General features: G+C 42.8%; 1 protein-coding gene across 3 annotated transcripts; it reads left to right on the top strand.

Moving 5' to 3' along the window:
* The first annotated feature begins 285 nt into the window (after window positions 1-285).
* Window positions 286-91,235, top strand: kcnc3a (potassium voltage-gated channel, Shaw-related subfamily, member 3a). 3 transcript variants are annotated; one of them, XR_015128731.1, is made up of 7 exons: window positions 286-1,203; window positions 28,400-28,531; window positions 38,022-38,883; window positions 41,912-42,124; window positions 44,082-44,157; window positions 76,953-79,912; window positions 83,883-91,235. XR_015128731.1 is itself a non-coding variant. In XM_086288188.1 (5 exons), the coding sequence occupies exons 1-5, from the start codon at window positions 661-663 to the stop codon at window positions 83,894-83,896; spliced, it is 1,764 nt and encodes a 587-aa protein (XP_086144314.1). In that variant the 5' UTR covers window positions 286-660; the 3' UTR covers window positions 83,897-91,235. The 3 variants fall into 3 exon arrangements, 1 of the variants encoding a protein (XP_086144314.1); XR_015128732.1 differs by lacking the exon at window positions 44,082-44,157; XM_086288188.1 differs by lacking the exons at window positions 44,082-44,157; window positions 76,953-79,912.
* The last annotated feature ends 30,661 nt before the right edge of the window (window positions 91,236-121,896 follow it).

Here is a 121,896-nt window from a genome sequence, read left to right as displayed (position 1 = left end):
TAATGTTACTGAGTGCATTCTCCTGCAGCCAGTTTTAAGGATGTGGTAGAAAGTTGGACACCAGGAAAGCGAAACCTACTAAATAAATGAAATTCCTGAATAAGGTTTGTTTCAGCAGGCATAGAGATGCTAATGTCTAGATGCGCATCAGTATTTCAGCATTTCCAGAAGGAAAAAAAAAGCAGCAAATGATCACGTGCATGCTCTCGCTCTCTACTGCTTAGTTCAACACATCTGATTTCTCTGCACAAGTACGGGCTGCAGAGACCCACGGGATGAGAATAAGAGCAAATGTATTCATGTTCGGGTATTCATGTGGAGGTCGCGATTTCAACATCGTCAAAGGATTTGAATCACACGAACTCAGTAAATCAATCGCGCGGGCAGGCAGTCAATCAGCGGGGAAACCTATTGATTCATAAAATCCGCATCCCACACATTCTCTCTTTCGTACATATACACGCGCCTGCAGATCCCCCCTCTCTCTCTTAGAGAGGCAGAGAGGCTGACTCCTCCTTCCTTTCCTTCTCTCACTTGTGTCTCCTTGTTGGCGGTACAGTATAACACAAGCATACAGATCGGGGACCGACGGTGGATGGGGAAAGGCAGTAGCCGCAGCAGCAGCAGTCGGACGTACCGACCGAAGGATGCTCCAGCACCATGACTTGCTCGGCGTCAGATAGCGAGAAGATCGTCATCAACTGCGGTGGAATTCGACACGAGACCTACCGGAGCACCCTAAAGACGTTGCCGGGGACGCGTTTGTCTTGGCTGACAGAGCCCGACGCCTACAGCAACTTCGACTACGATCCCAAGTCCGACGAGTTCTTCTTTGACCGCCACCCGGCCACCTTCGCCTTCATCCTCAACTACTACCGTACCGGCAAGCTCCACTGCCCCAACGATGTCTGCGGGCCGCTCTTCGAGGAAGAGCTTGCCTTCTGGGGCATCGATGAGACGGACGTGGAGGCGTGCTGCTGGATGAATTACCGACAGCACCGTGATGCAGAAGAAGCCCTGGACAGCTTTGAGACCCCCGAACCGGATCCACCCGAGGACGACCCTGCACTCACCGGCGGAGCGGATGGCGACCTGAAACGTCTGTGCATGCAGGAGGACGGCCGCAGGGCGACACGGTGGGAGGTGTGGCAGCCCTGGATGTGGGCACTGTTTGAGGATCCCTACTCCTCCAAATATGCCCGGGTGAGTGGCAAGTGTAACGTTCAATCTGTGTTCCCTTTTTTCTCGTGCGCGCTCTGCAACTCATGCGTTTGGCACTGTTTTGGCCACTGCGCATTGTTGCGCGTAAATGTTCTCCGGATACTGTTGGAGGATGAAAGGACGTTCAGTTCTCTGCGGGTTAAAAAAAAGCCACAGTGGTGTACGTTTGATCTTTCTCATGAATCATTTTGCAGGAGGATTGTGGCTCCTGCTGATGGCATTTTTTTCAGTGCGCATCAGCCCATCCATCTCACAAATGTTTCACAAGTGTGCATCCATCCTGAATGTCTATCGTACACCAGACATTTATTTATTTATTTATTAACCTTTATTTAACCAGGAAGATCCCATTGAGATTAAAAACCTCTTTTTCAAGGGAGACCTGGCCAAGATAGGCAGCAGCAGATGTCTCACAGTTACAGAAATTACTCAAACACAGGCAGCAACAACACACATGCAACAATAAGTGAAAGAATACAAATAAAATAAAAATAAAATTCAATAAAATTCAAATAAAATAAAAAGTCAGTTAAAATGACAATCAATCTAATTGAAACAGTTGCATGTTATGGACTTGGCCTCAAGGATTCGTAGTTTAGATTTAAAATCACTTAATGAAATGAATTCAGACATGTTTTTTCCATATCTATTTCTTGTCAATCCATACTTTGTGAAAATTATTCAACAGTCTAGAGGTCACCTCTATGAGTAAAGTGATCAAAATGTAATAAAGGAACGTCAGCTGTGCATCCTCACACTTCATCCTAGAGGTTTGTCTCAGTACATGTGTACATGTAGTTTACATAGACTTTAGTTAGGTACTGCTCTTGCTCCAATGTTGTTCACAACTGCTTTGTCTGTTTCTAAATGTTGTTGCCTCCCAGGAACTCACTTCAAAATGATTCAACTGTTCTGTCCTGACTATAATGAGTCAGAAGATCAGCTTTGTAGCTTATTTATACTATATAACACCAATGACCTACAACAGTAATCTCAGCATGCTGTGTATATGTAGGAGTTTTATCACAATCAGAAGTCAAAGGCCCTAGAAAATAGGAAAGTATGCCCTTACAATCAAGCAAGAACCGAGCTGTCTTTTAATAGAAAGATAAATATCAGAATGCAAAAATAGAATAGAATAGAATAGAATAGAATAGAATAGCCCTTTTTGGTCATTGTACATGTACAACAAAACCAGCGGTGCCAGAATAAAATGTACACAGCAGACAGCAGGAATAAATAACAAACATGAGAAGTATTTACAATGAAGAGGGACATACACAAAAAGACGAGAAAGGCACACATTTAGAACAACATAGCTGTAAAGTGCTTGAAGAAGTCCGGAGAAAGGACTTGGTCTAAATAGAGTCCATGTGTGAGTAGCCTGAGTGATGAAGGTTTCTGAGACCATGGCTCAGGTGAGGTGGGTGGGCAGGGGTGGGCTGTGGGGGGATAGTGCTTGTTAACAGTCTGAATGGTCCAGGGGAAGAGGCTGTTAGTGAGCTTGGTGGTGTGGGACCCGATTGGCCTGAGCTGCTGACCTGCTGGTCAAACAGGTGGTAGGGGGAGTGCAATGGGTCACCTGGGATGGCCCTGGGCCCTGAAGCAGCAGGATGTGGCGATGGCCTCGGGGGGTGGCAGAGGACAGCCAATGAGTCTTTTTGGGCAGTTCCTGTTCCAAGTTGCGGCTGGGAGTAAGTGGAAGGAGAAGAGAGGAAAGAGGAGCGCAAAGAGCCCACTAACAACAAATGGCCTTCTAACCTGAACTTGCAGCTGGTGTTTGTGTGGACACAGAGTCCACGGGGCTCCACGAGAGAACAGGAGCTCACCTTCATTTTCAGTTTTCACTATTCTTGAATTAAATTCCATCTAAACTGCCTCCTGTTGAATCTGGTGCAGTTCTTAGATCCAGTGATTGGAAAAAGTGATTTGTTTGACAGTACAGCATCACAACATCATGGTGACAAGAACTGGCTTTGATATGTAACGAGCTTCTTGGTTGCATGAGAATATTTTGTGGAAGGTGAGACTATGTTAAACCTTTTCGCTGGCACCAAAGCAGTTTGAAGATGTTTATGTGCAGCTGGTCTGCAGTCTGCTTTTCAACACAGAGGAGAAACTGTACTAGCTCAGGACTAGATTAGGTCACATGTTAATTGGAAGGTTAAGCGTGTGATCCCTGGCTGCTCCAGTCGGCATGCCAAAGTATTCTTGGGCAAGATACTGAAGCCCAGTCTGCTCTGTGGTGTATTTATCAGAGGCAGAAAGCACTTACATGTAGACAGTGTTTGGGTAAATGATGCGTTTTGTACAGAGTGGTGACTAGAAGGATGCTGAATAAGAACCAGGCTATTTACCATAAAGTGGGCTTTACTATCTAGAGTATGGTATTTTAAATATGCTGCTTTTTTACCCACTTTAAGTTTACTGAAAGTTCTGCTGATTAGAGAAAACTATAAGATGTCAGCAAAGCTATCTGATGGAATTCTCTTGGTTTTTATAGTGTCAATGCAACAACAGTCATTTCGAGGAGAGCTGCGTTGTGATGATTGATACTCTGAACTTTTAGTAGAATTAAGGCAAATCAGCTTCTGACAAATGCTGCAATGCACCAGTGCACAAACCAAAGTGGGTGAGATTTAATTTGTAAAAACCACAGGTGTTGTTTTTGTGAAAAACTCAAGTAAACTTGTTAGATTACTACAGTAAATAAATAATTTTCAGATGTTATTTTCTCAAGCTGAAGACAAGGCTGCTGGATTAATTTAATCAAACTGTAACCAAGCTGTGGCCCAGCACCTCATCCACATGTGAAACAGCAATCAGACGTCAACAGTGATATAGGTGAACATTTCTATCAGCATGTCTGCTGTATCGGTCAAAGAGGATCTCACTCAGTTTATGCAAGTGTTGCAGTTCAGAGAGGCTTGTTCCAACCCAGTGTCCTCACAAAATACAGTCAAATAGAATGATGCTGCAACTTTCAGTGTAAGTGCAGGACACAGAATGCCCTTTATGCAGAAAAGCAGGCAGTCTGGCTGTAGATGGTCCTCGTGTCTATACAGGGGACCCCAGTTTGTGCAGACAAAAACCTCATACGAACCAAGATCTTTTCTTAACCATAGTGTTGCGTCCATATGTAGATATCACAGGAATGAGGACCTGTGGAAGCATGAAGTACCATAAAAATGGACAGGTCTGCAATGTAAATGGCAGCAAACGAGTGACTGAATAATGAGGGGTGATAGTACAAAAAAAGACAAGCTGATGTCATGGTTGAGGGGGTTAGGACAGCATCAGTGTGACAGTGGAAGTGACTTTGAAAGTGTTGCAGTCAATAGTTTTGGTGCCAGCACTGGGACAAAAAGGTTGGGTTGAAAGGTAGATGGTCAGCGCAGCAGCAACACTCAGGTAAGCTAAAGTCCAGCTTCTGTTAGCCGATTAGCTTGTTTCAGGATGAAGGTTTAAATGTTTTTTCACAAAGATATTTGACAAAGAAAAGCAGGACGGCATGAGTTGTTGTCCTGTGGCGTCTGTCCTTAAGTATGTGTATTATATTTGCAAAGGTGCCAGGTTTGCCCATTTCTGTCTGTCTTCTGCTTCACAATCTACATGGTCCATCTCCGATCTCGTTCTCTCGTGTCATCGCACCGACAGCTCACTGTGGTTTATTACTGTGCTACATAATCAGAGATGAGTGCTATATTGCTTATTATTGCTATTCAGTCCCTTCTCACCAACCCTCCACCCAATATGCTCTCACTCCCCCACCTCGTTCAACCCCCCACCCCCAGCTCTCTGCTTGTGCTATAGCGTAAGACTGCAGTCCCCATAGTAGCTGACTGTGCTGTAGTCTGCTGCAGAGTAGGAGAGAGAGAGAGAGGCACAAACAGGGGGAGGGAATTACAGAATGTGAGGTGTTTTTGGTTGAGGGTGAATTCAGCAGCAGAATAAAAAGAAGCAAAAGAGAATGGAGCCACTGCAATCCCCCCCCCCCCCCTATTTCTTTCATTCTTTACTTTTTTCTTCCCCCAATCTCTCAACAAGACAAGCAAATGCACACACGAGCTTCACTTTCACACACTTGCTAGGCTGCTACACACAGAGTTCATTGTAGCAGTGTGTCATTTTGGTCCTAGTACTTATAGCTCTTTCCTACTGTATTTAAGCCCCAAAGCACTTTCTATTATGAGGCTCATTCAGCTTATTCACACACATCACACAAGCACTTTTTTCTGTCCCTAAGTGCTTTTGTCTAACATTCACACTCGGATAAATGCTTCAGTGGTTCAGTATTCTGTTTCATGGATAGATCCAGACCGCAGGAGCCGGGGATCAAACCACCAACCTTCCGACAATCTCCTGAGCCACAGCTGCTCGTTTTGTTCTTCCATGTTATTGTTATGTCAGCGGAAAGGAAAAAATAGTCTCTTTATGATGTCGTTCCATTTACAGTTAACACTGAAGATCTTCAATAAAAAGTAATTAGTAATAGATTTTATTAACCTCCTATTTAAAAGTGAACAAACTTGACACTCTGATCTGTCCCTCCATACTCTGCCACCCACTGGTCATTTAATGTTACTACAGATGTATGACGTGTCATTTAACCCTGTCATGCATGAATTCTGATGACCTCAATCAGTATTTTTTTTTCATCTTTTCATGACTGAAGATGAATAAAAATTCTTTAGAAAAAAAGCTGAATGTTTTTGGAAGTAGTTTGTAGTTTGTTTTTAGTTTGAGCTATTTTAGGGGGATATCTGTGTGCAGGTGACTATTACTGTGCAGAATTATTAGGCAACTTAACAAAAAACAAATATATACCCATTTCAATGATTTATTTTTACCAGTGACACCAATATAACATCTCCACATTCACAAATATACATTTCTGACATTCAAAAACAAAACAAAAACAAATCAGCGACCAATATAGCCACCTTTCTTTGCAAGGACACTCAAAAGCCTGCCATCCATGGATTCTGTCAGTGTTTTGATCTGTTCACCATCAACATTGCGTGCAGCAGCAACCACAGCCTCCCAGACACTGTTCAGAGAGGTGTACTGTTTTCCCTCCTTGTAAATCTCACATTTGATGATGGACCACAGGTTCTCAATGGGGTTCAGATCAGGTGAACAAGGAGGCCATGTCATTAGTTTTTCTTCTTTTATACCCTTTCTTGCAGCCACGCTGTGGAGTACTTGGACGCGTGTGATGGAGCATTGTCCTGCATGAGAATCATGTTTTTCTTGAAGGATGCAGACTTCTTCCTGTACCACTGCTTGAAGAAGGTGTCTTCCAGAAACTGGCAGTAGGACTGGGAGTTGAGCTTGACTCCATCCTCAACCCGAAAAGGCCCCACAAGCTCATCTTTGATGATACCAGCCCAAACCAGTACTCCACCTCCACCTTGCTGGCGTCTGAGTGGGACTGGAGCTCTCTGCCCTTTACCAATCCAGCCACGGGCCCATCCATCTGGCCCATCAAGACTCACTCTCATTTCATCAGTCCATAAAACCTTAAAAAAACCAGTCTTGAGATATTTCTTGGCCCAGTCTTGACGTTTCAGCTTGTGTGTCTTGTTCAGTGGTGGTCGTCTTTCAGCCTTTCTTACCTTGGCCATGTCTCTGAGTATTGCACACCTTGTGCTTTTGGGCACTCCAGTGATGTTGCAGCTCTGAAATATGGCCAAACTGGTGGCAAGTGGCATCTTGGCAGCTGCACGCTTGACTTTTCTCAGTTCATGGGCAGTTATTTGGCGCCTTGGTTTTTCCACACGCTTCTTGCGACCCTGTTGACTATTTTGAATGAAACGCTTGATTGTTCGATGATCACGCTTCAGAAGCTTTGCAATTTTGAGACTGCTGCATCCCTCTGCAAGATATCTCACTATTTTTGACTTTTCTGAGCCTGTCAAGTCCTTCTTTTGACCCATTTTGCCAAAGGAAAGGAAGTTGCCTAATAATTATGCACACCTGATATAGGGTGTTGATGTCATTAGACCACACCCCTTCTCATTACAGAGATGCACATCACCTAATATGCTTAATTGGTAGTAGGCTTTCGAGCCTATACAGCTTGGAGTAAGACAACATGCATGAAGAGGATGATGTGGACAAAATACTCATTTGCCTAATAATTCTGCACTCCCTGTACATTTTGGTGTATTTCAGGGGACCTTGTTTGATAGTATTCATTTTCTAATTCCTTTATTTTTGTCTCTAACTCTTTTGCCTTTTGGAAAGTCAATCTTGCTTTAGAGGTAGTGATGCTAATTATTTGGCCCTCAATAAAAGCCTTAAAACCTTCCATCTTATGGTTGCAGAAGTTTCTGTTTTATTCATTTCAAAATAGAGGCTAATTTGTTCATCCAGAAGCGAGACCAAACCAGGGTCCGCCGACCATTTTTGTTTGCAACGCCTAATTCTAGCATCTTTCACAAGCTTTGCGTCCTGATATACCAATGAGTTGGGAGCATGATCTGAGATTAGGATCGCCTCAAAGGAGCATTCCTTGATTTTATGTCTCAACTCTGCAGATATCAAAAAGAAGTCAATTCTTGAATTCTTTTCTTCCCTCCAGATATCTATTAAGTTTAATTTCTTCATAAAGTGCCGTATAGTTACTCTACTACGGGTGTGAGACTCTTCGGTTCCCGAGCTCCTATCTTTCACCGGATCTAGTACACAGTTAAAATCACCTGCCACCACACATTTACCAGGAAAAGAGGACAACATGAGGAATAAGTTTTGAAAAAAGATAGGGTCGTCTGTATTAGGTGCATAGATGTTCGCCAAGATAATTTATTCATTTAGTAAGTTCCCTTGAATGACAAGGTAACGTCCAAATTTGTCTTTGGTGACTTTACCTGGAGTGGTATGGATTCGTGCACCAAAATGGTGACCCCTCTCGCTTGAGAGTTAAACGATGCAGACAAGACCTTGCCTCTCCACCTCCTCTTAATTTTCAAGTCCTCGTTATGCATCAGATGTGTTTCCTGAAGAAACACAATGTTAGACTGCAAAAATTTTATTTTGTTCATGACTTGTTTAACTTTCTTCAGATTTCGTAACCCTCTGCAGTTCCATGATGTGATTTAGATTTTTATCTCACTAGACATTTCTTGTAGATTGTGCAGTTATATTCCCCAAACAAGTGAAAATATATGTCAAAAAAATAACAAAAAGAAAAAGACGGAAAGCTAACATAAATACTATTAGTAACATCAGAAACTGCCCGAATACCCTCACCGTCACTCATATCCAGGCCTTCCCCAGATGTTTAAAGCTTTCAGGTAGCAATTAACAGTCCCACCCAAGGATGACACCGTATAGCTGAACTAGTAGAACCGAACTATCCAACTGTTAACTATAACATTAACCATACCCTCCTGTGCCACCAAGGTTAGATATTACATTCTTATCTATTCATAAACACCCCTCTTTGCCATAAGTGAAATCCAATTTCACATTTCAAATCAGATTTCTAAGCAAAACTAATCAGAAGTGGTCTGCTGGTTTGATTGAGCCCCACTTACTTGAAGTTGACCAATTTACATTTGTTGCAGAAATACGTTCGGCCTATTAATCTTTTTTTATTTGATTTATTTATTTATTTTAAATTAGAAGACAGATATGGGTATCTTAAGAGGGTTAATCCTGCACTGAGCCCCTGATAGAAAATGCATTGTAATATGCGCTATTAGACACAAGCATACATTTAACGTTATAGTTTGATCTGCCCGAGCCGGCTCGGCTCGATCCTGCTCCTCTTCTTCTCAGGTCAGATGTTACCTTCTGCTTTGTAAACTTAGACCGTATCCTAACCATCAGTCCGATCCCTCTTTTGACTTGATCCGTTTGATGAAGCCCTCCGCCTCAACATGGTTGTTAAAGATGAGGGACCGTTCCTTATATGTCACTATCAGCCGGGCCGGGGGAATGATGCCATAGCGGAGCCCCATTGTGCGGAGTTGGCGCCTCGCCTCGTCGAACTCCTTCTGTTTCTTGTGGACACCTGCCGCCACGTCCTGGTAAAACCTCACCGTCTTGTTCTTGTATCGTACTTCTGTTTTAGTCTTAGCTGCTCTCATCAACAATTCTTTATCTTTGAAGCTGAGAAATTTCATTATCAGCGTACGGGGTGCAGGATTGTTGTGGGTTCTCGGCCCAGCTCCAGCGTTAGTTATGTACGCCCCAGCATCAACTCCAGTGCATCCGGCAGCCAACTCTCCAGAAAGGCACAGGCGTCCTCGCCCTCTGCTCCCTCCGGTAGGTTGACCATCCTCAAATTGGAGCGCCTTGATCTTGTCTCCAGGTCCAGCAGTTTGTCCTCCAAATCTTTATTTTTATTTTCTAGGACTAGTACTTTTGTCTGGAGGGAGGCGACGTTATCCTCAATTGTCAAAATCCTAGTTTCTGCTTCTGTGACGCGCTCTACACAGTCAGTAATGTCTTTCCTCGCACTCTCAATAGCGGACCTATGCCGTCAAACCTGGAGGAAAACTCTGTTTTCATGTTGTTGATAGCGGTCAGGATGATGGCCAATGTGGGGCAGGACTCTCCTGCCGCCATATCCTTGCTTCTGTCCGGCGCATTAACCTTTGGAGTCCCGCTAGCGTTAGCCTCGCCGGAGTCCATGGCCTCACTGCTAGCTGATGAATCCTTGCTAGGCCTCGACTTCGTAAAGTCTGACAATTAAGCTTGGAGAGTTTTGTTCCGCCCTTGACTGACTTTCTTCTGTGACACCGGCATAACCCTAAGTTTATTTGTTGAAATAGCGGTGATTCACCTACTCAAGTACAATATATTAGCAGGATTTTGCCAACAGGGTAGCAGAGCAGGTTAACGCATGTCCGCTCAGCTCGCCGCCATACTGGAAGTCCCATTTGAAATCATTTGGTAAAAAAAGTATGGTAGCCAAAATACTTTCATGAATGTTTGACATATGACATGACACTTTTCTAAGTTAGTTTATAAATAAGCATAAATAAACAGAAAAGTTTACTAAAACCAAATACTTGAAATGCCAACGTAGAACAGTAAAAATATCACCTGAAGTGAAAAAGTACTGAAAAGGTGTAATGCTTTGATGAACGAAGAAGGATAAAGTAGAAGTTCTACCATTTAAATTGGCTTACATATAAGAAGAAAAAAGAATACTGATCATCATTAGTTTACATCATTCTCAGTGTTAAAAATGTTGACTTCTTCAAATGAACATGATCTGTGAGATGGGTGGTCAGTGGATGGAAACTGGCCCAGTCGATTCTCCTAGTAACAATAACTGAGCCAGTTTTATTCACAGGTGAGCTCCATGTGGAGTACAACAGTTAATGCCTACAGGGTCTCAGTACATCTGCAGAAAAACAGTGACAACCAGGTGATGATACTTAATCACAAGCACATGCTTCAGCATTTTTCCAGTTCTCATTTTTCCCTTTTCTGTCATTGCAGTGTCTTTCATCTTTTTATAAACCACCCATGTCTCTCTTTCTACATGTCTCCCTGGAGGTTTGCTGTGGTAAAGGCAATATATCCTGCAGGGTCCCTCTCCCCCCTCGGTGCTTTTCAGGATAATGCTGTGAAAGAGACTTTTTTTTTGTCTGTGCCACCTATCTGTGAGGGAGAGAGAGAGAGAGGGAGGGGGACCAAACTATATTTCATGTCACGTCAAGAAACAAAACATTTAACCACAGAGGGATCTCCGCTGTGATCTTGCCTCGTAGGGAGTTAATAAAACAGCCAATGAACAAACACACAGACACACACATGCAAAAATAGCTAACTGAGCATGGGAACGGTGAGCCCATAGGCTCATTTAATACAGTACATCCATACATGCAGCAGATTCCTGCAGAATGATCTGTTGTGACGTGTTGTGCATGGTGTGTGTGTGTGTGAACTGCAGTATCTAACATCTACTGTGGATGAGTTCCTTTCACCTTCAGTCCGAGACAGACAAACTAACACACACAAATCTACCTGTATACACACACAGCCTCACACATGCACACAGAACACAGCACACACACGAGACAAGCACAACTGCCAGCTTTGAGGTACACTTGTAAGCTTAACATATGGTTGTGATTTTCAGTAATGATATAGAATTCCTAAGGCACGCTCGTCACTGTGACACGTGAGCATACGTGACATACGAGTACTCTGTGACTTGAATGTTTAAATGTACATGGGAGAGATAAATATCTTAAACCATATCTTCTTCATTGTGTCTTTCCTCAACTCAACCATCACCATGACAGTCATCCTTTCCTCACTGTTTAAATGGTTGTGTTTACATTCTTGAGAGAAGATGGAACTTCAGAAAAACCCAAAGGTTCTCAGACTGTATTCTCCATCTCTGTCTGAAGACAACAAAAAAGGCTTTTTGTGCAAACTGTGTGAGTAAGTATATGCAAACACATAGTGGGGAATACAGTTTTCCGGCAGGGCTTTATATTGTTGAAGCATTATCAAACCATCAATATAATTTTTCTGTTGGAGGACAAAGACATGTATGATTATATTTCTGTAGTTTTTGAACATCTAATTCTGTCTTGTTTACTGTTTGCTGCTTTATATGTAATTCAAAACAAATGTTGCTCTTGTGTGTACACAAGCTATGTTCTTACAGTCCTATTACCAATAACAGCACCCTATAATCTGCATACATGTACATAGTAAGGTACAGACACAGCTCATAGACACTTATATTTGTCATGTGTTCAATGCTCTGTAGAATAATGGACTTGCCAACATCAGCACCATTAGCTTGACCTCTTCCCAGCTTGACGCTGTCACCTGCTACTGCCCCTTTCTGTGATACTGTACACTGTCACCCATCTCTTCAGAGGAGCCAGTGGTCAGCTGACTCAATCCGACAATCAGCCACCCAGCAGTAGATGAGCTAGTGAACAGCTGCTCAATCAGTGACTGGACCAGTCTTGGGTTGTTAGCTTTTGTGGTGTATTCTGCTCGTGTTAACTAAGCTTGGTGTTTTCTTTGAGGAACTAGTGAATGTTACTCCCCTCAACCCCTTGCCCTTATTCTTGGGGACGTAACAAAATTATTGCAAATTTATTAAAACTAGAAAAATAAAAAATATAGCATTTACAAATGTATTCACAGCCTTTGCCATAACACTCAAAAGGTTTCCACTGATCTGTTCGATGTTTCTATATCATGTTTTGAGTTTACCTGTGATAAATGCAGTTGATTGGACATACCTGTCCAATATATAAGGTTCTATAGCTTACTCTCTATGTCAGAGCACAAACCAAGACATAAAGTTCAAGGAATTGTCTGTAGACCTCCAAGACAGGATTGTATCAAAGCACAGCTCTGAGGAAGGGTACAGAATAATTTCTACAGTTTTGAAAGTCCCAATGAGCACAATGTCCTCCATCATCTGTAAGTGGAAGAAGTTTGAAACCACCAGGACCTAAAGCTGGCTGCCAGGCCAATATGAGCAACCGCTTGTGACCAAGAACCTGACAGTCACTCTGACAGAGCTCCAGTGTTGTTCTATAATAATGATGGATTGGATTTATATAGCGCTTTTCAAGGCACCCAAAGCGCTTTACAATGCCACTATTCATTCACTCTTGCATTCACACACTGGTGGAGGCAGCTACAGTTGTAGCCACAGCTGCCCTGGGGCAGACTGACAGAAGCGAGGCTGCCATATCGCGCCATCGGCCCCTCTGGCCAACACCAGTAGGCGGTAGGGTAAAGTGTCTTGCCCAAGGACACAACAACCAGGACAGAGAGACCGGGGATCGAACCGGCGACCTTCCGGTTACAGATGCACTTCTCAACCCCATGACTCACGGTCGCCTATGAAGGCAGGAGAACCTTTTCTGCAGCACTCCACCAGCCAGGACTGCATGGTAAAGTAGCAAGATGGACACCACTCCTCAATAAGCTGATGTTTGCAAAAGATGCCTGAAGAACTCTCAGATTAGGGACAAAATTCTCTGGTCACCAAATGAACTCAAAGATTGAACTCTTTGGCCTGAATCTCAAGCATCATGGCTGGTGGAAACAGGCACTCCCCATCACCCGGCCAATACCATAACTTAAGTGAAGCATGGTGGTAGCAGAATAATGATGTGGTGATGTGTTTAAGCAGTAGGAACTAGGAGACTAGTCAGATGAATGCAGCAATGTACAGAGTATCCTGGATATCTCTGTACATTGCTGGAGCACTCTGTCCAGAGCACTCTGGATCTGGCAATAACCATCTCCGGAGTGATCTGGACTTCAGACTGGGGGTAAAGTTTGTCTTCCAACTAGACAACAATCCTAAGCACACAGCCAAAAATAAGAAAGAAATTTATTTGAAACCACTTTGTGAATGTTCTTCAGTAGAGCCCAGACTTGAACCATATTGAACATCTCTGGAGAGATCTGAAAATGGCTTTCCACCATAGCTCCTCATTCAACCTTGAGCTTGAGAGGTTCTGCAAAGAAGAATGTAAAAAGTTGTAATTGCTGTCAAAGGTGCTTCAACATTCGCCCTGAGTTCCTGAAGGCTCTTGATGTTGTAGGGCTGTCTTGGTTGACACGCCTCTACAATGTTGCGTGGAGATCCGGGGAGGTACTGGATTAGCAGACCGGAGTGGTGGTTCCCATCTTTAACAAGGGGGAACGAGAGGGTGTGTTTCACTCTTCAGTCTCCCTGTGAAAGTCTCTGCCAGGGTGCTGAAAAGGACAGCCCATCTGTTAGTTGAACCTCGGAGGACCAATGTGTTTTTTGTCCTGGTCGTGGAACACTGGACCAGCTCTTTATCCTCTCGAGGATACTTGAGGATGCATGGGAGTTTGCCCAACCAGTCTAGATGTGCTTTGTGGACTTTGAGAAGGTATCTGACCATGTCCCTTGGAGTGTCCTTTGGGAGGTGTTTTGGGAGTATGGGGTGTCTGGCCAATTGCTACAGGCTATTCGATCCCTAAACAAGCATTGCAAGAGCTTGGTCCACATAGCCAGCAGCATGTCGGACTCATTTCCAGTGGGTTATGGACACTGCCAAGGCTGCCCTTTGTCAACGATTCTGTTCGTAATTTTTATGGACATAATTTCTAGGTGTAGACAAGTGGCAAAAATCTTTCACTTCGGTGGCCTCAGAATCTCATCTCTGCTTTTTGCATATGATGTGGTTCCATTGGCTTCATTCTGTGATGGCCTCCAGCCCACACTGGAACACTTCACAGCTGAGTGTGAAGTGGTGGGAATGAGAATCAGCACCTGCAAATCTGAGGCCATGGTTCTCAGTCGGAAAAGGATGGAGTGCCCACCCTGGGTCAGGGACAAGTTCCTGCCCCAAGTGGAAGAGTTTATCTTATCTTGAGTGATAGGAGAAGGGAGATCGACAGACAGATTGGTACATTGATGCGGATAATGTACCGGTTCGTCTTTGTGAAGAGAGAGCTGAGTGTAAAAGCAAAGCTCTCAATTTACCGGTCGATCTACATCCCTACCCCAACCTAAGATCACGAGGTGTGAGTAGTGAGCAAAAGAATGACATCGCGGATACAAGTGGCAGAAATGAGCTTCCTCTGAAGGGTGGGTGGCTTTTCCCTTAGAGATTAGGTGAGGAGTTCGGCCATCCGGGAGGGGCTCAGAATAAAGCCTTTGCTTCTCCACATCAAAAGAAGCCAGTTGAGGAGGTTCTGGCATCTGACAAGGATCCCTCCTGGGCGTCTCCTGGGTGAGGTTGTCTGGGCATGTACTTAATGGGAGGAGGCCCCAGGGCAGACCATGGACATGTTGGAGGGATTATATCTCCCAGGTGGCCTGGGAACGCCTTGGTGTTCCCAGGTATAACAAAGTTTTTATCTGACGTAAAATGTATAGAAATTATACATATACCAACAAGACAGTGTACATATGGAAAAGATATATATAAACCTTATAAAGTTTGTATCTGTCTTGTGTGAAACTTGTATGAAAAGCATACAAGAGTAAAAACAGATATAAGATCCCTTGAAAGATTATATAATGAATCTTGTATGTTTTGGATACTTACTAAAACAATATATGAAAGTAATGAGAAAGTGGCCACTTTCATGAGTTAAGTCATATAAGTTTTTACTATTTCTTTTCCATATGGGACTGTCACAACAGCATTTGTTTTCATTCAAAGTCTTTATGGCTTTAATACCTGGGGGGCCGGTCTGTAGTCAAAATGCCCAATTTTCTGTCCCAGTCCAGCCCTGCAGGTTAATACTGGCAGTGTCACCATGCCAGCTGACTGGATTTCATCATCAGCCAGTGTTGCTCTCTGGCAGCCCGTGGGGATGAGGGAAAGGAGGACCCAAATGCAGGACTCTGGTAATGATGACAGTGCGTTTTATTTACAGTGCAGAAAATATAGACAACCAATAAATCCCTGTGTGTTCCTGACTCCTGTTCCGTGTCTCCACTCCCTGCGTACCATCCACCCGCTGCTTCCTCGTTCCTCCTTGGAAACACATACAAAAGCAGCCTTCAGAAAACTCCACAATCGCGGCAGACTAACACTTACTGGCTTGCTGAAAAACTAACAGGTAGTCACGCATAACGATCCCTTGTTGTGGAGCTCTCAGCCACACTGCTGTGTAGCTCCCCGACGATGTTAGATCAGCTCCAGGTGTGTGTGATGATCCAGATGGCAGGGCCACACCCCCACACATGCACACACACACACGCCTATATATAGAAACAAATGACAGCAGCACAATACAAGGACACGGTAACTATGGCGTTATTTTTGTGCCACTATTCTGAGTGCACATAAAAAAAATGTGAGCGCAGGTAAAAAAAAGTTTGCAGGTGCAAGTGTTGCATTTTGAGGAGAAATTTATTTTGAGTGAACAAAATTCACTCCTGCGTGCAAAACATGTATTTCAGTGTTTGCTGTTATCCACACACACACACACACACACACACACACACACACACACACACACACACACAACAGCAGCCCCTCTCGCTCGCAATGTGTCGCTCGCGCTCTCAACATTTCTGTCCGTGCGCGCTCAACTCTTTCTCTACACCGTTATATTTGTGCCACAAAACCAGCCAATCACAGACTTGGATGCAAAAAAATCTGATTGGCTGTTTTGGTCTCCAATCAGCTCGAAATGACGAAATGCAATATCCCCGAATGCATTTCGTCCAAAACTTTTAAGATATTTTCAAATATCTGCTCGATTTATAGGTGTGTCTTTAATGTCCTGTGGCAATCTGCTTTTCAAAGAAATCCAGCATGTCCTTAAAAGCAGCTCCCGACTCGTAGTTTCCCTGAAAACCACAGAACACAGTTTTCTGTTTATCTGTCAGCTGCTTTTTGGTGACTGAGAATAAACTGCTCTGAAAAATCTAAAACTGCCTCGGTAGGAGTCCTGGAAAGCCCAAGTGAATGCTTTTTCTGCCCAAAACTATCTCAAATTTTCTGTTATTTTAAGGAAATGTGTCCTGATCTTGTTTTCAGTCAGTCTACGAAACAAAGTTGAGATGTATGAACATTTTCAATGTACAGAAAGTTTTGTATATGGGCAGAAGAGTCTGTAAATGACTTAATGAATAGGTGACACATGAACATTTTAAGTTGTTTACAGTCATAACGTAATCTGACAATAGCCAGTCACATCTTAATAAAGGCAAACAAAAAAGACAGACCAAATCTCCAACATTAACATTTAAGGTTAGGTTAAGCTAAAGTTACAGCTCAGCTACAGTTAATTGTGATTCACTTACATTTGCTCCTGTAGGCTTACACTGATGGACTGGGGGACTGACTTGCTGCATTCCCAAGCAAGTTGACACATAGCTGCTACTCCCTTATCCTGGTTCTGCCTGTTAAAAAGGGTCTTTTCCTCCCCACCATCCCCAAGAGTTTGCTCTGATTGTAAGGGTTTTGTCCTGTATTGTTGAGCCTTACCCCAACAATCAGACGAACCAAGCAACAGTGGGAAGAAAAATCTCCTTTTAAACAAGAATGAATCTAGTTTGATAATTACTAATGATTCAATGTAATAGTAGTATATAATTACATAAAAGGTGAAAGAGGTAAGTGGAACCCCCACCCCCCACCCCCTAGGAGCCCAAGGCTATTTCATCATGGCACTGTTGACCATTGCAGAAATCAGGATAAATAGGAAAACTAAGCAAAAATAAAATAAAATAAAAATAGTGCATTGACTTCTGCTTACCTGCCTCACCTGAGTGAATGTGTGTGTGTGTGTGTGTGTGTGTGTGTGTGTGTGTGTGTGTGTGTGTGTGTGTGTGTGTGTGTGTGTGTGTGTGTGTGTGTAACAGAGACTATATGGAAATGTGAAGAAGTCCTATGTCAGACATCAGTTATATGAAGCGCTTCAGTAATGGCAGTGCACACTGTTGCAGTCATGCACATAATGCAATGACAATAAAGTGAACACAACATTGAGATGTGTTCCGTAATCATAGTGTAAAAGAATTATATCTGTATTTATATTTGACTCAGTAGTGTCTTCTCCCCCCCCCATAGTACTATATTCCATTATGATGATCTCATTTTGGTTGTCCCTAAGGTGCTGTTCCTAAATCAGTCAGTGGAGCTATAACTTATATCTCAGGCCCATAGCTCTGGACACACCCAGAGACATAAATGCATGTATTTTAAGAGTCCACCATTCTTTCTAGAATCTATGAACTTTTTGGTTACAATGAATAGAAGACCAAAATCACACTTAAATCCATGATCCCAATCAATGTCTTTCTTCAAGTCAAAACTTTGGAAAATTGTAGTCATGTTTTAGACCCCATCGCAGCACTGACACTGTGCTTGTTAGGGCTGCGAATGAGATCTTAAGACCTGCTGATATGGGTGAAAGTTCTGTGGTACACCACTGTGAACAAGAGACCCGACAACTCTACGGATCATGCTGTTATTTCTGCTTTCTCTGTCTCCATCCCACACACACACACACACACACACACACACACACACACACACACACACACACACACACACACACCTTAGTGTTTTTTGTAGTTCCAGCTTTTCAGCACACATCCAGCTGTTTCTACTGTCTGATTATCCACATTCTCAGAGTCCCAGCATGCTCCTTGAATAGGAGTGGCATGATTAAATAATGGTTACAAGCTGTCGACCATTCAACCCAGGCACTGCCCCCTGAACCTGCAGCCCCATCCTTCCTCTGCAGCTGAGCCACCCCCACATGCCCCCGTTGCCCAACTTAACCAGGGTGAATCCTTTATCCTAAGATTTTACGCAGGCAGGATGCGATGGCTGCTGTCTTGTCCATCTGAGAGCACACCTGCCCACCTCCCCAGTGGTACTCCAGGTACTGTACCGCCCTCCATCAACTCCTTCGGGTTAACCGTGAGCCCTGCCGACCTTAAACATTGTAAGACCGCGGCAACCTGCTGCACATGCTTCGTCCAGGTGTCAGTATGGATGATGACATCATCCAAGTAGGTGGCAGCATACAGTGGGGCAAAAAAGTATTTAGTCAGCCACCGATTGTGCAAGTTCCCCCACCTAAAATGATGACAGAGGTCAGTAATTTGCACCAGAGGTACACTTCAACTGTGAGAGACAGAATGTGAAAAAAAAATCCATGAATCCACATGGTAGGATTTGTAAAGAATTTATTCGTAAATCAGGGTGGAAAATAAGTATTTGGTCAATAACAAAAATACAACTCAATACTTTGTAACATAACCTTTGTTGGCAATAACAGAGGTCAAACGTTTACTATAGGTCTTTACCAGGTTTGCACACACAGTAGCTGGTATTTTGGCCCATTCCTCCATGCAGATCTTCTCGAGAGCAGTGATGTTTTGGGGCTGTCGCCGAGCAACACGGACTTTCAACTCCCGCCACAGATTTTCTATGGGGTTGAGGTCTGGAGACTGGCTAGGCCACTCCAGGACTTTCAAATGCTTCTTACGGAGCCACTCCTTTGTTGCCCGGGCGGTGTGTTTTGGATCATTGTCATGTTGGAAGACCCAGCCTCGTTTCATCTTCAAAGTTCTCACTGATGGAAGGAGGTTTTGGCTCAAAATCTCACGATACATGGCCCCATTCATTCTGTCCTTAACACGGATCAGTCGTCCTGTCCCCTTGGCAGAAAAACAGCCCCATAGCATGATGTTTCCACCCCCATGCTTCACAGTAGGTATGGTGTTCTTGGGATGCAACTCAGTATTCTTCTTCCTCCAAACACGACGAGTTGAGTTTATACCAAAAAGTTCTACTTTGGTTTCATCTGACCACATGACATTCTCCCAATCCTCTGCTGTATCATCCATGTGCTCTCTGGCAAACTTCAGACGGGCCTGGACATGCACTGGCTTCAGCAGCGGAACACGTCTGGCACTGCGGGATTTGATTCCCTGCCGTTGTAGTGTGTTACTGATGGTGACCTTTGTTACTTTGGTCCCAGCTCTCTGCAGGTCATTCACCAGGTCCCCCCGTGTGGTTCTGGGATCTTTGCTCACCGTTCTCATGATCATTTTGACCCCACGGGATGAGATCTTGCGTGGAGCCCCAGATGGAGGGAGATTATCAGTGGTCTTGTATGTCTTCCATTTTCTGATGATTGCTCCCACAGTTGATTTTTTCACACCAAGCTGCTTGCCTATTGTAGATTCACTCTTCCCAGTCTGGTGCAGGTCTACAATACTTTTCCTGGTGTCCTTCGAAAGCTCTTTGGTCTTGGCCATGGCGGAGTTTGGAGTCTGACTGTTTGAGGCTGTGGACAGGTGTCTTTTATACAGATGATGAGTTCAAACAGGTGCCATTCATACAGGTAACGAGTGGGGGACAGAAAAGCTTCTTACAGAAGACGTTACAGGTCTGTGAGAGCCAGAGATTTTCCTTGTTTGAGGTGACCAAATACTTATTTTCCACCCTGATTTACGAATAAATTCTTTACAAATCCTACCATGTGGATTCATGGATTTTTTTTCACATTCTGTCTCTCACAGTTGAAGTGTACCTCTGGTGCAAATTACTGACCTCTGTCATCATTTTAAGTGGGGGAACTTGCACAATCGGTGGCTGACTAAATACTTTTTTGCCCCACTGTATGTAGTGTGTGGATGCAGCACTTGGTCCATGAGTCCAAAACTGATGAGTGCTGTGAAAACGAGCGGTGGCAATCTGTTCCACGAGCATGGGGTAGGCCCTGCGACCACTCACTCACTCTGCGGTAGTCAACACAGAGCCGCATAGATCCATCTTTCTTCACCACAAGAACTATGGGGCTACACCACATGCAAGTGACTCTTCTATTACTCCCATTTGTATTATCTCAGCCAACTCCTGAACAAATGCAGAGAGGTGAATGTTGAGGTAACATGTCAGGCTGTGAATGCTCCATCAAGACAGAGGTCAGATCTGTCTGCTGAAGGATCTCTTTCCTTAGAGGAACGCTGGGCGATTCTAGACCGCCTGGGTCTATCCTCAAAGGAAGTCTGGTTGCAGGTTTCACTGTGACAAAGGACCCAGCAACTCAACTACTTTTTTTCTCACTGGGCTTTTATTTAGACTTCAAAATTCCAAATACTGATAATACTTTGTGTTTGCTGGATATATAAAAGTGTTTATGGTCACATGAACTATAAAAGGTGACGATGTGCCATTTAACCTCATTTCAGCTGAAATTCACTCAAAGGTGACACTTTGTCCCAACTGCATAGAGAAACTCCTCATCAAAGCTTTCCAGTGTAATGAAACCTGAATAACATTTTTGGCATTGCGTAATAGAAACAAGACAAGATGTTATGTTGGTGAATAATTCATACAGGAATATAGACCACTGGTCTGTTCTATCCTTCATGTGTGTGCTGTGTTCACTTTCTGCCTGCAGTCATTTTGTCCCGCTCTGTGATTTGGCAGCCTGGGGCACTATTTGGCAGACCTCCGTCATTTCTACTTAGTATATCGGAGTTGCTTCTGCATTGAGTGAGGCACTGCAGCAGTCTGCAGCTTGTAGCAGTAACACTTCAGCAGAGCAGCAGGGGACAGAGGAAGGAGAACAAGCATACCGACGTTTCAATCTTATCGTTTTTTACTTTGTTTTTGGCTTAACTTTTAACTCGACTGAGATTGTTTGATTACTAACGAATCTTCTTGGTAAAATCTACTCAGACAAGTCCCGTTTTGGATTATGTAACTGACCAGTTCAGAGTGGAAACCATCACACATTTAGCTGGTTTGTGATATGACTCTATGCTGTTTTAGTACTGCAGCCAGTGTACAGATGGGCGGCGGAGCCACATGACATTGTAACTACCCTTCCTCCTACTGCTTTCCTGTTTCACTGTACCTTGGATAATCATTGGAGCATGTCATTATAGCACAGTATGCAGCTCTAGGCTCTGCAATAGATTTGAACTACCTATCCTGCTCTCTATGTTTCGTCTGGACAAGGACAGAAATTACAGGAACATAATCAAATGTATATTTTAAACCTGTGATCTTGCAGATGACACTGCGTAGTCAGTCAAAGACAACTGACAAATGATGATTTGTTACCAACCAATTAATATGCCAGGAAACGCTTTGTCGGTTATTGTACTCTGGTGGTAGTTTTTACATGAGTGTACACCACCTGTGCACATCCCAACTGAATGGATCTTTTCTTGGGAATCTATCTTCTGAGGGGATTTAATCCATTGCTTTATAATGGAAATATGTCAAGTCTGCTTTGTTTCCCCTCTAAAAGAATCTGATTGATGGTGTTCCCGGCCTCATCGCCCCCTTCTCACTGAGTCAGTGCAGTGTAGCTTTGCTTACATATGCGTCTGCTGCTGACTGGAGAGCAATTAGTATCAGGAGTGATTTGAGAGGTTTGCGCAAAGATCAGCTGGTTGGCTGCAGTTGTTGTAAGATGTGCTGTTTGTCTCCGACAGGGGAGGAAAGGCGAGAGGGTGAAATCTGAAGGGAGGGAGACAAAGTAGAGGGTCCTTCATTCAGGAACCTGTGTGACGCCGTGCACTGAGGAACAGTGTTTAATATGTACTGCAAATTCAATACGACCAACTTAACCTTTTAAAAACACCAACAGGTGAAGTGCAGCCTGGTGTGGATTAAAGTTAAGTTCACTTTTAGGTTTACCCTTTCAGACAGAATTTACATTTTTGGGCATCGCTGGAAGGAAATCATGAAATAGAAGAACTACAAGGTGCGAGTGGAGTCAGATCCCAGACGTGGACAATAAGGGAAAAAACCTACAAACTTACTAGTCTAGTACAAACCTGCTTAATGATTGGTTGGCAGTAACAGTCATCTTTTACAAAAACACAAGCTACGTTTCTCGTTTCTTGGTTGACTACGGTTTATCGATCCGCCCAGTACTCATTAACAAGATCTCAGGTTTTGAACAGAGATGAAACATTTCTCTAAAATATAAATGTGATATTGTTCCTGTAGTTTCTGTCCAGATGAAACGCATCATAAATCACAATTTAACTGCAGAGTGAACCAGAGATCCAGGCTAGCTGGTTGTTCCTGTGTCGAGTCAAAGGTATAAAGATAAATGCATTACAGACATTCGCTTATTTAAAGCATTGCGTTCAGCTTTGTGCTCAAATTACAGGATCAAGTTTGAAGAATAAAAATTAAACTTGAGAAAATCCTAAACGGTGGCCATAAAAAATGACCCCTACCAGACTTAAAACTCCTTTTTGTCACTCCCTGCATGTCATCACTTGTCAACAGCAGGGAAACAGATTGAGGGCTTCAGAAAACAAAAACATAAATGAGCACGAATGGGAAAACTGACAAGAGAGTAAGAAAGGGATTTGAGAGAGGGAGGTGTGCTCAGACATTCTACCTTCTGTAGTATGCTGAGAAGCAGTACACTGCAGCACTGATATCAAAGCACATGCATCCTGCCTCTCACCTAACCCTCTACCATGATGTCCTTCTATTCGTTTTGTCGCATACATGAGCACACATATCCACACGGCCTCGCCACACACGTCGGAAAAACTTCAAATGTGTGTGTGTGCATGCAGAGGGATCTCAGCCAACAGACTGCTGTATTCTCCTCCTGCTGGGGAGCAAACAGTATGCAAATCTTCAGCCAGGCTATTTGTACTGAAGTCACCTTACAGGGGACACTGTTTGTGTCTTTTGTGCAGTGTAGGGGAGGACATCCCTCTTGCTGCATCACTGCTGCAGTTATGGCAATCATCGGCTATCAGTTTGGAAAGTCTGTAAAATGCAGTCCCAGGTTTAACCACAATGACTGGTTTCATTTGGCCATCACAGAGTTACAATTTCAGGATTAGTGTTCACTTTCACTGTAGCTGCAAGAATTTCTCTCTCAAAAATGTCCTTTCCCAAAGACAGCCTGCCAAGTTAGACTGAATGACAAGTGAGCTTCATGATGTAGTCACCTGAGATGGTTTCACCTCACAGGTGAGCCTGTCAGGGTTCATTGGTGGAATTTCTTGCGTTCTTAATGGTGTTGGGAGCATCAGCTGTGCAGAAGTCAGGCTGGTACACAGCTGACAGCCCTGTTTGACAACTGTTAGAATTCATATTATAGCAAGAACCAATCAGCTAAGTAAAGAGAAACGACAGCCCATCATTACTTTAAGAACTGAAGGTCAGTCAGTTGGAAAATTGATAAAACTTCTGATGTGTCTGAACTAAACGTGTCCAAGTGCAGTCACAAAAACCATCAAGCACTACGATGAAACTGTCTCACATGAGGACGCCCCAGGAAAGGAAGACCAGGAGTCCCCTCTGCTGCTGAGGATACATTCATCCGAGTCACCAGCCTCAGAAATCACAAGTCAACAGTTCAGAGGAGACTGTGTGAATCAGACCTTTATCTCAAATAGCTGCTAAGAAGCCACGACTAAGGAAGAGCAACAAGCAGAAGAGATTTGTTTAGACCAAGAAACACAAGGAATGGACATTGGACCAGAGGAAATCTGTGCTTTGGTCTGATGAGTTCACGTTTGAGATCTTTGGTTCCACTCGCCGTGTCTTTGTGTGTTGCAGAAAAGGTGAACATATGGTCCATGGATGGTTCCCATTGTGAAGCATGGGGGAAGAGGAGGTGTGATGGTGTGGGGGACATGCAGCGACATGCCATCCCATCATTTAGTTTTCAACAATGACCCCAAACACACCTCCAGTCTGTGCAAGGGCTATTTGACCAAAGAGAGTGATGGAGTGCTGACCAGACAGCCTGGCCTCCACAGTCACCTGACCTAAAGCCAGTGGAGATGGTTTGGGATGAGATGGACCGCAGAGTGAAGGCAAAAGGACCAAAAAGTGCTCAGCATCTCTGGGAACTCCTTCAAGACTGTTGGAAAGCTGTGGGTCTTAAGCAGGTCAATTATTCGTTTCATGATGCAGCATGTTTTCCTTCAGTGAAAGGACTTGAGTATACTGTAGGTGTAACCAGGCTCGATTACACTTTGGTGTAAGTGGCCCAGCCAAATCATTTCCTTTTTCCATTTGGGTCGCTCGAAGGAGCTCACTCACCAGCCTGAGTGATAGGATGCCTCCTGTGCAAACAGTCGTGAAATTTCCCAGGATTTCACAGTGATATTATATCAAAGAGGACGTGGTTGGGTATGGGAGCCATAAAGTGGTAGGCCACAGAGGGGCACAGAGTGAGATCAGCATATGCTGAGCTATAGAGGTCAGAGGCCACCAACTTTCTGCAGAAGCAATCAGTAAAGACCTGTGCTGAGTCTGCGCTTCCACAGGCCCCGCTGGTTTAGAGACTTATTACCCTTAACGAAGCAAGACGAACAGCGATCGATTGATTTTACTTGCTAGCAAGGGAAGGACCTCAGAGCAGCCCTTCTGCCCTCGGTGTCAGACCACTTCGAAGAACCATCACCCCACAGTAGCCTTTCATTTCTGTGACACAGAGTTTACACAAACACCCATTGTAACACCCCCTATGGTGCGTCATAAACCCTAAGGCATTGAGTGTGCATGTGTATGTATGCTCGTGTGTGTGTATGTGCATGCATGTGCACGTGAGTGTGTGTGTGTGCGTGTGTGTGTGTGTGTGTATGTGCATGCATGTGCACGTGAGTGTGTGTGTGTGTGTGTGTGTGTGTGTGTGTGTATGTGCATGCATGTGCACGTGAGTGTGTGTGTGTGTGTGTGTGTGTGTGTATGTGCACGTGAGTGTGTGTGTGTGTGTGTGTGTGTGTGTGTGTGTGTGTATGTGCATGCATGTGCACGTGAGTGTGTGTGTGTGCGTGTGTGTGTGTGTGTGTGTGTGTGTGTGTGTGTAAATGCCGGTGTGTTTGTGTGACTTCCTGCTCACAAAAGGGTCATAAAGGCAGGAAGTTTACTAAACAAGAAAACAGAACCTTCACACAGAACGTGTCCCTATAATAAAACGCTACAGTCTCCCCCACCATTCAACTTCATGTGGTGTGCAGATTAGCTCAAAAACAGTGCATTACAAGCTTGATGCAATTGTTTTTTCATGGCAAGTGCATCCAAACCTCACATCACCAAGTGCAATGCAAGAGTAAAGCACTGGTGTAAAGCCCATTGAAACTGGACTCTGAAACAGTGGAGACGGCAATTCGATGGATGAGTTTGGTGGCTGCAGAAAAACTGTACTTAGTGGAGGTGGAATAATGGTGTGGGGTATCTTTTTCAGGAGTTGGGCTCAGTCTCTTTGTTCCAGTGAAACTTAATCCTTCAGGTTACCAAGACATCTTGGACAATTTCACGCTCAGTTGAACAGTTTGGGGATGACCCCTTTCTGTTCCAACATGACGGTGCACCAGTGTGCAAGGCAACGTCTATAAAGACATGGATGACCAAGCTTGATGTGTACACACGTGGACAGGCAAATTAATTTATAGCTTAAGTTCTACTGGCAGCAGGACTTAAATGATCTTATAATGTGCTTTCTTCCTGTACGTTGGTGGCTGAGTGAGTCTGCTCTCCAAGTAAAATGGTTTTGTTGACAATGACAATACAGGGTGACTGACACAGGCTGATCCAGCATCCATGTTACTGAACACTGGAAAGTGTGAATCCTTTTGAAGGTGGTTTACGGTTAGCGTAAGTTTTAGAGCTGAGAAAATGGTTAAGGGAGAAAATGAATGCAAGTCAGTGTGATTTCCTCTGAAGGGATGGAAGCGCTCTTCTATGTGTGTGTGTCTGTGTGTGTGTGTGTGTATATATCCAGGGCAGCTGTAGATAGCAGTGTTAAATTAGTCCGGGATAATAAGCTGTGGGACTTGATTTGCTCCCTGCGGATTAGAAGTAAACTTCATCTGTCCATCTTCATCACTGACCTGAAAGGCAGAGGCACAGACTTGAGAAAAAGCAAGCAGATGAAAATGCTCACATACGTAGTGATTCGTTGTGAGCACACACAAACAAATGACATACATGTGTGTGTTTGAAAAAGCACAACTGCATGACATTACTGACTTTCATCATTGACCTACAGAGAGCTGCTGTTTGACATGTGAACACATGTAGACGTGGTTTTCATGTGCTTTGATTCTAAAACGACTAAAATGTAACAAAAATGTTACAATGGCTCAGTACCATCATTGAGCTTATTACTTTTCCCACTCATTCACACTGTGACATATATACATAAATGTGTGTGTGTGTGTGTGTGTGTGTGTGTGTGTGTAGATGTGTGTGTGTGTGTTTTAAAACCAAATATCCAATTGAGGGCTGTAAGGAGTATTTGTGACTATGCTCTGTGCACAGTGTATAAGCTGGCAATTGATCACCACCAAATGCAGCAAGCTGAGTACAGCCACAATGCTTACCATGGATCCTTTACAGGAATGGTATGCAGTGTGTCTTTCAGAAATTTGCAAACACTGAAAAACTGAGGACTGAGGAGGCAGGTTTTAAAAATGATGTACAGCACATGAACAGTGTGTCATGTCCTTCATCAAGAAAAGAAATGAAGCTGTGACACAGGACCTGACTAACTAACTGAAGCCTCATCAGAAATGATCTCAGCGGAATGAATCAAGAATCTATTCTTAAGGGGTGTCCAAATTCATGGGCTGCATCCTCCTGAGGAGCATTTGTAGACAGATTACGTCACAGCGACGCGCCGAAGGCTGTGCAAATTCGTAGACTCCTCCGAATGCAGCCGAAAAATGCGTCCTCCTTTTCCCCGAATTTGAAGGATGGGCCAGGTATGTCCATCGTGGCCTACCACATCCCAGAATTCATAGCGCGGCCCAACCAAACTCCAGTTTCCAGCAACTTTTAACATATTTTCAGGCGAGAAAGTAGCCGTGTAAACTTCAAATATCTGCTCGGTTTATCAAGATATCGCATACTTGCAAAAGTGCTCCGACGTTTTCGGAGACATCTGCTACCCACCAGCTCGATAGCGAGCCGGGAGGTCGAGGGTCACTAGAGCCGCCGAGAACGGCACAACTCCCTGCACATCATTTTCAGATCACCGCGGTCTTTTGCTACTCAGGTTAAACGTGATATATAAGTCACTTAGTCAACCTAAAAATGTTATTGTTGGGCTTTTTTCAGTGTTTTATTTGTTCGTGAGTAAATCGGTTTGGCTGAGATTAAAGTTATTAGATTAGATTAGATTAGATTAGATTAGATTAGATTAGATAAAATAAAACTTTATTAATCCCCCAGGTGGTTTTCAGACAGCTGAATAAACGTCAAACAGAAAACTGATTAAACAGAAGTGTGAGACGGTCGAGCGTTTACTCCAGTGTCCTGTTATATTTTAGATAGCAAGGAGCAGACAGCCGAGCTTATTAAACTCCACCAAGACAGCGGTGACGCTAATCTGAAGGCTAGACCGTCCAATTTCACAGGGGTTTACTTTGGGTCTACCCGACCTTCTGAGGACCCGGCCCACGTAGACCGCGAAGGCCGGGTCCTCAGGAGGATGCAGCCCATGAATTTGGACACGACTTTAATGAAGGGGCACTTTCTGCATCCTTTGTTTCTTCCTTACTGTGTTCTCAAATATGTTGAACCACTCAGGACCTTTGCACTGAATCGACAGGATTACTCCACACTGGCTTCAGTGTGTTGTTGGCACCCCCTCCTGTGGTAGAAGTGCACTAAAGTGAGTTGGTGATAATGTCCTGATGTTTTGTTTGAGAAAACAGAGTAAACTGTAACACCTTTCTTGTTCTCTTTCTACTGTCACTGTTTCTCTACAGTATGTGGCTTTTGCCTCGCTCTTCTTCATCCTGCTCTCCATCTCCACATTCTGCCTGGAGACCCATGAAGTCTTCAACACCATCTACAACAAAACAGAGAATGTCACCGTCGGCAACGTGACACGTGAAGAGGTACAGTAAAGTTTTAGTGACACGCTTTGCCTAACCACAGTAGGTACCGCCTTGGGAAATATATGTCTCTTTAAGTACCAGTCATGTGACAGATATTAAAATACAGTAGCATCGGCCTAAAACTTCACTACATACATAGTTGGGACAATGTTATGTCTTATATAAATGCTATTACTGACTGCCATCAGCAGCCACAGCTGTATTTGACTCAAACAGTATTAACTGCATGGCATTGACACACTCACATAGTCAGGGTGTGACAAGTGACAATAGTAACTGCATTGAAACACTCGCAGCAAAGGGGGCTAACAGCTCTGATACTGCATTCACACACGCAGCAGGTGGGAATATTAATAATAACAGCTCCATGCCATGCAAAACATTAGCATTTAGTCATTGGCAACATAGCCTACACTCCTCGTGTGTGAATGGCTCTGTAACACTGCTCTGTGATGTTTGGATCAAGGAAGGTCAGCTTCAGCCTCACACAACCTGCTTCTGTATTCTAGCATATGAAGAGAAACCTTTCTTGCATGAATATGTGGTCACCAATGGAAGTGCATGGCCTTGTCTAAGAGTCAAAAATGTCAAAAACGTCTGATTTCTGAAAGCAAACTTCAGTGTCTCATCACAAGATAGTTCTCTTAAACCCTCCTGCTCTTTGGGCATGCTTCGAGGCTGAATGGGTTTCTCACTTCTGCTGTCACTGGGAAATATTCACTGAACTGTCTGAGAGAGACAAGGTGCACAATGATGCTGTCTCTGGCAGTGAGGATCAGGTTGTTGTCAGACAGGAAGCTCCAAACTGGGGAAACCTGAAACATCGCCTGTCTTGACCTTTAGCAAGCAAGCAAGCAATTTACAGTATTTATATAGCGCTTTCAGATCAGCCACCAGCTGAACACAAAGTGCTGTACACTTGACATGCCAAACATGATACATTGAGCATGTTAAAAAAAAATGAGAAAAATAGTAATAATAATATAAGATAAGTAAAAAAAAAAAAAAATATATATATATATATATAAAAAAAAACACATTTAAAACAATAAAATCAGCACATTCGATTAAAACAATAAAATCAGGGTCAGACTGTGTCATAAGCCAAAGAGTAAAAATGGGTTTTAAGACGTGTTTTAAAAGTGAAGGGGCCTCTCTAATGTGCTGGGGAGGATTGTTCCACAGATTAGGAGCAACAATAGAGAAAGCCCCGCCCCCTCTGAGCTTCCTCTTGGACCTGGGTACCTCCAGGAGCAGCTTGTCAGCTGACCTGAGAGACCTGGGGGGTGAGTAAGGATGCAGAAGCTCAGAGAGGTAAGTTGGGGCAAGACCATTTAAACATTTAAACACAAACATGAGAATTTTAAAATGAACTCTAAGATATACAGGCAGCCAATGGAGTGAAGCCAGGACGGGAGTTATGTGCTCTCTTTTACGAGTTCTGGTTAAAGGTCGTGCAGCAGAATTTTGGACCAGCTGCAGACGAGAGAGAAGATGCTGACTAACTCCACAATATAGTGCATTACAGAAATCTAAACGACATGAAATAAAAGCATGGATTACTGTTTCAAGATGCGGCCTGGATAAAATAGGTCTTATCTTTGCCAAGCGCCTTAGATGATAAAAACGGGACTTGACAGTAGCCCTAATTTGACTATCTAATTTAAAATCACTGTCCATCTTAAAACCCAGGTTTGTAACAACAGATTTAAAATACTCTGCCAGGGGTCCCAAATCAATAGCGGAGGGTTCACAAGGTCCGCTAGGACCAAACAGAATGACCTCAGTTTTGCTGGAATTGCATCTTAGAAAGTTTAGGGACATCCAAGATTTAATGTCTTCTAGAGATGCTAAAAGTGGCTTAATAGAGAAGGTATCGTTCTGCTTCAGAGGCAGATAGATCTGACAGTCGTCAGCATAGCAGTGGAAGGATATTCCATGCCTTCAGAGGATGGTTCCCAGGGGCTGTAAATATAATGAAAAAAGCAGAGGCCCTAAAATTGAGCCATGCGGGACCCCAGACTGAAAAGTGGCAGAGGAAGACTCATACCCTAAAAAGTTAACACTAAAAGTTCTGTCACAAAGATAAGACCTAAACCATTTCAAAGCAGTACCACGAATGTCTGCAAGATGGTGCAAGCGAGACAGTAAAATGTTGTGGTCTACAGTGTCAAAGGCAGCTGTTAGGTCAAGAACATCATGATTGCCAGAGTCACAGGTAAGGAGGACATCATTAAAAACCTTTAAGAGTGCTGACTCCGTGCTATGCAAGTTTTTAAAACCTGATTGGAAGACCTCCAGGACACCATTCTCATTTAAAAAATCCATCAATTGGCAATGTACAATTTTCTCTAAGATTTTACATAAAAGACAACTTGGAGATAGGTCTGTAGTTAGCCAACACAGTGTGGTCCAGGGCAGGTTTCTTAAGCAAGGGTTGTACTACCGCATGCTTAAAATTAGCAGGGACTACACCAGATATTAAACTGCTGTTTATAACACTAAGAACAGCCTGGCCTATGCTAGGAAAAATCTCCTTAAAAAATTGTGGTGGGACAGGATCATTTGGGGAACCAGAGGGCCTCAGGTGGCCGACCACATCCTCTAAATAAGAAAGAGACACAGGCTCAAACTGGTTAAAAACAGCAGAGCAAGGGATCGAGACAGAGGGGTCAGACTCAGGGGAAGAAATGAGAGCCCGCGTGGCTGCAACCTTCTCAATGAAAAAACACATAAAATCATTAGTTTATGAGAGGCCTCCAAGCAGCCACTTTGTGGAGCATTTAAGACTGAGTCAGTAGAGTTAAATAACACGTGGATTGTGACTGTTGGAGGAAATGATCTTAGAGAAGTATTTTCTTTTAGCCTCTTTGACCGTATCCTGATAGAGGCGCCAGCAGTCCTTTAGGATTTGCAGAGACACCTGCAGTTTGTCCCTCTTCCATCTGCGTTCAGCTCTACGACACTCCCTCCTCACAGCCCGAGTGGCGTCATTAAACCAAGGGTCCGTTTTAGCCTTGGGCTGCCTGGTTATTAATGGTGCCACAGAGTCCAGAATGGTTAGGCAAGAAGATTGAAACCAGGAGCTGAGGTCCTCTGTGTCCAAGGGAGTACGATCGGCAGGGATAGACAGCTGGTTAAAAGCAGAGGAGAACTGGGCAGCAGTGGAAGGGTTAATAATCCGACAGCGGTGAACAGGAGCACCGGTTTGAGCTGTAGTACGTGAAAACACAACATCAAATAATACAGCCATATGGAAAGCAGTGTCAGTCACTTCCACATTAGACACAGGTAGACTGTGTGACAAGACCAGGTCTAGTGTGTGTCCGTGTTCATGTGTGGGACCAGGTACGGGCTGGACCAGATTAAAAGAGTCAATGAGGCTTAAAAACTCCTTCACCAGAGGTTTATCAGGACAGCGGACATGGATATTAAAATCTCCCACAATAAGAACATGATCATAGTTGGGCATAATCCCAGCTAGAAATTCTGAAAAGTCATTAATGAAATTCTTATTGTATTTAGGGGGACGATAAATAACAGCAAAGAGCACAGAGTTAGAGCGACTGACTTCAAAACACGTGAGCTCAGAACTGGAAGACGAGGGCTGTAAAACACACTGTTTACATTTAAAATCCTTTTTAAAAACAACCGCCGTACCTCCTCCTCTCCCTGATGTCCTTGGTGTGTTAAAATAGGAACAACCCGCTGGTAAAAGTTCGGATAAAATACTGGACTCACCAGTGTTAAGCCAAGTCTCCGTGACACACATGAAGTCTAGTTTCCAGGAGGTGAATAACTCATTCAGAATAAAAGATTTGTTCACCAGCGATCTGGCGTTTACCAGCCCAATCCTGACAGGAGCCGGGGATGAGGTAAAAGCCCAGCGGCACAGGGAGTCCGACACGGCGGCCTCAGATTGCGGACGTTCGCCCGGCGCACGTTGAGCCGAGGGGGACAGGGGTCACGGAGGAGCGGCGCATCATCCTGGCAGACCACGGGGATGAGGCAGGAACCCACGGGGTCCAGGAAACGTCGGTGCACAAAAACTCCAGGAAATAATCTCTGTATTCCTTTGACGGTAGTGGGATGGTGTGCTAAAGAGATCTTGAGTTTAACCAGCCGACCACTGCGCCTACCCCGACGTCTTCGCCGGGGAGGTAGCATGACTGCACGGCATGGGCAAGTTGGGATATGTGACAGCAACGGACACCATGAATTCTGACCTCCGTTAGAAAATGGAGCTGTATTTTGTCCAGAACTTCGGAGGTTCCGAAGCGATTGGCGATCGTACACCAGTAATGACCCGATTTCTTGAGTGACACACGACAGGAGCAATATAAAAACAAACAAAACTGACAGCGACAGACGAGCAGCCACGTACACCGGCGCCATCTTTGAAGCATCAGCATCTTTATTTGGAATAAAAGGCGTGTTTGTTGTTGTTCTGCACATCAAAAGCAGTGAGGGACACTCCCTGTAGCCCCAAGTTCGGTTCTTTTAAATGAGAAAAAATGTCCGACTGGTATGTTAGCTGGCCGAGTCACAGAAAGTCTTCAAAAACATCGAATAAAGGGAAGTTTTTGCCCTGTAAGAACATCTGCACATCTCTGTCCTATTTAAAAAGACTTGAACGGATCATCCCCTTGAAAGCCATCTTACTTCTGTATGGACCAAAAGGTCCTCTGAGCTGCGCTTTGATCTTCATATCCATTTTTGCAATATCTGTAGTCTTATTGAGCTGAATAGGAAAATAACAAATGCGCTTAATGTTCTCAGTCGGTATGTTCTTAAGTTCATTTGGTCTGACTGCTGTTTGCAGCAACAGTAAGTTGTTGCAAAGAGGCATCAAGTTAATCTGTTAGGCAGCCTGCAGTACATGATGTCTGTTAACTCTGGCTGGTGGCAGACACAGCTGTTTCCCAGTGACGTGTGGCGTACCAGCTTTAGCTGTGTGGAGAAAGACACAATATGAAGCTCATTGTGCTTTGGCATTGGGTGTAGCATATATCTATATGGCTGACTTTGCTGGTTTGCCTTTCAGCACTGTGTGCTCGGTCGTAGGACGTGATGGTTTCATGCATTTATTACTAAGAATAATAATTCAACCCAAGAAAAGAAAAGAATATTCTAAGAATCTTCATCAATGCACATCATCCTCTGTCCCCTTCCAGAAGAATCCAAACCTGATGTAACTCACCGTTGTGTGCCGTTTGCTGGCATCAGGTATGACTGCTAAGTCGTCACCGTCACTGGTGCTGGTAGCTTTGTCAACCCTTTTACCTTACACCTGGTAAGCTTGTAATCTCATGGCTGATTTAAGTTTTTGTCCTTCTTTATCAAGAAGAACAAAAACATAGTTCAAACTCAATTTCAGTGATCTTGTGGTTAAGAATTAAATATATGTAGGAGACTTCCTGCGTACCACAGTTTGAGAGATCTTGCCACCAGGCGTTTCAGTCCAGTCCAGAGAGCATATATGGGTAATGTTCACGCCTTCATCTCGTTGTCCAATAAGAACTTTGAGTTTTGATGAATGCTCAAAGTTTTCAGTTTTTCTGCTGAAACAATGCTGTCCTCTGGATTTGATGGGCTACATACTTATCTATTATACAGGCTGTACAGTACATAACATCAAGCTTTACATGTTTTATGTAACTGAAATGTTCAATTATGTGGGCTACAGAAAATAACAGTAATAGACTATATTTATCTGAAATGTGTAAACTTAATGCATTGAGATGATTTTAACCACATGTAACACCTGCGTATGTGCCAGTGTGATAATGATCTAATCACTGAATGAAGTCTGAACTAGTTCAAGCAGTCAGCTCATAACATGGCTCCCTCTCTTCACATCATATGACTAACACACACACTCTTGGATTCTATTTAAAGGACAGCTTCCCCTCTCTCTCGCTCTAACATGTTAGTGCCATTGCTCCTCTTCATCACCGTTTACTACTAAGAAGTGTGAGCAGTGGTCTCCTCTCAATAAAGCCCAAAATGGCTCCCGATGGTCCTGAAACCCCTTAAAAAGCTGAAGCAGATATTTATACTATTATAGCAGTATCTGAAAATGCATGAAGTTACACACTGGCATGTTGCTCAGTACTAATTTGTGGGATCCATCCCTTTAAGGAGATCCAGAGACTGGACCCACACCATATGAGGAAAATGCCCTGAATGGATTCAGCCTCTAGTCATCACACTAGTACCTGCTATCAAACACACAGAAATCTACTGTTCATTTGTGATTATATCAACTGTATATGTGCAGTCGTACTATATATGTAATAATATTACATCTTAATAATAAAAGATGAGGAACAGAGGTATTGACTGCATTTTATTGTGTAACAGTATATACATTTGTGATTTGTCATGAAGTGTGGAATGAGAGGCATGAACATGCAGCACTTAGACACCAGCAGGTGAAGCTGAAAACAAACCTTTAGTTCGGATGCAGAAGATCCACAGAGGGAAAAATTAAACAGCAAAATCCAAACTTTGTGAAGAACAGGGAGCACATGAGAGGATGTTAAAGAATGACCTGAAATAGAACAAAGGAAGCAAAATTAAATGCAAGACACAGAAGACTAGCAAAAAGTAAGGATAATAATAAACACCGAAGGTCCACATGAAGGGAACACTGGGTCTATCATCCAGACTACATTAACTGCAGTACTTTTCATATCTATCCCTTTAAAGTCTTACATTGTAACACAGAAAATAGAAACTGATGCTGACAGTAAACAAGACATTTCAACATGCTGCAAGTTTTTAAGTGAGACTTGGAACCTGTTAGTTTCAAGTCTCCCCTTTCCACTACCCCACGACACCAACAGCTTTAAAATGAATCCGCTGATAGAAGGAACAACAGGTGACACCTGAATGGATCAATCTATTGAGTGCTGAACGCTAACTATTATGTGCAGGTAGCTGAAAAGCTAAACGGCTAGCATCACCTCAGCCCTTACCTTTGCTAGAAACTCTATTCTTGTCTTAATATCAAGAGAGGGACGTTTCAAAATTTTAATAATGCCTGGAAGACTAGTCATGAAGATTTAGTGCCAAGGTGGAATATAGACAGTTTTTTTTATATTAGTAAGCTATTACCAGTTAGCTTGAGTATACTGGCCGATACTGGCCTTGCAGATGCAGCGTATCCAGTTGTGCTGCAGACTGTGACTGTTCGTTTTTCCTGCCTCAAAGTTATTATTGATGTTTTTACAACAATGTTAGAATTTCCCGGTCTCCACAGTACCTACCTGAATGTAAACACTAGATGCTTTTTTAAGGTCCATTTGCTGTCCTTCGGACGAAGCTATAAATGGTCCATTTTACTCTGCTGAATTTTCTCTTGTGCTGGCTGTTTAACAAAAGTCTTCACCTTCTTATTCCACACAGTACCCTTGTAAAATTGCCCATAATCCACAATTTTTATTTATACTTTAATTTGTTTGCATCATTTTACACTCTGCACATCAAATTTTAGAGCTATATTTGCTGCATAAACCTAGAATTAAACAGTTTTATCTTTTAAATAAAATTATGTTAAATTTGCGGCTGCATTTTTACATATGTTTTGTGTGTAAAAATAAATACATTTTGTGTAGGAAAATATAGAAATAATGATTATTATTCATGTTATTTTACAAAAAGACATTTTAGTTTACAGACTATTTATTTTGTAATTTTATTGAGTTTTGATGTATTAACAGGAAAATTCTGTAACAGTGTTAAATTATGAAATTACAATTCTTTTACAGTGTGTGACATATGAGCTTGATTAAAGTAATGTGTGTGCTCATTTACATTTTGTAAAGCCACGGGTCAAATAACGGATTAAACACTGTTGTTTTCAGCAAAAAGCACTATAACTGCTTCATCTGAACTGGCCACTAAATCAGATTAAAACTCTAAGAAATCAGACGGTGAGTGTCAGTAATACCAGGTGAACGATAGGTAACAAGAAAAAACGAAGCTCTTTGGGTTCTCAGGTTAGGGTGAAGTAAAACTCTGTCTGGATCTTTGCTTGATTAAAAAGCTGGTGTAAAAAACTGCTTCCACTCTGCAGCTGCTGCTTCAAGGCAGAGAAAAATCAATATGTTGATCTGTTATTAAATCATTTACTAAGAAAGAGACCTAATGTTTCAAAATCCACATTTAATCATTTCACCCTTTGTTGCAGCTGATGATGCTACGTTGTTCTTTCTTTCTTTTTATGCTATGATGTTTTGTTTATCTTGTTTTGGTTTGATGAGAGTAGAGAAGCTTCTGAGAGGCGTGTAAGACTAAAACTCTGCTTCCTGCTCTCAGCTCTACGGGGTTTTTCAAGAAAGTTTCCCAATCATCTATAAAGCCCACTTTGGCACCACTCAGGCCACCAGCAATTTAAAAATAACGTGCAGCTATATATTCCTGGTCTGAATGGGAGAGGGCCAGGGAAAGCTACAGCATCTGACATTATTTTGGCAAGATACACAACGATGCAACATTTTGCTGAATCTATGTTTATTTTTAGCCAGCGGTTTTAGGGTACCACCAGTGTCACATGTTCTGGCCCTTGGAAGATAATCAGCAATGCTTGCTGCAGTCTTTAGCTTAATGTTTACCAGAACAATCTGCAGGAGGGACAGATGAAGAAGACATGCTGCTTGTGATTTGGCTAACATTTGTATAACCATGTGGCAGCAACTGCCTTAAGCAGATATCTGTAGCTGAGGAGTTACAACAAGTGATCTACCGATTGGAAAATCGATCCCTGGCTGCCCCAGTGTCCAGTCTCCATGCCTAAGTGTCTTTGGGCAAGATGTGTTCACTGAAGTATGATTGTGTGTAAATGTTAGACATGAAGTGTGTAGAAAATAGCTTTTGGGTGAACGAGTGAGTGTGGCACATTGTGTAAAGTACTTTGAGCACAATGTAAGACAGTGTTCATCAGTCTGTCACAAAAGAGCGCCCTACTGCCCATACAGGCAAAATGTAAACAAAAGAAACGATGACAAAGATGTCATCAATACTGACCGCGATATATCATCTGAAACCCCAACAGTGATTTGGAGTGTTTCACCTGCATTTGGATTTTGCTAGCGTGTTCATTTTCACTAATTACCAATTTTTTAAAATTACTTTTAGATTGTTGGCAATATGCTCACACTCGTCAGTTTTGGTTTTGCTTTTTTTTCTAACCCTTAGCCGTAAAAAGCCAGTGGGGTATTATTACTGAAGTCAATAGGATAACTTGAGCACAAGGCGACGGAGGATTATTGAAAGTTCAGAGGTCCCATTTTCTGAAAATGGTGTGAATACGATACCGAGAAGGAAGCCATCCAGGATTTATACCACAGGTGCATCTGCTAAGAGATGTCACACAGAAATGTTGTTCTTGGGTCAACAACCACTTGTCAGAAGTCAGACATGTGTCTGTTGTAATGAATAAATAATAAGATCAACTAAAATTCTCTTCTTCTTTTCTTCTCTGCAGATTGTGTATGAGGTGGTCACAGACAGCTGGCTCACATATGTCGAGGGCGTCTGCGTCATCTGGTTCACCATTGAAGTCATGGCACGCGTTATCTTCTGTCCTGACAAGGCAGAGTTCTTCCGCAGTGCCCTGAACATAATAGACTTTGTGGCAATTGTGCCCTTTTACCTGGAGGTGGCGCTGAGTGGCCTATCCTCCAAAACAGCCAAAGACGTTCTGAGCTTCCTGCGTGTTGTGCGCTTTGTCCGTATCCTACGTATATTCAAGCTGACCCGCCACTTTGTTGGTTTACGTGTGCTGGGCCACACTCTGCGTGCCAGCACTAATGAATTCCTGCTGCTCATAATCTTCCTGGCACTAGGTGTCCTCATCTTTGCTACCATGATCTACTATGCTGAACGTATCGGTGCTGACCCAGATGATCCAACAGCTGCAGCCCACACCAACTTTAAGAACATCCCCATCGGCTTCTGGTGGGCTGTGGTGACCATGACCACGTTGGGATATGGGGATATGTATCCTGAAACATGGTCAGGAATGCTCGTGGGTGCCCTCTGCGCCTTGGCTGGGGTGCTGACAATTGCCATGCCAGTGCCTGTCATCGTCAATAACTTTGGCATGTACTACTCCCTGGCCATGGCTAAGCAGAAACTCCCCAAGAAGAGGAACAAGCACATCCCCAGGGCGCCACAGCCAGGCAGCCCAAACTATTGCAAGCCAGATGCCCTGGCAATGGCGACAGCATCTCCTCACAGGTTGATGGGAAATGTGCTCGGGCCTGGCATGGTGGGATCTGGCAGCATGATGGGTACTGGAGACTGCCCATTAGCACAGGAGGAGATCATTGAGATCAACAGGGCAGGTGAGTAACTGGACAGAGGTGAGCCAAGTCTCTTATGGAGTTTGAAGGGATGTGAGGGGGAAAGTTTCTTTAGGTGAAGCTGCTTTAAAGATGATGGATTCTTCCAAACAAAGAGGGAATTATTGTCCCCCTATGAAAGATGAAGTGTTGTTAAACAGAGCAAGCTTTTTTAAGGTGTTTTTTAAACATAGTTTTATTTTAGCTGCTTACATTGAACAATATCACTTGACAAAAAACACAAACTACCAGGGTCAGCATTATTATTGATAGTAATAATCAGCCTGTTGTTATTACTCTTCTTTGCAAATCTTCCAAGCTCCTTCAGATTCGATGGTCCTGGGGGACGTTAGTCTTCGGTTCAGTAACATTCACGTTTGTCTTCCGTACTTATTCATCAGGAGCGATGTATGACAAAGTGATGACCGAGGCACAGTTTTACAGCTTGAGGTTTTCCTTTCTTCATGATTCCTTCCACCTTAACGAGAGTTCCACAATCACTGAGCCGTCCCCAGAGCATAATATTCCATAATACTCCCACCGCCATGTTTCACTGTGGGGTCGATGTGTTGCACACTCTTATTTCTCCAAACGTAAGCAGCACTTAGATGAGCTCTAGTTTCATCTCATCTGATTACAAGATTACAATTCCCAGCTTCCAACTTCTGTCGGGCTTGTTCTGTACGACATGAGGGTTAGGGTTATCCCCTAACCTTTTTAATTTGTGCAAATTGGAAGATAACTCTCAGTTTTTGCGCATTTTGAGCACGACAAACCTATCGCACATCATTACACATCAGTGTGCTGTCAATAAAACTAATAATAATAATATTGACCCTGGTGAAAAAGGTTAGAGTTAGGAAGTTTCAGCTATTAGGAAATTCTTAAGTCTCGAAGGGCAAGTTTGAATCTGGGCCGTTTCTCACAGACTGATTCTCATTACTACTGGTAATCTGCAGGTGGCACTGATTTTTATTATTGTACAATCTACTGTACAATATGAAGCGCCTTGAGGCGACTGCTGTTGTGATTTGGCGCTATATAAATAAATTTAATTTAAATTGAATTTAACTCATAAATTGCATTGTGTAACTATAGCAACATTACAAACACATCCACGATTGTGATGTTGTGCAACTGCAAAGGAAACCAGTGATGTCCTCACTTTGATTTCTTTTCTGTCCATTACTCAGTTATTTTGTGAAAGTGCACTGTTGACCTGACGATGACATCTATTGTGGCTGTTAGAATATCTTTAACAAATTGATGTGACAGAGCATACAGACAGGTCCTGAGGCTGTCTGTATGCTCTGTCACAACATGTTGCCACAGAGTTGAAGAGCTTCAGACGCCACCTCACCACATAAAGGTGTTGGAGCTTATTTGTTGATAGTAGTGGGAGACCAAACAAGCTCAGCGTATTGACTCATTCTACTTAAAAATGCATTTGGAAATATGAATAACACACAAGTCACACTCTTAAAAAAATCAATTATAAAACAAAAAGGGAAAAGGGTGTTTTGAAAGATATTACAATAGAGAATGATGAGATTGATGAGATGACCAATATAATAAAAAGCATTTCACTTCATGTGATACTGTCTCTGCTTGTGTGCTGTGGTTAAAGTAAGCTGGAAGAATCCAGAACAGTTTTCCAGCTACTTCAGTCGTCATCCATCCTTCCTTTTCCACTTACCCAGCTCAAGGTCATGTAGTGCTCAAAGCTTCTATAGGTTGAGAGGCAGAGTGTAGACACATAGCCAGTTTGTTGGCACCCTAATGCAGAGAGAGTCATTCACACCTATGGGCTGTAGACACACCAATTAACATAAGATCAGTAACTACATGGCAGAGCACCTGGAGAGAACCCTCACAGACATGAGGAGAACAGGACAACAATGTTAACCACCATAGTGCATATTTGGTTAATAAGCAATTAAAGCTGATTGATCATGTTTTGTGTGCTACATTGTGGCATTCTAGTGACACCATGGAGATGAGTAAAAAGAAAAGAAAGATGTAAGACAGGACACGTTCAGCACGTCATCTATGCCTATATATACATACATCTTTGTTTCAGGCATTGAGATATTCTAATTTTGTGTTATAAGTAAGTAACGTTTATTTGTTCAGCACTTTTCACAGACAGTCACAAAGGGCTGTACACAAAAAAGAGAAATAAATTAGAACATGAAGTGTCACAATAGAGAATAAAAAGGTACAAAGTAACAAAATAAAATGAACAGGTTAAAAATAAATAAATAACAATTCTATAAAATTCTCAACAGAAAGCCTGATTTAAAAAACAACAACAACCTACAATTGAATTCAATTCGTTTTTTAAAATGTATTCATACACTAAATCACAACAATAGTTGCCTCAAGGCAATTTATATTGTAAGGTAAAGACCCTACAATAATATAGGAAAAACCATCAGGTGACCACCAACGAGCAAGCACTTTGGCAACAGCGGGAAGAAAAAACTCCCGTTTAACAGGAAGAAGCCTCCAGCAGAGGGAGGGGCTAAACTACACCAAGATTTCAAATACTGGACTAAGCAGCTGAAGCAGAAGGAGACAGAGCTTGATTCACAGCACGTGACCCCCATAGAAGAGATAAGAAATGTTAAAAGATTAAATGTTTTGATTCATCCTGGCACACAGCTATAACAATCGTGGCTCAAGAGTTGGGAGTTCGCCTTGTAATCGGAAGGTTGCCGGTTCGAGCCCCGGCTTGGACAGTCTCGGTCGTTGTGTCCTTGGGCAAGACACTTCACCCGTTGCCTACTGGTGGTGGTCAGAGGGCCCGGTGGCGCCAGTGTCCGGCAGCCTCGCCTCTGTCAGTGCGCCCCAGGGTGGCTGTGGCTACAGTGTAGCTGCCATCACCAGTGTCTGAATGTGTGGATGACTGGATGTGTAAAGCGCTTTGGGGTCCTTAGGGACTAGAAAAGCGCTATATAAATGCAGGCCATTTACCATAATGGTCACTCCTATAATCTTTTAACTGCCTTCTCCTTCCCTCTTTTACCAGACTCCAAGCAGAACGGTGATGCAGCAGCTAACGCTGCGGCTCTGGCCAATGAGGACTGCCCTACCATCGACCAGGTCCTGGGAGATGAGCGTAGCCCGGCTACCGGTGGGCTAGGCTCCACCACCAGCCGTGAGCGCTACCCGCACGACCGGGCGTGCTTCCTGCTGAGCGCAGGGGAGTTCCAGCGCACAACAGACGGAAACGTTCGAAAAGGTAAGGGGGTGGAGGGGGATACTGAGGGGAAAAGATGCAGAGAGGGGAGGGGGGTACTTGAGTGACAGCAGTACATGATCCTGATTGATTAAAGCAACAATATGCATAGTGTGTGAAAATATCACGTTTGATCTCAGACTTACATACATATATACACACGTACACTGAGTTAACTACAACACTGAGAGAAGATTACTCCAACATAAGCAATAATAAAAAAGCCATGGTGTTGTCATTTAAAATAAAATGAGTTAAATCATCCTAAAGCACACAATTGATCACATTCCCATTCCATCCATTCTTTTTAATGCAAGCTTAGTTTTGCAGTCTCACTGCCTTGAGACTGTTCATAATCACAAACGCTGTCCGTGGCACATGTAACACATGACTCTCCTTTCTGCTTTCCAAGTATGTGATTGTAGAGGAAGTTCCCTAAATTTGTATGTCCTCCATCTGTACTGCAGAGGTCGCTGCGGCGCTAGTGTCTGGTGCCCTGAGATTGAGTGACTAGATTTACTGTGCTGAACCACAAAAGTAATCACTGATTCATTGAACTGAATTCAATGAATTGAAAAATCATTGTATTAATATTCTGCACTGAGGTGACTGAAGAGTCCCTTAGTAGTACTACACTGTCCTTCAGTGTATGCTTCACACTGTTTATGGCAGCTGATAGAGCTCTTTGTGTCAATCTCTTTTCACACAGCTAAACTGCTTCATTATGAAACACTACTCTTTTTGAGGGATTATAATGTCAACTGTAATTCTTTCTCCAGGTAGGTATTACACAGCAGATACTGGTGCTACTTTATGTTTTTATACTGTCAACAAATCCCATGAAAACTAAAATAACACTAGCAAATATGTTTTCCTGTCATGGACCTCTGCTGGCAGCATACGTCAGGGTTTCTGTCCGACTTTGATCAAACTGTCAAATACTTGTTTTCCAAATTGTAATTATGCCGTCTGTACTTATATACAGTGATCACAAGCAAGATATAATGTGACAGACTCTCAGAGAAAAGGGCTATTTCCCCCAGGTTGACCAATTTGGTGGTGGTGGGTGGCACTGGTAGATGTTATGTGCACCATGTCCTCCCTGCTGACTGATAGCAGAGTTGACTCAGAGTCATTTGGGATCATGTTGGGATATATTCCATAGTAGGAAATAGTCCCTTCAGATGTCTTTCCACTGCTAGATGTGCAGAGACAGCACACATAATGCTTATTCACAAGGTATGAATGCATCATTGGAATAACTGGGCTATCTATGCCCGAGGAGCTGGCAGGTTGAAAAACAGCTAATGTGGAGATTTGTGTGCTTACATGGTCCTCCAGCTAAAGGGCTCCAGACTAGTGTGGATACTCGTTTCCTTCTGGGCTTTGTTCACAGTAAGAAACATATCGAACGTCATGTATATTTAGATCATTTTTTGTAAGTGTGCTATTTTTCATATTTTATCTTGCTGAACAGATGGATCAAATACGTTTCAGTGTGTTCACCATATCACCCTGCTTCATTGTTCTGCTCTCTCTCTCACTGTCACTCTTATCTATTCACTGCATAGTTTATTTTTCTTACTTTGTTACACTGAAGTTCATTAACTGTTCATTCTTTGTTTCTTTCTCTCTTCCTCATACTCTCTTCTTTCCCATCTCCACTGTCTTGTCTGTTATTCATCCATCCGATGATTCTTACTTTGCCCCCTTCTGCTGCTGCTTATTGTCCGCCAACTGTGTCTGCTGATTGTCCTCATCCATTCATTTTCCTATTATATTCCTGTTCCCAACGTAACGTTTGCCAACATGACCTGCCACACAATTTTCCTTGACCTTCCTTTTTTTAAACTCTCTCACAATCGTCCTGTACCCCCCACACTGTATTTCCCTGATTCACACACACACACACACACACACACACACACACACACACACACACACACACACACACAATTAGCCACAAGCTGGAGGGGGCTCTGTTACAGCTCGGTAGGATTCCACCTTCTCCTGGATCAAACCACAGAGACACAGAGGTAACCCAGAGCACCCTTAATAACCTGAACTACTAAACTGCATAAGTGAACCAAAGATTACCTTTAAAGCTAATTAAACCACATTAGATCATTAAATATTGCAATAGATATCATTTGACTGAATATGGCTCAAATACAAATACAATTAGAAGAAAAACAATACAGTTCACTACACCAGACTAACTATGCTAACATACTGTCACTGAAATGAACCCCTTGAGTCACCTTCAGTGCTGAGTCGTAACCTTATGATATCAAAAAGTAAGAATCATTCTGATGCACATAAAATGATTCACAGCTTCCAATATTAAACTAGACTACATGTACTACATCAGAGTGCATATAATGTAGTGCACTTAATGCAGTACATTAGAGCTCTGGTCATTAGGTTAGATTAGGCTCAAAATCAGAATCAGAATACTTCATCAGTCGGGGAGAAAATTATGTGGTCACAGTTGATCCAAGACAGCAAGAACAGGAACTAACTAAACTCAATTCAATAATATTACAAAATATAGTAAAAAGAGTCTAATAAATACAAATAGATCTTATAAATATCCCAGTATATTAGACAAATGAAAAAGAAATATGTGACATTTTGCTGCCCTTCTTATCATATTGACTTGATGTTTAGGGTGTGTACTTGTGACTTTGATGGAGGGATCGTACAGCGAGCTAGCCAGTTTCCTGTGTAGTTAGTGGTGTATTTGGGTAATCTTAGTATCCCGTTGTACTGGCCTGTGACCTGTCATGGAGTAGGTGAGAGGTATTGTCCAGTATTCTCCTCATCTTGGACTTCTTCTCCTACACTACCTTTAGGGAGCTCCAACCTCACCATCTTACTGGCCTTGCACATCATTTTATTGAGTCTCTTGGCATCCATGACCCTCAACCTCCTGCCCCAACATGCAACTGCATAGAAGATAGCACTGGCCACAACGGACTCGACAATCCTGAGTATTGTCCTACAGATGTTAAATCATCTCAGCTGTCTCAGAAAATACAGACACCTCTGGCACTTCGTGTAGATTGCAGCTGGTTTTCTGGTCCTCTTAAAGTCCCCAATCAATTCCTTGGTCTCTGTCACATGGAGCTGCAGATGATTCTGCTCGCACCACGTAACAAAGGAGTCCACCACTACTGGGTACTCCATTTCATTCCCCCCACTGATGAATCCAACCAGAGCAGAGTCATCAGAAAATTTCTAAACATGGCAGGAAGGTCCATTAAGTGACTGATGTCTGTGGTGTAGAGGGTCAATAGGAAAGGAAAGAGGATGGATGCTTGTGGGGTAGCAGGTATATGATGGCATCTTCAGCTCTGAGGCAGGGCTGGTAAGCAAACTGAAGGGGTGCAGATGTGGCCTAACAGTCTTTCCAGGGTCTTCATGATGTGGGAAGTCAGTGCCATAGGCCTGTAATGCTGGGGGCCTCTGGGACGTGGCTTCTTTGGTACAGGAATGAGGCAGGACGTCTTCCACAGCAGCGGGAACCAACTCACGTTCAGCATGAACGTTTTAATAAAGACTCCACAAAACTGGGGGGTACGAGCCTTGAGGACATGGGGAACTCACCCCGTCTGGTCCTGCAGACCTGCCTGAGCGGAGTCTTCACATTTTACTCTGAACCTGGTCGAGACTGATAGTGACAGGTGGGGGAGGGGTTTCTGGTCTTTCTCGGGAGGCTATAGACCCTTTGACATAGGACGCTGCACACAGAGCACTGTGCTCTAAAGCCCATCTATTTCTATTGCTTGTGCTGTACAATGGTGGTTTCCCGTTGCACCACGCCAAGCACAAGCATGTCAGTGCAAGCATGCCAGCACTTGCCCTGGCATACAAATGCAATGCAAGCGCTTTCCTTTTTGCTAAAGCATATAGTTAGGGCTGGGTCAGGTGACCCTGACTCCTCCCTTAGTTATGCTGCAATAGTTGTAGGCTGCTGGGGGACTCCCATGATGCATTGGGTGTTTCTTCTTCACTCACTATGTGTTAACAGACCTCTCTGCATTGAATCATACTTGTTATTAATCTCTGGCTCTCTTCCACAGCATGTCTTTATCCTAAGGCCCCCTCCTCGATTTAGAGATGGTCTTTCCCTTTTCGCGTAAAGCAGCGTTCCTCCATTTCCAGAATGTGGACATCCTCATCATTGAAAGAGTGTCCACTGGCCCGTAGGTCTAAATGGCCTGATGAATTAAGTCTTCTGTGTTGTCCACTTAGCCAGAGATTGTTTGGATTCCCCGATGGATGAATCATGGCGGTCGTTCTCTCTCCCCAACCGGTCGCAGCAGATTTAGATTTAGGTTAATTTAGATTTACCAGTTATTCTAACCACATTAGCTTCATGTCTTTGGACTGTGAGAGGAAGCTGGAGTACCTGGTCAGAAACCAAAAGAAACACAAGTAGCCATGTTAACGCCACTCAAAATTGATTCCAGCCTGGTTCCTGAAACTTATGGCCTGTTTCTACGCTGACTGATATGCTGCAGGGTCCTCCCTCCTTTTAAATTGCCTTTATTACTTTTAAATGAGATCAGTCACTCTGAGGGTAAACACTATCTCCAGAAGCTCTGTGGTGACAGAACAAGGTACATCTGCTTATTCTGTGCAGAATATTGTGACATTTCGTGACATCGAGCCTGAGTTGCCCATGTTAAACTGTGACCATTGTTGGTGTATTTCTTTAATCAGCAACCGGAGTTTAACAGCTGACAGAGTGAACAGGATATATAGAGGTAAAGTCTGATAAGATCAGTGATGTCGTAGGGAAATGTTGGCTCCTTATTTATGTTACAGAAACACAGAGCTTTGAGGTCAGGTGGATGGCGTGTTTTTGTTTTGTTTTTCTAATGAAAGTAGAGCCATTGTTCCCTGATGATAATATTGATACGAATATGCATTTGTACAAGATAGAGACCTTTTTTTCCCCCCGAGGTCCACAATCTTATCAGACCGCATGATACGCTGGCAAACAGAGATAACCATTTGTTGAAAATGACGAATCTGCTGATGCAACATCTGCAAGCTGGTCTCGCAGAAAGTGGACTATATAAAAGAATCTGAGCAGTTAATGTAAAACAGTGTCACCAGGGCGATCAGCTGATCCCTGGAGTAAATAAAGCATGAGGTGTGTAGCTGCTTCACCCCGATCCCATTCTTCACTGAAAATAACAGAAGGAAGAAAACTCTCTCAACCCACACGTATGAGACAGAGCTATTTAAAACAAACACTCTACAATAATAATAAAGAGAAGTAAGTAAGAAAAAAAACAGGAGCAACTGAAACAGGCACCTTGAGGTTCAGATAGAATAAAACTGAAAATAGTAGAATAGCTAACCTGGATTATGGCAGGTTAGACCCATGATGACAGTAGAAAAAATTACCATATTACCATAGTAGATTTAAATAGATTAAAGTGGATTAAACAAAACAATTTATCGTATTTCATGAAACCTTTACAGTCAGTTCAGTTTTATTCCACACATATTAAAATCCCACTAATGTGAAGTACAATGCTATGAAAAAGCCCCCGTACGGATTTTTAATAGACAAAGAAACTGGAATAAATGCACAGTTTTTAAATGATGATTGTATATCTTACAGCAGAAAAGCTATTCAAATGTATGTAATTCCCCCTTTGCAAATTATGTCATTAACTACATGTTTTTGGAAAGCTGAGCTCAGTTGAATTAGCCACATCAAATCTAAAGAAACAGCTGAGAAACAAAGTTATTGAAATCTATCAGACGGGAAAGGGTTGTGCTCTGGGACTCCAACAAACCAACAAAGACTCTAATAAACCATGGTGAGAGCCACTATCCACAATTGGAGAAAACTCGGAACAGTGGTGAACCTTCCCAGGAATAGCTAACCTACCAAAATTAGGGCAGAACTTGTAATTTGGCTTAAAAATTTTGGCATAAAAGTGAAAAATTAATGCAGCAAAATGTGTCAAATTAAGGACACATTACCTTTTGAGGTTGCTGTTGCTGCACCATCAACAGTAGTACCAGCTCCCATCCCAGGAGGGTGCTGTTGCTAGCACAAACCATCGACAGGTACAGGAGGAGGGACAGCATTCCCAACGAGCACGAGGAAGATACAGAGGAAGGTGAAATTATACAATATTGAAATTTGTTTGCAAAAAAAAGATACCAGAGTCAACATTAACATCAGATCACACGACATAAAACCTTGCAATACACACGCACACACACACACACACACACACACACGCCCGTTCAGCTATCTTAGTGAAGACCTTCATTGACATAATGCTTTCCCTAGCCCCTTACCCTAACCCTAAAAGATGAATGCCTAACCATAACCTAATTGTAACTCTGACCCTGAAACCACATTTTGAGCCTCGAAAATGCCTTTAAATGCTTCAAATTTGTGAGGATTGGTTTGTGTGTCCTCACAAGTGACTGTTGGTTCTCACAAGTATAGTAGAATGCAGATTTCGGTCCTCACAAAGATAGCTAGACAGGAACACACACACTGTGTTTTTGTTACTGTAAAGCTTTTAAGTGTGATTCAGCATCACATAGTAAATATGTTGGGGCATATGCATGGTTGCTGTATGTGTTTGTGTGTTTTCGTATAAATTACACTGGAAATTCAATCTGTGTGTGTAAATAAATTATATGCACATGGAAAGAATGCACATATAATTTATACATATTACAAATATGTGATTTAATATATTTTCACTGCTAACTATTATCAGCTGTGTTTATCAAGCCATTATTGGCCCACTACATCTCGTTACAGCTAATTACAGCCAGGATAGCTCCCCCAGAATCTGGGGAGCTATCCTGCATTGCCTCTTGACACAAATTACTTGCCTTTCCTTACACATAAAATGTACGTAATTACATTTCTTCCATCCATCCTTCCATTTTCTGCCGCTTACATGGGTTTAAGTCTCAGGGGCAGATGTCTAAGGAGAGACGCCCAGACCTCCCTCTCCCCAGTCACCTCTTCCTCTTTTTTGATCTTTAATCTGACCCCCTTCTTAATGACCAAGCTCTCCTCTCTATAAAGGCCCCAGTATTCCCTCTGCAATGTCCGCTTTGCTTGTTTCACTTGTATTTACATCCACCATTAAGGTGCAGAAAGCTGCAGTGTTCTTCTGAACAACAGGTGTCACCACAATATCACTATGTAAGCGCTAATACAAGAGGAGAATAAATCAAAACAGAAGCCAAGACTTTGTCAAGTGTTTTTTTTTTGCTTAGTCTTAGTAAGGTTTCGGAAACTCTGCAGTTAATAAATTGTTCTAACTTCTCCCTCTGAATACAGTGGCTTGCAAAAGTATTCGGCCCCCTTGAACTTTCCCACATTTTGTCACATTACAGCCACAAACATGAATCAATTTTATTGGAATTCCAGGTGAAAGACCAACACAAAGTGGTGCACACGTGAGAAGTGGAACGAAAATCATACATGATTCCAAACATTTTTTACAAATAAATAACTGCAAAGTGGGGTGTGCGTAATTATTCAGCCCCCTGAGTCAATACTTTGTAGAACCACCTTTTGCTGCAGTTCCAGCTGCCAGTCTTTTAGGGTCTGTCTCTACCAGCTTTGCACATCTACAGACTGAAATCTTTGCCCATTCTTCTTTGCAAAACAGCTCCAGCTCAGTCAGATTAGATGGGCAGCGTTTGTGAACAGCAGTTTTCAGATCCTCGTTCGGCCTGTGAGTTTAGGTGGACGGCCTTGTCTTGGTAGGTTTACAGTTGTGCCAGACTCCTTCCATTTCTGAATGATGGCTTGAACAGTGCTCTGTGGGATGTTCAAGGCTTGGGAAATCTTTTTGTAGCCTAAGCCTGCTTTAAATTTCTCAATAACTTTATCCCTGACCTGTCTGGTGTGTTCTTTGGACTTCATGGTGTTGTTGCTCCCAATATTCTCTTAGACAACCTCTGAGGCCGTCACAGAGCAGCTGTATTTGTACTGACATTAGGTTACACACAGGTGACTCTATTTAGTCATTAGCACTCATCAGGCAACGTCTATGTGCAACTGACTGCACTCAGACCAAAGGGGGCTGAATAATTACGCACACCCCACTTTGCAGTTATTTGTAAAAAATGTTTGGAATCATGTCTGATTTTCGTTCCACTTCTCACGTGTGCACCACTTTGTGTTGGTCTTTCATGTGGAATTCCAATAAAATGGATTCATGTTTGTGGCTGTAATGTGACAAAATGTGGGAAAGTTACTTTTGCAAGCCACTGTATCTGCATGTCTCTGAGCTTCTGTAGTGGAATATAATTAAAATGGCAGTACAAACCGTCACAATCGTACATTTGTGTATAGGATAGGATAAGATAATAAGAAAAAGATACTATATACAACAGAATAAAATACAATGTTGTCAGAAAAGAAATTGCACTTAGTGTTTTTGGTATTGCACATATATGGATTTGTGTGTTTGGTGAGTTGTGAAGTTTTTGTTGTGGAGTCTGACAGCAGTGGGGAGGAAAGACCTGCGAAATCTCTCCGTCCCACACCGTGGGTGCCGCAGTCTCCCACTGAAGGAGCTGCTCAGTGCTGTCACAGTCTGCTGCATGGGGTGGGAGATGTTGTCCATCAGGGATGACAGCTTAGCCACCATTCTCCTGTCACTCACCACCTCCACTGGGTCCAGAGGGCATCCTAGAACAGAGCTGGCCCTTCGGATCACCCTGTTCAGTCTCTTCCTGTCCCCAGCAGAGATGCTGCCGCCCCAGCAGACCACACCGCAAAACATGGCTGAGGCCACCACAGAGTCATAGAAGGTCTTTAGGAGTGGGCCCTTCACTCCAGAAGACCTGAGTCTCTGCAGCAGGTACAGCCTGCTCTGCCCTTTCCTGTAGAGGGCGTCTGAGTTATGAGTCCAGTTTATTGTTCAGATGAACACCAAGGTACCTGTAGCTGCCTACAGCCTCAATGTCCATGAATTGGATGTTCAGTGGTTGCAGTGGGGGATGTTTGTGCCTGTGGAAGTCTACCACCAGCTCCTTGGTTTTACTGGCGTTAATCTGGAGGTAGTTCAGCTGGCACCAGTCCACAAAGTCTTGAGTCAGTCCTCTGTACTCCTTGTCGTCCCCATCAGTGATGAGGCCGACTATTGCAGAGTTATCAGAGAACTTCTGCAGGAAGCACTGGGTGAAGTTGTGGGAGAAGTCTGCAGTGTAGATGGTGAAGAGGAACGGAGCCAGAACCGTTCCCTGTGGGGCCCCCGTACTGTAGACGACCCCGTCCGACACACAGCCCTGAGTCCTCACATACTGTGGTCGGTCGGTGAGGTAGTCCAGGATCCAGGTAGTGAGGTGATGGTCTATTCCTGAGTTCTCCAGCTCGTCCTTCAGGACTGTGGGAATAATGGTGTTAAAGGCACTGGAGAAATCAAAGAACATGATTCTCACAGTGCTCCCAGCGGTCTCCATCATCCGCTCCAATGCCAGGCTGGTAGGCAAACTGAAGTGGGTCCAGTGATGAGCTCACCAGGGGCCAAAGCTGTGCCAGGACCAACCGTTCCAGGGTCTTCATCAGGTGGGATGTCAGAGCCACCGTCCTATAGCTGTTGAGGTCCTTGGAATTCATGTCTTCAGCCCAGCTGCAGCAGCCATGGCACAAAGTCCCAGGTTACACAAACCAAGAGGTGCACAACCGGCAGAAGTGCCACAAAGAAAATCACTTTTACACTCACCTCCCTCTTCATCGCACAGGCCGATGTGACACCAATCCATCTGTCAGTAAACCTGTTAAAGCTTGATGAGACCAAGAGAAAGCAAAGAGCTGAGACGTAATCCCAAGGCCACCAAAGTGGAGACCCTCCGTTACGTGGTTACACCTGCAAATTCTATCCATAAAAGTTATGAGCAGAAGTTGAGTCCAACTTATTGCTGGTGATGCGAACCAACACCTTGCTACAGTTGTTGAGGGTTGTAAGGAGTCAGTGAGTTCAATTCAATTTTATTTTATTTACATACCATAACAGCTGTCTCAAGTAACCTGGTGCTAACGGAGCACCAGCTCAGAAGCTCAGCCTCTCTGAGAACTGAGATAGTAAGATACTAGTAAAAGGCTATAAAATAGAAAGAATTAAATAACACTGTATGAGTACGCTCAGCTCCCATGTTCCTTTAAATTTCAAAAGAGTCACTTTCTGTTTTTTCACCAGCAAAACAAATAAAAATGAAAATTGTTAAACACGTGAAATACATATTAGTAATATTAGTAGTATTATGACCAATATTATTATTATTACTAGCCAAAACCCACCACATGGACAATTGTTAACAGGCCTTGGTTGAAGTGTCTCATCACGACATATTTAGCTGTGACTTGAACACAATTCCAAATACAAAGTCTGGTGACTGTTGTCTACGGGTGATGTATGTTGACAACAAGAGGAACAAATGCAAACGGAGAATGTAACATCACATTTGTAGATGTGAAAAATTTCTATATGTGGGACAGTGTTTGTGTGCTGTTTACTTCAGATTGGACACTGTAATGGTGGAGATGTACACAGAGCATACATACAGACATAAACTCAGCACAGAAAGTAATACAATTTGTGTTTGGTTGATTCTTTCTTGTTGTAACAATGCTTCCTGGCAATAAATCATATACAGCTGTTTGTTTCGCCTGAAACGGTGCCACATGTGTAAGGAAAATGTATCTGTGAGATGAGCAGCAGGATTAAGTGTGGGGGTAACTTCTCTACCAATGGCAGGCAACCTGTTCTGCTGTTGACTCTTGTTTGATGTCGTTTATTGGTTTGGATAATTGATGACTGAAGAAATAAGACATGCTGACAATTTAATCATTTAATAAATTGGTCATGCACTTTATTGGGATGGCGTCCCATTCTTCAACCAGCTCTTATTGCAAGTGTCTAGTTAGTCACTTTGGCACGAACAACATGCCCAAACTGATCCCACAAGTGTTCAACAAGTTTGAGGACTGCAGGTAGGTCATTTCATTCTCTCCATTCTGGAAGAAGAGCTCTGCTCTGTTGGAGTGACCGTTGTCATTTGAACAGAGTTTGGCAGTGTAGCAGTAGGACCCAGGTTATAGAATCTCATCTCTGCATTCAGATTGCCTCCAGTTATGACAAGCCTTTTCTTACCAATGAGGTAGTGTTGTCTTCTTGACTAGCCCACTTCATCTCCTGTGTCTGGCATTCTCTATAGTAAGTAATTTGTTCTTTAATTTGGAGATGTTTCTAGGAGTCACTTAGAGATAATGTTGTAACTTGATTAGAGAGTAAATACCAGAATAAAGTGTTTGGATTTGGCAGACAAGATATGGAAAACTTTTCATGGATGCAACCTACAAATTCAGCTGTGTTATTCAACCCAAAAATCCCTACAAATGTGGCACCATCTAAGGGGACGTAAACAGCTTTACTAACTATATAACATCTATGGTCAAGAAGCATAATTACAACAAAGAAATGATTGGCCAAAGACAAATGTCCTTATTTTTGGCATAACTTAAATACATACACTACAATCCTTATAGAAGATTATTATCCGGTAAACAATACCGGAGCAAGTTTTATTGACTCTCATAAATGGCATGCAGCCTTTCAGTAGAGAATTTGAGAGTGGCTGATGCCTATGTTAGGGAAGCGAGACCTGTGACCCAAGCTTATGAGTTCTTCGATGTATTGGTACTAGCTGTGCCTCAAGTTAGCACTAGTAGGTTTAAATATCCCTATCTGTTGTGCAGACTGACAACAGTATCAGTCCTTCCCATGCCCTGACATGACTTGTCTTCCGGCAACAAGTTTTTTGTTTTTTCGTAATTCCTAGGGCTGCAAGGATTCATCAAGTAACTCAAATAACTCAGTTTTAAAAAACTGTCTACATAATCTTTATTTTTTTACTCTAATTCCGATACAAACATTTACAGGGAAAAAGCTGGTGGGACTTTTTAGTCTTAAAAATCTGGCACAATGTTTGAATTAGGCAGCATGCTGAAGGCTCACGGCAGCTGTCATACTGTCTACCACAGTGATACCTGAAGCAGTGGTTAGTCTAAAAAAGGGCATTTAAAACACCTTGAGGCATCTATTGTTGTGATTTGGCATTGTATAAAAAATAAATTGAATTAAATGTACAAGAATAAATTTATTTCAAAGCTCTGGTAACATTATTTTAGATAGATTAACATAAAATATTACATACACAAAAAACCCACACAAACTCTACCTCATCCAAGAGATACAGTAGCCCTACGGTCAAAACTCTTAATTGCCTCCTAGTTATGTAATAAAGCTTTCCAGGAAGAGGGCTTTTATATTTGGTGCCTTAGTTTAGTTTGTATGTATGCCTTATTTTATTTGATGTTACTGTACTTGTGATTATGTATTTATTTTTGCATTAAAGAAAATAGAAAGAGATCTCCGATGTTGTTCCTGGGATCTGCTGGAGCCACTCGCCTAGCTTGGGAGTCACCACACCGAGTGCTCCGATTACCACGGGGACCACCGCTACCTTCACTCTCCACATCTTCTTGACCTCTTCTCTGAGCCTTTAGTACTTCTTCAGCTTCTCGTGTTCCTTCTTCCTAATGTTGCTGTCATTCAGTACCGCTACTTCTATTACTACGGCCGTCTTCTTGTGCTTATCTACCACCACTATGTCCGGTTGGTTATTCACCACTTTTTTGTCTGTCTGTATCTGGAAGTCCCACAGGAACTTAGCTCGGTCATTCTCAATTACCCTTGGGGGCGTCTCCCATTTTGACCTTGAGAGTCTATGGATCTTGTGCTCAGAGCTTGTTCCTGTGCTGCCATGATTAGTGCCTCTGTGCTGTCTTTCAGTCCAGATTTGTCCAGCCAATGGGGGGATATCTGGATGTCAGCCCTTTCCTCTATCTGCCAGTGATACATACCATGCAAGGGCCTGTCCTTCAATGATGGTTCAACTACTTCCTCCTCTTCTTTTTTGGGTTTCTGCTGCCTGAGGTATTCACTACACACATGGTGAGTTGTGGCCATCTTCCTGATGTACCTGTTCGTTGTCTCATCCTAGACAGTGGTTCTGACACTAAGCAGTCCCCGGCCTCCTTCCTTCCACTTAGCATACAGCCTCAGGGTGCTGGACTTGGTGATATCGGTGGCTTCTATCTCCTGCTTTGGCCAGCTTATTTTTTTTTCTGCAGGGTACCTGAGCCCAGATCTTGTTTTTCCCATCCAGCTGACTCTTCAGGACCTCTCTGACCCTCTGCAGGTACTTGGTGGTTGCAGCTTTACTAGCGGCCTCTTCATGCCTCCCATTTAACTGTGGGATTCCCAGGTACTTTCAACGGTCCTTGATGTCTGCAATGTTGCCTTCTAATAGTTTGATCCCCTCAGTTCTGACTACCTTCCCTCTCTTTGTTACCATCCAATTACACTTATCCAATCCGAACGACATTTCAACATTAAACCTGTATATCCTGGTGGTGTGGATCAGTGAATTAATGTCTCATTCACTATTGGCATACGGCTTGATGTCATCCATATAGAGGAGATGGGTTGACGAATGCGCCGTTCTGTAGTCGGTATCCGTAGCCAGTCTTGTAAGAGATCTCACTTAGGGGGTTCAGGCCTATGCAGAACAGCAGTGGGGACAGAGCATCTCCCTGGTAGATCCCTCATTTGATGGTGACTTGTGCCTCTAGTGTTGTACGCCACATCTCCATTGAGTTCCTGATGAAGGCTCTTAGGGTCCTGTTGATCTTGCACATTTCCAGGCATTTCATGATCCGGGTGTGGGGCATTGAGTCATAGGCCTTCTTGTAGTCAATCCAGGAGGTGCACAGGTGGTCAGTCTGGTCTTGCAATCTTGGGCGACTGCTCTGTCGACCAGGAGCTGGTGTTTTGTCCCTCTGGTATTTCTGCCAAGCCCTTTCTGTGCCTCGCTCATGTATTGACCAATGTGCCTTTTTATCTTAGCCGCTATGATGCCTGACAGGAGCATCCATGTGGTACTGAGGCAGGTTATTGCCTAGTTGGATGGTACCGAACACTTCTGGAGGTTCTCTAGGTTCAGGACTGTCTGGCCTTCAGTTAGCCATTCTGGGTGTGTCTCATCTACTATCAGCTGGTTCATTTGTGCTGCCATGTGTTCATGAAGTGCCGTCAGCTTCTATAGCCAGTAGACGTGAATTATGTCGGGGCCTGGTGCTGTCCTTCATACTGGAGACCCTTTCTTTTTATATCTGTCACTGTGATGGTCACTGGACCCTGTTCCGGGAGGTGCAGTTGATTTGCTCTTAGACCCACAGGCCTCTGACCACTGTTATTATGGGTTGCGTCCTTCCCCCATATGCTCTTCCAGTACTGCATGGACAACTTGCTGTACTTTTTAGACATCTTCTTTGGTGCACCTGTCTGTTACTCCAATAGTTGGCTAACTTCCCTCTGTGCTACCTTGATCTTAGCCTGTAGTTTCCTTCTCCGTGGAGGGTACTGCTCCTTGTGGCTTTTCAACTTGTAGCCAAGCATCTCACTGATCCCTGCTGCCATAGTGTAGATCAGCTGATTAGTCTCAGTGATGGTACAGCGCTGCATCCACATCTTCTAGTAGACCTTCACATACTTCACCTAATCTTGGTAACCTACTACGGAGGATGCAGGTTGCCAGCTTTGCCATGATCCTGTCTTTCAAGTCAGTTCGTTTTGCACTCAATGCTTCTTCTTCCATTGTACTTGGGGCTTGGTACCCAGTCGGGTGGGGTCAGGGGGTGAAATCTCCCCCTGACCTGTTGTCCTGGCTCCACTATTGCTGTAGCATTGTGTATGTATACTGTATGCAGTTAAACTGTTAAAACTAATGCAATTTCTAAAATGGAAACCAATGAGCAGATCATTTTAGAAGGCGTGTCATTGTTTCTTTTGAATATTTAAGATTGTTCATAAGACAAATTAATTTTGATCTGATCTGATTAATAGAATAATCAGTAGAACACTTGATTTTTAAAATGATCAAAATCTGCAGGCCTAAAGCTTCCTCTACAGACTGCAATATGTGTTTGTGCAAAATTTCCCCATGTGACACTCAAAAAGACAGCATTTAATCTAAATTCATGTCAGGAGCAGCTCACACAATTTCAGCACAGTTTAACATAGTAAACATACTGCATAAGAATCAGAGCATGACTGCGGGAGTAAACGCATGTCCTGTGTACTATTTATTGTGTTTTGTGTGAGAGAGCTACACTTTCCATTTTTACACCTGCAGTGTGTTGATTGATACCAAAACAGGTAATTAGTGGGCCTGAAAGGTAGAAGTATGCTGCTGTTGTTATTTTGTTGTTGTGATGTTACTGTCTCCTTCCCCAGGTTGTATAAAGTCATGTACTTGTTTGTGGGCTCATAGTGATCTGTGTCACACTATCATCTGTCTGTTTGTCTTTTTCTCTATTTGTTTCTGTTTTTTCTATTTTACATCCATCCTTTTTTCTCCGTCTGCCTGTATTCTGTGTGTAGCTGTCTTCCCCTCCTCCTACTCCTCTTCTTCCTCCTTCTCCTCTCACTCTGGTACTTACAGATAAGGGGAGGGTGCCACAAGTCCCATTTGTTCTGCTTTATGTTTTTACCAAACTTTATGATTTGATTTGCAGACTCTACAGCGTAGCCACGATCAATAAAATATGTCTTCGGTGACAATAAGCCATAATTCTGCACAAAAGTACTCAATATGTAAAGACATTAATTTAAAGAAATCATTTTCTTGGAAAAGTACCAGAGTGAAAATAGCTGCTGTGTACTGGTTGCCTCATTATTCTACCAGGCTAGTGACACATGGATGCCAACCGGGTGGTTGGTTGGTTTCCCTTGTCCTGTCCTGTGAAGCTAAGCTCAGATTAGTATGACAGCACAGCCTGCAGAGACTACAGTGGGAGATGCTTGTTTGATAATTTACTTGTTTGCAGATTATTGGATCCCTCAGAAAACACCTTTGGACATAGATTACACAAACAGGTTCGAAAAAGTTTGTGCTGTTGTTTTACAGTTGCTGAGCCACTCGAACTCTCTAACAGGCTGAGCTGAAACACTGACTGCTGGCGTGCTTCGAAGGGCCACATTACCTAACGAGACAGTGAACTGATTAACACCAAGACACAAATTTGTAGCTTCTAGAGAAATGAGCAGGCAGGCAGTTAAGAAAGACAGACAAAACTCGAATCCTAAAAATAATGCATGCTCCAATATTCAGGTAAGTATAAGAACAACTTCGAAGGGCTTTGGAAAAAATTTGCCTCTGTGCTTTGTCCTTTCTAGCCTTTTTACAATGCAGCTTATTAAGATCCTTGGCAAGAGAAACACAGTTGCACACATTTCAAAATATGTGCAACTGTGTTGCTCAGCTTTTGTCCTTAAAGTGCCTCCAGAAGTCTCTTTTAATGCCTTTACAACAGTCCTTCCTTTTTTCCCTGCCTCTTTCCTGCTGACATTATTGGGATTTATTGCCATCCTTAATATTAAAAAAGTCATTTAATCCAAAACAATTGGCTCTGTGGTTGTGATGTGTGGGAAGAACGGAAGACATTCTGAAATGGCAGCAAAGCCCCCCCCAAACCCTCGTCATGAATGACTATTTATCTGTATCACCCCACTTTTTTCTTGTTGGCCAAATAGACCAAAGGAAACAATGTTCAGAGGAACTGCGGGACTTGGTGCAGCAAAGCAATTTGGGTTAAGGCTCCATGATTGACTCTTGGTAATCTGAACTACAAAATGCAAGTTTGGCAATTTCAGTGACCCCATGCAAATTGTAGTCTTAGTTTCTGGTTCTCAGCTGAAAGGAGTGGCACCTGGTTTGTTGCTGCTTGGAAGCATGCCTTATTGTGCATTCAGAGGTGCTTTTCTGCATATATTAGTTGTGATGAGAGGTTATTTAAGTTCCAGCTGCCGTCCTTTCAGTTCAAAGCAGTCTGGCAATTCTCTGACCTTGAGCATCAACAAAGCAGAGAGCTCAGACAACTGCCCTTTTATTTCAGCTTTTCACACTCTGTAAACCCTAGAGATGTTGTGGTGCATTGTGCGATGCCATTACATTAGCAGGAATGGTCAGATCAACCCATTTAAGACACTCTAATCACCTTTCTTCCCTGTTCTGATGTTTGGTTTGAACTTCAGCAGATCAGTTTGACTTGTCTATTTGCCTAAATGCATGGTGTTGCTACCATGTGCTAATGAGATATTTACATTAATGAGAAATCAACATTTGTGCCTAATAAACTGGATGATCGTCATATTCTTGCAAATAGGTAGGTAAGTATGCCGGCAAATAAACACATTGGAAAGAGTCACCAAAGTGACCAAATCTTAATTTTACCATAAGTAACACAACAACACAACGTGTTCAAAATAAGGACTCATGAACAATTTTAAAAGCATTTTAATTTAAAACACCATAACACTGTCTCTCTATCACTATTCAGCGTCGTAAACTTTCTCAGTTTCAGTTCAAACCAGGAAACGAAATTATAAAAAAGAAACAAGGTGCAAAAGAGAAAAAAATGAAACAAAAAAACGATGCAATCATTACACCAGTCAAAATATTTTGCTGTGGAAACCCATCATATGTAGCAGACATCGTTAGCATGCCTTGCTTTAGCAGATATAATGTCTTAATGTCTAAAACGAATATTGAATCAATGAGCCATGATTAGATTGATCATTACTAAGAACAGCTTTGGTCCAGTATGCAAACTAATGGGTAAATAAACTGATGGCTTTCTTTGGTTTTTTTACACTTCCTTTCATTTTTGTGCTTCCTCACTTCTTCCCAGTGATTTTATTTCAGTGAAATATTGTCAGCTGCATTTGGGTCGCATTAACTGTTGTGTGTTCTGTTATTTTACTGATTACTGTCTGTTATTGTTCTGCATGTTCTTTATATCTTTGTGTTTTTCATCTCTATTGTCTTAAAGTATGCCTCTGTGCTCACACGGCTTTTGTCTCACTGCTAAGGTCATCTTCTCTGTCATCGCCTCTCAGTCAGCTAGTCACAAGGCATATACATCAGTACATACATGTTACATGTATGCAGCATGTTCTATCTTTGTATTTAATACAAATATAGTTTCCTAAGAATCACACATCCACATGTGCTCGTGCTCTTCAAACATGTATGTTAATCAATATTTATTTTTTCATTTGGAACCTTTTTTATACAATGAAATACATGTTGACATGTTTGTTTGTTTTGGTTTATTTGTTTGATTTTTTTTTTTTTTTGGGGGGGGGGGCACTTATATATTTTACTTGGTTGTTTCCCAATGTGTACTCTTCCTCAACCCCAAAGTCTTTCCTTTTCCTGTTCCTCAAACCTTCCGCCCCCTTTCCACCATCACATGCTTTTCCCCTCATTTTCATGTTCATGCTCTGTTCTTTGCCTTATTCGAGCCTCATTAATCCAGTTCAACAATCATAGATAAGACTCTGCTATCCTCACAGTTGAAAATAAAACATGTATGTATGTTGTATATATATTTTTAGGAGTCTCATGGGATGGCTGTCAGTTTGAAAACACAATGGCTAGCTCAGTAAGCAAAAACAGACACACTGTCAAACTGGTTTATCTACTGACTGGGAACTTTTAGGTGAACGTCTAATATTAGTATGCACATTACAGACCAGGAATATGTAACAGGGCTCAAAAAATAAACTCTTTAACATCCACATGACTCTTAAAAAATAGATTAAAGCTTGGAAGTAATTTGATTTTTTCACTCTTACAGGGGAAATAGTAGAATGTATTGTAGGATGTGTTGTACTCAAGTGGCAGAGTTGCCTTCAAAATGTAAGTGAGATGCATGTTTAATTACCAGTTCAGAGTAATCTGTCAGTTGTAAAATGTGAAACTGGTTAGGTAAAGTAAAGCTAGGGACGATCCTAAAAATCCGAATATATTCATTTTCCTTTTAGGGTTTGCCGTTTAGTTAACACAGAGCACTTACAGCGACCAACAGTTCCCATTATTACACCCACTTCAAAGTGTCATAATGGATCATTTTAAAATTTAATATAATGTGAGTGTATAAAACACTAAATCCTTGTACAGTTGTAACCAAAACGAGAAACTAAGTTTTGAGACCAAAACTGTTTTTTCAGGTGTAAGTAAACATGAAAAGTAATCTAATAATAAGATGGCTATGAAAACGTATTTAGCTTGTTCCATTCCTTTCACTGCACTCAATCACCCCTTCCTCCTTTTCTTGCCATCCCAAGTACCTCCCCTCTTTCCGCTTCCCTCCCCTCCTCCTTTATATCTTGTCATCTCATTCTAACACTGGTGTATCATCCCATTCTCAGGCTATCCTCCTCAGTCTCTCCCCCTCCGTTGTGTTTCTAAAGTCTGATTGAATTGAGGTATGTACAGCAAGTCACCATGACAGCACTGCTAACATTGCTAATGTAAGCCCATGTTTATTTGCTTGCTTAGTATTTAAAGAGAAATAATACTAATAATACTGCTTGGTGGGCCAGACATATAGCAGAATAACCATAGTTTTTATTATTATATTATTATTATTATTATCCATACCCAGGATAGCCTTCCAATATGCTTCGCTGTACATAGTCAGGCTAACACGTCACACAAGCATGGATATCAGCTCAGAAATGATTTTGCACCAGTTATCACAGAGAACTGCCTTTAATACTGAAAACCCAGGGTTAACACTGAAGTTAATAAAACCAGTAATTCCATCGTGTCTGTATAAACAACCCAATGTCACGGCAAAGCAATATCCATGCAACTATCACGATTTCAAAACAAATTTCCCACGTGTGGGACTAATAAAGGTTATCTTATCTTATCTTATCTTTGCCTCCAATAAGAGTAAATAGACATGCAGGCTTAAGTTGCAATAAGGTGAATGCCTGCAAAGGGAGATGTTTTTTATATGCTTATAAATATATATTGGAGTTACATACAATATACATACATACATAAAATGCTTATCAATTAGAAGCCACGTCTGTCCGTGCGCTCCACATGTTGGGGAGAATGGGGTAGCCAGTTTTTAATTGATGATTAAGTCTTTTTATTTTAAACAATAATTATATAAACACTAGATTGTTGTGTCCCCATGGAAATGAAAATTATGCTGTCAACAAGCTGATTTTCATGGTTTTCAAGAGAGAACAGAAAGATGAGCTGGTTTTCCCATCTGGCTATTCCACCAGCTGTGGTTGGTATTGGAAACTTTCACAAAATCTCTCTGAGAGATTTCTTCATTCATTGGTTACTCCAGCTAGGCTCTCTTCAAGAATCTTGCCTCAAGTTCATCTTCTGAAACCTCAAAAAGTAATCAGTAAATTGATATATTTTAGATTACACTCTACCAGCAATTTGACCACTTGATTCTTCTGGACTTTTATCATACATGCAGTTGTCTTGGCCAACATTTGTGTCACTGTCGGCTGAGCGACTTTCCTCCTTGGTTGTTTGCTATCTACATTTTCTCCCCCTTTCACAGTTTGTTTTCAAGAGGCTTTTTTGTACACTAAAAGTCGAGTCAAGTTTCAGTCAAGATTTTTGTTTTGACTATCTTTTGACATCTTATCTTCCCACTTTTGGGAGTGGAATTATGTGCTTTTATGACACATGACATGTTGTGATTGAAGAATTTCCAGGTGCCTCACAGGCTGGCTCTCCTGCACTGTGGACATTTCACTGTGAATGTTACAGATGATTGCATTACATTGTTCTACTTTATCATGCCAGAGACATTTTTAATTACTTTCCACATATTTTCACATATTTAGCAATAGGAACACCAAGCACATTTTCTGATGCCATTGCTAAATTACATTGCCAATGACATCTCTTATTATAAAAGACAGCAAGGTGTGATTACTCAGTGATTTTTCTTTTTTATATATATATATATTTTACTTATCTTATATTATTATTACTATTTTTCTCTTTTTCTTAACATGCTCAATGTATCATTTTTGGCATGTCAAGTGTACAGCACTTTGTGTTCAGCTGGTGGCTGATCTGAAAGTGCTATATAAATAAATTGCTTGCTTGCAGGTAAAAAAATTAAGGTCATTTGATAACCGGCATGGGGTGTCTGGCCCATTGCTACGGGCCATTCAATCCCTATACAACCGTTGCAAGAGCTTGGTTCGCATTGCCGGCAATAAGTCGGACTCGTTCCTGGTGGGTGATGGGCTCCGCCAGGGCTGCCCTTTGTCTCCGGTTCTGTTCATAATTTTTATGGACAGGATTTCTAGGCGCAGCCAAGTGGCGGAGGGCTTTCGCTTTGGTGGCCTCAGAATCTCATCTCTGATTTTTGCGGATGATGTGGTTCTGTTGGCTTCATCGGGTGAAGGCCTCCAGCTCGCACTGGAGCGGTTCGCAGCCGAGTGTAACGCAGCGGGAATGAGGATCAGCACCTCCAAATCTGAGGCCATGGTTCTCAGCCGGAAAAGGGTGGAGTGCCCACTCCGGGTCGGGGATGAGTTCCTGCCCCAAGTGGAGGAGTTCAAGTATCTCGGGGTCTTGTTCGCGAGTGATGGGAGAAGGGAGCTGGAGATCGACAGACGGATTGGGGCTGCGGCTGCAGTAATGCGGACGCTGCACCGGTCAGTCGTGGTGAAGAGGGAGCTGAGTGTAAAAGCGAAGCTCTCAATTTACCGGTCGATCTACGTCCCTACCCTCACCTATGGCCACGAGCTGTGGGTAGTGACCGAAAGAACGAGATCGCGGATACAAGCGGCGGAAATGAGCTTCCTCCGAAGGGTGGCTGGCCTCTCCCTTAGAGATAGGGTGAGAAGTTCGGCCATCCGGGAGGGGCTTAGAGTAGAGCAGCTGCTGCTCCACATCGAAAGGAGCCAGCTGAGGTGGTTCGGGCATCTGGCAAGGATGCCCCCTGGGCGCCTCCTGGGCGAGGTGTTCCAGGCATGTCCCACCGGGAGGAGGCCCCGGGGCAGACCCAGGACACGCTGGAGAGATTATATCTCTCGGCTGGCCTGGGAACGCCTTGGTATTCCCCCGGACAAGCTGGAGGAGGTGGCTGGGGAGAGGGAGGTCTGGACCTCTTTGCTTAGGCTGCTACCCCCGCGACCCGACCTCGGATAAGCGGATGAAGATGGATGGATGGATGGATGGATGGATAACCGGCACTATATTATATATTATAAAACAAGATGGGCTAGCTTCAAAGGCTTTGAAAAACACCACAACGACAAATAGTGGAAGATCTGCAGTGCAAACTGCAGTTAGACTCTCATTATGGAGGCTCAGCATCTTTCAGCTAGCCTGTGCTATATGAGTGCTATGGTAGAAGCTGGCACTGAATTTTGATTGTCTTAAAATTCTTTGTCTTAAAAACTACTCACATAAGCAATACAGAACAATAGATTTTGCCTTTCTTCTTCTATTAATAGAGGGAGCGCAGAATTATTAGGCAAGTTGTATTTTTGAGGAATAATTTTATTATTGAACAACAACCATGTTCTCAATTAACCCAAAAAAATCATTAATATCAAAGCTGAATGTTTTTGGAAGTAGTTTTTAGTTTGTTCTTAGTTTTAGCTATTTTAGGGGGATATCTGTGTGTGCAGGTGACTATTACTGTGCATAATTATTAAGCAACTTAACAAAAAACAAATATATACCCATTTCAATGATTTATTTTTACCAGTGAAACCAATATAACATCTCCACATTCACAAATATACATTTCTGACATTCAAAAACAAAACAAAAACAAATCAGTGACCAACATAGCCACCTTTCTTTGCAAGGACACTCAAAAGCCTGCCATCCATGGATCCTGTCAGTGTTTTGATCTGTTCACCATCAACATTGCGTGCAGCAGCAACCACAGCCTCCCAGACACTGTTCAGAGAGGTGTACTGTTTTCCCTCCTTGTAAATCTCACATTTGATGATGGACCACAGGTTCTCAATGGGGTTCAGATCAGGTGAACAAGGAGGCCATGTCATTAGTTTTTCTTCTTTTATACCCTTTCTTGCAGCCACGCTGTGGAGTACTTGGACGCGTGTGATGGAGCATTGTCCTGCATGAGAATCATGTTTTTCTTGAAGGATGCAGACTTCTTCCTGTACCACTGCTTGAAGAAGGTGTCTTCCAGAAACTGGCAGTAGGACTGGGAGTTGAGCTTGACTTCATCCTCAACCCGAAAAGGCCCCACAAGCTCATCTTTGATGATACCAGCCCAAACCAGTACTCCACCTCCACCTTGCTGGCGTCTGAGTGGGACTGGAGCTCTCTGCCCTTTACCAATCCAGCCACGGGCCCATCCATCTGGCCCATCAAGACTCACTCTCATTTCATCAGTCCATAAAACCTTAGAAAAACCAGTCTTGAGATATTTCTTGGCCCAGTCTTGACGTTTCAGCTTGTGTGTCTTGTTCAGTGGTGGTCGTCTTTCAGCCTTTCTTACCTTGGCCATGTCTCTGAGTATTGCACACCTTGTGCTTTTGGGCACTCCAGTGATGTTGCAGCTCTGAAATATGGCCAAACTGGTGGCAAGTGGCATCTTGGCAGCTGCACGCTTGACTTTTCTCAGTTCATGGGCAGTTATTTTGCGCCTTGGTTTTTCCACACGCTTCTTGCGACCCTGTTGACTATTTTGAATGAAACGCTTGATTGTTCGATGATCACGCTTCAGAAGCTTTGCAATTTTGAGACTGCTGCATCCCTCTGCAAGATATCTCACTATTTTTGACTTTTCTGAGCCTGTCAAGTCCTTCTTTTGACCCATTTTGCCAAAGGAAAGGACGTTGCCTAATAATTATGCACACCTGATATAGGGTGTTGATGTCATTAGACCACACCCCTTCTCATTACAGAGATGCACATCACCTAATATGCTTAATTGGTAGTAGGCTTTCGAGCCTATACAGCTTGGAGTAAGACAACATGCATGAAGAGGATGATGTGGACAAAATACTCATTTGCCTAATAATTCTGCACTCCCTGTAGGTCAGATTTTGGTCATACACACTGCTGCTCATGATCAGAATCATTTGTAAAACAGAAGACAAAAAAGAACAATCTTATGATAGCTATCTTTATCAGAAAGCCATTTAAATCAATTATATAGCACCAAATCACAACAAGAGTCGCCTTGAGGCAATTACAGGTCGCTTTAGGTTATTGATTCCAGTTATTCAGTTCTCTGTTGCTCCTTTGTGTATGAGAGGAGCAGTGCTGCTGTTTTAGAGGGAGGTGAAATAATTATTTGATCTCTTGTTGAATATTGAATTTTGGTCACTTAGACATGAATAGTCTCATTTTAATGGACAGAATGTCAACCAAAAATCCAGCACAAAACTCATTATATAAAAGTTAGAAATTAATTTGCATACCACTAAGTGAAATAGATATTTAATCCCCAAGCAAAACATAACTATGTACTTGATGATTTAGTACCTTCGTTGGCAGTGGTAAGGCATTTCTTTTAGTTTGAAAGCAACTCTCTATATCCTTTAGATTTCTTGACTGCCACTTGAACCTGAAGTGTCAGCCATCTCTCTAGAATTGAGTTCTAGAGACTGACTAGGCCACTTAATGACCTGAATATGCTTCTTCTCTAGTCCTTTACTTTTTTCTTCATCTTCGAAGTATGTCTTGGGTCATTGTCATTCTACAAGGCCAATCCAAACCTATTTTCAGTGTTCTGGCAGCAAGATTTCAGTTCATCAGAGCTTAGTGTATTACTAGTGGTGTTCATGGTGACTGTGGTCCCAGTTGCCTTCAGATTCAATTAAATTCAATTCAATTTTATTTATATAGCGCCAAATCACAACAAAAGTCGCCTCAAGGTGCTTCATAGATACAGAGAAAAACCCAACAATCATATGACCCCCTATGAGCAGCACTTTGGCAACAGTGGGAAGGAAAAACTCCCTTTTAACAGGAAGAAACCTCCGGCAGAACCAGGCTCAGGGAGGGGCGGGGCCATCTGCTGTGATTGGTTGGGGTGAGAGAAGGAAGACAGGATAAAGACATGCTGTGGAAGAGAGACAGAGATTAATAACAGATATGATTCAATGCAGAGAGGTCTGTTAATACATAGTGAGTGAGAAAGGTGACTGGAAAGGAAAAACTCAATGCATCATGGGAATCCCCGGCAGCCTACGTCTATTGCAGCATAACTAAGGGAGGATTCAGGGTCACCTGGTCCAGCCCTAACTATATGCTTTAGCAAAAAGGAAAGTTTGAAGCCTAATCTTGAAAGTAGAGATAGTGTCTGTCTCCTGAATCCAAACTGGAAGCTGGTTCATTAACATGAAACCTCCACCTTTCTTATGATCATCCTAACCCCCTGAAGCAAGATTTTCCATGGAGCTTGAGACTAAGGGTGATCAATTCACTTTATATTTTATCCACTTCTGAATTTCTGAATGCACTAACAGTTGTCATCATTGCACTAAGCTTCTTGCTGATGGTCTTGTAAGCCATCCCAGCCTTGTGCATGTCCCACATACATGTTGTCGCTGACGTCCTTTGATAGGTCTTTGGCCTTGCACATAGCGTGGAGAAACTGGAATGGAAGGAATTCATTCTCTGGATCAAGGCTGGACTGGGACAAAAAATCGGCCCGGGCATTTTGACTAGAGACCGGCCCACCAGGATAAAGATTGAAAATGTGACGTCATTCAGGGGTAAAACCGCAAAGGATTTGGGGAACTTGTGGCAAGAGGTACTAGCGCACGCAGGCTTTCAATTGAACTCAGTTACACAGCGATAAAAAGAAACCCAAAAAATGTCAAGAAGCTGTTGTATTATTAACTGCAATAGCCGGTCGCATGACAGCCACGGGAAGCCGACGGGTAAAGACATTGTTTGTTTTTTTTATTGGATTACGTCGTTGAAGAGAAATTTTTTAAGCCATGTTTCCGAAGTAAGAGCCGACGGATGGTCTGGATATACCAAATATAACGTCCCAGAACACTCCAGCTCACAGGTTAGTCTGCTCCAAGCATTCCCACAAAGGTCAGAGTTTTGTAGTAGTTAATACGTCATTTTTCTTAACATAATTGGTGATATAGGTTACAAGCAAGTCTGGCGCTGAACAGAAATTGTCGCGCTATGCTCCTTTGTTTATTGTGCATAAATAGTGAATTGTCCTGACACAATATTGTGTTTCGCTTCTGTTATTATGGTACATTGACAAAAACATATACTTTTATTCACAGGATAAAACAGTTGTTTTGTATCACTAATTGCCCAGTACGATTACAGCATACAGTATTATTGTCTCTGCTACATTTCTGTGATGCTACCAGAAATTATTTCCACTACTAATTAATTACCGTTGAGCTCAAAGGTCCTATTAATAAACGGTTAAGGAATGTGTATTTGATGGCCGCCCCTCCCTGAGCCTGGTTCTGCCGGAGGTTTCTTCCTGTTAAAAGGGAGTTTTTCCTTCCCACTGTCGCCAAAGTGCTTGCTCATAGGGGGTCATATGATTGTTGGGTTTTTCTCTGTATCTATGAAGCGCCTTGAGGCGACTTTTGTTGTGATTTGGCGCTATATAAATATAAATAAATAAAATTGAATTGAATTGAATTGTATTTATGACGACGATTTGTGAGACTGGTAAACTTACCTTTGTTCGTACGATGGTCTTTCGTTCTACACGGTGCATTTCAAGGTCCTGCACCCATCCGTCGGTAAACTGTACCTGGGCTTGTTGCAGTGACCTGAAGTTACTAAACTTCATGAGTGTATGCACTCACTCCAAGAACCGTATGATTATAAATCTGAGCGTGGTGAAAGTTGGGCAGCACGCTAACGTATTTTGTCCCTCTGTGTGCTCGTGAGGGTCTGACCCTTTCACTCCTTTGATTTTTCCTCGTATCTTTTCTTTGTCTTTTTGTCGAGTCTGTCTTTGTACGGACCGGCATTGTTCTCCTTTTGTTTTGTACATTCCTTTTTTGTGCACCAAAGAAAAAACAAGGCATTGGAACCAGAGAATGAACGTTTTGCGGTGCTGCAAATGCTTGCATTTGATGCGGTACTTGGATTGTTTTGCCACGAGTTCCCGGCATGCAATGCGCGAAAATCACGTGATTGCTAAACAAGGGGGCAGGTGCATCCGGCCTCCTCAGCTGTAATTGGTCCAGCCCAGAGTCGATCATGACCAATTGGCCAATCCAACACCTTTCATTATATATACCCTTCCTAAAAAAAAAAAAAAAAAAAAAAAAAAAATCCATCGGCCCATAAAAACAAAAAATCGCCAGCAGCCCACCGGGCAAATGCCCGGTATGCCTGATGGCCAGTCCAGCTATGCTCTGGATGGATGTCCTAGTACACATAACAAGTTGAGATCAGGACTACCGACTGACTGATTATTGATTGACTAACTGGCTGACTGATTTTTAGTTGATTTTCTGTCTCCCTTCATTAAAATGAAACTACCACAAAAACCTGGGGCTGTGCATTTCTTTGTAAGTGAGCAAACTAACAAATTTGGAGACTCAAATAATTATTTCCCCACTACATTTGTTGTAGGAGTTGATATGATGTCTCACAGAAAACCTGGTCAGAAGTCAAATAGACTCATCATGGGCATGAATGTCATGGTACATTTGGCCCTTTAATGATAACTTAAAAGACAATAATTGGGTGCATGGACCCAGCTTTTAAGTGTGTCTTCAAATTTTCAATAAGATTGAAGACTGTTTTGTTGAAAAACCCAATGATTTCCATATTTTAATCATTTATCTGGTGATTTTAAGAGCAGTTAAAAGACCTGGAGGTAGTTCATCCGATCAGAAAACTTTTCTCTAGACTATGCCGGCCACTTGGTTATGGTGTCCATGTATGCACCCTGCTGTTATGTGCTGGATTGTTTCAGTGACATCTTACACGGCCTGCAACTGGGGTCTTTCGTGGTGTGATAGACCCCAGCCTCTATGGATGTTGTACTCAGAGCATGTTCCTGTGCTGTCATGATTAGTGCCTCTGGACTGTCCTTCAGTCCAGATTTGTCCAGCCACTGGTAGGACTTCAGGATGTCAGCCCTTTCCTCTATCTGCCAGTGGTGCATACCGTGCAGGGGCCTGTCCTTCCATGGTCGCTCCTCATCCTCCCCCTCTTCTTTCTTGGGTTGCTGCTGCCTGAGGTATTCACTAAGCACATGGTCAGTTGTGGCCATCTTTCTGATGTACTCATCAGGATGCTTGTTTTCTCCTCCTGGACTGTGGTGCTGACACTCACCAGTCCCCGGCGTCCTTCCTTTCACTTAGCGTACAGCTTCAGGGTGCTGGACTCGGTGGGTGAATGGTAAGAAGCTTCCTTGTCTTGATGTCAGTTGCTTCTATCTCCTCCTTTGGCCAGCTTATAATCCCAGCAAGGTGCCTGATCACCGGTAGGGCGTAGGTGTTGATAGCCCAGATCTTGTTCTTCCCGTTCAGCTGACTCTTCAGGACTTGTCTGACCCTCTGCACTGTCCTCAGTGTCTTCAGTGTTGCCTTCTGGTAGTGCAATCCAGTCAGTTTTGACTGCCTTCCCTCCAACAATCCCTCCGACTACACTTCTTCAGTTCAACTTGTACAACTGGCATGAAGTTGGTCTCCAGTGGTGTATGCCACATCCCCTTTGAGCTCCCGATGAACTCTTTTGGGATCTTGATCTTGTATAGTTCTAGGCATTCCAGGATTCAGGTATGGGGCATTGAGCCATAGCTTGGTCATTCTGGTCTTACAGTCTCAAGCAACTGTTCTGTCTACCAGCAGCTTGTGTTTTGCCCTTCTGGTATACCTATTCCTTTCTGTGGCCCGCTCATGTATTGAGCCATGCGCCTGTTCATCTTAGTCGCTATGATGCCTGACAGGCGCTTCCATGTGGTGCTGAGGCAGATTATTGGCTTGTAGTTGGATGGGACCAGTCCCTTCTGGGGATCCTTGGGAATCAGGACTGTCCGGTCTTCAGTTATCCATTCTGGGTGTCTCATCTACTAGCAGCTGATTCATTTGTTCTACCATGTGTTCATCATGGAGTGCACTCAGCTTCTTTAGCCAGTAGGTGTGAATGATGGTTACTGGAGCCTGTTCAGGGAGGTCGCTGTGATTGCTATAAGCATTGCCTTTATGGGTTGCAGCCTTCTTCCATATACTCTTTCACTATTGCTCTGTCTCATTCCTTGGTGGCGCTGTTCTTTTATTTAAGTAGAGGAAAAGCCACTGTGTTGATTAAGAATGGTTTTGACTATACGCACACAGCCAGCCGGGTTAAAAAATTGGTATGGTGGGATTACATCAGACTATAATCAATTACGTTATAAGTAGGTGAATTGTGTGACCCAACACAAAGCCTACGGTGAGCCTGTGGTGAGTCTGTAGAAATTTAGAAATAGTGCTGCCTTTGCATAGTGTGTCCTGAGATCACAGGTATCTCTTAATACTTAAATGTCACTCTCAATACATATCACAGAGGAGATTGTTTAGAAAACAAAACAACATTGTACAGGACTGAAAGAAATAATGTTTATTTACTTTGTAAAAGCAAAAAAAAGAAGGAAAAAAATTCGTATTAAAAAATTACCTACCACTTGTGTATTGATTACTTGCAGTGTCAGGAATATTTAGAGTTCATCTGCAAATATTGACACGTTAACTCACAATACTACTACTAATAATAATAGTGAACATTGTGAACTATAGAATATGCAAAATGTCATTATTCATGCATCCATCCATTTTTTTCTGCTTATCTTGGGCCTGGTTGCCTAACCCAGGATGCCTAGACCTCCCACTCCCCATCCAGCTTGTTAAGATTGTCCAGTGGAACATTGCATTCCCAGGCCAGCCAAGAGATGTAATCTCTGTGTAGTGTTCCACTTACACAATTAAAATCACCTTTTTCCTCCTGTATCTGACATTCGACTAACGGCCAAACTCTCCTCTCCAGTACCCTAGCATAGATCTTTCCAGAGAGGCTAAGGAGTGTGGTCCCCCTGTATTGGAGCACATCCTCTTGTACCCCTTCTTAAACATGGGACCCCCGCCCCGACCTGCTAGTCCAGAGGCAGCACCACAGATCTCCACACAGCGTTGTAGAGGTGTGTCAACTGGGACAGCCCTACAACATCCAGAACCTTTAGGAAGTTGGTGTTTAACTGCCTCAGAGACCTTGCTACCTGTGATGGATGAATCATCCACCTCGTGTCTAGGCTCTGCTTCCTCTACGGAAGATGTGTCAGTAGGACTAAGGAGGTCCTCGGCGTATTCTTCCACAGTCCAACTATGTCCTCAGGTGAAGTCAGCAACATCCCACCCACACTAAAAACCACAAGAATAGCACACTGCTTTCCCCTCCTGAGTCATCTGACGGTTTGCCAGAATCCCTTTGAGGCAGTTTCATGGCCTCACCAAACTCACCAAACTCCTCCCATACCCTAATTTTGGCGTCAGCTACCTCACAGGCCACATTCTGCTTGGTCTGTCGGTACCCATCAGCTGCTTCTGAAGTTCCAGAAGCTAACCAAGTTAAATAGGACTCCTTCTTCAGCTTGATTGTGTCCTTCACCTCCTGTGTCCACCATCTGTTTCCGGGCTTACCACCATGACAGGCACTTTGCAGCTGCAGCTCCTTCCGGCAGCCTCAGCAATGGAGGTGCAGACTCAATGTCCCCAACCTCCCTCAGAATGCTGTTGAAGTTCTGCTGGAAGTGCGAGTTAAAGCTGGGAACACCTAGCAAAAGCTTGCAATACATTTAGGGGTTCTGGGTCTTTCCAGCATCTTTTCCCACAACTTGATCCAACTCAATACCAGAGTTGGATCAAGTTGACAGATCAGCTCCTCTCTTCAACTAATGTGTCCAAAATGCAGACGCAATGATAAGATTACAAAGAGATCATTGACCTGCGCCCTAGGGTTTCTGGTCCCACGTGCCCTTATAGACATCCTTATTTTCAAACATGGTGTTCATTAAAAACTGTTATTTGTACATATGTCTGTGTAAGTTCTCAATCATCCAAGTCATGGTAGTCTAAGGAGCTTGAAAAGAAAAGCGTCTGGACTTCTTTAAGTTTCTTGAAGACGTTTCACCTCTCATCTGAGAAGCTTCTTCTGTTCTAAGAAAAATGGTGGAGAGAACAAGGTATTTAAGCCCTGGTGGAAGTTATCCCTTAAGAAGGTAATTGACCCACTATTGATCATGTGTCTTGTCACATGAGCCAATGTGTGAAAAAGGGTGTGGGTCATTATCAGCACAGGTTTCGGGTGAAGGCACCTGAAACCTGACTAGGAGGCCATTCCTCCTAGTCATGTCCCTCCAGGTCTCGCTGTCATTGCCAATGTGAGCACTGAAGTCACCCACAAGGACAACAAAGTCACCCGGTACAGCAACTCCACAGCTTCTCACCGATGGCAACTCCAGACTGGAACAAAGTCCAGCCACTCTCCAGGAGACTGTTTTCAGAACCTGAGCTGTGCATTGAGTTGAGCCCAACTATACCTAGTCATTATACCTCACACACTAGCTCAGACTCGAAGAAGTCCCAGCCTTGATAACCAGCCTCGATAGCTAGCCACCTGACACAATGCACCCGATCCCTATGGCGTCTCCTTTGGGTGGTCAGCCTACCAGAGGGCATGGCCAAGTAGCTTCTTCAGGATGTGCTCAGGTGGGATCACACAAAACCCTCCACCATGGTAAGGCGGTGATTCACAGAGGTGAAAATTCAATGTCTCTCCACATAAATATTAAATTAATTCAAATGAAGTGCGCCTACTCCTTATACACCTCTGAACTCCTTTCAACACAGCTTCTGTTTTAGATTGCTCCAGAGAATTTTGTGCTGATCACTCCAACCTTGATCTGAAACTTCACTACAGACATAAAAGCAAACATCTAGTTCTGTAACCTCATTTTCATGGCCAGAGACATTACTGCTAACTCATACCAATGTGATCTCATGTCATCACCCAACACACTTGCCAGACTGCTTGTGATGTTTTTTTTATTTATTCAAAATTAACTTCAGCTAGAAAGGTTTAGACACACTTGAAAAAGAAACCATCAAACAACATAGATGAGATCAGCTTAAAACTAGCAGTATACTTTGAACCTGAACTCACAAAGGATTTTGCCCTCTGTCTGTCTTTCTCTCTAACTGACGGATTCACTGTTAACAGCAGTTTATCACCAGTAGACTGGCTAAAACCCCTGGAAACTGAGATCCAGATGTTTTTAAACACAGTGGTGGACTATATATATATATTGATTGTGGTCAGCTTCAGATGATTTACCTAAATGAGCTGCTCCGAATTTCCCAAAATCATCAAACAGCTAAGCCTTGCAGTGATTTTTGTTCCTGAATACAATGTGTTACCACCTGTGTACTGCAAAGCATGCGCACATATACAAATGCTGTGTTTGCATCAAAGAGCCTTGTCTACTTCCACTGGACTGATTCCCTCTGTAGGTATAGATATTTTGGCCAATGACAGTTAATTTTTGTAACACATATTCCTGTTTTGTCTTGTCTGTGTCTGTCTGTGTCTGTCTGTCCATCTGTTTGTCTCTCCATTCATCTGTCTGTTTTTTTGTTTTCCCAAAAATCCTCCTTTGGCCTATAAAATGTTCCCTATTTTCTGATGTTTTCCTTTTATACTATTATTTGTTTCATTTACAAATTCTTGTCACTGTAAAAAATGGTTGATATGTTCTATATATGATGTGCAATGCTCTCATAACATTTATTAATATAAATCTTGGCAATATTTTCTACCATTCCATCTATCTGCCTCATCATAAAAATGCTCATGTTTTCATATCTTATTATGACTGACCCTTCATAACCTTTTACCTGTGCATGCCATTCTCATGTAGCCACAGGTTATGAGAAGTCACGTAGCCTCAATAACATCTCTGGAATGACAGGCGTCCCGCTGCGCCTCACTCCCATCACCAATTCCACCTTTGAACCCTTTGAGCCGCCCGGCCTCAGGCGATGTCATTCACCCATCCCTTCAATCTTGTAGCATAGCCCACAGATAGCCACCAGATTTAACAACAACAGCAGCAACAGTAACATTTAGAAAGATTTTTTTGTCTGATTATTTGTTTTTGCTTTTTTTTGCATGGAAAAAAAAGCCTACACACAGGAATTACAGTTTTTCCAGGCCGCTCTGTCATTCTGCATTCATGCCTTGTGTTTTGTTCTTGATCTGAAACAACAATAAATGCAAGTTCATGGAGCCCCTAGAGGCCCCATTTAATAATTTCAAGAAAGATTAGCTGAACCTTACTGAAATAAATGTGGCAAATTTGCCTTACTAACATGAATAGAGTTTAGTTTACAGTAGAATAATAGAAGAGTTAGTTTACCTCTAGTTTTCCTGTGCTACGCCTTGCCTGTACTTCAACTGCACTTGTACATCAACACTTTAACCTTGGCACCTAAGAGGAGTTAGAAATCTTCTAATATGAAGCCTAAGAATGCATACAGTGACACACAGACACCAACATATTACAGCAGCATGTGTGTTTTTACTCCAGAATAAGAATATACACTAGCCTATAAGTGACTTAGAAGCAAACGTATTTTGTATTTAAATGCCCCTTAATGTAGCTCCTCTGCAACTTCAATTTGTTTGCTGTAGAAGGTGATGTGCTAACACATCATCAACCATTTAATATAGCCGAAAAGAGACAGGCTCCCATATATGTCAACTCCAACACCAGCTTCTGAGCCCTTGTGCCCTTTCTCCTGCTTCCTGGTAATTAATATAGAAGGACCTGTTAGTATGGTGGACAAAGTACTGTGGTTTTTCATTTGTCCCTACCAGTAAGGAGTTATAATGTACAGATATAATGTATTTTCCCATAACAGAATTGTACATTATGCTGATTTAACCATGCAAGCACTATTGTGCAGTAAAGCTAGTTACAAACTCATTATACGTAATAAATGTAGGACAAACATTATAGAATGTCAAGTTTTACACAGCTAAAAGTACAAAGCAGCAGGGACAAGGACTAGGGATAAGTGCTCCCTGTGGTCTGAAACTTTACACACACACATATATAGATATAAATATGTCATTGATCATATCATATGATCTTATTACATCTGCTTGAGCCATCAGAGATGATCACTTTCTTGTTTCTTTGTCTTTGTTAACTACTTTCAAAAAGAAAACTACAAAGAAAGCTTCTTTGGGGTTTTTTCACCAGACTGGGGTCAATGAATTGACAGGACTGTAAGCTGATTGTCCCCCTGCATCACCACAAAATGCATGCTCTCATGTTTATGTGTAGATAAAAAGAAACACATTGAAGCAGTGACTTTTAGTTTGTAGGGGTTAACCCTGACTACAGTGAAGACATGAACTTAGTGGAAGAAAGGAAAGAAATCAGCAAATCTTCCAACTAGCTGTTTCTTTCCTTTCTCTGTACGTGGAAAAATGTCCTGCAATAGACTAGCCACCTTTCCGGGGTATTCCCTGCCTCTCTCCCTGTGACAGCTGGAAAAGACTGCAGCACCCCTGATGCTTAGGAAAATAGCTGGATGGATTTATCTATAAAAGCTCCAGACATTGCAGCTGCACCTGAGAGTTTGAAGCAGTTTTCTTTAGGCTTATGTTCACCAGACCACCACCATCACTGCTGCTGCACCATCACTACTATCACTGACTCTAATGTGGCCAGTGGCAATATTTTTCGTTTTCTCCCCATTTCGCTTCTTGTTCTTTCCCTGTTTTTGCCTGTCTTTTACTCCTGAACCCCATCCTACCCTTCTTCTCCTGTCCTTCCATCTCTTCTTTGTTTTTGGCTGCGGCTGCTCAGTGGGAGGTACAGTGAACGGCTACTGGAGTGACAGCCCATGGTAGAAGAAGAGCAGATGCCAAAAACCACACAGGAAGAAGACAGCAAACAAAGGACGGACAGAGAAAAACACAATCTAGACAAAGTCCGCATCAGTGTTTTTATGTGCATGCGTGCCCAGACCTGCAGCTACCTCTGTACTAAAGCCAATAAATTCAGCAAGGAAGAACATATCTCCCCTCACATGTTCTTCTTGATTCCTGATGAAGATTTTTGTGGAAAAATTTATTTGAGTGCATTTGGAAAAAGACGGTCCGTTGGTTAAGTTGTATCTTTTTGATTCCCCTGTGCACAACTCTTGCTCTCTCCTTTTTTCTCTCCCAGCAGAAAGTAGAATAGAATGTTTCATTTGTTAACACATCAAAGAAAAATCAAAATGATGCAAATTTGCTTTAAAATTCAGAGAGTATTTAGAAAATTGCACCAAAATAAGTGTACAGTGGGAGGTATGTCCTTCCTCATACTTTTTTACATTCAGACTGTGAGTTACAGAAGGTGAGAGCACTGCTTATAGACATCATTTTTGAATGCTCATGTATGTTTTTGTTTGTTTGTTTGTTTTTTAAACAAATATCTTGTTTATGTTTAAATGTATGTTTACTTTCTTGCCACAGCAGTCTACAGTCTGGCTGCTAAGTTTGGAGCTATGGCTAGAAAGTCTGAGCTTACCTTAGATGGAAAGGAAAATAACAACTCCCAGTTTCATTACCTAATATAGTGTGGGAACATGATGACAGCTTGTTATTATTTTCAGGTTAATTTTCAGGTTTGTTAGAGGTGTTAACTGCATCCCAGTTTTGAATATTTATGCTAAGCTAACTTCATTTATCACCTGCTGGCTGTTTTTCAGGCACAACTGCTCAAGCTGCCGTTGGCAAGAAAGTGATGTACAGATTTGTCCAAAGTGTGTAGCTATTCTATGTGTTTTATGTCAGGCAAGGTTTTCTATTGTTCCCGTTTATCCTGATGCTCAACCCCTCTGTGGTGCAGTAATGAATAACGTGGATATTTCAGTCCACTGGGGGATTCATGAAAACCAGGAACACATTTACACACCTCATTTCATCCTCTCCTTTTCCCAGCATCCATTTGTACAGAGTGCATCTGTCACTTTTCCCCTTTGGTTTCTTTTGCTGTGACAGTGTATATATGTAAAGTTTGTGTTGTAGATAAACCTGCATGGGTTTCTGTCACAATCAATAAGGATGCTAATTTGATAACGTTTTAGTCTCAAGCCTAATGGCACTGTCTAGATTACCACATGTGCGTGGATGTATATGTTGAGGTACTTGCATATGCACTAACAAAAGCATGCAACACAAAAAATGGTCACCTCTGAATGCAGGAAGAGGTCGATGGACATTATGCATGACTAGATGCTACGATGATACTGGTCAGACCAGACCAAGTTAGGTACTGTAATAGGGCAGGGCGAGGGTGGGAAAGTTTATTTTTGCAGGATGGGGAGGGGTTACGTCTTCTACTGTTGCTTTCTTATCACTCTTGAGAGACTTACAAGGTAAACATTAACAGTTGTAGCTTTTTCTTCTTTTTTTAGCTTCTCCGTTCACAAAGAGTGTTCTGAAAGCTGTGTACTTATCAGATATATGCAAAAAAGTAACAGTAACTGTGAACTAATGCTAAAAAATCCAGCTTCTTCCATCATTGTTTCATTTCCCCCGTTCATCTTTTCATTCATTTGCACCTTAATTTTGTGTTCACGTCATGTGTCGTTTCCATCTGCCCTTTCCTGTTCTGTAAACTGTAATATGTCCAAAAGACACGTCTCTGTAATGCAATAATTCGCTGCACCTTCTGAACAAAGAGCAATTCCTAATTATCCATCTTTCCTTCAGCAGCATACAAACAATTTCCTTCTTTTGATGTCCCAGTGACCCGATGTCCCTTCTTTCTTTTCCCAGTAAAGAGGAAAAGAAAGTCCATGAAGCCATTCCTGTCATAGAATCCATAAATATATGGATGTGATTGGTCAAAAGGGCCACATCTACAGTCAGTCATAATCAATCCATGACTAACACATGCAAGAATCCTATCAATATAATTTAGCCAAGATGACAAATTTTTAAAAATGATGGAGATTTATACTGGTCTTAGGAAAGTAGCTCATTGTATCTTGTAATGTATAGAAGCCCTTTGTTTTTCTGGATGAACCACAGACTATTTGATTGCTTCGTTTTAAAAGTCTCAAGATTTGTGAATTCCTAGTGAGAACCATTATTGCTGGAGCAACGCTCAAAAGTTAGAGCTTGAAGAGTGTTTCATGTGAATTGTCGCTGGCTTTTTCTTTGTGTCATGTTTGTGATCTGTGTTTCCTCCATCTACTCAGGTATAGCTCTCTTAACCTGTGCCCATCTGTATCTGGTCGCCCATGCTTTCTCAGATATGACAAACTGAAGGACTAGAAAAAAACACTGAAAAAGGTTTTCTGTGAATACCATGTGCTCTGTTTTAGGGTTCCTTCTACAAAACTGCTGTCCTTGCTTTGTTTTTCCGAATGTGCTCCCTTGTCTTCTCCTTGTATTTCTCCTCACCTTTCTTCTCTGTCCCAGTAACTGTATCTCACTTTCTATGGGACACCATCCATCCATTCTTCAAGCCAGAAAACTGAAGCCAAAAAGGAAAACGTGTAAATTAGAGCACCTTCGCATTGGAAAAACAAAAACTATTGGCCTGACAGTGGACTTCGCTGAGGATGAAGATAGGAATGGACAATAAAAAGAATAAAAAAGAGGGTAATGATATGTTGTAAACAGATGCAGATGAACAAATGTGTTGAAAACTCGTGTCCTGAGTGGATTGTCAGCTGAGCAGCATCAAAGAGAGGAGATGGAGGAGGAAAAGTTTGGGCAACACAGAAAGTGTTGGAGGAGGAAAGAAAGAAGCACAAATCGCTTCTCCATGTAAGAATGTGTCCCTCACTATTGCTCTCTTGCACTGTTTGCTTCTTCTGTGTACTTCCTCACATACTGTGTTTCGGTGTGACATCGTGTTATCTTCTTTGTTTTTTTATATTGTGTTGTTCTCATCTTTCTTTTTCATAGCCTTTGTGAGCACCACACCTGGGTCAAAGAGTGTTTGTGAACACTAACTATGGCTTATTCTATCCCACACAGGTGCAGGTGACTTATAGTTTGTCATTTGGCCAAACTGCGGCCAAATTAATAAATAAGGCAAACACTGCATGTCTGATGGTTAAAGTGGGATTCATTTTTAAAAATTCCAAAACTACTGTTATTTGGCCAAGGTCTGGTCTGTGCTTTGCGGGACACATCAGCTGAGATGTTCTGCTTTCAGTTCTTAGTCTGAATTCCAATCCAGTCCTGATTGGCTGCAGTCCTCTGCTTTGAGCGCTGAATCTCTTCAATTTCACTTTCAGTCTCCGAGCTCAGTGTCTCTCAGCTCCTTGTCTGTCGTATAAGTATTTGTTCCATCAGAGGTGTAAATAGTCCCCTCGAAGACCTCTGCATATTGTTACATATCTGTGTGTATGTGGGTCACAGAAAGAAAAATGTGTGACATTCATGCTGTGGTATCAGTGTCCTTGCATGTTGGCTGGACTCTGTAAGCTTTGTGATGAAATCTTTTTTTCTCCTTTGCTTTTCAGTGTGTTTGGGCTATTATTTCCTTGCGTTGATGTGTCAGGTTTCAGTTTCCGTAATGTACAAACAACTTTTTACAGCCAACACTGGAGATCAAACATAAACAAATCTTTCTCTATTGTCTAACATAGATATAGGTAATGCTAAAGGAACTCTCACAGCGACTACACTACACTAAAAAATCTGCAGCACAGGGGCAAAAACAATACAGAGCAAAAAGGAATGCAGATCCACAGAGAATGGAGAAATAAATTCCAAGCGAATGTGTGAGGTTGAAAAGGGACACCGAGTCAAGGAAAAGGAGAAAAGCGACTTAAGTGAGAGATATACGATACAGTCATGTGAAAAACTAAGTACACCGATTTCTGCTTAAGTAGTAATTAACAGCCAGGTGCTGCTAATCAAATCCGATTCAGTGTCAACAGCGTGACCACCTTTATAAAATGTTCTCAATTTGCTGGTCTGGAGCATTCAAGTGTTTGTTCATTTCAAAAAGGAAAGACAGTAACTGCAAATACAGACATACATGTCGGACTCCACAGGCTTCTGTTAGATTAAAAGTTAAAGTATGGCGTGTAATGATTGGCAGGAAAAAGCTGTGTGTGGCTTTGCCCAAAAAGTTGATTTCGTCACTCATCCAAGTGACTTCTTCAGTCTCGGCTGACTGTTTCCCCAACCTTATAAACAGCACATTTACACAACGACTGAAACCAGCACCACTGAAGGAACAATGGCTGGAAGGTCAGTTCCTTGATCATTAATATGCACATTGGCATGACCATTGATCAACAACCACTGATCAAAGCTCATTGATCAAAGGCCATCAATCAATGACCACAGAAGAAGTCACTTGGATGAGTGACCAAACGTTTCTCTCACTGAAAACGCTACGTTCAGGTCAACAGAATCAGCCTTTTGGGATTTCCTTACCTGGATGATTGAGCATGCATCAAGACAAGTATGGCTTAGGTTTGCAAAGTTGCATCTGAACAGATCACATAAAGTGATGCACAGACCAAAGTGGAGACTGACCACACCGCATGATTTGTATGTCATTGAATGAAATAAATATTTGATCGCCTACAGTCAAGGCAGAGTTCTTGCTCCCAGAAATTGGTTGTGTTGGTGGTTGTGGCAAACAGATTATAATCAATCAATCAATCAAAACAAATGACAGATACTCCTACTTTCGGTTTATGTGACTAAAGCATAACTATCCACATAATCAGATTATTTCATTCCAACCTTTCCACCACCTGTCAGGGACAAGATTGTCCACGGAAAGTGCTTACCCTATTTCATAGCAGATATATATTTTACAAGGTCCTCCTTTGCAAGAAGGCACACGTACAGACCCATCTTAAGTTTGGGAAATGTTGCAAGGCAACCAAGGCAACAAAGGAGAGGTTAAAGAAGAAGTAAATATAAGTCATGCAGTTTTTCTTGATTTGTGATTTATATTCTGTCTCTATCAATTAAAATGACCATAGAAATTAGAGAATGTCCGTTTCTTTTTAAACAAACTTTTACATTCAGCAGGGGATCAAACAATTGCCCCACCCACTGTATATAGCAAGTATTTTAGAGTCAAGGTTTTATGTCTGATAACTAAATCCTGGCCCAAATAGGGTTGTGCAACAAACCAACATCAGAATGGCTGAAAAGGAAAAGAATCAAGGTTTTGCAAACCTAAGTAAACTTAAGCAACACCATAAAGAAACATGGTTCAAAGTTCCCCGAGAACAATGTGACAGACTGATAAAGGCAATTACTTTAAGTTACAGCTGCTTGAAAGTTGTTGTAAAGGTGCTGAACCATGGGGTGTACTTAGTTTTCCACAGGAAAGGCAACTGACAATTTTTGGAGGGTAAAAAGAGTTAAATTCAAAATGTATCAAGAAAAAGCAAAACTCAACCATGTACTTAAAAAAGAGAGAAAACTTTAAGAAAAATCCAAAACATATTGAACCTTAAAGATCCAAATAAATTCCCTTCCCATTGTTGCTGAGCCTTATATTTCTTTGGTAACTGAACTGATATCATATTGAAATATTACTCATCCCATCAACCCCAAGACTATCATAATGTCCCTGATTGTTTCTCCAAGAATGTATAAATCATGATCACTCATGGTTCAGATTGTTTGGATTAGGGTTGAAGTCAAAGTGAAGTTTAGTGAGAAATGAATGCTTAATAATGCCTGAGGTGGGAAATTGTATTTTTGAAATATGTAAGTAATCATCTACTGGACTAAGACATTAGAGAAATAATTATTATAGGTCTTTTTTTCCCCCAAAAAAGGTCCAACAGGAGGCTGTCTGGGAGAATCACCCAGAAGCAGTTTGCTCTTTGTTTTAGTCATCGTAAAACAGGAGTGGTGTAGGAAAGCAAACAAAACAGCAACAGAAGCATGGATATAAATATCAGCTCAAATCCCTGCATCAGAAAACTGCGCGCTAGGCACCAAAAGTAAAAGATTTTACAGAAAAACATATCACGATGTATTCTGTTAACGTGATACTTTTGAAAATGGTCAAAGTGGAACTAATTATGTCATTTAGTCCAGTAATTCTCTGCCCCTCCTATATTTTTGTAAATTTTCTCAAGGACTGGAAAGGATTATTATATGTGCAAGTACAGCAGAATTCAATGAAAAATATTTTAAAATCACAACTTTAGTTTGTAACTTCTGTTCCAATCAGTTTAGGATAAATGCCATTTTTCTTTTTTTAGCAATCATTGTGTTTTTCCTCTGACACTGATATTTGTCTTTAAATACATTAAATTAATTGTTATTGACAAATACAATAACCCACAATAATTCTTTCATTCTTAACAACAATCATATTAACATAAAACCAGGTTTGCCAGTTACATACTTACTGTTATATCTGGTAGTTGCTGTGTGTGTATATTCAGTTATATAAATTCAATCAAGGATTTATTGTAACCATGGTGATACCATTTTTCAAGGTTTAGGAATAAGTTTGAACTGCTGGTGTCGCCAAAATACCCCAAAAGCAAAGAAAGCATTACTTAGCCATTAGCATCATTACAATGAATGAGTAAATGATATTTGGTCCACATGAAATCTGAAACATAAGAAAGACATTGAAAGAAATGACTAGGAAAGCTCATCCATTTTCATTGTTTTCTTTAACACATTTTGTTGCCTTTAGGCTTTTTGATGCCCCACACTGACTATTCCAAGATCTGGTGTCACATATTTACTTCATCTCCTCACAAAATTCTCTTTTCTTTTTCCCTTTCAGTGCTGAGTTTTTAACAAACTCACCCATTCCTCTACAAGAAGAGGAAAACTATTAACTGTAAACTGCTGCTCGTCTGTCTCTGCTGATGGGATTCACCGTAGAAACTGGGAGGGAGATAGAGAGAAAGAGAAGAACAACAATGGTGTTCACAGTTCCATCATCACATGCAACCTAATGGAGAAAGTGGCTGTTAGTAAATGTAAGCCATATTAACTTGGAAGACCAAACAATTTCACATCCTCTGAACTGATTTCCAGAGCGAATGGCTACATAGATTCTCTCAGCTGAGCTGCCAGAGGGCTTCCTGCCCGATGGTCTTGTATGTGGAAACCTCGTGTCTTCTGGATGTCTTCGGTGTTTTAGTCACAATTTTATGTAATTTAGTTGTCATATTGCTTTACTTACCTTTTTTTTCCAAGAGACTGCATAAACTGCGACTGATTCCCAGGAATCATCCATTATTTTGGCACTCAAAGCACTATGCAAGGTGAGGGAGTCTATCACGATGTCCAGCGACTGCTAGGCTGCCCTGTTAATCTCAGCTGAGAAACAGCAAGCTGAAGTCAATTCATACATATCAAAAAACAGCAGCTTTCACACTTATATGCACATCACACAGTCATTTATGTTTTATACTAGCTGAATCTCCCAGGAGGCATCGAGACAACATCTGGGGACTTGAAATTCAGCAAGACATCAGCATGTTAGTTCGGATGATGTAACCCAAAGACTACAGACACTTGGATGGATGCATTAGTTGAGATGAACAGAAACACTCAAAGGCACTAAACTGGCCATAAGGTCACATGGCTGTCTTCAGGCATCACTGATGACAGCCATGGGATAGGCTCTCTTTCTCACTTGTTCCTTCTTGAGATTTTATGGTATCTTACCCGAGTACCCCCGCCACCCTTAACTGCATCTCTGCATTGTTATTGCTCCTCCCCTTTAGAAAATCTGCATGGAAATCTGTATTAATGGGGGGAGGGGGGCATAGTTAATTTTTCTTTCAGCATTGTTAGTGTAATGGTAGCATCACTATCATCCAAGATACGTTTTAACTACTTACTGCTAAGGAGCTAAGAAAACATGGTGGAGGAGGATGAGCACCCTCCTCCCAGAGAAAAAGGAGACCATACACACCATATCTGTTTGGAGGTGTGAAACTGAGCAGGCAAACATCTTTTACAAACTATTTGAGGGACAAAAAATGGCAGTGATTGCAAATTAGAAATTCATTTTTCTGACATTGTTTATCAGCATGAATAATGTGCATGACTTTTGCAAGTCACTCTTTTCTCTCATGAATAACAGGGCTAGAAACTGGTTTTTGTGTGTGTGTGTGTGAAAATGTAATAATGTTATGTTATATGCAATAGAATGCGTACAGATAAGTGTGTAGGAATAACGATTTCATCCATTTGATTAACATGGTAAAACACCATTAAGAAAAAAAAGGTGAACCCTGTGTAGTTCTCTTTAAGATGTCTTAGGACACCCAATAATATAGCTTTCTTAAATCCAAGAGGAGTCCTCTTCAACTTTTGCAAGTATTTATTCTGCTATTGCTTCAACCTTTCACCTGGCTGCTATTCTGCCTTTTTCTTATTATTACTATCTCTTCTTCTTATTGAAGCCTCTTAGTAGAGTCCCTAGCTGTTAATCTCTACAATCACTGCTGTTTCCGGACTGAAAGTTGTCCATTCAAAGATGTCATTATCCTGTGCAGTCAAACTGAAAAGGTTACGTTGTTCTTTTAGTTACTTTGTCCTTGACCTAAATATTGCTTCCAAGGTCTTGAGGACCTTCCAAAGAACCATCAGAGGTGTGGGGTTCAGGTTACTTCAGGAGAAGGTCTACTGTTGCTTTATTTGTTCGTTTGTACATACTCTCAAAGTAATCCAAGCTGATCAGATGCCTTCATCAGATGAAAAGGTACACAATGCCTCACACTTGATGAGGGGGACAGTCTGACAGACACTGAAAGATGTCATCTGCAGATGTTTGATTTCATGGTGTAGCTTGGACAAATGACTCTTTAAGAGAAATACACAACCCCATCATCACTGTTCGGTATATTTGGTGTATCTTTTTGTCTTGATCTGGAATAACCTCTTTCTTTAATTTTCACAATGGTTCAGGGACAAAAAGAAAAAGAAATACCTTGGTGGAGTTTCTCAAGTTGCATATTTGAATATTTGTTGGCTGAATGAAATATGTAATCACTACATTTATATTACTCTTATCCATGAGCCCATTTCATGAAACTTATACCTGGAGTTTCCATAGTTTTGGAAAAAAAACAGCCTGCAAAGGTGCTGGCTACTAATGACCTCGCCTGATGAGTCCATTTATGATATCTTTAGTAGGCTGTCATAGCAAATAGTGTACCAGCTGAAAAATTAGGCTACAAGTTAATAAGTAAAAAGAGGTTGGGAAAACTGTTGTTTGAAATATTTAAAGAGAATTGTGCCAAAATACACTATTTGAGTCAAACAAAGTCTGCTGAAACACTGTAGGAGCAGAGTATGCACAAGTGTAAGACATGCTCCTCTGACAGATAGAAAAAAGATTATTATAAGAAATATGTTTGTTAAATTATCTGGATTTTAATTGTGCCTCTCATTTTTATACTGTTTCATTCATATGAATTGCTCTGTGTTGTCTCTATTATACATTGATTTTTGCTCATGATGCTGGGTAAATGGACTGGTTCATACGTATAGCGCTTTTCTATTCGAGCACTCAGAGCGCTTTATACAGCATGCCTCATTCACCTGATAACAGAAGGTATTTTTCCCATGCCCAAGTGTTTTAATCTAACATTCACTCACATTCACACTCTGATCGATGCAGTGAAGAGCAAGTTGAGGTTATCATCTCACCCAAGTATATCTGAAATGCAGGCTAGAGCAGCCAGGGTTTGAATCTCCCGATTAGTCGATGACCTGCTCCACCTCCTGAGCTGCATTACATTATTATTAGAATCTCTTATTTCATGAACGTCAAAGAAATGACAAAAAAGGCAACTACAAAGCCGTACAAAACAACTAAAGAGAGATTTTAATAACTAAAAAGACAAATAGAACACCCCTTACCCACAAATAGATCCAGAGAGTCTACAGTGATGATGATAATGACTACAATGACAGTTGGAGGCTCATAATAACTGTAAAGAGATTAAAAATCACCTCAAGAGACAAAACAGAACTAAAAACAACTAAAAAAGAGACAATAAATAAAGTTAAAAAATATCAGTGAGAGGCCCAAAACTTTAACAGAAGAAAAAGACGACCATGTTCACCTTCTTATTTTCTTTAAAGTGTCTGACTGCATTCTGACTGGGGTAGATGGAGGGGTAGGAGTGGGCTTTTACATGGCGATGCCTGAGGCCTCAAATTCTGTGAGTAGATTTTTTATTCTATGGCAGACATACAGTAGGACACCAAACGTCAGATCAAAACATAATGAAAAACATGTTTCCTATGAAAAATGTCAAAAATGAAACATTTGAAAAAATCTGTTTATTTGAAGGCAAGCAAGCACTTTCAGCTGAAGTCGCTAAACTCACCTGTCTGCTTATATAAGAGCCACAGAGCTAAAATTAGAGGCCACGTAGAAAAAAAAGATTGATCGTTATCCTGAGAGATTTGAATTTATGTACTATATCTTTAGATTATTGCTCTCCGTGCCTTGCTAATCAATAGCAAGACTCTGCTTTGGAAATACTGCTGTGATATTTAGGATTAATAAAAATGTATGTATATATCCATTTAAACAATACATTTATCATTTATTGCTTAGCAGCCATGGTAGCTGAAGCTGAGGTTATGGATGATGATAACAATATGTTTTATAATAAATGTTACTTTTTTCAACATAATTTATGGTGATTCTTAATTTTGGTGGTAACCCAGGGTATCTCAGGTATATAGTATTCTGTCAAAACATCAGGATGTTAGGATGCTGCAGTACTAAATCCGAGGAATTCAGTGAGTACATGTGGCTCTGTGGAAGTTAACTTGGAGGCTTGAAGTAGATTTTTCTGACTAAACTCAATGCGCTAGCATCTCTGACTTTAGTGATATTGCATGGGATAAGAAGAATTGGTTCCAGTGTTTTAGATCAGTTGTTTGCTTAACACTGTATATTACTTCAGCTTCAGCCGTGTCAAAACGAACAAGAGGATTTTATGTACTGTATTGTAGCTACACCAAGATAAACATCCATCCATTAGTTTTTAAAACTTATGCCAATTGTACTCACTGGAGACGTGATCTGATGTTTTATTTGAAGTCTTGGAATAGTTTTGATTCTATTCCAAAACTAACACAAGTCCAAAAACTGCATAATGGGTCTTTGACGAGTAAAATTTGTTGTGATATTTGGTTCTCTGACATCTTCAGTTTGTGAATATTTTAAATTTTTGCTTTTCGGTGTTTCCAAAATGATGTCTAATCCATTCCACACGTATGAAAAAATGCTTCGGAAGGTTTTGGGACATGAACACAAACCTGTATCACAGTGAGCTTTACCCCATCACCTCATCACCATCGCCAACCACTCCCATAATTCATCAGCCATGTTGTGTCAACCAGGCCACCACTTGTCCACTAACCCACTTAAAAACATAATGAAGCATTAAAAGCCAGTAAAGACTGTTAGATTGTAGAAACACGTAGGAAGTTCTTAGGATAAAGTAATAATGGAACAGGGCTCCCTGGTTTATGTTATTTTTCAGGATTTCCAGTTATGTACATATGTAGGTGTTAAGGTGTTTGTGTATAAAACATGTACGACAGGAATGCTTTGCAGACTGAACTAGACAATGTCCCTGTGCCCAGATGGACCACTAACTAGCCAATAGTGCTACTTTTGCTTTAAACCCAAACCATAATGAATTTTGTAGCCTATACAAGTATTTTAAGTAGTTAGCTAAGTCAGGTTTTTGGTTAGTTAATCCAGCAGGGCTGAGACATGGGTTAAAATTTCAATGTGTAGTGTACATTTGGCCCCATCCTAGAAGAACACAAAATTAGAAAGTGAGTGGTGTGACAGGGCTCAGGTGTGGTAAAAGGTCCTGTGTGCAAAAGTTTAACCCATGTAGAGCAGAAGTTTACATAAATATTTTTCACATTTTAGGCTGAGCTAGCAGGATTATTAAGACAGTTTAGGTCTGGACTAGATAAACTTTTCTTTTTGCAACACTGTGGTGAAACTCCTTTTGCTTGTCTCACCAAATCTAACCGATATACATGACTTTCATGATCTGAATTCAGATTACGAGTGCCAACACTGAGAAAACATGGATAGCTTTAGATTCTAAATTCTCTTCATTTCAGTATGGTTCATGAGTGTAGCCAGTCTGACATCCAGTCTTGCATGGAAATGAGAATTAACGAGGTTGCTGACATGTTTCTAAAAAGTAGAAAAGTGTTATAACAAATAGACAAAGAAATATCACCCTTATCAGTTTTGGAGGATTAGGTTACTTGAAAGCACCCTTTGGCTAGTTCAAAAAGTATCACGAATTAAGTGTGCAAGAGAAGAAGTACAAAGTCAAATAAAAGTCTATGTTGAGGGAAAAGCAAATAGGTTCTATGTTGGCCTGGTCAGTCAAAAGATCATATGACAAGATGAAGACATGTTCATTCCAAAATCTTCATTGTGGTGGTTTCTCTTTTCTGAAGCATTAAAATATTGGTGTCTGTGACACTCTGAGAACTGGGGGTGTCGTGTACACCATGTAGCTTACAGGCTTGTTATGAATTCATAGGCCTAATAAAAGACAGTATCAGGATACAATAGTGATTTAGGTTTTTTTGCAAACAGATCGACAGCTTACCAGCAAACTGATAAGACACCGGCAGTTCTGACAGTCAGTAAAGTCAATACACCATCACCACTTCCAAAGCTATTTGCTTGATTGCTCACAGGATATTTAGTGAATTTTGGCTAGCTCTCCAAGTCTGGGTAAAGTGATCTGAAATTATATGTGGGTGTTGTAAGGAACAAAATTAGATTTTATATTCAAACGATCTGACTAGCTAGAATTGATGTAGCATTTTTGTACACCGGCTGTATTAACTGGTCTAGCTTTATTAGATTTTTTTTTTAAATAAACTGGTAAAAACAGACTTACCATGGTTAGTTACTCTGTCCTAGTGCCATTAGGCTATATTATTTGGATAATTAAGTCCACTAGCTTAAAACCATAAACAGTGATAAAAAAGAAATAGGCTTTTATGCTTAGCATGGAGAACTTTTTGTGTCAGTTTTAGCATGTTAAGGTCTAAAACTTCAACCCATATTTTCTGCAGCAACATCTCCATTCCAGGCGCCTTGCTTTTCCTCTATCTTAAACGTCTTCTCCTCTTTGTTCTCTTTCTTTCCTGATGCCTTCCTTCAGTTACTTTAAAGAAGAAGCTTTTTTTCTTTTTGCATCCCTTGTTCCTGTATTTTTGTATTATATTTTTGGAGGTTAATTCCAAATGCATGCATGAGAAACATCAAAATAATGACGTTAACATAGTGTGAATGACCTGGTGAAGGGAAGCCTCCCCTCCTTTGACAGAAAGCAGTCCTATTTTCTTACTTTTTGTGTCAGATTTTAAAAGAAATTTTATAACCAACAAATAATATAATACTGTAATTTATAAGCCACAGAGGCAGCAGCACTATCTGAAGACAAATGTGGTTTAGATGGTTGATGCACCTAATTCAGATGTCTCTGAACATGAAAGTACAAAAAAATAAAGTCAGTGTCTCTTTTGGTAGGGTGGACTCTGTCACAAAACTCTGTGTTTCTGTCCTCATGATGAGACATCAGCAGCTAAAATACTATTACTATTTAAAGAACTGCATCTGCTTTAGGTCGTTTTAGTTCCACTTTTCTGTTTTTTTGTTTTTTGTTTTTTTGCTTTTTTGTTGATAGTGAAAAGGCAGAGCTAAGAAAGATGACTGCAACAGAAAGATGAGAGGCTTCCCTACATGAATGAATTAGTTACACTCTAAAAAGCTAATCTTGGATCTGATTTTGTTGTCACTGCAATGGAAAGAGAAAAAGAATCAAGAACTGTATAAAATATATCTGAATGGAATGTTAATTATTTACCTTTTTCTAGTTTTGAAACATGTAAAAGAACAAAGGTGAAACTATGAAAATTCAACATTTGTGAAAAAAAAAACTGCTGTCAAACAGTGTGAATGCTGTGAATGCTGATTTGCCTGAGCAGCTCTCCTTCCGAATTGATAGATCATCCTTTAAAAAAGAATAATACTAAAAACAAAATAACAATAAAAAAAATAATTTAAAAAAGTTAATAAAAGAATTAAAAGCAAATGCCAAAATTTTTTACATTTGTCCTGTTTTTTGTTTTTCTTAATGATTATTTGTCATTCCCGCACACATCTTCATGTCACATTTTACAGCATAATGTGTAGATACAAGATTGCTTTTTGGACACTATATTTTAGAACTTTAGCGTTCTGGCTGCTTTCATGTTCGTTTTTTGGACCCAAAACAAATAACACCAATAACAAAAGTAGTCTAAAGGTCCACTACAAAGATGAGGCCTAGCAGACAGCAGCTGTAGCTGGTTTCGGGACAATTGCCAAGCAAAGACTCACAGCCTTGGCCAGCCACTTGAAGAGGTATATAAATCAGCTGCACTCTAATGAGCCTGCCAAGGTGTACTCTCAGTGGCATGAAAAAAAAGACTGGAGCCGGAGCAATATTTGAAGAGCATATGGGTGAAGTATGCAACCAATAACAGCAATGCTCAGTGGCTTGTGAATCTATGAGCAGACCACAGCAACCTCCCAGTGAGCATCACACTGGCTGACATCCAGGAAAGGGTCTCCAGTATGAAGAGTTGGACAGCACTAGACCCTGATATGATGCACACCTACTTGCAGAAGAAGCTGACTGCACTTCATGAGTGCATGGCTGCACAAATGAACCAGCTGCTAGTAGATTCGATACCCAGAATGGCTAACTGATTGCTGGACAGTCCTGATCCCAGATGATCCCCACAGGTCCCATCCAACTATCAGCCAATAACCTGCCTCAGTACAACATGAAAGCTCCTATCAGGCATTATAGTGGCTGAGGTGAACAGGCATATGGCTCAGTACATGAGCGGGGCACAGAACGAATTAGGCAGGAACACCAGAGGGGCAAAACACCAGCTACTGTTAGATAGAACAGACTCCGAGGCCAGGCTCACCAACCTCTGCACCGCCTGGGTTGCTTACGAGAAAACCTATGCCTCATACCTGGATCCTGGAATGCATAAACTGTACAAGATCAACAGGACCCTAAGAGCTAGTGATGGTAAATTTGATTCTTTTTACTGAATTGAGTTTTAATGAGTCACTCACCAAAGTGAATCGGCTTTTTTGAGTCATTTGATTCACTGAGTCAGTTGACCAGAGAGTGCAAAAAATGTACATTTTCACTCAAACTTAATTTGTTTCTCTTTTCATGTAAATCCTACTGCTAAGATGAGTGATTCTAAAAGAAAACAACTATTTTATATAGAAAAAAAGAGCAAAAACATTTCTAAAATTAAGCTATTTCTTATCAAAATTGCTAAATAAACATTTATTTTGTGTATTTTTATTTTATTAGTATTTTCCTTAAATGTGTTAAATATATATTTTCTCATCTAAATGTCCACTGAGCTGTGAGCCAGGGGGTGGAAATGCGCCTTAACATTGGTTGCCAACCATGAAGAAGAAGAAGCTGTGAGCCAGGAGGGAGGGGGTGAGCGAGTGAGTGATTCGTTCGCTCGCTCTATGATTCAGCACAGGAGGGAGGGGGTTAGTGAGTCCTGAGTGATTCGCTTAGGCTTACGATTCAGCACAGGAAGGGAGGGGGTGAGTAGCTCAAATGTGCTGTTAGCATGTTAGCAGAGCGATGCTACTGTGAACCGAGAAGCTATTGTCTTGATGTGAGCTTCTACTCAGGGTTTTTTTCTTCCAGTTCAGAGCAGAAATTTTTTTGTTAAGATACTGGATGTTGTTTTTCTCCAAAATTTTAATTATAAGCTAGATATATTGCTGCTAACAGCAACAGGGATGAGTCAGTGAGTTAGTTGGGCTTGTGAATCATGATTCATGAGTCAGTAAAGTGATTCTCGAGTATTGAACGATTCGTTCATAATTCGCGCATCACTACTAAGAGCCTTTATCTGTATTTAATGGGCATGTGCCGAACAACAACTAAAGGGCACTCAAGCCAGTTGCTCAAGACATCATTAACTGCAGGATTTACCAAGGAGATGTCCCTTCCTCACTGCTGTTCTGCATAGGCCTGAACCCCCTCAATGAGATCTCTTACAAGACTGGCTATAGATAACAACTATGAAATGGAGCAATTGTCAGCCACCTCCTCTACATGGATGACATCAAGCTGTATGCCAAGAGTGAATAGAGTAAACCTCACTTCACAGATCCACCACTTGAGGATCTACAGCAACGACACTGGGATGTCAATCGAATTGGAGAAGTGTTGCCGAGTGGTAAGAAAGAGAGGGAAAGTAGTCTGGGAATCCCACAGGCAAACGGGAACCATGAAGAAGCCACTAGGAAAGCCGCAACAACCAAATCCCTGCAGAGAGTAATGCAAGTCCTGAGGAGTCAGCTGAATGGAAAGAACAAGATCAAGGCAATCAATACCTACACCATGCTGATGATCAGATACCTAGCTGTGATGGCTCTGGTTTCCCTGGGACAGGGAGAACTGGGATAGCTTCCAGGGGTGACAGAGGGCAGCCAAAGATTTTTTGGGCAGTGTTAATGACCCTCTATGCAGTCTGGAGAAATACCAAGCTAGAGAAATAACAACGTCTGAGAGAGGAACTTGAGAAGATGTGGGGGGTGAAGCACACAGTGGTCCACGTGGCAATTGGAGCACTCAGGGCAGTGACTTCCAGGTGAGTGATGAAAGTGATTATGAATAAGAGCAGAGGATACTGTTAATTGATATATGACCCATAAATTAGAAGATTACCAAGGGAAGCGGAGCCTGGAATATCAACAAGCAAACAGCCATCTCTCAGGGCTGTGAGAGATGGCTGGGCTGGGCTGCCCTCTCAGGCTTCTCTGGACCTGTTGCATCTACTCATTTTGCTGTGTATGTGAGGACTGAAGTCTGTTATTCTCCACCAGTTTGTTGTGGAGATATTATCTGAATTTCAGGAGTGGGACCACTCCTCTTTCACGCCCACTCCAGCCTCAGGCTATAAAAGCCCCCCTTCACCAATACCTGCTGTTCTCATTTTCATGCCCCCCCTTCCCACTCCCCTTTCCCTCTCTTCTCCTCTCTTCCTTTCCTTCATTCACTTCTCGTTAGTACATGGGGATCTGCTCGGCCTGGGAGCCGTTGCCAGTCCCCTTCGAGGCCTTCCCCAAACCGCAGGACCAGTTCATACTCCCTCATTGCCCATTGTTACCTAGGATGTGGTCCCAGCTAGTGAAATGTGGTAGTGATATGTTGGTAACTTGGTTTCTCATGTGCTCATTTGCTTTGTGAAGCGTATGAGCTGACAAGCAGTCCCAAATTGGTTTCTGACAAGCAGGAGTCCAAAGAAACTGTTTCACTGGGCTGACCAAATCAGTGAAGGGAGTTAAAACATTAGAGAAGTTTTTACAGAATCCTCTATAATAGCCACACATCCCCAGAAATCGGCCAGAAACTCAACAATAGCCTGAATTTTTGCCTCCACTGGACGTACCTATCCCTGTCCCACTCGTTTTCCCAGGTATGTGACTGTAGCTTTGCCAAATTCAAATTTAGTGAGGTTTAAAGTAAGTGATGCTTCATGGAAACGGTTGAACTTAATGGTCAGACCTCATCCAGATAGGCATCGCAGTTATTCATTCCAGCAAGTACCCTGACCATGTCATGCTAAAATATAGCAGGTGCAATACGCAACCCAAACGGCATAACTGTATACTGCGCAGGACCCTCAAGCTCCCAGGCTTCATGTAGAGGACCCAAGCTTGGAGGATAAACTGCCCGCAGGGGCGAGAGGGTATTTATTTTAAAAAAAATTTTTTTTTTTAATTCCCCACTGGTCAGTTAAGGCCATCTTCCAGGGTTCGGGACTTGGGGTGAAACCCTCCATACATGGTCAGGGGCTTCCTTGTCTTGATGTCAGTGGTTTCTATCTCCTCCTTTGGCCAGCTTATTACCCCAGCAGGGTACCTGATCACGAGCAGGGCGTAGGTGTTGATAACCCGGATCTTCTTCATACCATTCAGCTCACTCCTTGGGACTTGCCTGACCCTTTGCAGGTACTTGGTGGTTGCAGCTTTCCTAGCGGCCTGTTCATAATTCCCATTTGCCTGTGGGATCCCCAGGTACTTGTAGCTGTCCTCAGTGTCTGCAATGTTGCTTTTTGGTAGTTTGATCCCCTCAGTTCTGACTACCTTCCCTCTCTTTGTTACCATCTGACTACACTTCTCCAGTCTAAACGACATTCCATTGTCATTTTTGTATAGCCTGGTAGTGTGGATCAGTGAATCGATGTCTTGTTCACTCTTGGCATACAGCTTGATGTCATCCATGTACAGGAGGTGACTGACAACTGCTCCACTCTGTAGTTGGAATCCATAGCCAGTCTTGTAAGAGATCTCACTGAGGGTGTTCAGGCCTATGCAGAACGGCAGAGAGGACAGGACATCTTCTTGGTAGATCCTGCACTTGAAGGTGACTTGGGCTATGGGCTTGAAGTTGGCCTCCAGTGTTGTACGCCACATCCCCATTGAGTTCCTGATGAAGGCCCTTAGGGTCCTGTTGATCTCGTATAGTTCTAGGCATTCCAGGATCCAGGTGTGGGGCATCGAGTCATAGGTCTTCTTGTACTCAATCCAGGCATGGGTTGATCAGCCTAGTCTTGCAGTCTCGGCTCACTGCTCGGTCTACCAGTAGGTGGTGTTTTGCGCCTCTGGTATTCTTGCCAATTTCTTCCTGTGGCCCACTCATGTATTGAGCCATGTGCCTGTTCATCTTAGGCGCTAGGATGCCTGATAGGACCTTCCCTGTGATACTGAGGCAGGTTATTGGCTGGTCGTTCAATGGGACTGGTCCCTTCTAGGGGTCCTTGAGGTTAGCCATTCCGGATGCCACTCGTCAGTGTGCAGCTGCTTCATTTGTGCTGCCAGATGCTCATGGAGTGCAGTCAGCTTCTTCAGGCAGTAGGCGTGAACCACGTCGGTGCCCCTTTCTTGGATGTGCGCCACTGTGATGGTTACTGGACCGTGTTCAGGGAGGCTGATTTGGTCTGTTCTTAGATCCACTAGCCCCTGAGCATTGTTGTTATTTGTTCCATCCTTCTCCCATGTGCTCTTCCAGTATTGCTCCGTCTCCAGCCTTGGTGGTGCTGTTCTCATATTGTTCCCCTGCCCCTGAGAGTACACCTGGCTGGCTCCATGGAGAACAGCTGGTTTATTCTCCTGCCTTCGATCTCTCTGGTGTATCTCTTTACACGGCTGGCAAATGCTGTGAGTCTTTGCTTGGCAGTTTCCAAGGACTCAGGTATAAGATAAGATAACCTTTATTAGTCCCACACGTGGGAAATTTGTTAATTATTTGCAGAGTCTAATTACTAATACGTTAGTTATAAAAAAAATTACGAGAAAAAAGATAAGAAAGAAAGAAACTCAGAATGAGCAGAGCTGCTGTAACAGGCTGGACAGCTTGCTGTAATTCTAAGGCACTGTCTTTGTCGCACCTTTCTCCAGCTCTGATAGTTGGCTAATCTCCCTCCATGCTACTTTGATCTTAGCCTCTAGTGTCCTTCTCAATGGAGGGTACTGCTCCTTGTGGCTGTTTAGCTTGTAGCCAAGCATCTCACTGATCACTGCTGCCGTAGTATAGATCAGCTAGTTAGTATTGGTAATGGTATCGTAGCGGTAGTGCTGCATTCACACCATCTAGTAGATCTTCCGATCTTCTGAAGGTACTTCATGCAGTCTTTCAGGTCCGTTTCTCTCGCACTAAGCGATCCTACTTCCATCACACTTGGGGCTTGGTACCCAATCTCGGGTGAGGGTGATGATATATCCCCCTGACCTGCCATCCTGCCGCCCCCTTGCTGTAGCATGTGTGTTGTACCTGATCAATCTCTAGCTGTGAGAGCAGTCCCTTCTTCCGCTCCCGCTGGGGCTACTTGTGTAGTAGCATGTGTAACCCACATAAAATGGGGGTACCACTTTAAGGACTGATATGAGGAGAGATGGACAGCCTGCCCAACCAATCGAAATGCACAGGTCCCAGTATGTTTTGACCAATGGGAGAGCAGTCTGCCGCTGTATGTCCCACCTACGTGCTCTGTGTTTGCTGCTATGTGTGGAGGTAGTCGCGTGCTGGCAGGTGAAAAGAGAGACTGAAGCTTTTGAGCTGGAAAAAAATATTAGATATAAGTTGCAACCAACTGTGTTGCACATAAGTTCACTGGTTATCAGCTACCTTTCATGTTAAAAGTAGCCACAGTGAGTAAACAGGCAAATGCTGCATTTTTCTGGTGACTTTAGAAAGTACCGCGTGGAGCTAAACTGTTAGCCATTGTTAGCTCTGGTTGCTATCAACTGCCTGAAAGTTCATCTCAATCTGCTTCCAGAAGTAAGGTAACACTTGAAGCGCAACTTATGTTTATTTTTTCTTCATGTCGTATTACGGTTATTAAAGAGAAAACAACATGTCCTGTTACGTTATTTAGAGCCCTGCATTTTCCGACCGAGAGACACCATGCCATTGTCTTCGGCCGTGATGCGCTGAGATTGGTGAGCACATGTTGTATGTCTCAGTTAGTTCATGTCTGTTTCACATTTTATTGTTGAGAAACTGAATTAATCTCAATTGTTTGATTAATAATTGTCGCCTATGCGACATATATGCATATGCACTGACTTTACTTGGGTTAATGCATAGTTTGTGTAAGAGAAATGTTTTATTTTTGCAAATTTGAGTATTTTTATTGCAAATTTATGTTGAATGTGATTTAAACAAAATCCTAAGTCGTGAATTATAGCTAGAACAGCATAATTAATATTTGAATTGCTCTTCTGACCCTGTCCGTTGACAGGTCAGGGTTTTTTTTGTATGCTGAATTGTTCCTGAGGTGGATTCCTCCGGTGAAATAGATGGCGAGCCTTCCCACCTGGACTTAGAGAGACTGAGATTCGCTTCTTTTCCACTTGATGATCTGCTGCACCTTGCGGTGTGGTAGGACTGTATCACTCACACTTTCACGCACAGCTGGTTATACATAAGACCACTGACTGACATTCTCTCATCCCTATTTTCTTTCACACCCTGGGAATTTTTTGGACTTTACCCCTTGGACATTTTTTATTTGGGACTTTAAATAATGAGCTGTTGTGTAGAGCATTCTCCACATGTGAAAAGAGTGTGAGATTTTCATTTGAATGTACATTGGATTTGTGTAATCTGTTTCTATAAGAGTTAAGGAGTCAGGTTACTAGGGTGCACCCGAGCATTGAAACCCGAACATTGAAAACCAAAAATAACACTTGGCCAAGTCATTGCTTTAGTAGTTTGTGTTTTACTTTTCTTTTAATTTTTGTAAGTTTCCTTTCTACCATTGTAAAGTGTCTTTAACCTGTGCTTGTCAACCTTATGGTTTATGTCACTAAAGTTGGCTGGTTCTTTTGAGTTACATTCTTGTCTCTGTGTCTCATTTGAACACACCCCTATGCTCCTATAGTCGAGCCTATTGGCCCATTGATATATTCTTTTCAACAATTCCCCTTACTGTGTTACACATGCCATTAGCGCCCTATTTTTTTCTACATATGACAAAACTCTTTCCGCCAAATATGTAAGGTAAGTGTGTGTGTAACCAAATAAACACCCAAAGTCTGTATATGTATTGACTTAATAAAAGGTTTCAAGTTCAAGGTCATGATGCACTGTTCCTTCATTATCAGGCCAGTGCCTACATGAGAACTGAGCTGTAGGGAGTTCAGTTCTTTTAACTTTCTTCTTTCAATAAATCTCAGAAAATTAAAGAGTGATTACCTCAGAGGAAATTATTGAGGTGACGAGTGTTCGACAACTGAGAGCAGACAGAATCACCACTGAAATCTTAGTTGATAAAGAATCCAGAGTGAAGAGCGATTGAGACCGACTTAAATAATTTGTCCTGGAAAAATTAAAATACAATCTGAAATTTGATTTAAAGAATTTGAAATCATCCTGTGTTTGGTAAAACAGTGCTGGTGGACTTGTTTTTAGACAGTACATCTTGGATCTGGAGAATTTTCACTTGTTCAGTTGGCAGATGTTTTCCACTTATTTGAAGCAAAAATATCTTGTGTTAAGTGAAGAAAAAATCTGCCAATAGAACAAGTGAAAATTCTCCAGATCCAAGATGCACTGTCTAAAAACAAGTTCGTATATATCACTGAAACACTGTTACTCTGTAGCTGATTGTGTCTTATTTTAAGTGTGATGAGATACTTTTGATTAGAAATAATATAAGAAATATAATTGTTAAGATTTTGAGTTTTTGCAGTGTATGATTTAATTATGTTTTCTCCTTCTAAGCAGGCCTGTGAGATTGAAACAAAAGCACTACGAAAACTCACTGAGGACAGTCCTAGGGTAAGCCTCTCCAAATTACAATTGCTTCAAAGAAAGTCGCCTATCTGGGACACATGACCATCTCAGATGGTAAGTCCCCCTCCAACAAGGATTGGAGCACTTCACTCCATTCCAAAATCACTTACATTTTCTTGGTGTGATGTCATATTGCTGCCAGTGGATACCAGAGTATGCTGCATGAGAGGCTTCACTATATATATATATATATATATATAAACACCCAGCACGCCCCTGCGGGCGGTTTATCCTTCAAGCTCGGGTCCTCTACCAGAGGCCTGGGAGCTTGAGGGTCCTGCGCAGTATCTTAGCTGTTCCCAGGACTGCGCTCTTCTGGACAGAGATCTCCGATGTTTTTCCCGGGATCTGCTGGAGCCACTCGCCTAGCTTGGGAGTCACCGCACCTAGTGCTCCGATTACCACGGGGACCACCGTTACCTTCACCCTCCACATCCTCTCGAGCTCTTCTCTGAGCCCTTGGTATTTCTCCAGCTTCTCGTGTTCCTTCTTCTTGATATTGCTGTCATTCGGAACCGCTACATCGATCACTACGGCCGTCTTCTTCTGTTTGTCTACCACCACTATGTCCGGTTGGTTAGCCACCACCATTTTGTCCGTCTGTATCTGGAAGTCCCACAGGATCTTAGCTCGGTCATTCTCCACCACCCTTGGGGGCATCTCCCATTTTGACCTCGGGACTTCTAGGTTATACTCGGCACAGATGTTCCTGTACACTATGCCGGCCACTTGGTTATGGCGTTCCATGTATGCCTTGCCTGCTAGCATCTTGCACCCTGCTGTTATGTGCTGGATTGTCTCTGGGGCATCTTTATACAGCCTGCACCTGGGGTCTTGCCTGGTGTGATAGACCCCAGCCTCTATGGATCTTGTACTCAGAGCTTGTTCTTGTGCTGCCATGATTAGTGCCTCTGTGCTGTCTTTCAGTCCAGCTTTGTCCAGCCACTGGTAGGATTTCTGGATATCAGCCACCTCCTCTATCTGCCGGTGGTACATACCGTGCAGGGGCCTGTCCTTCCATGATGGTTCCTCGTCTCCCTCCTCTTTCTTGGGTTTCTGCTGCCTGAGGTATTCACTGAGCACTCGGTCAGTTGGGGCCATCTTCCCAATGTATTCTTGGATGTTCGTTGTCTCATCCTGGACTGTGGTGCTGACACTCACCAGTCCCCGGCCCCCTTCCTTCCGCTTAGCGTACAGCCTCAGGGTGCTGGACTTGGGGTGAAACCCTCCATGCATGGTCAGGAGCTTTCTTGTCTTTATGTCAGTGGCTTCTATCTCCTCCTTTGGCCAGCTTATTACCCCAGCAGGGTACCTGATCACGGGCAGGGCGTATGTGTTGATGGCCCGAATCTTGTTCTTACCATTCAGCTGACTCCTCAGGACTTGCCTGACCCTCTGCAGGTACTTGGTGGTTGCAGCCTTTCTAGCGGCCTCTTCATGGTTCCCATTTGCCTGCGGGATCCCCAGGTACTTGTAACTGTCCTCTATGTCTGCAATGTTGCCTTCTGGTAGTTCAATCCCCTCAGTTCTGACTACCTTCCCTCTCTTTGTTACCATCCGACTACACTTCTCCAGTCCGAACGACATTCCAATGTCATTGCTGTATAGCCTGGTAGTGTGGATCAGTGAATCGATGTCTCGTTCACTCTTGGCATACAGCTTGATGTCATATATATTGTAGCTGACGCTGAAATGTTTATGTGGGTTGCCATGACAACACCAAAGTGAATCTGAGATCGTTATTGTTTTCTTTATTTGCTTCTCATGCTTGTGTACATTTGCAGTAGGAAAGGTAATCTATGAATCCAGTGATATATCCTGCTTATAAGAAATGTTTCTGTTAAAATATTATTGTGAAGTAGTCACTTCCTGTGAGTTGCGGGAACCGGAAGTTGTGCGCGGGAGAGACAAGACAGAACGGTAACACGGCGGACTTTTCGGAATATACAACTTTTCTACTGCTGGTTTTACAAGGCGTACACGGTAAAAAATCATTATGCTGTTATTTGTTTAACACTTGTGCACCTTGTGAAAGGAAATAAGTGGCTGAGATGAATATCATATGTGCTATTGATATTATTTTACTTGTTTCTAGTTTTCACGGTGCTCCATGATTGTGAGAGGAATAAAAGAATTGTGGACATCAGTACGGAGCGTGGATTCTTTCGACCAGGGTAGAAACAGTGAAAACGTGTCCCAATCCATCTGGAGGCTTCGGTGTGCAAAGCTCTTCTCATCCTGCAGCAAGCTACAGGTCTCGGTTTGCAACGCGCTTCCCCTCCTGCAGCAAGCTACAGGCTTCGGTGTGCAAAGCTCTTCTCATCCTGCAGCAAGCTACAGGTCTCGGTTGCTTCTCATCCTGCAGCGAGCTACAGGCTTCAGTGGACACGTTGCTTTGCATTTTGTGACAACCAATCGGGAGCTGCAGATTCAGCGGACACTCCAAGAAGCGGTTTCAGGCTAAAGCGTGAGTCCTCAGGCTATATTGCGCAGTTATTATGCCTCATGAGTTGATGGATAGAACATGAGCTACAAATTTGCTGTAATGGACAAGGAATTAATAGTGTTCAAATTTCGGACTGTGTAAAAAAAAAAAAAAAAAAAAAAAAAAAAAAAAAAAAAAGAACAAACAAAAAAAGGACAATCTGTTGAAGTTCTGGAAATTATTGTTGTTTTCTTACCTGTTGATTGCAAGCTTCATGAAGGCTGAAACTGAAAATTTATTTTCTGTCATACGTAAGAATCTAAGCTAAGGTTCCTTTGTGTTAATTTTAATAATTCTCTGCCTATTACATCCATTCTTGTAATTACCTTAGTTATCTTGTCCTCTTCATAAGATACCCCCTTTAAAGTCTGAAAATGTCTAAAGATGGTCATAGTCACCCTGATGTTATGTCAGAAGTACAAGATGCAGGGGACTTGGAAGAGGAAAAAAGTGTAGTGCCTGAGAAATCTGAGACAAAAACAAGAAAATCCTCTCGTGAAAGGCGATTAACGCCAAAAATGCAGGAACTGAAAGATCAAGAGTTAACTCAAAAGGAGAAGAGGTTCAAAGCAACATACGAGAAATGGAAAAGCAACGTAAGAGACATTCGCACAAAGTTAAAGCAAGTATGCTCTGAGAGTGACATGTATGATATGATGGATGAGGCTGAGAAGCTTGAGTCTGAATTAAAGGAACAGTATGACAGAATTCGACTCCAAACCTCACCAAGTCAAGAATTTCGAAGAAAGATCGATGCATGCTCAGCCGTGACGGCCGACTTGCTGCAGCTGATGAGAGTACGTCTGACTGAAGATGAAGGTGAGTTTGACACGGTGGCGGAAAGATCAAGGTTACGCATGCTACTTGATAATGAATATGCTAGGTCCATATATGGATCCACAGCCTCCAGAGTTACTGCACCCAGCTGTCACAATTCTAACCATCTCTCAGAGTCACCTAGCATTCCAGCTATGAGAGCGGAAGTGGCTGCTCAGCTGGCTGCAAAGAAAGCCGAAATTGATATGGAAGCTGCCATCGAAGCTCAACGTCAGCAGTTGAGAAAACTTGAAAATCAGAGGGACATTGATGTAATTCAGGCAAAGCTAAATGTCTACACTGAAGAAGAGGGAAGGGATGGGACACGCAGTCCTCCATTCAGCAAAGTGAGTGATGCACACCCCTTCGCTCACCACATCCCAGATCAAGAACGGCAGGTTGTGCAAAACGAGACATCATTGGTCCAATCGCTACAAGAGTCATTAGCTCTTACTCGCTTGCCAACTCCAGAACCTTCTGTATTCTCGGGCGATCCTCTGAAGTTTACAGAATGGAGCATAAGCTTCAAAGCCCTCATAGAGAGACGATGCTCTGACCCTGCAGACAGGCTATTCTACCTGCAAAAGTACATAGCAGGTGAGGCAAAATCCTCTCTTGAAGGCAGCTTCTACAGAAAAGATGAAGAAGCCTATCAACAAGCATGGGATAGGTTAAATGCTAGATATGGCCATTCCTTTGTAGTGCAGCGGGCTTTCAGAGATAAGCTAAATGGGTGGCCGAAGATTGGTGGAAAGGAATATCTCAAGTTAAGAGATTTCAGTGATTTCCTCCAAACATGTAGTAATGCCATGCCTCACGTAAAGGGCTTACAGGTTCTTAACGACTGTGAGGAGAATCAGAAAATACTAGTCAAGCTTCCTGATTGGGTGACATCTAGATGGAACCGTTATGTCACAGAGCAGCTAGATCGGGGCAACGACTATCCAAGCTTTCATGAGTTTGCTTCCTTTATCTCTAAGGAGTCACGCATCGCATGCAATCCAGTGTCATCCTTACATGCCTTAAGGCACTCTGCAGAGGCACCAGCAAGAGAGATGAAGCGTTCAAAAGCAAACACGTTTGCCACAAATGTGAAACCCCCGATTCCATCAAGCTCCACCGCCAAATCTGACCCTGGTGAAATCAAGTTGGGAGATGCAGGGAAACCAAAGAAATGGACCACACCAACACAAAATTCCAATAATGGCCAGTGTATTTGCTGTAGTGAGAACCATTCCATACATAAATGCAAGAGGCTTATGGACATGTCTGTAGAGGATAAGAAAAAATGCATACTTGAAAATAAGTTGTGTTTTGCATGTCTAAGAAGGGGTCACAATTCTAAAGACTGTAGGAACAGGGCCATGTGTGGCATATGCAGAAAGAGTCACCCAACGCCATTGCATGAAGATCGTTCTACAGCAGCATCAACACAAGGCGCAGTTGAAGAAAGTACGTTGTCATTATCATGTTGTGTGAGTGGAGGTGAAGGTGGGAGTACATCAATGATAGTCCCAGTGTGGATCTCAACACTTAGTGCTCCGGACACTGAAACCCTAGTGTACGCACTATTGGACACTCAAAGCAGTCACACATTTCTTGATCAGGAGGTGTGCGAAAAGCTACAAGCAACAATGGAACCAGTGAAACTTAAACTTTCCACCATGATGGGGAGAGACTCAGTCGTGAAGAGTCAAAGAGTATGCAAGCTCAAAGTTAGAGGATTTTCCTCTAATGTTTCCATCAGTTTGCCTCCAGCCTACACAAGGGACTTCATTCCTCTTGACCGCACACATATTCCCACTTGCCAGACAGCCAACAAATGGAAACACCTTGTAAGCATGGCCCAGGAGATACCCCCGTTGATGGACTGTGGTGTTGGATTGTTGATTGGATACGACTGCTCCAGAGCGTTAATTCCAAGAAGGGTCGTCACTGGGGGTGACTATGAGCCTTATGCTATTGAGACGGATCTTGGTTGGAGCATTGTGGGAAGCGCACCACAGCGTGTGCAGGCTAAAGATGTGACTGGTTTTTGCCATCAAGTGTCTGTCAGAGAGGTGCCACCCATAACACCATTCGCTGTCATCAAGGCCCTGGAGTCTGATTTTGCAGACACAAAACCTGGTGACAGAAGCATATCTCAAGAAGATATTTGCTTCCTGCAGATCTTGAAAGACAGAATCCAACAAAATAAGGATGGTCACCTGGAGATGCCTCTCCCTTTCAAAGCACGTCCGCATCTCCCAGACAACAAAGGGCTGGCGTTAGTACGGCTGAAGCATCTAAAGAGGAAGCTGGACAGAGATCCGAAATTCAAAATAGACTACGTGAGATTTATGGAAGGTGTCTTCAAGGATGGAGATGCAGAGAAAGTGGAAAACCAAGCAGAGCTGGGGAAAGTCTGGTATATCCCACACCAAGGAGTTTACCACCCCAGAAAACCAGGAAAAATCAGAGTGGTTTTCGACTGCTCTGCAAGGTATGAAGGCACCTCCTTAAACGACCATCTGCTAACAGGACCTGACCTCGCAAATAGCCTAACAGCCGTGCTGTGCCGCTTCCGTAAACATCCCATCGCAGTCATGTGTGATGTGGAGAAAATGTTCCACAGGTTTCATGTGAGCGAGGATGATAGAGACTACCTGCGGTTTCTCTGGTGGGAAAATGGAGACACAAACTCTGAACCCAGAGAGTACCGCATGAAGGTTCACCTGTTTGGAGCATCATCATCCCCTGGCTGCGCCAATTATGGCATGAAGCACCTTGCCAGCCAATGTGAGAAAGAGTACCCCTCCGCAGCTAACTTCATCCAGAAACATTTCTATGTCGACGATGGTCTCATAAGTGTAGAGTCGGTGGGTAAGGCAATTGAACTGGTCAAAGAAGCCCAAGCCGTGTGTGCCAAAGGAAAGCTGCACCTTCACAAATTTCTCTCCAACAGCCGAGAGGTCCTTGACTCTGTCGATGTTGCAGAGCGTGCTACGGAGGTAAAGAATGTTGATCTTAATCACGAGGATTTACCAGTTCAAAGAGTGCTAGGTATAAGGTGGAATGTTGAAAATGATAGCTTCTCCTTCAAGGTGTCACTTGAGGAGAAACCAGCAACGCGCCGAGGGATTCTCTCAATTGTGGCCTCCTTGTATGACCCTTTGGGGTTTCTAGCCCCAGTCATTCTTGAAGGGAAAAGAGTGCTGCAGGAGATGTGTCAGAGAGGCACAGGGTGGGATGAGCCACTACCCAAAGGCTTGAAGTTAAGGTGGGAGACTTGGATGAAGGATCTGGAGAACCTGGAAAGAATTGAAATTCAAAGATGCTTCATACCTGACAGCCTTGGCGAGATTCAAAGAGTCGAGCTTCATCATTTCTCTGATGCAAGCAGTCAAGGGTATGGCCAGTGCTCTTACATCAGAGTGGTAAGCAGAGAAAGGGTATGCTGCTCCTTGGTCATGGGCAAGGCGAGGGTTGCACCAACCAAAATAGTTACCATACCGAGACTTGAGTTAACTGCAGCAGTAACCTCGGCATCTGTGAGCAGCATGTTAAGAGAGGAGCTAGAACTCAAGGTTGATGACGAATATTTTTGGACAGACTCAAAGGTCGTGCTTGGTTACATCAATAATGAAGCAAGAAGGTTCCATGTGTTCGTGGCAAACCGCGTGCAGAGAATTCGAGAAACCACCGATGCACGGAAATGGTACTATGTTGACACAGGAGAAAACCCTGCTGATCATGCCTCGAGAGGCCTCAAAGTAGCTGACCTCATCAAGTCAAATTGGTTCTCTGGTCCCAGCTTTCTATGGGAAAGAGAGATAGCCACAAAACAGGCTACTTCAGATTTGCTGGTGGGAGACCCAGAGGTGAGGACTACCCAGGTGTTGAAGGTTGATGTAGCAAGGCAGTTTGACATCCAGAAGCATCTGCTGCGGTTCTCAAGATGGACTACAGCTGTCAACGTCATTGCTCGTATCCAGTGGCTGGCAAAGAGGATCAGGACCGCTGAGCCTTTAAGCGTGGAAGAGAGAAAGCAAGCTGCACAGACTCTCGTCAAGCTTGCACAACAAGATGCCTTTCAAGAGGAGTTAAACACACTCAGCCAGAAACTAGGAAGGCTGCCTTGCAACCACCAACTCTTTCAGCTTGACCCATTCCTCCAAGATGGCATAATGAGAGTAGGAGGAAGACTGAGGAAGGCATCTGTGCCTCTTGAGTTAAGACACCCAGAGATCCTTCCTAAAGATGGTGCTGTTACAAACCTCATCATTGCACACCATCATACCAAGATACAACACCAAGGCAGAGGACAAACCCTCAATGCACTGAGAGCCAATGGTTACTGGATCACTGGTGGAAGTAAGGCTGTAGCCCAATACATCAGGCAGTGCGTACAGTGCAGGAGAGCCCACGCGCCACCAGAGGAGCAATGGATGGCAGATCTACCTAGTGACCGTGTTGATCCCACACCACCATTCACTTATTGTGGTATGGACTGCTTTGGTCCTTTTCACACCAAACAAGGTCGCAAAGATCAAAAACGGTACGGCCTCCTCTTCACATGTTTTTGCTCAAGGGCAGTGCATATAGAGATGTTGGAGGATTTGACGACTGACGCATTCATCAATGCTTTGCGCTGCTTCATTGCCCTTCGTGGAGCTGTTAGGCACATTAGGTCCGATCAGGGAACTAACTTTATGGGGGCAAGAAACGAGATGGCAAAGGCTCTGAAAGAACTTGATAAGGAAAGAGTGACTGCATACCTAGCAGAAAATCAGTGCGACTTCCAGATGAATACGCCCCACTCTAGTCATGCTGGAGGCGCATGGGAGCGTCAAATCCGGACAGTGAGAAGCGTACTGAGCACGGTCCTTGCCTGCAGTGTGGGAAGGTTGGATGATGCTTCATTGAGAACATTCCTTTATGAAGCTATGTGCATCGTTAATAACCGCCCACTCACTGTTGATAACATCAATGACCCCAAAAGCTTGGAGCCACTCACACCGAACCACTTGATCACCATGAAATCCTCAGTCCCACTTCCACCTCCAGGTAAATTTGTCAAGGAGGACCTGTATGCTAAGAAACGGTGGAGAAGGGTACAGTATCTGATTGAGCAATTTTGGCACAGATGGAGAAAGGAATACCTGGCCAATATTGCTCTGATACAGCGATGGCATACACCAAGACGTAATGTGGAGGTGGGTGACATTGTGATTCTCAAAGAGGAAGATGTTCCTCGCAATGAATGGAAACTTGCTAGGGTTGTGGAAGCACATGAGGATGATGATGGACTTGTACGGAAGGTGACAATCCAGACTGGTGATCGGAAGTTAGGAAAGGGAGGCGAACGCCTCGTCCAACCCTCAATCATTCAGAGACCCATTCAGAAATTAGTGGTCCTGGTGAAAAACAGCTAAATGGGGAAAATGTCATTCATTGATTAGATTTCCCTTCTAAAATAGAAGTTGTCATTATGCTGTACTTCATGCACATGTTATGGAGATGTAAAATCTACTGTTCATATTGTTGAATTCATTTGTTGAGAAAAGAATATTGTTTATGTCAATGCAAGAATGTTTAAAAACAACAACATGGTGCTTGGGAATTACCATTGATATAATGAGAAATGCAAGTGTATTTACGTTCACAATTGTAATAATCAAAGGTAATTGGTGGGAGTGTAGCTGACGCTGAAATGTTTATGTGGGTTGCCATGACAACACCAAAGTGAATCTGAGATCGTTATTGTTTTCTTTATTTGCTTCTCATGCTTGTGTACATTTGCAGTAGGAAAGGTAATCTATGAATCCAGTGATATATCCTGCTTATAAGAAATGTTTCTGTTAAAATATTATTGTGAAGTAGTCACTTCCTGTGAGTTGCGGGAACCGGAAGTTGTGCGCGGGAGAGACAAGACAGAACGGTAACACGGCGGACTTTTCGGAATATACAACTTTTCTACTGCTGGTTTTACAAGGCGTACACGGTAAAAAATCATTATGCTGTTATTTGTTTAACACTTGTGCACCTTGTGAAAGGAAATAAGTGGCTGAGATGAATATCATATGTGCTATTGATATTATTTTACTTGTTTCTAGTTTTCACGGTGCTCCATGATTGTGAGAGGAATAAAAGAATTGTGGACATCAGTACGGAGCGTGGATTCTTTCGACCAGGGTAGAAACATATATATATATATGTGTGTGTGTGAAGTTGGACACTTTACACCGGTACAAGACATAAGATTAGCATTGAATTAGCTCCAGAATTTAAATATCTTGGGGTCATTCTAGACCCAACATTATCCTTCAAGAGTCACATAAATGAAGTGTCCCAGGTACTTAGATTTAATAATCGAAATTTTAATCATATACGTAGTAATTTAAATATGAATGTTGCAAAAACTTATTTTTACTCAGTGATCAGGATTCAGGATTAATGGCAAGAAGGCAGCGGGTCCAGATGGCATCAGCTCGAGGGTCGTCAGGTCCTGCGCGGACCAACTGTGTGGGGTGATGGAGCACCTCTTCAACCTGAGCCTGAGGTTGGGAAGAGTCCCACAGCTCTGGAAAACCTCCTGTGTTGTACCAGTGCCAAAGACTTCACGCCCCAAGGACCTCAACAGCTACAGGCCGGTGGCTCTGACATCCCACCTGATGAAGACCCTGGAGCGGTTGGTCCTGGCTCAGCTTCGGCGCCTAACAAGCTCATCACTGGACCCACTTCAGTTTCCCTACCAGCCTGGCATTGGAGCGGATGATGCCGTCATTCACCTCCTACATCGTTCCCTCGCTCACCTGGAGACCGCTGGAAGCACTGTGAGAATCATGTTCTTTGATTTCTCCAGTGCCTTCAACACTATTCTTCCCTCGGTTTTGAAGGACAAGCTGGAGAACTCTGGAGTGGACCATCACCTCACTACCTGGATTTTGGACTACCTCACCGACCGACCACAGTATGTGAGGACTCAGGGCTGTGTGTCGGACAGGGTCGTCTGCAGTACGGGGGCCCCACAGGGAACGGTTCTGGCTCCGTTCCTCTTCACCATCTACACTGCAGACTTCTCCCACAATTCCACCCAGTGCTTCCTGCAGAAGTTCTCTGATGACTCTGCAATAGTCGGCCTCATCACTGATGGGGACGACAGGGAGTACAGAGGTCTGACCCAAGACTTTGTGGACTGGTGCCAGCTGAACTACCTCCAGATCAATGCCAGTAAAACCAAGGAGCTGGTGGTAGACTTCCGCAGGCACAAGCATTCTCCACTGCAACCACTGAACATCCAGGGTATGGACATTGAGGCTGTGGACAGCTACAGGTACCTTGGTGTTCATCTGAACAACAGACTGGACTGGACTCATAACTCAGACGCCCTCTACAGGAAAGGGCAGAGCAGGTTGTACCTGCTGCGGAGACTCAGGTCGTTTGGGGTGGAGGGCCCACTCCTGAAGACCTTCTATGACTCTGTGGTGGCTTCTGCTATCTTTTATGGTGTGGTCTGCTGGGGCGGCAGCATCTCTGCTGGGGACAGGAAGAGACTGAACAGGGTGATCCGAAGGGCCAGCTCTGTTCTAGGATGCCCTCTGGACCCAGTGGAGGTGGTGAGTGACAGGAGAATGGTGGCTAATCTGTCATCCATGTTGGACAATGTCTCCCACCCCATGCAGCAGACTGTGACAGCACTGAGCAGCTCCTTCAGTGGGAGACTGCGGCACCCACGGTGTGGGACGGAGAGATTTCGCAGGTCTTTCCTCCCCACTGCTGTCAGACTCCACAACAAAGACTTTAACTGAACAAACACACACATCCACACATGTGCAATAACACTAAGTGCAATAATCTTTTCTGGCATCGTTGTATTTTTACTCAGTTGTATATAGCATTCGTATTCTATTTTTATCTTATTGTATATTTTTATTCTATTTTATTCTACTGTATATAGTATATTATTTTATTCTATTCTGTACAGCTGTGTACTGTATTTATTCTTATTGTATTCTAATTTTTGCGTCATAACTTTTGCACTGTCCACTTCCTGCTGTGACAAAACAAATTTCCCATGTGTGGGACTAATAAAGGTTATCTTATCTTATCTTATCTTATCTTATCTCTCATATACAGGGAGTGCAGAATTATTAGGCAAATGAGTATTTTGTCCACATCATCCTCTTCATGCATGTTGTCTGACTTCAAGCTGTATAGGCTCGAAAGCCTACTACCAATTAAGCATATTAGGTGATGTGCATCTCTGTAATGAGAAGGGGTGTGGTCTAATGACATCAACACCCTATATCAGGTGTGCATAATTATTAGGCACCGTCCTTTCCTTTGGCAAAATGGGTCAAAAGAAGGACTTGACAGGCTCAGAAAAGTCAAAAATAGTGAGATATCTTGCAGAGGGATGCAGCAGTCTCAAAATTGCAAAGCTTCTGAAGCGTGATCATCGAACAATCAAGCGTTTCATTCAAAATAGTCAACAGGGTCGCAAGAAGCGTGTGGAAAAACCAAGGCGCAAAATAACTGCCCATGAACTGAGAAAAGTCAAGCGTGCAGCTGCCAAGATGCCACTTGCCACCAGTTTGGCCATATTTCAGAGCTGCAACATCACTGGAGTGCCCAAAAGCACAAGGTGTGCAATACTCAGAGACATGGCCAAGGTAAGAAAGGCTGAAAGACGACCACCACTGAACAAGACACACAAGCTGAAACGTCAAGACTGGGCCAAGAAATATCTCAAGACTGGTTTTTCTAAGGTTTTATGGACTGATGAAATGAGAGTGAGTCTTGATGGGCCAGATGGATGGGCCCGTGGCTGGATTGGTAAAGGGCAGAGAGCTCCAGTCCCACTCAGACGCCAGCAAGGTGGAGGTGGAGTACTGGTTTGGGCTGGTATCATCAAAGATGAGCTTGTGGGGCCTTTTCGGGTTGAGGATGGAGTCAAGCTCAACTCCCAGTCCTACTGCCAGTTTCTGGAAGACACCTTCTTCAAGCAGTGGTACAGGAAGAAGTCTGCATCCTTCAAGAAAAACATGATTTCCATGCAGGACAATGCTCCATCACACGCGTCCAAGTACTCCACAGCGTGGCTGGCAAGAAAGGGTATAAAAGAAGAAAAACTAATGACATGGCCTCCTTGTTCACCTGATCTGAACCCCATTGAGAACCTGTGGTCCATCATCAAATGTGAGATTTACAAGGAGGGAAAACAGTACACCTCTCTGAACAGTGTCTGGGAGGCTGTGGTTGCTGCTGCACGCAATGTTGATGGTGAACAGATCAAAACACTGACAGAATCCATGGATGGCAGGCTTTTGAGTGTCCTTGCAAAGAAAGGTGGCTATATTGGTCGCTGATTTGTTTTTGTTTTGTTTTTGAATGTGTTACACCCCGGCCTAGGCAACCGGCGTGCAACTCAGGAATAATAGAAATAAGGGAAAAAGGGCCCCCAAGCTCACTGCTCTTAAGGAGGGCGAACTCATAAAAAAGACTAATACGGGCTTCCACAAAAATAATCGCAAAACGAAAGTATCTCAAAACGAAAGTATTGACAAATCCATTCACAGCTATTTACAACGAACTATTTATTTACAACACGGGGGGAGATCGCGACCATGACATACTGAAACACAAGGCTTAAATACATAGAAGGAGCAATCAGGGAATGGACCACAGGAGGGAAACACAGCTGGGGCAAATTAGACCTGACGAGACAAGGAAACGTAAACTGAACACACTGAGATAACACAGACTTTCAAAGTAAAGCAGGAAATACATGACAGTCACGCAAAAAAAAAAACACTGACAACACCGAAACGTAACATTTCCCCCCACCCAAAAATCAAACATGTAACCCCAAGTGAAAAGTTTGATCCAGACAGACGAAGCCGATGAAGGCTGGAGCGGTCCCACGGACAAACAATCTTTGGCTGCTGATCAGAGATCTCCAGAGAACCAGCTGGAAACACAAACAGTGGCAGGGACCAGGTACTGCTGAAAATCCAGACAGCAGTTGAGGTTGAAGGTTGTGTCACTTCGGTTCATGCCAGCTATTGCAAGATGCAGTAATAAGACTTCCAGTTTGATGTTCAGATAGACAACAAGGGTGTACAATGTGCTCTGGCCTTTCACCCTATAGCTGCGTTAGAATGAAAAGTAAGAGTGAGGGATGCAAAAACGCTCTCCTAAAAAATGTGGGCCAAGCTCCAACACAGTGACATGCAGAACACGATTCCGAGTGAGTCACAAGGGATCAGCGATGGAACGCAGACAACACCGGTTTAAACAGCCAGGCTGGTGTGGCCTGCAAGGTTGTTTTTTAGTTATAAGTTTTCAAATCATTTTTACAAATGATAAACATCTGCATGACTCTCCAAACGTCATAAACACATGAAAGGCTGATATGAATCACTTAATGCACTCCCTTGCTGAGTTTCAACCTCTTCTCTAGTCAGAGTTACAATAATGTAACAAATCAGAATTTATTGCAGGCACTATTCCCTCATGAAAGGTTTAGACATTCCAAGCATATCATAGAGGCAGACTTCAAAGTGTATATAGATGCCATAAGTCTCCCTCGAAGGGTCCCTAATAAGTATAAAGCAGGCAGTCAAGTTGCTGAAGGATTCACGCCATAGATTCCATTCTTTGGACATTATCAGGGCTGGACTAGTAATTTGCAGGTGGGCTGATACACTTTCCTGATTTTTGCCCTCGCGCTACACATGCTGACAGTGTTTAATTACTGGCACTGTCCAATTTTGATTGGACACTATTGTATAAATCTCTCGCAACCAGGCCATCCTCTACCTTACTGTGGCCGAGCTGCAAAGCTGAGAAATAATAAAAATTTTAAAAAGAAACTAAAAACAAATGCAGTAATATGTGTCAAATTAACCAACATGTTAACTATCAGGGCTGCTGATGCACCGTCATCATAGTACCAGCCAGAACTACTAGCAGTTGTAGTAGCTGTCACAGTCAGAGGAGACTGCTGTTGCTAGCACCAGCTGTGGAGAAGTGTAGGATGAAGAACGGCAATATTTACATGATATTTCATCTCTCTCACCCTATACACACACACACACACACACACACACACACACACACACACACACAAACTTGGAATTGGGCTGACTAATCAATCATAAATCCCTTAATAAACTTGAGCCCTTATCAGAATGATCAAACAATCAATAATTTTCAAGTGCATGGAAACACATTAATTAGCTGAAAATGAAGATCCTGACAGGTGTCTGCGCTAAGAAACCTTATCTGCGATTAATCTGTTGAAATGACACTGTTCGTGTAATAAGGGGCACATTTTTTTTAGTATGAGTAGAAATTGAAACTCTTAGTTCAAACTGCTTAAAAAAGTTTTTGCCCACAAAACCTGTTTTTATGATGTTTATTCCATCATAAACACAGGTTGTAGAGAACACACGGCAGATCCGTCCACACATTCATGCTTTCCAGCATCTTTTATTACTCTCTGGTTCCTGTTCACATGCGGCTGTGGCTTTGCCAGCCAAACATACACACCAACAACAACACAATCTCAGGACCCAGTACAGATTTTAAAGCCGGCGAGGCGTGACTGCAGATGCTGCCCGGTGCGTCCGCCTCCCTCACAGTGACCACGCCCCACCACATACCCCCATTGCCTGACTTATACCGGGGAGCCGATCCTACGCCCTGACCGTCGGTGCCCCCCGGCATCTGGTAGGCTGTGTCTGGGCTGGCCTCACCCTGGGGACCAGCACGGGTGTTGGAGCAGTCTGGATCTCAGCAGCTCCTTCACAGTCGAGGGTCACGGGCACGGGTGGCATTGGTGTCGGCCAGGACCTGATCTGACCAACCAGCCTCTCGATTGTCTGCATGCAATAACAATGGGAACAACTGGCTGTGAGGTCAGTTCCTTGATCCTAAATATGCAAATTGTCATGACCATTGATCAGCCGCCACTGATCAAAGCCCATTGATAAAAACCCACTGATCAAAAACTACTGATCAATGCCCATGAGTACCATTCACAGAGAGATGGGGAATGGCTGCAATCACAGCATTGTAAGATGACAGATGTACCCTTAGGCGCCCTCCTCGATTCAGAGATGGTCTTTCCCTTTTCACGTAAATGGCCTCCTTGACTCCGCCCTCAAATAATAATAATAATAATAGATTGGATTTATATAGCGCTTTTCAAGGCACCCAAAGCGCTTTACAATACCACTATTCATTCACTCTCACATTCATACACTGGTGGAGGCAAGCTACAGTTGTAGCCACAGCTGCCCTGGGGCAGACTGACAGAAGCAAGGCTGCCATATCGCGCCATCGGCCCCTCTGGCCAACACCAGTAGGCGGTAGGGTAAAGTGTCTTGCCCAAGGACACAACGACCAGGACAGAGAGCCCAGGGATCGAACCGGCGACCTTCCGGTTACAGATGCGATTCCCAACCCCCTGAGCCACGGTCACCTCAAACCAGCGTTCCTCCCTGTCCAGGATGTGTACATCCTCATCATTGAAAGAGTGTCCACTGGCCTGTAGGTGTAAATAGACAGCCGAGTCCAGGCGTGACGAGGTGGCTCTTCTGTGTTGTGCCATCCTCTTTGCCAGAGGTTGTTTGGTTTCCCCGATGTATAAATCCTGGCAATCCTCCTGCACTTAACAGCGTACACTATGTTACTCTGTTTGTGTCGGGGGACCCGATCCTTGGGGTGGACCAAGTTTTGGGGTTTGAAAGCCACAGAGACCCGGTGTTTAGAGAAAATGCGACTCAGCTGTTCCAGTATTCCTGACATGTACTGGATCACTACGGGTTTTCGCTTAGGCAGCGGTTGTCCTTCAAAGCTGGGAGCCTTCCCAGCTTTGACAAAAGTCCAGCTGGGATAACCACATTTGCTAAGGGCCTTCTTGATGTGATGTTCTTCTGCCTCCCTGGCTGCTGTGTCTGTGGGGACGATGTTGTAGCGTCCTGATGACACCCAGTTTATGCTCCAGCGGATGATGAGAGTCAAACCTTAAATACTGATTCGTATGTGTAGGTTTACGGTACACATCAGCTTTTAATGTCCCCCATTACTGGTGGAAATCTCACAGTCTAAGAAGGCTAACCTGCCACTTTTCATATCCTCCCTGGTGAATTTGATGTGTTGGTCCACCGAGTTAATGTGATCCGTGAATTTTGGTACGTGCTGAAATTTGATTTTCACCCAGGTGTCATCCACATACCTGAACCAATGGCTTGGTGGTGTTCCAGGGTAGGATAGAAAAGCCCTCTTTTCCACTTCTTCCATGTACAAATCGGATACAGTGGGGGAGACTGGGAAACCCATAGTGCACCCATGTTTTTGCTTGTAGTACTGACCCAGATGAACAGAATCAACCTTTTGGGATTTACTTACCTGGATTGAGCATGCATCAAGACAACTCTTTGAATAAGTTAACTGACCCTTGGTCTAGAGCAGGGCGATATGGCCAAAAATATTTATCATGATATATATTTGAAAATTTGCAATAACGATATAACTGACGATATAATTGATGCGAGACAAAATACAACTCCACAACTTTACTAGCACAAAGAACCCATCCATTTATTGTCACTTAAACAAGCAGCTGTTTTTATGTGCATTAAAGCTTTATAAAAATGTAACAGTGCAAATGCAAATTCCTTGCTGAAAGTTTAACCAAAAGGCATTTCCAGTACAAATGGGCTGACATATCCTGAGCATAACCATATATAATATCCACTGAAGTTAAAAAGAGGTGCTTTGCAACATTAAACTGCAGTGTGCCAAATAAAAAAGTCAAATACGTATTTTTAATCCTGTGCACTTTATATCATAAGGTGCACGGGATTATAAGACACATCAAGCGAAACAAAGCAGTCAGGTAAATCAAACTATTCAACTCATTCTTCTTGCTTCCTCCATTTCTGTACCATCGATTCATTAATGCTGTATTCTATCACAGCTGCTCTATTCCCATGTTGTTGCAGTATATTAATGACTAACCTCGTATTGTGGATGGATTATCTCAGTTGTTCTCCTGACTGAAGTTTGGTCCGTTTACAGCATCCTGCCATGCGATTGCATTTGTCTCTAACCATCAGGAAGCTTCACGTTTAATTTTATCGAGTGGAAAAGTGTTAGTGTTCATCCTCCAGCTTCACTGTTTATGTTATGCTAACATAGCTGTGTCGCTAGCGATCACGTAGCACATCATTAAATACCAGCTAGCCCAACTTCAGTAACCCTACAAACGTCGCTGTTTAGTTTCCTGTCTTCATTTATGTTGGAAGTGATAGCAGAGCTGTACGTTTGAATTTTTTCTTTTTTTCTTTTTTTTCTTTTTCTTTTTTTTTTTTGCCTGTCCCGTTTGGCTCTTTTGCATCAGAATTGTTGTCTAAAGGCAAAGAAAGATGCCCAACGGATTTACTTTACCAAATTGACCATCCCAGCCTTGCCATAATGGTCCATTTGATTCACCTTTTATTGTTTATTTTATTTTCACTTACTGAACATGGGACAGACTTGACTGGGGGAAAGAAGGGGAGAAAGAAAGAGGGAAAGAGAAACACCTGAGAAGAGGGACGGGGGAGAAGGGCAAAAACCAAAAACCAACAGAATGAGCAGAAAAAGAAAAAAAGAAGAAAAAAAGAAAAAAAATGCATATATCAATCACCTGGATCACCTGCTGAGAAAGAAAAAAGAAAGCAAGCAGAAGAGAACAAGAGTAATAGAATAAACAACATCACAATGATATATGGGAATATGACAGTAAATACTAAATATTAAACATTATTGTGCAGCACATAAGATCAACAGAACACAGTGTGCTTTGAGGTAGGAGCCAAAAAGGGTGTAGTTTGTGGGTGTGATCACCCGTGTGTACACCTGTGAGCATGGACGCGCTTGTTTTTTGTTTTTTAAAAGGTTCCTTCATGTAATGATCTGCTAGAGGGTGTGGGGGGGCCACAGCCCCGTCCTCCAGGGCATGAAGCAGGTATGGAGGAGATCAAAACTCCAGACATCCAGAGGCCCCCAGAACACAAGAGACCAAGGAAGACCAACAGAGGGGCAGCCGCGCCACTGTCCCAGAAAGAGCTGAGGAGAGTCCCAGATGAGGGCTCACTCAGCAGCCGCGGAGCAGAAGCCAGGGGGAGTTGCAGTGACGCGCCCGTGAGCTCCGCCGGCAGCCAGCCGTGCCTGAGTGACCGAGCCCCAGGCCGAGAGGCCGGGGGCACCCCACCTCCGAAGTGGCCCGAGCAAGCCCCAGGCTCCAGGCCCCGATAAGCGGCCGCCAAGGAGTGAGCCGGTGTGTACCTGGACGCCCATCCCCGGACACAAAGAACCACCAACGCACCGACGTCTGAGGGAGTCCGCCACTGGCAGGGGAAGTGGTGGTAGGGGGAGATAGGCCTCCATACCTTGGAGGGCCTAAGATGTCCCCAGAGAGGTGGCGCCTGACACCCAACCTGACATATAGACACAGAAATACAGGCACACACAGATACAAACATCCATTCCCACCCTCATGCTCTCATATGCACTTACTCCACACTCAACCAACGTGGAGACAGACATAAAGAGACGCTGTACACACGATCACACTCCCCAAGCGTACTCTAAGCCCCGGGTCTAGGTACCCTTGCCCCTGGAGGGGGGGGAACTGCACCCAGACCCAGGTGGTGTTACCCTTTTCCCTGCGGTGGGGGGAGGCAGACCGCCCCGACTCCGCAGCAGCAGGAAGGCTCCACACTCCAGACCGCAGTCGAACGGCCAACTCCTCCTCCTAGCCCCCCCGCTCCAGCAGGTCGCAGAGAATGGGGGTGAGAGAAGACTCCAAACCTCCCTCCACCCGCTCATTGTAGTGTTGATGCATGTGTGTTCTAAGGTGCATTTAAAACCCAGGAGGGCATGGAGCTACCTGCCAAGGAGCAGCAGGTAAGCGCATAGTCCCTCCTGCTGGCCCTCAATGTCTACGTGTATTTAACATTGAGAGGTGGGCAACGACGCCAGGGGTGGGGTTTACACCCTGATGGTACTTTGGATTCCGTGTATCGTGCCCACCCCCAAGATCCTATATGTATGTGTAATGAGAGTGTGAGTAATGTGAATGTCTAAGTTGTGGGATAAAATTGAGGCAGGGGCAGCCAGAAGGGGACGGGGGGGGGGGGGGGGGGTGGCCTCCTCTGCACCCTGGTGACATACCCCTACTCCAAGGCCCTGCATGTGTGGGTGGTTGTGATGGAGCGGGAAGAGGGAGGCAGCTGGAGATGGGGAGGGAAGGAAGCGAGGGGCAAGTGACCCCTCCCTGGGGCCAGCTCCCCCGCTGACCCCAGTAGGCACCCCCATACTCCGCGACCCACCAGGGAAAGGGGGCCCAGGCCCATCCAGACCGGGGCCCAGCGCAGCAGCGCCTCCCGGCCCCACAGAGCCCAGGACAGTCCACCCAACCCCACCACAGAGAAAACTGCACCCACCCCACCATCCACTCTTCTTCCAGACTACATAAGACAATAAACACCCAGGCTGAGATCTTCCTCCACCTCTCCTGTATCTCCCCCTCCTGTAGAGAGAGCCCCTGAGGAGAGGAAAGCTCCTGCAAGATGTGACCATCTCCCCCACCAGTTGAAGAGCCCCCCAGGTGGCTCGATGCACCGGCGGCACCCTGCTCCAGGGCTGGGCCCCCATGCACCCACCCGCCCATAACCCCGGCAACACACCAACCAGGATCCAAGCCCCCGAGGCCCAGCCCGGGCCCCCGCCCAGAGACGGAGCGCCCCCAGAACCTCACGCCCATCCCGGACCCACCCAGGGGCAGCCAGGCTACCAGGTCAGTAACCCACGTCCGTCAGCACAGACCCTCCCCTAGCCCCGCTGCACGCAGCCGCGAGGAAACAGTCACCTGAGAGCCAACAGAGCCCCTAACCGGACATGACCGCTACCCCGGGTTGAGCCCCCCAAGGAAAATGCCTCCGGGGAACCCCCCGACGCCCTAAGCCTGTCCCTACCCCCACACCAATCACAACAGTGAAGGCGGGACCAAACTATGACCCCCCACCCCCACTAGGTGATGGAGCTGATCAAAGGAGCCCAGAGCAATTGATCTGATGTGGTGGCAGAGGCTGTATCAAGACTAATGTAATCTAATAGATAATTTCTATATTGGTTAGAATTAAGATTATTTTTATTTTTCCAGTTCATGAGGACTGTTTTCTTGGCTATGCATAGGGCAGTGAAAACCATATGGGCGATATTCTTTTCTGTAGTGACATTATCTAAGCTGCCCAACAAACACACTAAGGGGGAAGTTGGAATGTTACATTTCAGACACTTTGATAAGTCTTCACATATCTCGCGCCAAAACTTCTGAACTGGTGGACAGAACCAAAGAGCGTGGATGTAATTGTCTGGTGAATTGGTTTGGCAGTGTGAGCAGTTGTTGGTAGACGTAAAGCCCATCTTGAACATCCGATGACCTGTATAGTGCACTCTATGTAATATTTTGTATTGAATTAATTGAAGACTGGGATTTCTAATTAGATGAAAGGTTTTTAAGCAAATCTGAGACCAGAAGTTTAGGTCTAAGTTAACTGATAAATCCGCTTCCCATTTTGCAATAGGAAGTGATATTGATTCATCTGTTTTAGAAAACATTCTGTATATTTTGGAAAGTAATTTGGGGGTTTTAAGAGTAAGAAATTGAACCACACTTGGTGGTGTTTGTAGTTCAACTTGACCCGGTTTAAATTTCTTTTTTACTATGGATTTAATTTGTTGATATTCTAAAAATCTTTTCTTGTTGATCCCATATTGTGTAACTAGTCTGTCAAATGAAATAAATTCTGTTCCTTCTAGTATATGTTCTAAATATTTGATTCCTTTACCACTCCAATCTGAAAAGTTTATCATATTATTGTTTTGTAATATGTCAGGGTTGTTCCAGATAGGTGTACGTTTGCATGGGATTAATGAAGACTCCGTCAATTTTAGAAACTCCCACCATGCTGTCAGAGAAGAGCTGATGTTGATACTTTTAAAGCATTCATGTCGTTGGATGTTTGAGCTGATAAATGGTAGGTCTGAGATCTCTAGATTATTGCAAAGTGCTTGTTCTACATCTAGCCAAGGTTCATCTAAGAGGGTGTGTTTTAGCCATCCTGAGATAAACTGAAGCCTGTTGGCTAAGAAGTAGTGCTGAAAGTTAGGCAGTTCTAGTCCTCCTTTATCCTTGGTCTTTTGTAGTGTTTTTAAGCTTATACGTGGGGGTTTATTTTTCCAAAGGAATTTGGACATACATGAATCTAGAGATCTGAACCAATCTTGTGGCGGTTTAGTTGGGATCATTGAGAATAAATAATTTATTTTTGGTAAGACCATCATTTTTATAGCGGCAACCCTTCCCATGAGTGATATGGGTAGACATTTCCATCTAGCCAGATCATCTTCTACCTTCTTTAAAAGTGGGATATGGTTTAATTTAGTTAGATCTGCAAGCTTGGGAGAAACATTAATACCTAAATATTTTATATTTCCCGATTGCAGTGGTGTAGAAGAGGAATTATGGAGGGAGCAATTAATCGGTAGGACTGTAGATTTTGACCAGTTAATTGAGTAATCTGATATTCTTGCAAAAGAGTTTATCAATTCAATCACCCCAGAGATATTGGTTTGTGAATTTTGGAGAAAGAGTAACACATCATCCGCATAAAGGCTGATTTTATGTTCCACGTTCTTGCATTTTATGCCCTTAATTACTGAATTCTGTCTAATTGCTGCTGCTAGTGGTTCAATAAAAATTGCAAATAGTGAAGGGGAGAGTGGGCATCCCTGTCTGGTGCCCCTCAAGAGACAGAAGCTGGAGGATGTCTGGTCATTTGTTCTAACACAAGCTGTTGGGGAATTATATAATATTTTTAACCAGTTTATGAAAGAGGATCCAAAACCAAATTTGTTTAAAGTTGCAAATAGAAATTTCCAGTTAACTCTGTCGAATGCTTTTTCTGCGTCTAAAGAGAATATTGTAGTTTCTAGGTTTTTACTGTATGAGTAGTCTATTAAAT

The sequence above is a fragment of the Aulonocara sp. 'chitande type north' Nkhata Bay genome, linkage group LG4 (genome assembly GCF_057382095.1).
Source record: "Aulonocara sp. 'chitande type north' Nkhata Bay isolate Kocher_YH1m ecotype deep benthic linkage group LG4, A_spYH_male_GT1.1, whole genome shotgun sequence".
Lineage (NCBI taxonomy): Eukaryota > Metazoa > Chordata > Actinopteri > Cichliformes > Cichlidae > Aulonocara > Aulonocara sp. 'chitande type north' Nkhata Bay.
This window is presented reverse-complemented; position numbering and strand designations above follow the sequence as displayed.

Excerpts from the sequence above, each read along its gene's own strand:
- kcnc3a (XM_086288188.1), top strand. The coding sequence starts at position 661 with ATGACTTGCTCGGCGTCAGATAGCGAGAAGATCGTCATCAACTGCGGT. Across the intron at positions 28,532-38,021 it reads GCAACGTGACACGTGAAGAG|ATTGTGTATGAGGTGGTCAC; the intron begins GTACAGTAAAGT and ends TCTTCTCTGCAG. Across the intron at positions 38,884-41,911 it reads CATTGAGATCAACAGGGCAG|ACTCCAAGCAGAACGGTGAT; the intron begins GTGAGTAACTGG and ends CTCTTTTACCAG.